Source organism: Oncorhynchus mykiss, chromosome 3 (genome assembly GCF_057628025.1).
Source record: "Oncorhynchus mykiss isolate SJ-2025 chromosome 3, ASM5762802v1, whole genome shotgun sequence".
Taxonomy (NCBI): domain Eukaryota; kingdom Metazoa; phylum Chordata; class Actinopteri; order Salmoniformes; family Salmonidae; genus Oncorhynchus; species Oncorhynchus mykiss.
Window position 1 is genome coordinate 78,384,738 of NC_143024.1, and position 144,179 is coordinate 78,528,916.

The following is a 144,179-nucleotide window of genomic DNA, read 5'->3' on the forward strand; positions in this document are numbered from 1 at the left end:
AGTTCTCATTTACAACTGCGACCTGGCCAAGATAAAGCACAGCAGTTCGACACATACAACAGCACAGAGTTAAACATGGAATAAACAAACATACAGCCAATAATACAGTAGATAAAAGAAAAGTCTATATACAGTGAGTGCAAATGAGGTACAGTGCCTTGCGAAAGTATTCGGACCCCCTTGAACTTTGCGACCTTTTGCCACATTTCAGGCTTCAAAAATAAAGATATAGAACTGTATTGTTTTGTGAAGAATCAACAACAAGTGGGACACAATCATGAAGTGGAACGATATTTATTGGATATTTCAAACTTTTTTAACAAATCAAAAACTGAAAAATTGGGCGTGCAAAATTATTCAGCCCCTTTACTTTCAGTGCAGCAAACTCTCTCCAGAAGTTCAGTGAGGATCTCTGAATGATCCAATGTTGACCTAAATGACTAATGATGATAAATACAATCCACCTGTGTGTAATCAAGTCTCCGTATAAATGCACCTGCACTGTGATAGTCTCAGAGGTCCGTTAAAAGCGCAGAGAGCATCATGAAGAACAAGGAACACACCAGGCAGGTCCGAGATACTGTTGTGAAGAAGTTTAAAGCCGGATTTGGATACAAAAAGATTTCCCAAGTTTTAAACATCCCAAGGAGCACTGTGCAAGCGATAATATTGAAATGGAAGGAGTATCAGACCACTGAAAATCTACCAAGACCTGGCCGTCCCTCTAAACTTTCAGCTCATACAAGGAGAAGACTGATCAGAGATGCAGCCAAGAGGCCCATGATCACTCTGGATGAACTGCAGAGATCTACAGCTGAGGTGGGAGACTCTGTCCATAGGACAACAATCAGTCGTATATTGCACAAATCTGGCTTTTATGGAAGAGTGGTAAGAAGAAAGCCATATCTTAAAGATATCCATAAAAAGTGTCGGTTAAAGTTTGCCACAAGCCACCTGGGAGACACACCAAACATGTGGAAGAAGGTGCTCTGGTCAGATGAAACCAAAATTGAACTTTTTGGCAACAATGCAAAACGTTATGTTTGGCGTAAAAGCAACACAGCTCATCACCCTGACCACACCATCCCCACTGTCAAACATGGTGGTGGCAGCATCATGGTTTGGGCCTGCTTTTCTTCAGCAGGGACAGGGAAGATGGTTAAAATTGATGGGAAGATGGATGGAGCCAAATACAGGACCATTCTGGAAGAAAACCTGATGGAGTCTGCAAAAGACCTGAGACTGGGATGGAGATTTGTCTTCCATCAAGACAATGATCCAAAACATAAAGCAAAATCTACAATGGAATGGTTCAAAAATAAACATATCCAGGTGTTAGAATGGCCAAGTCAAAGTCCAGACCTGAATCCAATCGAGAATCTGTGGAAATAACTGAAAACTGCTGTTCACAAATGCTCTCCATCCAACCTCACTGAGCTCGAGCTGTTTTGCAAGGAGGAATGGGACAAAATTTCAGTCTCTCGATGTGCAAAACTGATAGAGACATACCCCAAGTGACTTACAGCTGTAATCGCAGCAAAAGGTGCCGCTACAAAGTATTAACTTAAGGGGGCTGAATAATTTTGCACGCCCAATTTTTCAGTTTTTGATTTGTTAAAAAAGTTCGAAATATCCAATAAATGTCGTTCCACTTCATGATTGTGTCCCACTGGTTGTTGATTCTTCACAAAAAAATACAGTTTTATATCTTTATGTTTTTAAGCCTGAAATGTGGCAAAAGGTCTCAAAGTTCAAGGGGGGCGAATACTTTCGCAAGGCACTGTATGATAAGGGAAGTAAAGCAATAAATAGGCCATGGTGGCAAAGTATTTATAATATAGCAATTAAACACTGGAATGGTAGATGTGCAGAAGATGAATGTGCAAGTAGAGATACTGGGGTGCAAAGGAGCAAGAAAAATAAATAAATACAGTATGGGGATGAGGTAGTTGGATGGGCTATGTACAGGTGCAGTGATCTGTGAGCTGCTCTGACAGCTGGTGCTTAAAGCTAGGGAGGGAGTAAGAGTCTCCAGCTTCAGTGATTTTTGCAGTTCGTTCCAGTCATTGGCAGCAGAGAACTGGAAGGAAAGGCGGCCAAAGGAGGAATTGACTTTGGGGGTGACCAGTGAGATATACCTGCTGGAGAGCGTGCTACGGGTGGGTGCTGCTATGGTGACCAGTGAGCTGAGATAAGGCGGGGATTTACGTAGCAGAGACTTGTAGATGACCTGGAACCAGTGGGTTTGGTGACGAGTATGAAGCAATGGCCAACCAACGAGATCGTACAGGTCGCAGTGGTGGGTAATATATGGGGCTTTGGTGACAAAACGGATGGCACTGTGATAGACTGCATCCAATTTGTTGAGTAGAGTGTTGGAGGCTATTTTAGAAATGACATCGCCGAAGTCGAGGATTGGTAGGATGGTCAGTTTTACGAGGGTATGTTTGGCAACATGAGTGAAGGATGCTTTGTTGAGAAATAGGAAGTTGATTCTAGAGTTTGGATTGAGATGCAGTCCAACTCTGCGTTCCAACTCATCCCAAACCATCTCAATTGGGTTGAGGATCGGGTGATTGTGGAGGCCAGGTCATCATGCAGCACTCCATCACTCTCCTTCTTGGTCAAACAGCTCTTACACGGCCTGGAGGTGTGTTGGGTCATTGTCTTGTTGAAAAACAAATGATAGTCCCACTAAACACAAACCAGATGGAATGGCGTATTGCTGCAGAGTTCTGTGGAAGTCCAGGATCCAGTTGTAGAGGGAGGTGTTTATTCCCAGGGTCCTTAGCTTATTTATGACCTTTGTGTGCACTATGGAGTTGAACGCTGAGCAGTATTCAATGAATAGCATTCTCACATAGGTGTTCCTTTTGTCCAGGTGGGAAAGGGCAGTGTAGAGTGCAAAAGAGATTGCATCATCTGTGGATCCATTGGGGCGGTATGAAACTTGGAGTGGGTCTAGTGTTTCTGGGATAATGGTGTTGATGTCAGCCATGACCAGCCTTTCGAAGCACTTCATGGCTACAGACGTGAGTGCTATGGGTCAGTAGTCATTTAGGCAGGTTACCTTAGTGTTCTTGGGCCCAGGCACTATGGTAGTCTGCTTAAAACATGTTGGTATTACAGACTCGGACAGGGAGAGGTTGAAAAATGTCAGTGAAGACACTTGCCAGTTGGTCAGTGCATGCTCGCAGTATACATCCTGGTAATCCGTCTGTCCCTGTGGCCTCATCAATGTTGACCTGTCTTACGGCTGAAATCCCGTTAACAGGATCTATATGACAACAGCCAGTGAAAGTACAGGGCGCCAAATTCAAACAACAGAAATGTCATAATTAAAATTCCTCAAACATACAAGTATTATACACCATTTTAAAGATAAACTTGTTGTTAATCCCACCACAGTGTCCGATTTCAAAAAGGCTTTACGACGAAAGAACACCAAACGATTATGTTAGGTCAGTACCTAGTCACAGAAAAACACAGCCATTCTTCTAGCCAAAGAGAGGAGTCACAAAAAGCAGAAATAGAGATAAAATGAATCACTAACCTTTGATGATCTTCATCAGATGACACTCATAGGACTTCATGGTACACAATATATGTATGTTTTGCTCGATAAAGTACATATTTATATCCAAAAATCTCAGTTTACATTGGCGCGTTATGTTCAGTAATGTTTTGCTTCCAAAACATCTGGTGATTTTGCAGAGCGCCACATCAATTTGCAGAAATACTCATAATAAACATTGATAAAAGATACAAGTGAATCCTACAGACGAAGAACCGTATATGTGACATTTAAAAAAAAAAAAGAGATATACATGAAAAATCAATATTGGACACCATTTTTCTATAGTGAACCGGTTTCACAAGCTTTCCATGCGCTAATTAACAATAATTTTAAATTTAAAGATAGGCTCTCGTGGAATAACCGTTTATGTGCACCACTCAGAATGGACGGACAAGCGCACAACCTTTCTGTTGCTGATGAAAATCACAGAAATGTGGGAAAGAAACGTAAAACAAAACTAAAAGAATGGAAAGACAGGCAAAGGAAGATCTTACGGGATGCAGGAAAACCCTATACAAATCGTAAGGGTCAAGAAAAAACTGGGAAAAGCTGTCCAAAAGAGGTATGTGGAAGAACCGTATATCAAACAATCAAGCTAGCTAGCTATAGAGTACAGTAACTAACATGTATGTTCTGGGTTGTCTAATTTGTAACTATAGAGAAAACATATTAGCTAAAGTTCGTTGGCTACTAACTCATACATTATCGTTACAAACGTTATTGCTAGATTATAGAAGAAACATAGCTAGCTACTTTTTCTCCGTCCACCGGATGATTCGACATGGCTACAGTAGCTAGCTAGTTACACTGTATCCTGCAGGGAAGAGCGTGTTCCACGACGTGCAGAAAGGATTGTGGAAAGTTGACTGATGAACGCAAGCTGCATCTGTTCAACAGGTTCTATACTGTCCCATACGAGAAACAACAAGCGTTGATTCTCTCCGGCTTAGAACAGGTTAGAAATAAGACAAAACGCCTATTATTATAATAGCTATATTGAACACTTGCATAGTTTAACTTTGACAGTAATGATACGTACATTAACGTTAACTCTAAAAGTGCTGTGTTACACAATGGTGCAATACAAACTCATTCTGTGTATAGATTGGGAGTGTGTGAAAGATGGAGGTCCTGATCAAGCAATATCCTGAATGTGCTACAGTATATTAAATTCTGAATTCATCATTGTCAATTTTTATTGCAGCATGAGGTGAAACGGAGACGTAAACCTGAGGATACAAAGGAGAACAAACGACGGAAACAAACCTTCAAATACCATGTACAGCAAGCAGGCCAGAGATTGAATGTGTGCAAGGTTACTTTCATGTCTGTGTTCCAGCTAACCAACAGCCGTCTTCAGGCAAGTGAAAATATGAATTAATGTCTATATGAATATCAATTACAAACATATTGTATTCTCTGTACAGATGCTGACAGATGCTGTGGGCAGAATAACAACTAGCGGATGCTCAATCTGATGTGGATGCTCGTCTCTATGGGTTACTTTACCCAAGTTGAGCAGAAGTTCATGGTCTCTGGTCATTCTTTTCTTCCTTGTGATCGATCTTTTGCCACCATCGAGAAGAGGCGCACGGTGTCAGTCCTTCATACACCTGATGATGTTTCAAAGATGATACTTGAAGCACAACCAGCAAAACCATTCAAGGTGATGAGGATGCAATGTGAAGACTTCAGGCACCTCCCAGATTCTGTCCTCAAGCGACCAGCTGGACTACAGATCACCTCAGTGAGGTGGTTAAAAGTCACAGGTATTGCACAAAGAATAGTTTACTAACATCCCATCAACACGCAACATGTTGTTCTAACAATAAAATATCCTAATGCTTGACTGTGAAAGTTGTTATTGATGTCAGGAACTTAAAATGTTTCTGTTCTAATTTCAGTTGAGGATCCTTGGAATCTGTACGCCAAACAGAGCCACAGTCTATTAGAGGGATGGAAGTCGTGGCTGATCTCCAAACCAAAAGGAGGAGCTACACCTCAACCTCCCTATTTTGCAAGCCACTACCCTAGAGCATATGAGAGTCCTCTGCCCATCAAAAAAAACAAGTACCAAGATCTGATGACCATGCTCAACGACTTGAGAGATGCTGCACGCTCTTTTTATGAATCACTGCAGAGTGAATAATTTGTTGTTAAACCAAGCTACATAATTAAACGTTTTTTCTGTGAGTTTATGATCCCCTGAACCTGTATACTGTAGTATGTTGAATCTGTATACATTTCAGAAGACATGTCACCCCTATTGTAGGAAATTACATGTATCGTAGGTGTTTTCTATGTGAATCAATTTGTGTATGATTTGAACCAGCACAATATATTAAATTAATTTAATTTTAAGATGTTGTTCCTAGTGTAGAAAATGTTATGTACAATGTGTTCTGTTGATAATTATTTTGTGTGATCATTTGAACCTTTTTTAATCTGAATGAATTAAAAACAAATAAGTCATCACATACAGTATGTGAGTATTCATTTGATCTTGATTCCCTTTTTTTATTCATTACAATATACACTGTCTCTCTGTCACCACATTTAGCATTAACTCTAAGCAGTTAATACTTATTTACTGCTGTCACCTCAGTGCAGAAGGACATTTCTTGCCTTTAGCATGGGTTTAACGCAATTCACAACTTAATTGCTGATCATAGTTTTAAACACAAAGAGAATGGTTTTCTGAACGTTTTGTAATATTGACCTTCGGGACCTGCATAATGGACATGCATATTGGCACATCACATTTATCCCTATTTGATATTTACAAGTTGTGCTTGTTTTGATTGAATTAATTTAATTGTATTCTATTTTGGTAGTTCTATGGTATGTTCACATTGAGGGCTTCATTTTAAATGAGACTAAGATTTCATGACTCAACTTTTAAGAAAAGTCATCATTGCTAAAGTTGATAGACCACCTTTAAATGAACCTCCATACAAATTAATTAACTACATATTGCATTTAAGTTATTTACATGAAGGGCATCTGTACTTGAAAGTACTTAAAACATCATATCAGGTGTTAAAAAAGGACATCTTACAAGAGTCATGCAAAATGTCACATATACTGTTCTTCCACAAACTGAAATCATCACTGGAGATATACTGTTCTTCCACATTCTAAAAATTAAAACGGCAATAAAAAAAATATTATTTGAAATAACAAAAAAACATCAATTGTTGTTGGAAGAAATGGGTATGGTGAATTATTTCTCAACCATAAAACACCTGATGTGGTACACACAATTAATAATATAAAAATAACTGATTATCTTAAAATGGAAAAATTGTCACATATATGGTTCTTCGTCTGTAGGGTTCAAGTGTTATCCATGGAATTATAGATATACTTCTCCTTAATGCAACCGCTGTGTCAGATTATAAAAAAGATTTACGGAAAAAGCACACCATGCAATAATCTGAGTACAGCACTCAGACACATAAACAAGCCATACAGATACACGCCATGTTGTGGAGTCAACAGAAGTCAGAAATAGCATTATAAATAGTCACTTACCTTTGATGATCTTCATCAGAATGCACTCCCAGGAATCCCAGTTCCACAATAAATGTTTGTTTTGTTCGATAAAGTCCATCATTTATGTCCAAATACCTCCTTTTTGTTTGTGCGTTTAGTTCACAAATCCAAATTCATGAGGCGCGAGCACTAGGTCCAGACGAAAAGTCAATAAGTTCCGTTACAGTTCGTAGAAAAATGTCAAACGATGTATAGAATCAATCTTTAGGATGTTTTTAACATAAATCCTCAATAATGTTCCAACCGGACAATCCCTTTGTCATTAGAAATGCAATGGGACGCAGGTCGCTCTCACGGCCACGCGCTTGACCAGCTCATGGCCTTCGGCCAGACACCTGGTTGAGACAGCTCTCATTCGCTCCCCCTTCACAGTAGAATCCTGAAACAAGGTTCTAAAGACTGTTGACATCTAGTGGAACCCTTAGGAAGTACAATCGGACCAAATTTACACTGTATCTTGGATAGGCAAAGATTTGAAAAACTACAAACCTCAGATTTCCCACTTCCTGGTTGGATTTTTTTCTCAGGTTTTTGCCTGCCATATGAGTCCTGTGGTACTCACAGACATCATTCAAACAGTTTTAGAAACTTCAGAATGTTTTCTATCCATATCTACTAATAATATGCATATCTTAGCCTCTGGACCTGAGTAGCAGGCAGTTTACTCTGGGCACCTTATTCACCCAAGCTACTCAATACCGCCCCCCAGCCATAAGAAGTTTTTAAGGTCTTACTCACATCGGCTGATGCATGATCACACAGTCTTGTAGAACAGCTGGTGCTCTCATTCATGTTTCAGTGTTATTTGGCTCGAAGCAAGAAAATAAGTAGTTTAGCTCATCTTGTAGGCTTGTGTCACTGGACAGCTCTCGGCTGTGCTTCCCTTTGTAGTCTGTAATGGTTTGCAAGCCCTGCCACATCCGACGAGCGCCAGAGCTGGGGATGTACGATTCAATCTTAGTCCTGTGTTGACGCTTGCCTGTTTGATGATTCGTTGGAGGGCATTGCGGGATTTCTTTTAAGCTTCCAGGTTAGAGTCCTGCTCCTTGAAAGCGGCAGGTCTAGCCTTTAGCTCAGTGTGGATGTTGCCTGTAATCCATGGCTTCTGGTTGGGGTATGTACAGTATGTACGGTCACTGTGGGTACGACGTCATCGATGCACTTATTGATGAAGCCAATGACTGATGTGGTGTACTACTCAATGCCATCGGAGGAATCCCGGAACATCTTCCAGTCTTAGCTAGCAAAACAGTCCTGTAGCTTAGCATCTACTTCATCTGACTACTTTTTATTGATCTAGTCACTGGTGCTCCCTGCTTTCATTTTTGCTTTTAAGCAGGAATCAGGGGGATAGAATTATGGTCAGATTTGCCAAATGGAGGCCGAGGGAGAGCTTTGTATGCATCTCTGTGTGTGGAGTAAAGGTGGTCCAGAGTTTTTTTCCTCTGCTTGCACATTTAACATGCTGATAGAAATTTGGTAAAACGGATTTCAGTTTCCCTGCATTAAAGTCCCCGGCTACTAGGAGCGCCACCTCTGGGTGAGCGTTTTCTTGTTTGCTTATGGTGGAATACAGCTCATTCAATGCTGCCTTAGTGCCAGCCTCTGACTGTGGTGGTAAACAGCTACGAAAAATACGGATAAATTCTCTAGGTAGGTACTGTGGTCTACAGTTTATCATGAAATACTCTACCTCAGGCGAGCAATAGTTTGAGACTTCCTTAGATTTCGTGCACCAGCTGTTATTTACAAAAATACATAGTCCACCGCCCCTTGTCTTACTAGACGGCACTGTTCTATCCTGCCGGTGCAGTTAATAACCAGCCAGCTGTATGTTGAGTGTTGTCGTTCAGCCACGTCTCCATGAAGCATAAGCTATTACGGTTTTGAATGTCCCGTTGGTAGTTTAATGTTTTCTAGCAGAGTGGAAGGAAGGGTTTATTCGATTGTCTACAAATTCTCAGAAGGCAGCCCGCTCTCCGGACCCTTTTTCTATACCTCCTCTTCACGCAAATCACGGGGATCTGGGCCTGTTCCCGAGAAAGCAATATTTAAATTATTACATTTATATTATTTGAGCTGTTCTTGCCATAATATGGACTTGGTCTTTCACCAAATAGGGCTATCTTCTGTATACCACCCCCCTAACTTGTCACAACACAACTGATTGGCTCAAACAAGAAAATAAATTCATCAAATGTACTTTTAACAAGGCAAACCTGTTAATTTAAATACCTTCCAGGGTCTACCTCATGAAGCTGGTTGAGAAAATGCCAAGAGTTTGCAAAGCTGTCATCAAGGCAAAGGGTAGCTACTTTGAAGAATTTCAAATATAAAATATACTTTGATTTGTTTAACACTTTTTTTGGTTACTACATGATTCCATATGTGTTATTTCATAGTTTTGATGTCTTCACTATTCTACAATGTAGAAAATAGTCCAAATAAAGAAAAACCCTTGAATGAGTAGGTGTGTCCAAACTTTTGACTGGTACTGTACTTGTATATTGTGTCTTTGATGGTTGTGACAGTATGTTTCAGCGATACTCATCTATAATAACACTGACAATCTGTATGACCTGAACATTGGCTTTAAGGAAAAATATTGCCAGATGGGGAAGTGGGGAGGTCCTTAGGACTGTTAACAAATTGATGTCTTTCAAATTATCCTAATATATTGATTCGAGGGTGGTAGACAGTAATAAAATAACAAAATCTGACCTTTAAAGGATATGGAACAAGAGGAACAATCATGATGACAATCATTATTTGAACCTATACAAACTAAATTACCTCATTTAATTTGACAGATAATGTAATTGGTAAGCACAAAGAGGCATGCAACTTTCAATCTGTATATTTTCTTTCATGCACTGTATTCACTGTTATTTGAACAGTAGTATTTTATAGCTAATGTACTTAGTCTGCCCATACCTCACTAAAATAACACAAGATATCCTGTATTTGATCATCAGTCAGGATCCTGTACATGCTTGTCCTTTCTGATCTGAGAGCCTTCATACTACTGCAGTCACAGGTGTGTGTAACAATGACTACACCTGCAGCCTTTGGGATCAAAGATGGGCGCTGAACACTTCTTCTTACAACAACATCAAAACTGGGTGAAAACGGATGCTGGTTTGTTACCAATTCTCAAAACTTATTTTCTTCTCCATATCATGTGTCAAAGCCCATATTTGTGTAACAGGACTGAAGCAGACCATGCAAGCAGTGGAATATATCAGACTACCGCAGCTTGGAAGTTGTGCTCAGTAAAATTGACAGTGTGTCAGAGGCTTTCCCATACACAAGCTCTCAATTGGATGAAACACTACTATTTTCACATGTTGTGCAGGCAAGGAAGTGTAGCCATAACAACCTGCCATGTCACACTCAATCATCTTTAAGATACTAGAAAAATAGCATACTTGTCTTCACATCAATTCTCAGTATTTGGTTTACCATTTATATTTTGTTTGTGTTAAGGCACCATTTTGAGTATGGGTGTATAGCTGTAGGTCAGATTTTGAGGTCAGGGTGGTTAGGTTCAGGCCATTCAGAGGTGATGCTGGGATTAGGGGATTTTAGAAAGGAAGTTTGGGTTAATGGGCTTCAGTTGGCATTGTAGAAGATATCAACATACTTTAAAATGTTGACCAATGTGTAACGGCTTTCTTCTATCTCCTCCTCTGACGAAGAGGTGGAACAAGGATCGGACCAAAATGCAGCGTGTAGATTGCGATCCATGTTTAACGAACAAACGTAAACATGAATAAATACAAACACTACAAAACAAAGTAATGAACGCAACAAAAACCGAAACAGCCTATACTTGTGTAAACTAACAAAGACAGGAACAAGGACACTAAGGACAATCACCCACGACAAGCTCAAAGAATATGGCTGCCTAAATATGGTTCCCAATCAGAGACAACGATAAACACCTGCCTCTGATTGAGAACCACTTCAGACAGCCATAGACTTAACTAGAACACCCCACTAGCTACAATCCCCATACATACACACCACATACAAAAACCCATGCCACACCCCGGCCTGACCAAATAAATAAAGATAAACACAAAATACTTCGACCAGGGCGTGACACAATGATACATTACACATACTTTTTTTTAAACAACGCCATCAGGGCAATCCCACAAATCATCCTATATTCAACAATACAAAAGTGTCTTTATCTTTCTAGGTACAGACTTCAGACTTCGGAGCAAAGTACACGCAGGTTTATTTACGCATGTAAACATCAGTTGCTAGCAGAGACCCCAACAGTAATTAATGGAGTGAATTAACACGGTGACGAGGGTAACTAAAAAAAATCAGGTGCCAGAGATGCATCTCTGCCTAGACAAACACCTCTGCTCCTGATCTGGCTTTATGGCCTGAGGTCACGATTGGCAGAGGTTTTCCCAGTCAATGAAACGATGGAGTCAGTGTGAGGAGGGATGCATGCGTGTCCCACAGGCTGTAGGAGACATTAGGACCACACACAGGCACCGTGTTTCCTTCACCACACACCATAAAACCCCTACCACACATGGCTGTAATAAGCCAACAAATTAAGCCATTTCACTGTTTTTAAGGTACACAGACATCCGCGTTTAAATATTTTAAGAGTGGCAAGGGATCGCTCACCACAAGTTATCTCTCACCACATTATGCTCTGGGACCACCAGGGAAATGAACACCCATTCAGATAGTGTTTCTGCCGCCATGGGAATGTGTTTACACACTATGCAACAGTATCAGAAAATTTGTAGCTGTTTCTCTTCTCTAATCACAAATCATACTCTAGCAAACATGCCTAGTGGATACACAACCTGCAGGAGGGATAACTATAGGATACGTAACTGATAAAAATGTGTTATTGGACACAGAAACTAGTATTTTGGGGGTGATCCCTGTCCTTGGCACCGGCAGCCTCATTAACAGACCCATTTCATGAGTGCGAGAGAGAGAGGTAAGGGCTGAAGTATTTGGCACTGAGCATCGCTGGCCCAGGGCGAGTTGGCTACCTGACCCAAAATCGAATGATTGTGTAAGTCTCCATTTGCATCCCGTTCTGCATACTGTTTAAGAGCAACCCTTATAAAAGCTCATTACAATGTGGCTGTAATGGTATACAAGAAAGCACTCCCATAAGCTGAGAACAGCAGAGCAACAGTGTCTAGCTCCCCCTAGGGAACTTTCTTATTAAATACTGACGTTGTTTGTTTTTTTCATCAATAAATGGCAAGGATTTAAATATTTTCCTACATGTCATATTTGCTCCAATCCCTAGGCTATGAAACAATGCCAGATAATGGGAGACCATGTTGAGGAATTTGTTTTAAGATGGTTTTAATTGTTTTCTAGGTAGAATATTTTTCCGAGCTACTGTTAAACGGTGAGGCACAGGCTGGACGAAAGGGGTTTCCTGGGAAGCTTTCCAGGGGCCATATATGGGGGGCTTGGACAACCTGTATACTATGCATTTCTGATGTGTTGTGTCATCAGTAGGTGGCAGTAGGTCAAAGACATGAAATGTGGAGCTTCCTATTCAAGGTGTGGTTTATGTAGGATGAGCTATTTATGTTTTGGGGAGATTGTAATACTGCATGATAAACAGGGTAGCCTAGGTAATCAGGTCCACTGTGAAAACCTCTAGCCTAGTGTGTGCAACTAGAAGTTCTGCAGATTTTAAATCAAATAAATAAAATGTTACTTGTCACATGCGCCAAATACAACAAGTGTAGACCTTACTGTGAAATGCTTACACACAAGCCCTTAACCAACAGTGCAGTTTTAAGGAAAATAAAAGTTAAGATAATATTTACAAAAAAATTAAAATAAATAACACAATAAAACAATAACGAGGCTATATACAGGGGTAACGGTACCTAGTCAATGTTACATAAGTAGCCAATTCGTGTCATGAGATGACATTGAAATAAAATGTTATTCATAGCAATAGCACAAAATCATTCAAACCATTAACTGAAAAATAGTTAATTTCAAAATCCTTCACAGTGAGTCCACAACCTCTACCTGATACAAGGCACCCGCAGTATTTGACAATCACATCGGTATCCGCCAATCACAGAGCGCACGCGGTTCTGACTCCTCCCCAGTGTATAATTTAAGTTTCTTTAGTTTCTCCACTGGAGTCAACACGCAGTGTTGCCCGATCAATGGACGAATAAAAAGCAATAGGCTACCCGCAAACGAAAAATGTTGCCCAGGAGCGTAAACGTATGTGTTACCCTGTGTCTATGGATTACAGAGTTGTCGACCCATGGAACTTTCGCTTCGAGGACCAGGCAGGATGACTCTTTCTTCACTGGCAGCATTTACCGAGCTAGATGTGCCTCAAGGTGTCTCAGCCTGCACATCACTCGCATCTCCGCTTTTTTCAAGCACTCCCAGGTAAGAGTGTGTTACTCAGTCTCTTCAACTTTTACGGAATTTACGCATTATGTGTCCTCATAATAATAATAAGGCATTTTTCGAGTGACAGAGTTGAGGTCAAGACACGCACTGCATCTGTTGAATAAGCTATTGGTACTGAAATGTCAGTGTAAACGATTTGGCCTCTTCTATGAAATAAAAGCTTATTGATAATCTTGTGGGGCCGAAAAATGGCACAGTTGATTACCCTACAGGAGTCGATTGGTTTTACGTTCCACTATATGGATAAATTCAGCAGCAGAGGACATGGCACTTACTAGTATAATGCAAGGACATTCTAGCATTGCCATTCTGGTTTTAAAAAATCTATTAACTGGTTAATTAATAACCAATACAAGTAAGTAATGAGTGCTGCTCTTGAGATTTGTTAACCAAGTTGAGGTTTTAACATTTTAGGCATTTAGCATACACTCTTATCCAGAGCAATTTACAGGTGCAATTAGGTTTAAGTACCTTACTCAAGGGTACATTAACATATATTTTTTTCTTCACCTAGTTGGCTCGGGATTCAAACCAGCGACCTTTCAGCTACTGTCCCAATGCTCTTAACCTCTAGGCTACCTGTCACGTCTTTGGATGTATGCTCTACTTTGTGTATAGTCTATCAAAATGAGGCCGTTTTCTTCTCACCCCACATTCATTTCACTCACCTCACAATTAGCCATAAATAACCTGGAAAATGGATCACAAGGCTGATACACACCGATGGTGACCACCAAGTGTGTTTCAATGGCCTTCTACAATTTGTTGGAAGAAGTGATTTGCTGTACTTAGCCTTGTCCTCTGGGTGATTTGATAAGCGGTGTCAGAAGTTTTCACCCTTCACTGGACACACAGTTCTCTCTCATGACCCAGTGAAAATGACTCACCACTGATCCTTCTCCAGCACTCTTTCACCTTCTATCTGCACTCGTTTTTTCACTAGTGAACATTTGCATTTTCAAGGATGAAGTCGGGCTTTTCACACTGTAGTATTTTATTACTAATTGCTGTGTGGGTTTTGGAATCAATGTCAGGAGAACTCGTCAACTTGACTAACTATCAATTGAGTGCTTTGTCTCTCTCTCTCTCCTCTATATTTGTTGGGTTTATGTTAGGTCATATGTTTTGTTATTCTTTATTAGACCAGTTAGTGTATTAAAGCTCTCATAAATTAGTTTGAAGATAATTTCAACAACTTCTCAACACTACCCAGGCATTTGATATTGAGGCATAAAATCAATCACCATTCAACTGAAAAGTCAGAGGTTGAGGTGAAACTAGTGAACTCCCCTGCAACTATAAAGGGTTAATTGTCTAGTAATAGACTGCAGAGCCTTAGCATTTGTATTTGATCTCAGGTGTGTTCAGAGGCCAGGAAATTAGGAGGCAGAGGTGCATTTATGCTCAGTGATAAGGTGCTGGGTGAGCAGGCTTGCACCTCCAAGAATAGAAGCCAATTGTTGATACTCTGTGAGGACTGTCAAATGCACTGTCTCAGCAGGCTCTTTCATGTGGAAATGGGATGTCTGGTCAGCTGAAAAAACACATGCCTCCCTGTGCCCCAGCCCTAACCCCTGCCACCAAATTCCAGTGTCACGCTTCGTAGAAGGGACACTAGCCTACTGATGCTATCCCCAGTGAGGTCACTTTCCTGCTAAACGCAGAGGCCCACTTTGGCTAAATGTGATAAGCTCTAATGTACTTTTGCCACAAACTGGCGCATGCTCAGTCAGCGCTTGGCGTGCTGCAACCCACAGGTGGATCTGCTTCCTCTGCCAGATCTTATTACAGAGCAGGCCTGGCCGGGCGGCTGCTCTCCTCCCTCCTCTAATATGATTGAGACTTTAGACCTCTTAATTCAACTCGGAAAGCATTCCTTCTTAGTAATAGGGGCAATTTAATACTGTTTAAGGAAACCAAGACACACAAAGTTTCCAGTTTCATGTAAATAGACACTTTCAGCAATAGCTTTTATCTAGAGGGGACATTTACTGTTACTTGATTTTTCACATTAGAACAAATATATAAAGCAACCTCTTTGTGTGTATTGTACAACAGCCAATTTTCATAACTTCTGTAGCAGCCAGAAACAATTTTCTTATGTTTTTTTATATTGTCTTTTATAGAATTTATAGCCTAATAGATACATTTGTTTGTATATTGAAATTAAAAACCGGAAATGATTTTAGCACTTTCAGCTGTAAACTCCCAGACAAGTCCTCTCTTGAACTTGGCTGAATCAGGATCCAAGGAATACGGTTTTAATTGTCAGTGATGATGAGTTATTGAGCTTAGTAGGAACAGACTGAAGATGCAGTTGGAAAAAGGCATGGCCTTTTGGGTTTTGGATTTATGGCAATTTAAGATTTATGAATGTAGAATTACTTGCAAATCCAGATGTTTTTATTGACATTTTACTTTGCTTATAGGGGACTTGTCAACCTGGTACAATAGACAGAGGGGAACACCCAGTCATAAAAATGGTCACTGGACACTTTAAAATATTAAGAGTGAACTGGGTTCTCTGTTCACATACATTCTGAAAGCATCAGGTTTGTAGTGGAAGATTTGTGAGGACCCATGAAGCCAAAAAACAAGGTGTGGACTTGTTATTACATTTGAAGTCATAAATGGAATTTAAAATGTTATTTTTTTTCATACCCAATTAGTGGAGGTACTGAAAGTTCGTATTGCACTTGAGAGACTTATGTTCATTGCTAAGGAAATAAAGTAGTTTATCCATGTCCACTTGTTTTAGCCTTTGATATTCAATAAATTGGGGTGGAATCAGACGACAGCCACTGCTTGTCTCGTGTGGACTTTTTTATTAGTGAAGACGGGATGAATAGGGGTCTATGTAGTTTGCCCACACCTCTGTAAAAGGTTTAATCCATGCCAGTCGTGTCTGTAATTGTCAGCTCTCAGTGAGTGCTACTGCCTGGTACATCCTCTAGTGTCTCCTCAGACAAACAGTACACATTCCTGACAGGATACAGCCTCAACATCTTCACCATGTCAATGTGATACAACATTCACTTATAGCTCCTATTATATTACTACTTGTGTATGTTATCCTGAAGAACAGGACTCTGTCACTAGCCCTGCCTTTCTATTCACACATTTGATTTACTCAGAGCCCACAGCTATGGACTTAGATCTGAAGGGCTTTTATTTGAGCCAGTCAATAGATGACATGACCTAGGGGGTTGCTTAGTTATTTTGATCCAGAGAGGCTCCTGGGTTGTTGATGGACATATAGGCAGGTTGCTTGCTCTTTGAGCTGTCTCTGCCTAGGGTTTGAATTGTCTATGAAATCAAACTCACTTCGCTTTGAATGGGGTGCTGGGCCAGACTAATCCATAAAATAATAAAGTCTAGTCTGCACACCAAGATGCACTACACATATATATTTATTGGTTGACAATATTTCGATCCAAATAGATGTTTGTCAGGTCTTTTACCGATGTCAGTGATGTACAATTTCTGTGCAGAATTGCTGAAAACATAAATATATTCATCAGCACTGATTTAATATAATGTAGGACTGCAGCTACACAATATTAGTTTCTGAAAAATCGGATGAAAGTGAACACTGAACAGAGATGTCACAAAAAAATCGTAATGATGAACAGGAAAGAAAAGAGAGCGGTTTTCAAAAGAAGGAATGCAGAGCAGGCTTTTTGCCCATGTTCCTCAAATGTCTAGACAATACAACATGCCCCCGGCCACCTGCTCTTCCTTCTCAACTGACACAAGTCATAATACATCTCTGGGGTGAATCTGTGTTTACAAGACTTCACCAGTGACACAGAGAAAGCTGTGAGTTGATCTGGAAAGTATTAATCGATCAGTGTCTTTGACAGTCCCTCAGCAGCACTGCATAATGTTAAAACTGCTGAGGAATGCCACTGAGTCGTTGGGGATGAAGTCTTGACCTATAATTATTCCCCATTGCTCTGACATGCTGGGGTCAGGCCTGGACAGCCGGGGCAACGTCCCACTGAGCCCCCACCAGTTCTGCAGAGATGATGTCACTGAGCAAAATTAGCCCCTCTGCGGATCTGTCGCCACTGACAAATGGGCTGTGAAAGGTGTTAAACTAGGCCTGTTATTTAGGAGCGAGTCGGGACTCTTGACAATTTGTATAAATGATCTTGAGTGATCTCCCGCAGTGTAAATGCCAGGGGTTTATTTACTGTCACTTGATATATTATTTAGATTTGTTTTGATCATTATTTTTTATTTTTTATACCATTAGATTTGTATGAGCCTACACATAAAAAATTTTTAAAAAATATCATCATGTTATATGGCACAACATTTCAAAATACAGTGCATTTGGAAAGTATTCAGACCCCTTGACTTTTTACACATTTTGTTACAGCCTTATTCTAAAGTGGATTAAGGTTGTTTTTTTTCCCCCGTCATCAATATACACACAATACCCATAATGACAAAGCAAAAACAGGTTTTTAGAAATTTTTGCAAATGTATTAAATATGAAAAACAGAAATATTACATTTGCATAAGTATTCACACCCTTTACTCAGCACCTTTGGCAGCAATTACAGCCTAAAGTCTTCTTGGGAATGTCGCTACAAGGTTGGCACACTTGTATTTGGGGAGTTTCTCCAATTCTTCTCTGCAGAGCCACTCAAGCTCTGTCAGGTTGGATGGGGAGCGTCGCTGCACAGCTATTTTCAGTTCTCTCCAGAGATGTTCGATCGGGTTCAAGTCCGGGCTCTGGCTTTTTCCGAAGCCACTCCTGTATTGTGTTGGCTGTGTGCTTAGGGTTGTTGTCCTGTTAGAAGGTGAACCTTTGCCCTAGTCTGAGGTCCTGAGCGCTCTGGAGCAGGTTTTCATCAAGGATCACTCTGTACTTTGCTCCGTTCATCTTTCCCTTGATCCTGACTAGTCTCCCAGTCCCTGCCGCTGAAAAACCTCCCCACAGCATGATACTGCCACCACTGTGCTTCACCGTAGGGATGGTGCCATGTTTCCTCCAGACATGAAGCTTGGCATTCAGGCCAAAGATATGAAGCTTGGCATTCAGGCCAAAGATTTCAATCTTGGTTTCATCAGACCAGATTCTCATGGTCTGAGAGTCCTTTAGGTGCCTTTTGGCAAACTCCAAGTGGGCTGTCATGTGCCTTTTACTGAGGAGTGGCTTCTGTCTGGCCACTCTACCATAAAAGCCTAATTGGTTGAGTGCTGCAGAGATGGTTGTGCTTCTGGAAGGTTCTCCCATCTCCACAGAGGAGCTTTGTCCGAGTGACCATCGGGTTCTTGGTCACCTCCCTGACCAAGGCCTTTCTCCCCTGATTGCTCAGTTTGGCTGGGCGACCAGCTCATGGAAGAGTCTTGGTGGTTCCAAACGTCTTCCATATAAGAACGACGGAGGCTACTGTGTTCTTGGGGAAATTCAATGCAGCAAACATTTTTGGGTATCCAGATCTGTGCCCCAACACCCCGACAATCCTGTCTCAGAGCTCTACGGACAACTCCTTTGCCTCACAGATTGGTTTTTTCTCAACCTGTTTTTGTCATTATGGGGTATAGTGTGTAGATTGAGAGGAACAAAAATAATTTAATCCATTTTAGAATAAGGCTGTAACAACAATGTGGAAAAAGTCAAGTGGTCTGGATACTTTCCGAACACCTTCCTAATTTTGAGTTGCATCCCCCCCCCCCCTTTTGCCCAGCCTAAATTCATCGGAGCATGGACTCTACAAGGTGTCAAGCATTCCACGGGGATGCTGGCCCATGTTGAATCCAATGCTTCCCACAGTTGTCAAATGGGCTGGATGTCCTTTGGGTTTCTTGATACCCACGAGAAACAGTTGTGTGGAAAAACCCAGCAGCGTTGCAGTTCTCAAAACTAGTGTGCCTGTGCCTGGCAACTATTATCATACCTCGTTTCAAGGCAATTAAATATTTTGTCTTGCCCATTCACCCTCTGAATGGCACACTTACACAATCCATGTCTCAATTGTGTGATGGCTTAAAAATCCTTCTTTAACCTTTCTCTTCCCCTTCATGTACACTGATTTTGAAGTGGATTTAACAAGTTATGTCAGTATTGGATCATAGCTTTCACCTGGTTAGTCTGTCATGGAAAGAGCAGGTGTTCTTAATGTTTTGTATTCTCAGTGTACATACTTTTCTTCTGTAGTATTGCTTACTGTATCTACCTACCTACCCTGTTGCAGCCTGCCTTAAAGTTGCATTCTTCATGTTTTCCGGTTCCAAAATGTCAGGTGCTGTCTTTTAAATGTAATCTATAGGTGGAACATAGTGATGGGGGGGAGATTGATAAAGTTACATAATCTTTGTTATTTTTGATGTATCGTTTTGACTATCGCAGTATAATTTTGACGCTAGTTGGCTATACCCACACCAAAACTCCAGTATTTTTCCTTCATAGATTATTCTCAATCTTCTTTTTAAATTGGGAGCCAATTTATTTTCAGCACCTTTCTTTCCATGACTGTTAACTTTTGTTTTCTCATGGCTCTCTCTTGTCCTCTGTCAGACATATGGTAAGCAATATGTTTGGAACATCAAATGGCAATAAAATCACAGTATCAAATCGAAATGCATATAGAATCGTGTGAATCGCAATTGATATCGGATCTGCACCTAAGTATGGTGATATCGTATCGTGAGGTCCCTGGCAATTCCCTACTAATTTGGTCTTTGTTTGGTAAAATTCTGAGTTTTGTCAGTCTTTCATCCTGTTCATTAGTAACATGGATTTATTTGAGATGTTATTAAAATTGTCAGTAGAGCAGCTTGTGGAATGGACGTTTAAAGGTAGAATCTGTTGTAGGGGGAAATAGCGGCCCCAACCACTGGCTGCCCCACCACCGTTATTGTTGCCGAACTGAGGAGCGTTGCTCAGCATGGTACAAAATACATTGTACATATTGTGCTCTTCTATCTCCCGTGCAATGATGTCTGCGAGGGGAAGAAACTGTTTTCTGTAACTTCTGTGTTATAGTATTGCAAATGCAGTTACACAATTAAGTAATACAGCTTTAGAAGTTTGTTCTAGAATTCCTGATGTACCATGAATGTCTTTGAAGCCAGCTGACTGTTATATTTGACGCCAAACACGCAGTGCTCACTGGTACTGGATGGCAAAGTAAAGCCTTTAATGATCAGTTTTTTCCTGAGGTCTCACTGGGAATTTCCACTGGATTACATTGTTTGAGAAGCCTTTGAACTTGACATTGAACTTGAGCAGACTTCTTGGTTTGCAGACCTTTAAAGTTTGGCTAGTCAGTCAGTCCTGCCGCAGTGTCTTATTGTACAGAACAAAGCACTGATTCATGTCTAACGGTGACCTTTCATTTGTAACATACGTCAGCTAATGGAAATTCACACTCACTATTTACGTTTCCTTTCTCTATATTTGAAATGTTCAAACTATTCATAATGGCAAATTAACTTCATTGGGAATATGAGCTAACCAATGAAGCACATGAATCTTCCAACCTACAGCCAGAGTGTTTTCCATTTAGCCCTTTTTAGCCCCTAATCAAATGGTCAATTTTGTCTGGGCGGTTATTTATCTTACATTTAATGTCAAAGTGAATCCATATGGGAGAGAATAGCCTTGTGGTCCTTTGCTCTATTGGAGCTCAGGAAATGGCCACTTGTGTCAGGCTTTTAAGCCATTAGAACTTCTCAAGATGACAGGGAGACACTTTGTCTTTAGGCACAATTGGGACCAAATCTTTGGCTTCATGTGTCCCAGAAGGTGACACAAAGCACCTTCGGGGGGTATTGGGGGGGTATTAGAGGTGTCTACAGTCTCCATACGAGTGCTGACATCAATTCCTATGCGAGTGACCCCTGGGATGTCTGTTGTGAGATCAAATGCAGGCACTCCAATTCTGAACGACACTGAAACTGACCAGAGATCCGCCCCACTCTGACCTTGCTTCGTTAGGATTCATATTGGGGTGAAAGAATCTTAACTTCTAATTAAAATAATTAGAAAAAGTTTTTCTTTGTTGTGAAACCGATTCAGAGCACACCTTTTTTCTGCTTTTCAGATGCTTGTTTGAATTGTAGTGTGAATAGCTACTGTGTGTCCTGGAATGAAACGCCTTTTCTTTTTGCATTACATTGACAAGGACTGAATAGATTTTTCTCCCTGTAAAATCATAAGTCATAATCTTCTTTCTATTTTCATTACAGAATAATGGATCCTTGGTGTGGTGTCAGAATCACAAACAGTGCTCAAAGGTATGTAACACGTCTTGGCTGCATATGCTTAAAAAAACGAAATGACAGGAAATGTACAAAACAAGTTTGAGATACCTGATTTATACCATAACTTTATAGATGTTCTAGGCAAACAATTTTAAACTGTGATAGCTGTTATGCTCTTTACCTTCTCATCAGTCAAGTTGTTCTAGGGTTACAGAGATTCCACAACCCATTTCTGATACAGCTTTTTGTTCATTAGAATTACAGTAGGCCATTTTATCCTCCATTTCCCGAGGGTCTTGTTTGGGTTTCGTGCCCTGTCCCGAAGACGGTTGATAGTAAGACTGTTGACAGGTGCTCTGAAAAGATGGTGCTGATATCTCCTCTCAGCTCCTCACTGTGGTGTTGAGTCCACTTAGCAGACAGTAGACTGAGGACAGACTCAGCCCAAGGCATTCTGGGACAACAACCAGAAAGGCTTATGACGATGACACAACAGTGGGGCTCAAACACATGGGGCAACTCTGAACCCTAGTCACTATTTAGGGGACCACCTTTTGGCCTGACCCATGTGATTCTGGACAAAACCAGTGCACTTTACTGCCAATAGGGTGCTATTTCATACTGTAACTGATGCGCTCTGTCTGTCAAACTCCTCTGTTCACATAAACCAGGACAGCAGCAACCAGCCTACTCGTTGGTTCTGATTGTGTCATAGTTTGAGGACTGAATTCCATCCAGGAAGTAAATAGTCTAGCTGAGTGTTCTCATTCACACTTCTACAGAAGTTTACTGTTTTTTGTTTTTCATCTCCTGTGTTTTCCATTGTTATAAAAACATTGTCTAAATAGCTTATGTGAAGCGTGCTATTATGAAGGTGATAACCAATTTGGATCTCATCCTTGTCTGTATAGTTCGTATGGCTTGTTAATTTGGCATGGAGCACAGGTAGAGAAAACAAATGCTCTCCTGTGTTAATGTTTGTGTTTCTCACGCTGTTGTTTTATTGAGGTTGTATTCTAAATCATATACCTGGAAATGTCCAAGGACACCCAGTTAATTCGTCAGAGCTCGTATGCTGAACATTTGGGCCCAATTAGTGTTGGACAGTATGATTTACAAAGGATGATTTGGACACCCTCTGATTATAAATGACTACATGGATAACATGAAACAGTGAAATGTCAAACTGCATAACAGCCTTTGCTGACTTCACAGTATTGCATTTGTTATGAAGATGAATTACAATCAGCATCTTGTATTCACGCCCACATGTAACCAATCCCCTTTTGTTTGATATTTTAAATATTTCTATGTTCCTTCAAATCAAATTCTATTGGTCACATACACGTGTTTAGCAGATGTTATTGCGAGTGTAGCGAAATCCTTGTGCTTCTAGTTCTGACAGTGCAGCAATATCTAACAAGTAATATCTAACAATTTCACAACACATACCCAATACGCACAAATGGAATTAAGAATATATAAATATATGGACGAGCAATGTCAAACCCAGGGCCTCAAGCTTAATGATGAGCTTGGAGAGTACTATGGTGTTGAATGCTGAACTATAGTCAATGAACAGCTTTCTTATGTAGGTATTCCTCTTGTCCAGATGGGATTGGGCAGTGTGATGGCGATTGCATCGTCTGTGGACCTATTGAGGCGGTAAACAAATTAAAGTGGGTCTAGGGTGACAACTAAGCTGGAGGTGACATGATCCTTGACTAGTCTCTCAAGCACTTCATGATGACAGAGGTGAGTGCTACGTGGCAATAGTCATTTAGTTCAGTTACCTTTTGATTCTTTGGTACATGAACAATGGTGGCCATCTTAAAGCATGTGGGGACAGCAGACTGGGATGGCCAGCTGGTCTGCGCATGCTCTGAGGATGCGGCTAGGGATGCCTTCTGGGCCGGCAGCCTTGCAAGGGTTAATGCGTTTAAATGTCTTACTCACGTCGGCGACGGAGGAGGAGAGCCCACAGTCCTTGGTAGCGGGCTGTGTCGGTGGCACTGTGTTATCCTCAAAGCGGGCAAAGAACATGTTAAGCTTGTCCAGAAGCCAGATGTCGGTGTCCGCAACGTAGCTGGTTTTCCTTTTGTAGACCCTGCCACATGTCTTGTGTCTGAGCTTTTGAATTGCGACTCCACTTTGTCTCTCAACTGACGTTTTGCATGTTGGATTGCCTTGCGGAGGGAATGACTACTCTGTTGGTTTTCTGCCATATTCCCAGTCACCTTACCATGTTTTAATGTGGTGGTTCACAATTTTAAGTTTTGCGCGAATGCTGCCATCTATCTACGATTTCTTTTTAGGGTAGGTTTTAAACTCTCTAGGGTATGTGGGACGCTAGCGTCCCACCGGGCCAACATCCAGTGAGATTGCAGAGCGCCAAATTCAAATACAGAAATACTCATTATAAAAATTCAGAAAATATACAACTATTAAACATAGATTTAAAGATTAACTTCTTGTGAATCCAACCACCGTGTCAGATTTAAAAAATGCTTTACGGCGAAAGCATACCTTACGATTATTTGAGAACATAGCCCAGCAGACAAATCATTACAAACAGTAACCAGCCAAGTACAAGAGATATAAAATAATCACTTACCTTTGATCTTCATATGGTTGCACTCAGAAGACATTCATGTATTCAATAAATGTTCCTTTTGTTCGATAGTCTCTTTATATCCAAAAACCTCAGTTTTGTTCGCGTTTTCTTCAGTAATCCACAGGCTCAAACGCAGTCACAAGAGGCAGACAAAAAATTAAAATAGTATCTGTAAAGTTCGTAGAAACTTTTTAAACGATGTTCATAATCAATCCTCAGGTGGTTTTTAGCCTAAATAATCGATAATATTTAAACCGGACAATAATTATTCAATATAAAAGGTTAACAAAGGCACTCTCCGGTCGCGCACATGAAAAAGCTCTGTGACACAGCAGGGTCCACTCATTGACAACTCTTACTCCCTCATTTTTCAGAATACAAGCCAGAACCAATTTCTAAAGACTGTTTACATCTAGTGGAAGGCATAGGAACTGCAATTTGAGTCCTAAGTCAATGGATTTCTATCCAAATCTACTAATTATATGCATATTCTATCTTCTGGGCCTGAGTAGAAGGCAGTTTAATTTGGGCATGCTTTTCATCCAAAATTCCAAATGCTGCCCCCCTACCCTACAGAAGTTAAGTCACAGTGGGTACAACATCTCCTATACATTTCCTGATAAACTCAGTTACTGTTTTGGTATTTTTGTCAATATTATTCTCGGAAGCTACCCGAAACAGTCCGGCGATCAAAACAATCTTGAAGTGTGGATTCCGATTGGTCAGACCAGTGTTAAATAGTCCTTAGCACGGGTACATCCTGCTTGAGTTTCTGCCTATAGGAAGAGAGGAGCAAAATTGAGTCCTGGTCAAATTTACCAAAATGAAGGCGGGAGAGGGCCTTGTATGTATCCCGGAAGTTGGAGTAACAGTGGTCTAGTGTTTTAGCAGCGCGAGTACTACAGTCGATATGCTGATAGAATTTAGGCAACCTTTTCTTCAAATTTTCTTTGTTAAAATCCCCAGCTACAATAAAAGCAGCCTCAGGATATAAGTCAAGTCTAGTGAAGTTCCTTGAGGGCCGTCGTTTTATCAACTTGAGGAGTGATATACACGGCTGTGACTATAATCGAAGAGAATTCTCTTGGGAGATAGTACGGTCGGCATTTGATTGAGGTTTTCTAGGTCGGGTGAACAAAAGGACTTGACTTCCTGTATGTTATCACAGTTACACCATGAGTTGTTAATCGTTAAATATACCCCCCTCCCTTTTTTCCCCCTTTATTCCCGGGGAGATGTTTATTCCTGTTAGCGCAATGAACTGAGAATCCAGATGGCTGGACCGACTCTGACAGTATATCCCGAGAGAGCCATGTTTCTCTGAAACAGTGTATGTTAAAATTCATGATGTCTCTCTGGAAAGAAACCCTTTCCCTGATCTCATCACCTTTGTTATCCAGGGACTGAACATTAGTGAGTAATATACTCGGAAGCGGTGGGTGGTGTGCGTGCCTCCTAAGTCGGGCTAGATGACCGCTCCGAGTGCCCCTTTTTTTTGTCGGCGTTGTCTTGGGTTAGCCTCTGGAATCAGTTCAATTGCCCTGGGTGGTGCGAACAGAGGATCCGCTTCGGTAAAGTTATATTCCTGGTCGTAGTGCTGGTGAGTTACCGCCGCTCTGATATCCAATAGTTCTTAGGGGTGTTGTCTCATCGCGCACCAGCGACTCCTGTGGCGGGCTGGGCGCAGTGTGCGCTAACCAAGGTGGCCAGGTGCACGGTGTTTCCTCCGGCGCATAGGTGCGGCTGGCTTCCGGGTTGGATGCGTGCTGTGTTAAGAAGCAGTGCGGCTTGGTTGGGTTGTGTATCGGAGGACGCATGACTTTCAACCTTCGTCTCTCCCGAGCCCGTACGGGAGTTGTAGTGATGAGACAAGATAGTAGCTACTACAACAATTGGATACCACGAAATTGGGGAGAAAAAGGGGTAAAATTCAAAAAAAAAAAAAAAGGTTTTGGGAACATCAGTTAAGGTCCTCATACAATCTGCTTTATAAACTGGCTGGTTCGAACCCTGAATGTCTGACAGCTATGGTATCAGACCAACATATCTGGCTGCATAAAACATATCTGACAGCCGTGGTATATCAGACCAACATATCTTTTAACTGCTCTAATTAAGTTGGTAACTCGTTTTATAAGCCACCTCGGGTTTGTGGTATTTATTTTTATTTAACCTTTTTTTTTTTATACTCAGCAAGTCAGTTAAGAACAAATTCTTATTTTCAATAACGGCCTAGGAACAGTCGGTTAACTGCCTTGTTCAGGGGCAGAACAAAAGATTTTTACCTTGTCAGCTCGGGGATTCGATCTAGCAACGTTTTGGTTACTGGCCCAAAACTTTAACCATTAGGCTACCTTCCGCCCCTGGCCAATATACCACGGCGAAGGGCTGTCCATGTTGCTCTCCATGTTGCGTTGTGGGTAAGAACAGCCCTTAGCCGTGGTATATTGGCCATATACCACATCCCCTCTGGCCTTATTGCTTAAGTATATATTTCTGTATGTGATCACATGCACATTATCATTACATTATACTGTACATTGCAACATTTAGAACTACATGGCACTAATGAAATACATTAACTTAATTTAATATTGCTGCGAGCCTCTGGGAAAAGCATCGTAAGTCGCTCTGGATAAGGGAATCTCCCCTAAATGACAAAAATGTAAATGCTAAATTAATATTTCTGGGCTCCAGAACTTGTTCAGGTCATGCCTAATGAGCTCGTCATGGTGTTTTTTTAAAGGAGAGATATGGCTTCATTTTAAAGGAGAGCCTCTGTTGTTTTCACTTTAATGCAGCTAAACTTGTTTCTCTCCTTTCCATGGTGATGGCCAACATCAGTTTTTGGCACAAGCCATTCCCCAGGCATTCATCATGAGTTTTATGTTTGAAAAGGCTGTTGCTGGCTGCAAGTCCAAGCACTGCATAGGGTTTTCATAATCAACCGGCTACATTGCTAGAACTCTGAAAATGCTAGAGATTCTAACAAACATGTTCGTTTGCATTTGTTTACCTTGTTTCAGTGGTGTGTGTGTGTCATTTAAAAAATATATATATTATAATTGTTTGGTTTTACTATCCTTGTGTGGACCAGATATCCTCACGAGATCAGTAAAACAAGGAAAATTCAGACAAGTGGGACATTTTGCCGTGCCCGCCAAGGAAAGGCTCTTTTAGGGTTCGTATTTGTATTTATTATGGATCCCCCCCATTAGCTAACCCTAAAATAGGCTTTTTCCTTGGGGAGGCCTGGCGAAATTTTCCTTGTTTTACTATCCTTGTGAGGATATCTACTCTTCCTGGGGTCCACCAAAATGAAGGCAGTTGTATACAATTAAAACATTTGACATTTCACAATACATTAAGTGTGTGTCCTCAGGCCACTACTCTACTACTACATTTCACAATACATTAAGTGTGTGTCCTCAGGCCACTACTCTACTACTACATTTCACAATACATTAAGTGTGTGTCCTCAGGCCACTACTCTACTACTACATTTCACAATACATTAAGTGTGTGTCCTCAGGCCACTACTCTACTACTACATATCTACAATACATTAAGTGTGTGTCCTCAGGCCACTACTCTACTACTACATTTCACAATACATTAAGTGTGTGTCCTCAGGCCACTACTCTACTACTACATTTCACAATACATTAAGTGTGTGTCCTCAGGCCACTACTCTACTACTACATTTCACAATACATTAAGTGTGTGTCCTCAGGCCACTACTCTACTACTACATATCTACAAAACATTAAGTGTGTGTCCTCAGGCCACTACTCTACTACTACATATCTACAATACATTAAGTGTGTGCCCTCAGGCCACTACTCTACTACTACATTTCACAATACATTAAGTGTGTGTCCTCAGGCCACTACTCTACTACTACATTTCACAATACATTAAGTGTGTGTCCTCAGGCCACTACTCTACTACTACATTTCACAATACATTAAGTGTGTGCCCTCAGGCCACTACTCTACTACTACATATCTACAAAACATTAAGTGTGTGTCCTCAGGCCACTACTCTACTACTACATATCTACAATACATTAAGTGTGTGCCCTCAGGCCACTACTCTACTACTACACATCTACAACACAAAATCCATGAGTGCGTATGTTATTGTGTATGTCTCCACAGTCCCCGCTGTTCCATAAGGTGTATTTTTATCTGTGTGTTTTAAGTCTAATTCTACTGCTTGCATGAGTTACTTTATGTGGAATAGAGTTCCATGTAGTCATGGCTCTATGTCGTACTGTGTGACGCCCATAGTCTATTCTAGACTTGGGGACTGAATAGATCTCTGGTGGCATGTCTTGTGGGGCACGCATGGGTGTCTGAGCTGTGCTAGTAGTTTAAACAGGCAGCTCGTTGCGTTCAACATGTCAATACTTCTCGTAAGTACAAGTAGTGATGGAGTCAATCTTTCCTCTACTTTGAGCCAGGAGAGATTGACATGCATAATATTAATGTTAACTCTCCACGTACATTTTAAGCACTAGCCGTGCAGCCCTGTTCTGGGCCAATTGTAATTTGTAACATCTTTCAAAGTAATATTAAAAGTTCACAATAGTCCTTCCTTCCTTCCTTCCTCGCTCTCTTTCTCTCAGCCTCTCAAAGCACAGTGGCCATTGTGTCAGCTCAAACAATCACTCCAAATGGGCTCATGTCGTACAGTGCCTCTGTGTGAATGGCTCCTACAGACTCTAATTAGCCTCTCCTTACTTCATGAACAGCTCCCTGTCAAACAGAGAGACAAAAGCAGTGGCTGAAAAGTCATCCTCCCCCTTCCTGGGTCTACCTTGCCAAGGGGCTGCAGCCTGCCCTATCCATCCATCCAGGCCCATAGTGGGGTCCCTGTGTGGTAAATACTGGTTCATTATTTAGACAAAGATGCTGTGACCCTATCCATCTGTCAGTGGTTAAGGAAATCAAAGCCTCACAGTATTCAACTGAGACGGAGGAAAGTCCTCCTGGCCTTCTCCTATGCAGTTTCCATAGCCTCCCAACTCCCAGCAGCCCCCATTGTCATGGTGATTAACCCCCCCCTGCCCTCTTGCCGGGGCAGGGAGAGGTGGCAGTGGCAGGGAATCAATAGCATGCCATAACAGGCCAACCCCTATTCAGCCGAGACGCCAGGAGGACGGAGTGGAGAGTAGGCAGCCATTTGTATGAGCTATTGAGCTATTGTCATTTGGTCTACTCTGCTTTCATAACGTCCCACTTGAGACATTTGGATAAGGTACTCATCGAAAGTTTGCAAACTGCAGGGCGTTCTCTCTTTTCCTGCTCCTTGTGCAAAGAGTGTCTTGGTGTGCGTGTGTGTGTGTGTGTGTGTGTGTGTGTGTGTGTGTGTCTGCAGCAGACAAAAAGCTTTCCACATGCAGAATATGGCTGACATTAACGTGGGCTGCTTTCCCCAAGAGTGTGATCCAAGCGCCAAATCATATGCTAGGATTGACTTGAGGCAGCTAAATGTCAGTTTGCAAATAAGCAATGCACTTCATTATCATTACCCAAACTCCTCACAGGGAAGGAGAAGAAAAAGACGGTGTGCCATGCTCCGTTACCCAGGCCTGGAGATAACTGTGTAAATTCCAGCATTTCAACCCATTTCTTCAATACCCAGTTTTTCAATTTGGTATAAGAACAAAGTGTATTTTTGATTTAAGGAGAAAATCATGCATTGAAATAAAGATGTAATACAATACCATGCCAACTTGTTGACCGGGGAGATCATTGACCGGGGAGATGAATGTTCAGCCCATTGCTAACATGAAAATAAGTCATCCATGAATCTGTAGTATTACATCCCTCAGCAGTGAACGGATGATTTCAGTGAACTGACGACTTTCCCCCTTCTGCCGCATCACCAACCTACTAAGGTTTTCAGAGCTTGCCAGTAGAGAAGCTTTGTAAAGCAACATTGTCTGCAGGACGGTTAGTTAACAGCAATGAGTCGTGGATGACCTTCACAGAACTGAAACGCTCCGGGTTACTTTTTGACTCTCCTTACCCATCATACCCATAGAGCTAGACATCCCTGCAATAAGAACTAACACATTGTTCTATTGGATTACACGCGTCAACCCAACCTTTACATTTTGACAAATGCTACACTACAGTTTGCTTGAATAGCAAGCAATGGAGAGCTTTGAAAGTCTTGTGTTTAAGTGTCTTTCACCCCCTCCCCCCTTTCTTACCCACTAGTTTTCTTACGCCAAAAATAATTATCCGGGTTCCCCAACAGTAGTGTTTTTCTAGGTCAATAATATTAAATTGGTAGCTTTGGCTTTTTCCTTAATCTGCATTAACCTTAATTAAAAAGGAAATTGATGGCATGTGCTCTGGGAAAATATCACATTCTTCGTTGGCTACAAACTTCTAGAGTATGTCATGGCAATTTACTATAGGCTCACACACATCACACTGAATGTGGATGTAGTGTTTGTCTGCCAATCATTCAGCTTGCTGGGTTTTAGGGACAACCAGCTGTAGACATCTGACTGCGGACATTTTTTCAGGCGATTTGGTTCTACATGTAAAATCGGTGAGCACTCATTTCGCAAATTACATTGAGGTGCTAAGAACTCTCGGCCAGCAAATGCTGTTGGTGTGTCCTGAGTGCTATGGTCTTTGTGGGGCCATGTTTTCTCTGGCTGCAGGCAGTCGCATTTGGAGGCGCAGTGAAAATATCTAAGTGCTGTGTGGATGGTTTATGGCTGGCACTGTTTTGTCTGCTTGGACGCACTTCAATCCACCTTTTGGTGGTGGCTGAGCCAGACCCTCAGTGGTCACCGACACCTCTGTCCTCACCCACCACATCCAGCCACACCACCATTATGGACAGATCCCTCCACGTCTGAGTGAAAATCACTGTCAAGCACAGGCGGTTGGTGTCACCTTAATTGGGGAGAACCGGCTTGTGGTAATTACTGGAGTGGAATCTGTGGGATGGCATCAAATACATGATTTCCAGGTGTTTGATGCCATTCCATTTGCTCCGTTCAGGACATTTATTGTGAGCTGTTCTCCCCTCAGCTGCCTCCACTGCTGTCAAGTGTGTGTGTGTGTGTGTGTGCTGTCATGTCTAGACTGAAGACTAAAACACACTTCGTTCTAGAAGTGAAATGTCATACATACCATTGGGCAAATATTGAGATTAACTCAATTGTTCTAACTGGTATTCCTTCAATGCTTATTTTTCTCATCTCATTAGACAGTGGCATTAGTTCTAAGAACACTTATTTATGTTCAACTCTGTGTGCACACATTGCTAACTGTTTGTATTATTTCCAGTCTCTGACCTTTTATATTTGAAGAGTGGGTGAGTTTGAGGCCAGCCTTTTTTGTGTGTGTGGCGGAGGAGTGAAGCAAGGCTGGTCAGTCCCAGCAGGAAGGACCTGATCTGGACATGGCTATTAAGTTTAATTGGCTGGGGGGGTTGCTCTATTGCCTGCTATTTGTTGAGATCATAATTCACAATGTGAATCGGAAGACAGGGAAAGAACCCGCAGAGCAAGACTGAGATCACTAAAGGAAAAGTTGGAATGTCAACCTTTTGTTATACAAAGTCATCACTATTTTCTTACACAACCTTTCACAGTTTGGACCCAGAGATGAGGAAGGTTAGTTTTAAAGGGGTGTTCATCAGGAGGGTGTTTTTGACTTGATATTTATAATCCAATCCGTCACATCATATTTGCCATATTCATCTCCTGAATGAAACTGCACAGATCGTCTGCAGTGTTTCCCTTTCATGCATTTAGCAGTGGCGCACCACCGTGGGCTAAATTGTGGCTGCCACTGCAATTAAAAAAAATCTATATATAAATAAATAAATAAATAAATAAATAAATAAATAAATAAACAAATTTCAGGGTGGTAAAACGCTTTCAGTGTAAACTTAAACCACTCAAACCAGATATAAAGTATGTACAAAAGATAATGGAGCCATATATTTGTAAGTAAGATCATCATTATTAGTTTGCAATCACCAAAATAAAAAGTAGACAGTCAGGGAAAATATAAAATTCCCAAAATGGCATGGGACCCAATATATTTTTTTGTCACAAAGAAAAAAAAAATGTGTAGAATAGCAGGAAACTTGTTTTTAAAACATCCTAGGGGAAACGCTGTTCTGTGATATTCAGTAGGGAATTACTGGTATGATGATGTCAGCAGAAACACTTCGCACTTCGCTATCTCATAATTAGTGTGGGAGTTGTCCTGGTCACTATGTCAACAGAAGAGTAATTTACACTGCTAGGATTTCCAAAGGCTCCTAATTGCTCTGTAATCGAAATCGGCCATTCCAGCCTAAGCTCTCTCGCTTGATCCCTACAAACACTCAGCAGTGTAAATCCTTTGACCTGGCCCTGTGGCCCTCTGAGTAAAGCCTCTCATGCTCTGAATATTGACATTCTGGCTTTTGTGTTCCCTGGAATATTCTCATTGGTAGAGATTTTATTTTTTTATTTGACCTTTATTTAACCAGGCAAGTCAGTTAAGAACAAATTCTTATTTTCAATGACGGCCTAGGAACAGTGGGTTAACTGCCTGTTCAGGGGCAGAACGAGGTACCTTGTATCTTGTCAGCTCGGGGGTTTGAACTTGCAACCTTCCGGTTACTTGTTACTAGTCCAACGCTCTAACCACTAGGCTACCCTGCCGCCCCCGATGATACAGATCAAGTTTACTCAGGGGGAAGACCATTTGTGTCTGCTACTAGAGGATTGTGGGGGCTGGTTGAGTGGGAGAAGTAGATTTGAAGTGTTTCTCAAAGAGAAATAGCAGTGGAATGTGATTAGGTCAGTCTCACTCCCTATGAAGACCTGTGATGTTGTAGAGGTTTCTCACCTAGATGGTGCGTTCTGAGCCCTCTCCTGTACTCCCTGTTCACCCACGACTGCGTGGCCAGGCACGCCTCCAACTCAATCATCAGGTTTGCAGACGACACAACAGTGGTAGGCTTGATTACCAACAACGACGAGACTGCCTACAGGGAGGAGGTGAGGGCCCTCGGAGTGTGGTGTCAGGAAAATAAGCTCGCACTCAACGTCAACAAAACTAAGGAGGTGATTGTGGACTTCAGGAAACAGCAGAGGGAACACCCCCCTATCCACATCGATTGAACAGTAGTGGAGAGGGTAGTAAGTTTTAAGTTCCTCGGCGTACACATCACAGACAAACTGAATTGGTCCACCCACACAGACAGCATCGTGAAGAAGGCGCAGCAGCGCCTCTTCAACTTCAGGAGGCTGAAGAAATTTGGCTTGTCACCAAAAGCACTCACAAACTTCTACAGATGCACAATCGAGAGCATCCTGTCGGGCTGTATCACCGCCTGGTACGGCAACTGCTCCGCCCACAACCGTAAGGCTCTCCAGAGGGTAGTGAGGTCTGCACAACGCATCACCGGGGGCAAACTACCTGCCCTCCAGGACACCTACACCACCCGATGTCACAGGAAGGCCATAAAGATCATCAAGGACAACAACCACCCGAGCCACTGCCTGTTCACCCCGCTATCATCCAGAAGGCGAGGTCAGTACAGGTGCATCAAAGCTGGGACAGAGACTGAAAAACAGCTTCTATCTCAAGGCCACCAGACTGTTAAACAGCCACCACTAACATTGAGTGGCTGCTGCCAACACACTGACTCAACTCCAGCCACTTTAATAATGGGAATTGATGGGAAATGATGTAAAATATATCACTAGCCACTTTAAACAATGATACCTAATATAATGTATACATACCCTACATTATTCATCTCATATGTATATGTATATACTGTACTCTATCATCTACTGCATCTTTATGTAATACATGTATCACTAGCCACTTTAACTATGCCACTTTGTTTACATACTCATCTCATATGTATATACTGCACTCAATACCATCTACTGTATCTTGCCTATGCCGCTCTGTACCATCACTCATTCATATATCTTTATGTACATATTCTTTATCCCCTTACACTTGTCTATAAGGTAGTAGTTTTGGAATTGTTAACTAGATTACTTCTTGGTTATTACTCCATTGTCGGAACTAGAAGCACAAGCATTTCGCTACACTCGCATTAACATCTGCTAACCATGTGTATGTGACAAATAAGATTTGATTTGGTCTGAAGCTTCCAGATTCCAGATCATCTACATTTAATTTGTAATTCCTCGAGTCGAAGTGTATGGAAACAACAGGAACACGTTGGCAAAGACTAAATGCATTTAATTGCCCACAATTCACCACGGACTACACGGTAGTCTCTTTCTCTCCTATTGTGTGGAAAATAGGATCTGATTGTCACAACTTGAAATCTTATCTTGCATTAGGAAACAAAGCCTAAACAAATGTCTGTGGGTGATGCTGGGAAAGTGAATTAGCTTGTTCTCCCATTCTATGCTCCACTTTCATCCTTCCATCCATCATCATGCAGGACGATGTGGTGGTTCCTATTATCACTGGTATGAGGGGGAGACTAGAGTACAGTAATCAGATGGGACGTTAAGCTGAGTGGTGTGTGACAAAGAGGGCGACTGCCACAGAGGGCCCATCTCTTTCCTAGGCCACCGCAGCACAGTGAAAGGACAACTAGACATGTTTATAACCCATCTGACCCCGTCTGATGGAGACATCCTGTTGAGTCTAATTGTCATGACATGTAAACCGAGCCCTGAGAAAGATGATAAGTGAGGCTCACATTACCAGCCACTGTAATATTCACCTCGTGTCTTGGCTGGCTGGCTGGTGGTGTAATGTAACAACAGTACCAAACGACCAGACCAAAATGAGTCATCTTCGTTGCCGCTTTGTTGTGTCGGTATGTTTCAGAAATTACATAGTAGTGAGTTGGATGTTGGTGGCTGTTATGGGTGAAACTTCAGCGTCCTGAAGTATTAAGTGAACTCCTATTGCATTCCACAGCAGACAGACAAAGCCTCGATCCTGGCTGGGCTGTTTTTTTTTTTTTTTTTTTTTTTTTTTTTTGAGCTCATAAATTAAACAGGCACCTCTGAGAATGACATGTATAATGCATGAACCCTCCTCTTTCCCCTCCTTCTCCTCTTTCCCCTTCTGCCTTTCTTGCAAGATATTCCTCCAATGCTCTTTGTTGTCTGTTCCCTTCAACTGCATTTAAATTAATAATTAAAGTGAAACTCAAAATGTCTGTGATACCACCTGCTAGGTTGCTCATTGTTTCCCGCTCTCTATTGAAGAACCGAATAGCAAGTCTTCAACCATTGGTTATTATGGCTCCTGAGGGGATGGTTGCCATTTACGGGCTCCTAACCAACTGTGCTGTTTTGTTTTTTCGCATTGTTTCTAATTAACGGTCTCTTATAAGTGAAAATAGCTTCTGGATATCAGAAGAGTGATCATTCACCTCGAACTGGACTAAAAATGTTTCTTTAATGAGTTCGACGTGAAGGATATACTGCTTCTCCGAGACCAGGCCCAAATGACTGTCATTTGCATGAAGAAAAGACGGAAATACAGGGGGCGGAGATCGTGGTGCCTTGTGAGACTTCATCGGCGGGTGTGTAACCCGCCTCTACCAATCGTTCTGTTGGCCAACGTGCAATCACTGGAAAATAAACTGGATGATTTCTGCTCAAAACTATCCTACCAACAGAACATTAAACTGTAATATCTTATGTTTCACCGAGTCGTAACTGAACGATGACACGAATAATATTCAGTTGGCTGGGTTTTCTGTGCAATGGCAGGACGGAACAGCTATGTCTGGTAAGACGAGGGGTGGAGGTGTGTCAATTTGTCAATAACAGCTAGTGTGCGATGTCTAATATTAAGGAGGTCTTGAGGTATTGCTCGCCTGAGGTAGAGTACCTCATGAAAACTCTAGACCACAATATCTACCAAGAGTTTTCATCATTTATTTCGTAGCTGTCTATTTACCACCACAAACCGATGCTGACATTGTCCCCACACTGACCGTGCGTACATATCCCAACCAGAAGCCATGGATTAATGGCAACATCCGCATCGAGCTGAAGGCTAGCGGTGCTTCTTTCAAGGAGCGGGACACTAATTCGGACACTTATAAGAAATCCCGCTATGCCCTTAGACAAACCATCAAACGGGCAAAGCGTCAATATGGGACTAAGATTTAATTCTACTAAAATGGCTCTGTTGCTCGTCGGATGTGGCAGGGCTTGCAAACTATTACGGACTACAAAGGGTAACCCAGCTGTGAGCAACCCAGTGACGCAAGCCTACCAGACGAGCTAAATGCCTTTTTTTATGCTCGCTTCCAGGCAAGCAACACTGAAGCATGCATGAGAGTTCCAGCTGTTTCCAGATGACGTTAAACAGGTCAACATTCACAAAGCCTCGGGGCCCAGATGGATTACCATGACGTGTACTCAGAGTATGCTTGGTCCAACTGGAAAGTTTTCAACCTCTCCCTGACCGAGTCTGTAATACCTACATGTTTCAAGCAGACCACCATATTCCCTGTGCCCAAGAAGCGAAGGTAACCTGCCTGAATGACTACCGCCCCATAGCACTCATGTCGGCAGCCATGAAGTGCTTTGAAAGGCTGGTCATGGCTCATGTCAACACCATCATCCCGGAAACCTGAGACCCTCTCCAATTCGTATGCCGCCCAAACAGATCCACAGATGAAGAAATCTCAGTCGCACTCCACACTGACCTTTTTTCTTCCTGGACAAAAGGAACACCTATATTACCAGTCAAAAGTTTTGACACACCTACTCATTCAAGGGTTTTAGTTTATTTAGTCTATTTTCTACATTAGGACACAATGTTGTTTTGAAAACATTGGATGGATAATGGTATTCACAAAGTTATAACTACTTCTCTTTCAAGGCCGTTTTAGAGTTGACATGTAATATTTAATTGTGTCAAAGAACAAGAAATGTATGTTGACTTGTCATGCATTCCTTTTGCTCATAATTGTTATTACTCTGTTAATTATATTGGTGCACAAGGTATAAAAATATTTTGGGGAATATTTAATTGCTATATGCAACCGGGATTTCTGAAAAACCAGAGACTTTATTGAAAGTTACCGGAATTTTGCAACTCTACTTATGATTGACACCAAATGGCGGATTTCAAGTGGTTGATAAATGATTTTTAGAAACAATCTGAGATGATAACCTTGTGAAAGGAGTTGATGAACCCTAGGAAGAGGGAAATGGAAACCAGACTGTTTTCTCCACTAGTCTGTTATGACAGACATGGAATGGGTCCCCAGATCCTCAAATAGTTCTACAGCTGCACCATTGAGAGCTGACCGGTTGTATCACCACGTGGTATGGCATCTGACCGTGAGGCCCTACGTAGGCTCTCTACAGAGAGATTTAAATTTACACCCCCCCCTCCCCCCATACACTCCATTAAATTTTTCACTGCTGCTACGCGTTTTCTATTATCTATGTATAGTCACTTTACCCATACGTACATGTACAAATGACCTCAACCAACCTGTACCCCCGCACATTGTACCAGTGCCATCCGTATATATTCTCGCTATTGTTATTTTGTTAAAAAAATGTTTTACTTACGTTTATTTAGTAAATGTTTTCTTAACCAGCAATGCAGTTCAATAAAGAGTTAAGGGATTGTTAGTAAGCATTTCATTGTAACCTATGACAAATAAGATTTGATTTGAATGCCAGGCACACCGGTTTGGGTTTTTCACGCTCAACAGTTTCCAGTGTATATCAAGAATGGTCTACCACCCAAAGGACATCCAGACAACTTAACACAACTGTGGGAAGCGTTGGAATCAATATGGGCCAGCATCCCTGTGAAATACTTTCGACACCTTGTAGTCCATGCCCTGATGAATTGAGGCTGCTGTGAGAGCAAAAGGGGGTGCAACTCAATATTAGATAGGTGTTCCTAATGTTTGTACACTCACTGTACATGATTGTTCATAGCAAAACTATTGCTGATGGTGAACTTGAACAATTGACATAAAATCAACAATAACCTACCAAATTAATGTTGGTTGTCACTCAACTAATAAAGCCTAATATTGCTCCAGTCATTTTGCAAACATTTGAATGCTGAAGGTGACTGGGGGCCTACCAAGTTTCACACATCCCCATATGCTACACGTGCATGGATGCGTGTGTCCCCGTTTTGTTTGTGCGTGTGTGCTGGGGGGGTGTAGATCAAGTTTCAAGTTAGAGCACTTCAGTTAATTGGCCTCCTTCTCCTCCAACCTTGACATACCTAATCCACTCACACACTCTAGTGTGGCAGTGTGTCTTGACTGAAATTCCAAACGCACCTGTGTTGGTTTACTGCACAGAGCGAGAGAGGGAGAGAGACAACTTGAGAGCCTAATGCACACCCACACCTCATGTTACTCACAGTCCACTGAAGGAATGTCGACGGTTTACTGAACTCAAGGTACACTGAACTTTATTGTGTAATAGCTCACGATAGTCACTCCACCCAGATTTATTGTCAACATTTTTACAATCCTATGAAAGTTAATGGCAAATCAAAGACCTATTGGAAAGCCTTTAGAGCATATACGATTTTCTACTTATTCACATTATTCACAACCCAACACTCAATGAAATATGTTTAAACTGTTCTGATGTGTTGACCTCACAGTTGTTTTGACAGGAAACTCCTCACCAGATGTACAACTTCAATTCATTAATTTCAAATATGTAATGAAATTCACTTTTAAAAAAATGTTTTCTAGGACTGGGTTGAAATAAAACACTTGACTTAAATGGATTTGGATGGAAATCAAGCTGACTTTGAAATTGCTATGCAGTTTGAAGTGGGCCGTCTGCCATGAATAAGAATGAGGTGCAACATAGGGAAGACGGGAGAAACATCAAGAGTAATGGTGCTCATAGCAGCTCTTCTGAGACAGGGATGAAGAGCAGGAACTTTAACCAGGTAGCTCCTGTGTGGGTTGATAGATATGAGCTGGGCTCTTAGCAAGCGAGTGGCGCTGGAGTAATTGAGTCTGGTGATGTGTGTGAAAAGTGCCAGGGCAGCAGATAAGGGTCATAACTTATCTGCGAAAGGAGGTGAGATTTACAGTGTGTGATCAACAACAGAGATCCCTCCATATAGCCCTCTCCCAGAGGAGTTTTGTCCCTACTGCTGCAGCGCTGCACCCTCCCTGAGACTCCAGACACGCCTCGTAAATATCTCCCCCACCACCAACTCAGCTGACATTGAACTTCAGGGCCACGATCGATAGTTTCTACTGGCTCCAGCCTTCTTTTGCTTTATAGGGGGGAACGTATACAATGGATTGGGAGACCTGTTGTGTATTAATAGGGCCTAGGTGACATTATAGTCAACTTCATAGTTGAAAGAATGGATGGAAAGCTATCATATTGGTTATCCACGTATAGAAATATGATGTTTATTTTTATGGATCACAGTACGTTTATGAAATGAAGGAATTAATCATATAGCTTTTCATCAGAAAGCCAAACGCATCTCTCCTAAACCCGCCCCATGATTGTACAAATATGCTCAGACGGTATGGGAAACCGTCTCCTATGTAATACGTTAGTATGAATGATGTTCCTGCCTTTTATGTCTACAGTGTGTGTTGTGTAGCCTGCGGCAATCTCGACTGGTAGCGTTTCACGCTTCATTAACTGAAGCATAACACTTTCTGTGACATTTTATGCAAGACATTTTTCAGAGTTTGTTTTTCCAGCTGTCCCCGTTGGGAAGTGAGCCTTTTTTTACGATGGACTAAGATAACCAGCAGCCGCCCGTGGAAGTTCTAGGATTAACACACACACATAGCTAAGCAGTATTCCCCACCCCCCCTACTCCGTAACGAACTGAGGACGGAGCTGTGGCATTGGCAGCCATTCAGTCCCTGACTCTCACATCAGCCCCACAGAAAGCCTTTCAGGGCTCACCAGTGCAACAACTGCTGTGTTTTACTACAGCGTGAAATGGGGAGTGATGGGCCATGGCTGGCTCTACTTCGCCATGCAGAATGTACTGTACCACTCACTGTTTTGGGAGGATGATAAGGACACAAAGGGAGAGTCAGGAGCACAAACACTTTTGTTCATACATTTCTCTAGCCAAGAGCTCTGGTGGAACTCAAGCCTCTACCGATAGTCAATGTGCTCGTTCACATCTGGGAGTGAAAACAGTTCAATTCACCATATTTTTTTTGTGTAGAAACTTGCATATACATATGTTAACCCATCATAGAACAATCTCATGTCACATTGTTATTCCAAAAGATGTTAGTCTGGATGTCCAGTCTTAGGCATTAGCCTCAACTCTATCTGACTGACACCCAGGTTAACCAGACAGATGCAACATGACCAGCACAATTAGCCGCCTTCCCTTCCATGTTGTCTTTTGATTGAGTCACCTTTGTAATTATACAGAGCGTCTCCTATTTGCTTTGGCAAGACATCTGTCATGGCTCACACCCCCTCTTCTACTAAAATGTCAGTTCTGTGGGTGTGACTGTCGAGAAACGCTGACAGATTGTCAGTTACCTGGGAGAGCTCTCATAGTGAGGAACACAAATACTCAAATACTTTTTTTATGACATATCCACTCCCTCAATACACTTCCTTGCTTTGTTTTTTTTATTGTATGAAAACATATTTTTGTACTAAATTATTGTGAGACGAATGTCAAGTGATAAGATTCATGCACTAACATACAAGGTCGGATCTATGTTGTAATCTTTTGAGCATGGAATGCCATCTGAATTCCACTTGTCTTGACACGCAAGCATTTCAAACGCAAGTTTCAATCCATTTTCACTTCAATTATAAACTCAGCAAAAAAATAAACGTCCCTTTTTCAGGACCCTGTCTTTCAAAGATAATTCATAAAAATCCAAATAAGTTCACAGATCTTCATTGTAAAGGGTTTAAACACTGCTTCCCATGCTTGTTCAATGAACAATAAACAATGAAAGAACATGCACTTGTGGAACGGTCGTTAAGACACTAACAGCTTATAGACGGTAGGCAATTAAGGTCACTGTTATGAAAACTTAGGATACTAAAGAGGCCTTTCTACTGACTCTGAAAAAACACCAACATAGATGCCCAGGGTCCCTGCTCATCTGCGTGAATGCGCCTTAGGCATGCTGCAAGGAGGCATGAGGACTGCAGATGTGGCCAGGGCAATAAATACTGTGAGACGCCTAAGACGGCGCTACAGGGAGACAGGACGGACAGCTGACTGTCCTCGCAGTGGCAGTCCACGTGTAACAACACCTGCACAGGATCGGTACATCCGAACATCACACCTGCGGGACTGGTACAGGAAGGCAACAACAACTGCCCGAGTTACACCAGGAATGCACAATCCCTCCATCAGTGCTCAGACTGTCCGCAATAGGCTGAGAGAGGCTGGACGGAGGGCTTGTAAGGCCTGTTGTAAAGGCAGGTTTTCACCAGACATCATCGGCAACAACGTCGCCTATGGGCACAAACCCACCGTTGCTGGACCAGACCGGACTTGCATAAAGTGCTCTTCACTGACTAGTCGTGGTTTTGTCTCACCAGGAGTGCTGGTCGGATTTGCGTTTATCGAAATATGGAGGGTCCATCATGGTCTGGGGCAGTGTGTCATAGCATCATTGGACTAAACTTGTTGTCATTGCATGCAATCTCAATGCTGTGCGTTTCAGGGAAGACATCCTCTTCCCTCATGTGGTACCCTTCCTGCAGGCTCATCCTGACATGACCCTCCAGCATGACAATGCCACCAGTCATACTGCTTGTCATTTCTTGCAAGACAGGAATGTCAGTGTTCTGCCATGGCCAGCGAAGAGCCCGGATCTCAATCCCATTGAGCACGTCTGGGACCTGTTGGATGGAGGGTGAGGGCTAGGGCCATTCCCCACAGAAATGTCAGGGAACTTGCAGGTACCTTTGTGGAAGAGTAACATCTGACAGCAAGAACTGGCAAATCTGGTCCAGTCCATGAGGAGATGCACTGCAGTACTTAATGCAGCTGGTGGCCACACCAGATACTGCCCCCCCCCCCCTCTTTGTTCAGGGACACATTATTCAATTTTTGTTAGTCACATGACATGTCTTTGGAACTTGTTCAGTTTGTCTCAGTTGTTGAATCTTGTTGTGTAAACATTTGTATGACCATACGTTAAGTTTGCTGAAAATAAACGCAGTTGACAGTGAGAGGACGTTTCTTTTTTTGCTGAGTTTATATCCAATTGTGATGAACCATACAGTGACCTGAGCCTTTCTTCAACCAATGGAATGCATTTATTCCCATGCACATGATCTTTTAATGGGAAAATTGGCTTGATCCCACGGCTTACGGTATGTTAAGTGATTTGTAGATGGGATTTTAGGGCTTTGGCATGTGCTGTGTCTGCTGGCTGAGGTTCCTTTAGGCTAGATAGGCTGGTCGTTAGTGCTGCTACTACCCAGGAGGCCTACTACAATTTACTGCAACTGGAAATGTGTTAGGCTTAAATTAGCTCAAATAACTTATCATTTGTGAGGACATATGCGGTTTTGAAAGACATCAGTAGGATTATGTAAACATACATTTTATTATGAATGAGTACGTTATTGTATGTAAAACTATTGTTCTAATGCACTTGAAGTTTTCTTGAAAGTTATTTCTGTGTTTTCGCCCCTGTGGTTTCTTTTGTCTCCAGGGGTTCATTCTGAACTTGTGTTCATCACATACAGTCAGTACTGTACTTGGTTTTAGGGGAGGTTGAAGCCGCTGAAGAAAAATGTAACGGTCTCCCGCCTCTATCCCCTTTCTCTCACTCCTCAACACTTGAGTGTCCAGACAGTGTTCCGCCAACCCCACTCAGGAGGCGAGACCAAGCGACCAGAGTTCTGAGAGACCACAGTGTGTAATTGAGAACTGGCAGGTGAGCTGAGCACAGGGCCCTGATTGCTCCATATTCCTCCCAGAAGCCAGGTTTACGCACTCTATAAAAAGCAAATAAACTTTTCACTGGAAATGGCATAATGACAGATGCTGCTAATGAGCTAATTTAAAAACTCATAAACACAGATTCAGCTCCCTGGCTGAGATGAGTCATTTCTTACATCAACGGTGCAATTTAAGAGATTATTAACCGCTCGTCTCTGCGTCAGTGAAACATGGACAAATACTGTACTTTATCCTCTGACTGACTAATATACTGTATCTAATGGTCTTTGAAGCGAGACATCCAAAAGTCTTTGGCCACAAGTTCACCTCACGAACACTCGTTAGCTCTCATTTCTCCTCTCACAGAAGGTCTCCATCTCGTTTATCAAAGACGATTCCCCCTGCTGACCAACATATTGGACATTCCCATACAAGGAATGCAGTGGTGGAGTCTGACAGTTAGCTGCTGGGTTTCTGTTGGAGCTGGTGCAGAGGGTCCAAGTTGAATGGAGCTGACTAGCTCTGGCAGGTCTCTGGTCACTGTGGTTTTGTCCCGTCAAAACCACACAGAAACAGTGGTTCCTCTGTGGGAGACTCTCCTACGGGCTCTGCTAGTACCACTGGTTCTGTAGCAGCCAACTAGCAGCACCAGGAACACATCAACCTCCAGCCCCTTTATCCTACCTGAGGTTCTGAACTCATGCCCCTTTTCTGCTGTGGCATCTGATGCCTGATTCCCTTGGACATGCATGTTTTATTACATTTAGCCTTATTGAGTTTTGATTTGTGGAGGGCAAGCTGTTGTATTTACAGCGATTGGAGTCTGACCATTATTGGTGTATTTTCAATTCCTCATCTGATATGTTGGGCTAAACAACTTGCACTGCAGTCACAACTAGGCTGCTCTTTGATCCCATGCCTGCGCCGAACATCCAGTAAATAAATTCCACGTGTTTGAAAAGGGAATCCCAAGAACATTTTAACTGGGTGTGTTAATCATCTATTAACTATGCTATATGTGTACGACTGGTCGAGGTTCAGAGAGAGGGAGAGCGTTGGTGCCAGTGCCAAACTGTATCAGGTCCAGACATGAGGTGGAAGGGGGGAAGAGGGTGGTTGAGGGGGGTTATGCTGATGCATTTTTTAAAAGGAATTTGTCAAGGGCAGAAGAGCCAGACAAAATATCCCAGCTATTGAATGGATTTTGGAAGTCACGACAACTTTATGCTCTTTGTTCTATTCAGAAACAAATCCCCCTTGGACCTTGGCCTGTTACCTCCTTTTGTAGAAATTTGTTGATGTTCTCAGAAGGTATGTGGGGCATCTGCAACAAAAGAGGTATGATCGCTGATTGTGGTGTGTGCCATGGAAGTGGCTGAGGGAGGTGCTTGGCAGTCGTCGGGAGAATTCAACTGTTTGCACTTTGTTACAACACTGTACATTTACCAGTAATATAATATTTTAATGTACATTTCAGATGAGCAAGATGCATAATTTGTACTATACCTGCTAGTTATCAAAATTCAGAAAAGAGCTATTCAATTCTACAACCACCTAAAAGGAAGTGAAGCACATTCCACCACAAAGCCCTCACCTACAGAGAGATTAACCTAGAGAAGAGTCACCTCAGCCAGCTGGTTCTGGGGCTCTGTTCACAAACAGAGCTTCAGGGCAGCAATGAAATTGGACCCAACCAAATTATGAGAAAGTAAAAAAAGATGAACTATTTGACACTGGAATGAATCATCCAAAAAACAGAACGTATTGGAATGCTCTCTGGCCCTAAACTGAGTACAGTTGCAGAATACCTGACCACTGTGATTGACTCAAAATTAAGAAATCCTCGACTATGTACAGACTCTGCGCATAGCCATGCTATTGAGAGAGGTCGCCGCATGCAGACCTGGCGCTTAAGAGAAGACATGATTGCACTTCCTAACCTCCTGCCAAATGTATGACCACATTAGAGACATATTTGCCAGCATCAAAATATGTGACCCGTTGCCATGAGAAAAGGGCAACCAGTGGAACACAAACAACAATGTAAAATACCACCCAATATTTATCTGTTAATGGTATCTTCCCCTAATATTTGTACTACAACTAATTGTGCATAGCTGATAATAGCTGCTTGCATTAGATGGCGCCGGAGAAGAAGGCAGACATTTTACGTGCCCCCAACAGATGCTAAGCTACTGGACTGTTTTGCTAGCACAGACTGGAATATGTTCCGGGATTCCTCCGATGGTTTTGAGGAGTACACCACATCAGTCATTGGCTTCATCAATAAGTGCATCGATGACTCCGTCCCCACAATGACCCATACATGCCCCAACCAGAAGCCATGGGTTACAGGAAACATCCGCACTGAACTAAAGGCTAGAGCTGTCGCTTTCAAGGAGCGGGACTCTAACCAGGAAGCTTATAAGAAAGCCCGCAATGCCCTCTGATGGACCATCAAACAGGCAAAGCGTCAATACAGGACTAAGATCGAATCATACTACACCGGCTCTGACGCTCGTCGGATGTGGCAGGGCCTGCGAAACATCAGACTTCAAAGGTAAGCACAGCCGAGAGCTGCCCAGTGACACGAGCCTACCAGACAAGCTGAACTACTTCTATGCTCGCTTCGAGGCAAATAACACTAACATGCATGAGAGCACCAGCCGTTTTGGAAGACTGTGTGATCACGCTCTCTGCAGCCGATGTGATTAAATACCTTTTAAACAGGTCAACAGTCACAAGGCCGCAGGGCCAGATGGATTACCAGGATATGTACTGCGAGCATGCGCTGAACAACTGGCAAGTGTCTTCACTGACATTTTCAACCTATCCCTGTCCAAGTCTGTAATACCAACATGTTTTAAGCAGACCACCATAGTGCCTGTGCCCAAGAACACTAAGGTAACCTGCCTAAATGACTACCAACCCGTAGCACTCACATCTGTAGCCATGAAGTGCTTCGAAAGGCTGGTCATGGCTCACATCAAAACCATTATTCCAGAAACCCTAGACCACTCCAATTTGCATACCGCCCTAACAGATCCACAGCTGATGTATTCTCTATTGCACTCCATACTGCACATTCCCACCTGGACAAAAGGAACACCTACAGTTGAAGTCTGAAGTTTACATAGACTCAGGTTGGAGTCATTAAATTTAAATTAAATTTTTCAACCTCTCCACAAATTTCTTGTTCACAAACGATAGTTTTGGCAAGTCGGTTAGGACATCTACTGTGTGCATGACACAAGTCATTTTTCCAACAATTGTTTTATAGACAGATTATTTCACTTATACTTCACTGTATCACAATTCCAGTGGGTCAGAAGTTTACATACACTAAGTTGACTGTGCCTTTCAACAGCTTGGAATTTTCCAGAAAATTATGTCATGGCTTTAGAAGCTTCTGTTAGGCTAATTGACATCATTTGAGTCAATTGGAGGTGTACCTGAGGATGTTTTTCAAGCCATACCTTCAAACGCCGTGCTCTTTGCTTGACATAGGAAAAACAAAATAAATCAGCCAAGACCTCAGGAAAACAATTGGCGACCTCCACAAGTCTGGTTCATCCTTGGGAGCAATTTCCAAATGCCTGAAGGTACCACGTTCATTTGTAGAAACAACAGTACACAAGTATAAACACCATGGGACCACGCAGCCGTCATACCGCTCAGGAAGGAGACGCGTTCTGTCTCCTAGAGATGAACGTACTTTGGTGCAAAAAGTGCAACTCAATCCCAGAACAACAGCAAAGGACCTTGTGAAGATGTAGGAAAAGGGTACAAAAGTATCTATATCCACAGTAAACGGACCCTATATCGGCATAACCTGAAAGGCCACTCGGCAAGGAAGAAGCCACTGCTCCAAAACCGAGGCTTGTAAGCCAAAGAACACCATCCCAAATGTGAAGCATGGGGGTGGCAGCATCATGTTGTGGAGGTACTTTGCTGCAGGAGGGACTGGTGCACTTCATTAAAATAGATGGCATCATGAGGGCGGAAAATCATGTTGATATATTGAAGCAACATCTCAAGACATCAGTCAGGAAGTTAAAGCTTGGTTGCAAATGGGTCTTCCAAATGGACAATGACCTGACTTGCAAGCAAAGTTGTGGCAAAATGGCTTAAGGACAACAAAGTCAAGGTATTGGAGCGGTCATCGCAACGCCCTGACCTCAATCCCGTATAAAATTTGTGGGCAGAACTGAAAAAGTATGTGCGAGCAAGGAGGCCTACAAACCTGACTCAGTTACTCCAGCTCTGTCAGGAGGAATGGGCCAAAATTCACCCAACTTCTTGTGGAAGGCTACCCAAAACGTTTGACCCAAATTGAACAATTTAATGGCAATGCTACCAAATACTAATTGAGTGCATGTAAACTTCTGACCCAATGGGAATGTGATGAATGAAATAAATCATTCTCTCTACTATTATTCTGACATTTCACGTTCTTAAAATAAGGTTGTGATCCTAATTGACCAAAGACAGGGAATTTTTGCTAGGATTAAATGTCAGAAGTTGTGAAAAACTGAGTTTAAATGTATTTGGTAAAGGTGTATGTAAACTTCTGACTTCAACTGTATGTGAGGATGCTATTCATTGACTACAGCTCAGCGTTCAACACCATGGTGCCCTCAAAGCTCATCACTAAGCTAATGACCCTGGGACTAAACACCTCCCTCTGCAACTGGATCCTGGACTTCCTGAAGGGCTGCCCCCAGGTGGTAAGCATAGGTAACAACATCCGCCACGCTGATCTTCAACACAGGGCCCCCTCAGGGGTGCATGCTCAGTCCCCTCCTGTACTCCTTGTTCACTCATGGCTGCACGGCCAGGCACTACTCCAACACCATCAAGTTTGCCAATGACACAACAGTGGTAGGCCTGATCACTGAAAACAACAATACAGCCTATAGGGAGGTGGTGTGGTGCCAGAATAACAACCTATCCCTCAACATGATTAAGACAAAGGAGATGATTGTGGACTACAGGAAAAGGTGGACAGAGCACGCTCCCATTCTCAGGGCTGCAGTGGAGCAGGTTGAGAGCTTCAAGTTTCCTTGGTGTCCACATCCCCAACAAACTAACGTGGTCCAAACACACCAAGACAGTTGTGAAGAGGGCAAAACAAAGCCTGTTCCTCCTCAAGAGACTGAAAATATTTAGCATGTGTCCTCAGATCCTCAAAAGTTTCTTCACCTGCACCATCGAGAGCATCCTGACTGATTTCATCATTGCCTGAAATGGCAACTGCTTGGCCTATGACCGCAAGGTACTACAAAGGCTTGTGTGAACGGCCCAGTACATTACTGGGGCCAAGCTTCCTGCCATCCAGGACCTCTCTACCAGGCGGTGTCAGAGGCCCTAAAAATTGTCGGCCACCCTAGTCATAGACTGTTCCCTCTGCTTCTAAACAGCTTCTACCCCCAAGCCATAAGACTCCTGAACACCCATATTATTTGTATTGCTACCACTGCTACTCTCCTATCATCTATGCATAGTCACTTTAATAACTCTACTTAAATGTACATATTACATCAACTAACCGGTGACTCTGCACCGATATCCCCCTTTTACTGCTGCTCTTTAACTTTTATTTATTATTATCCTTATTATCCTTATCTAAAATATATATGTGTGTGTGTGTTCCATACCAATAAAGTCCCTTTGGAATTTAAATTGAATTGAGTGAGAGACCCTCACATACAGTTCTTTGATGTGGCTGTCTCTTTCAAGCACTGACACCCTTCCTTCTCCCTTTCACAGTGCCTTGAGCCCTGCAAGGAATCCTGGGACCTGAAGGAAAACCAGTGCCAGGACTTATGCGAGGTACGTATGTCATCTCTGACTCTGAGTTTGAGTGCTCCCTCCAGAGTGGGGAAAGTCTGAGGGAATGAAGAGCATCAAGCGAAGTGGAGACTCTTTTCTCTCTACTGTAATGTAATGGCACTCTAACACACTGTTAGATTGAATCAGAGCTGTTTAACTTACTCACCACTCAAATGAGTCATCAGGTCAAATGTAAACAGGACAATCCCTGTTAGCTCACTGACCTGCCTGTTAGACATTTGGCATTTTAGTCATTTAGCAGACGCCCTTTGACTTACAGGAGCAACTAGGGTTAAGTGCCTTGCTCAAGGGCACATCGACAGAATTTTCACCAAGTTGGCTCGGGGTTGGCACTTAATCCCCCCCACAACAACAGCTTTCCAGGCACCTTGTGTGGCATCCCCCCGCACCTCTCTAAAACCTTTGTATGTATGTGTCTTTCAGAGGGGCTGGATTAAAATCAAAGTTAAATTTCGGTCTTACCTTGTGTGCAATTGACCAATAAACTGATCTAAATGAAGGCCTGGAAGCTTGGCACACTGTCACACTGCTACAAGTCATCTAGCATAGATGTTTTTCCTCTGCCTTTCCTCCCGTCTGCCTACTCCTCTTGCCCCTCTCCTCCCCCTCTTCCTCCTACCACCTCCTCCCCCTCTACCCTTCAGACTCTCTTTCCCAAGAAGCACTATGAGTGTCTGACTAGCTGTGAGTTCCTGAAGTCTGTGGAGGGGGTGAAGCAGGGGGACTGCCCGGCTCCTGATAAGGCCAGTGGCTTCGCTGCAGCCTGTGTGGAGAGCTGTGAGGAGGATGGAGAGTGCTCCGCTGTCAAGAAGTGCTGCACCAATGGCTGCGGACACACCTGTCAAAACCCCAAGAACCTCTACAAAGGTACAATGACACACATGTACATATGCAGTATAACATCCACTGGGTACAAACCGACGCTAGATACTGAACAGGACTATTAAAATGCACATGGAGCTTTCTGCTCCTTCCTTTTGTCGTTATATATTGATAAATACTATTGATAAAATACTATTCTGTTACTATTAAAGATTGAATCCGCAGTAGGGAGAACAGCACCAATGTCTGCCCCATGGGTATTGTTTTTGTTTTGTTAACTAAGTAGTGGTGAGGCAAACGTGGTGAAAATAATATTGCAATACATTTTCTTCTGTTCTATCACACGTGCAATGATGTCTGTGTCAACCTGATTGCAGTAACTTCTTTGTTGTTGTAATATTGCAAACAGACATGGCAGTTTCACCATTAAGGATTCCGGCTTAATCTTGAATTGATGTCGGACAACTCAGACGCATGACCCATGTGGCAAGGAATAAAGGCTATCGCGGACTACAAAGGCAAATCTAATTGTGTGGTGCCCACGAAGCCTCCCACCCAGATGAGCTTGACACATTCTATGCTCGCTTCAAGGCATCCCGAGCCATCCAGGAAGAGTTTCTGACCAGGTGCTTCCACTCTCCGAGGCTGACGTGAGTGAATACTCACAAAGTCGCTGGCCCAGATGGCATCCATGGCTGTGTACTCAGTGTGTGCTGACCAGCTGGCGGGCATCTTCTCTGACATCTGCAACCTGTCTCTGTCTCAGGCTGTAGTCCCCACCTGCTTCAAGGAGACCACCATCCCAGTGCCCAAGAGAAACAAGGTGACATTCCCAAATGACTAGCCCTGTCACACTCACCCAGGTCATTATGAAGTGCTTCGATAGGCTGGTCATGGTCCATGTCAAATCCAGTATGCCAGGCACCCTGTACCCACTCTAATTTGCCTACCTCTCCAACAGATCCACTGAAGGATCCATTTCCATCACTATTTACATGGCCAGAACACATCTGGACACGAGGAACAGCTATGTGAGAATGCTGTTCTTTGACTACAGTTCAGCATTCAACACTATTAGTCCCTCCAAGCTCAGTGCCCTTGGTCTGGACACCACCCTCTGCAACTGGATCCTGGACTTCCTCACCACAGGCTGTGAGGATTGGCAACAACACCTCCTTCACACTTCACACCTCTTCAAATACTACAGGCAGTGTACTGACCGGTTGCATCACAACCTGGTACTGGAATTGCTCTGTCCACAACCGCAAGGCCCTCCAGCGGGTGGCGAAGACAGCCCAGTTCATTACTGAGACAGTGCTCCCACCCATCCAGGACATCTACTCGAAACGGTGCCTGGGGAAGGCCTGCAGCATCAAGGACCCCACATGTCCCAGCCACAAGCTGTTCTCTCCCTTATGGTAGGGCTAAAGGTATCGGAGCATGAGGTCTGATACCAACAGGCTCAGAGACTGCTGAAAAACTTTAATTACACTGACCACCTGCTCTGATTCTCCACACCTTAGCACACACTCACTCATTCATGCTATAAACATATGTCACATCACATCACATGCTACCAGGCTCATTATTATGGCTAAATACTGCACAATTTAAACACTTGCCTCCCCAATTCTCCCATCCCCAAAAAACATGTAGATATTGGACTATAAATTGTCTTCCTGTATTATACTTATGCTAAAAAAATATATACTGTATATTCTACTGCCATTTACTCTTTGTATTATTATCTTTCATTATTTCTTATTGTTTAGAAGGAACCTGTAAGTAAGCATTTTGTTGGATGGTGAATACCATGTGTATCCTGTACATACGACTTATAAAACTTGAGCTTGCAGTTTGTATAAATTACTAGTTTCACGAGTAGTGCTGCAAACTCCAATTAGTTATGCAGTGAACCATATATTTGAATTTTGAGTCATTTCAAATATTTCCTGTGAGTTTCTCAACTCAATCACAACATTCTGTACATATTTTAAAATACATCCAGTGTGTGAAATTGTTCCAAATCAGCTTCAGGCTCACAGATGCACAGAGCGAGAGGGAGCACTCCACTCCAGTAAAACTGTTTAATGGCACAGCCTGAGGTGTCTGGATGTTGTGAGGAGAGCTTGTAGCCCATTGCATAAGAGCGAGACTGTGCCTCTGTGACAAGAGATGGAAGCTGCATCTCTTCTTCAGTTGTATGTTATATCAGCAGCCCACCGCCTCTCTGGCTGCTGACAGCCTTGGGCCATAATAAGGCAGGAGGAATGGAACTGAGCCTGGCTGCTTCTTTCTTTAAGTCTTTGAAGCACTGCAGTGACAGAGTTGGGATTACTTTTGAAGTGCACACACAGATGTGTGTGAGGGGGGTGGTGCATATGTGTGTGTTGAAGCGTGCATTAATAATATTCCTATATTCTAAGAGAATCAATGGCAGTGTCATGGCCAGTTGTTGTACAACCTTTGTAGATGGAGAAAGATGAAAGGAGATATATCCTTGAGTTTAATGCAGGAATATACTGTCCTCAATTAAAAACATTCACCATAGATCACAGACAAACGTATAGAACCAAACAGTTGACTGTCCTGCTAATCCAAACACTTACTGTAGCCTATGGTTGATTTTTGTTTTGGGATCAGATTTGCACGTTTTAATTAGCTGTCTGGTTTAAGTCTGGATAAAATTCCAATACTGATCTCCAGTGTTGAATGTGTAATTATGTGCTCACGGTGTGGAGAGAGTAATTGTTTCTGTATGTGCACAAATGGAGCGTTTCCCCCATGGAGATCGCTCTCAGATGTGTGTGGTGTGTGCATGCGCGCTCCGGTGAAGGTCGACAGGGAGTGTGTGTGTGGTGTGTCCCTGACTGAGGAAGGGTGCACTGTAGAAAGCAGATCTTTTTCTAAGTGCTTTGTCTTCTGAAGACCCTACTGGGCCCAGTCCTATATCTACCATATAGAGCTGTTGTCTTTACATCAAAACTCAGTGATATTACTTACTATTCAAGTCTGAAACTTCTGTTTTCAAAGCTGCACTGGCAATGTGGAGTTCTGAATAAGATATGTTGTGAGCATATGGAAAATCGCTATTTCACTGTCGTGCAAAATTTGAGACTTTTCAGGGTTTGAGATTTTATAGGAAACTCTAATCACGAGAATGCCTCGTTATTTCTTAATGAATGTACGGTATGTATGACTATCCTCCAGATTCTTGTTTTCTCCTCTAAGAGACTCTTATTTAGTGGGAGGCTAGCGAGAACCTCCTATATAGCGCACAGAGGCTCCTATATAGCGCACAGAGGCTTCTTATTAGCGCACAGAGGCAGATGCTCTTATCTCTTTTTAGTCCCCTCTCTTCTCCCTCCCTCTTCTCTCTTTCGCTCGCTCTCTCTCATGCGCACTCAAGTTTTATTGGTCGTATGTACAGGATACGCATGATATACATTGTCCAAGGAAATTCTTACCTCCAGGTTCCCTCTCGACAATGCAACAACAATAAAATATAATAACACGAACATAAAGTAAATGGCTCAGTAGAATATAATAAACATTATAGCAGTATAAGTATAATACAGGAAGGCACAGTTTATAGTCAAATATTTACATGTGTATTGGGGATGGGGGTGGGGGGGCAGTGTATGAACTGAGCAGTACAATAAGAGTCTGGTAGCATCAGTTGTGATGAGTGCTAAGGTGCGGAGAATCAGAGTAGGTGTTCAGTCCAGTTCAAGTGTTCAGCAGGCTCTCAAACTCTGAGTCATGATGGCTTGGTCGTCATTCGTAATGGATAATTCTACTATCACATGGAGACCACAGACCAGTGTGGAAAAGCATGTCCTGTTCTCAAACCGTGTCCTCATGTACATCTGTCAGTCTTTACTCATGAGCTATCTCCCTCTGGAGAAGCTGTTGTTGCTTGATCCTCCCCAGCTGTTCACAGCTCCACACCACTTCAAGACGAGCGTGAACCGTGCCTGACCACCACGGGGTGTGGCTGCTCAGTGTTTCAAAACAAATGCAGTCATTTAATGTACGTATGTGAAACATGTCTTCATTGTTAACCACCAGAGCTGAATATAACCATGTATATGAATGGCTCTGGTAACCATGGCATGACACTGAGCACTCCTCTGTATTTAAACGTTATGGGAGGCCATTGTACTACATTAACCTTTTGAAGAATGTATTGTTGGATATGTTGTGTTCCTCCCACAATGATTGGTGCTCTTTTGCCTTGGCCCATGTAATTAGCCAGGTCGTTATGACAGTGCGTGCGTGGGCATCCAGGAGAGTTATTGTTGGAATGCGTGAGACATGAATGGACGCTCAGCTCTTCATCACTGTTCGTCAGGGATAACGTCATGGCTGTGTTTTTTTGGATGGGGCAGAGCAAGTATGTGGCCATTGAAGGATGAATCCTGTGAGTATGATTATTGGATGGGACCAGGACCCATAGTGGTAATCTTTGTAGGGCAGAGAGCTGAGCGAGGGTTTAGGATTGGTCGCTTAGCTGCTTGTGGAGGGTTGTTGGATGAGGAGTGTGTGTGGCTGAGGGAAAATGAGACGGGTAGGAGGAATGCTGTGGTATTGTGCGTTCGTCATTGACGAGCGCGCACACACGCTGGAGCTATAAAACAATGGCAGACAGATTTTCCTCTGTGTAGAGCCTCTATCTACGAGACACAAGACTGACTCCATATGTGTCTGGCAAATGGGCCCTCCATCTCCCACCCGGCATTTTATAAGCATCAATCAATCACGTTAAAAAGCCTCTAAAAGAGATGTAAGCCTGCTTATGCAGCACAGGCAATTCAACACTATTGTGAGCACTTTGTTTGCTGTTACTTTACAACCTTGAGTTCATGTTTTATACTGTATGTGTTTCATGAATGCAGAGCAGCTCTAGATGCTCCCTCTCCTCGGTTGGAGCAAAGAGGTCCTTGGGTAAGTGTGTGAGAACGCCAGGTGATTTTATTCGAGAGGTATGGGATTTATTCAGTGATTTTCTGTACTCCTGAACGTTGTTTCCAATCTCCATCTCATTACCACTCAGCCCATGCTCTATCAATACGTCACTACCTCTCAGCTGAAATAAATCCTCCAGGAGAGAGTTAATCTGTCCTGGCCGCTCACTTTCCCCTCACCATGCTCGTAATAAATCTAATTTATTGCACATTGAAAGCATTTGATTGGGTTGACGTGAGGAACAATGAGGCAAATGTAATGTGTGCCTAATGTGCAGTTGATGTCGGAAGTTTACCTAGTGGTTAGAGCGTTGGACTAGTAAGCGAAAGGTTGCAAGATCGAATCCCCGAGCTGACGAGGTAAAAATCTGTCGTTCTGCCCCTGAACAAGGCAGTTAACTCACTGTTCCTAGGCCGTCATTGAAAATAAGAATTTGTTCTTAACTGACTTGCCTAGTTAAATAAAGGTACAAAAAATTAAAATACAAATTTAAACTCAGTTTTTCACAATTCCTGACATTTAATCCTAGTAAAAATGCCCTGTCTTAGGTCAGTTAGGATCACCACTTTATCCTGTTTGGGATAGGGGCAGCATTTTCACGTTTGGATGAAAAGCGTGCCCAGAGTAAACTGCCTGCTACTCAAACCCAGTTGCTAATATATGCATATTATTAGTGGACTTGGATAGAAGTTTCACTCTGAAGTTTCTAAATCTTTTTGAATGATGTCTGTGAGCATAACAGAACTCATATGGCAGGTGAAAACCTGAGAAACATCCAAACAGGAAGTGGGAAATCTGAAGTTTGTAGTTTTTAAACTTTTGGCCTATAGAATACACAGTGTCTATGGGGTCATATTGCACTTCCTACGGATTCCACTAGATGTCAACAGTCTTTAGAACCTTGTTTGATGCTTCTACTGTGAAGGAGGGGGGGAATGAGGGCTCTTTGAGTCAGTGGTCTGGCAGAGTGCCACGAGCTGGTGACGCTCGTTCACGTGAGAGTTAGCTTGAGTTCCATTGCATTTCTGAAGACAAAGGAAGTCTCCAGTTGGAACATTATTGAAGATTTATGTTAAAAACATCCTAAAGATTGATTCTATACTTCGTTTGACATGTTTCTACGAACTGTAACGGAACTTTTGGACTTTTCGTCTGCTTGCGCATCGTGCGTTTGGATTTGTTTACACAACATGGCGTGTATCTGTTTGGCTTGATTCGTTGTCTGAGCACCGTACTCAGATTATTGCATGGTTTGCTTTTTCCGTCAAGTTTTTTTTAGATCTGACACAGCGGTTGCATTAAGGAGAAGTATATATTTCAATTCTATGAATAACAGTTATATTTTATCAATGTTTATTATGAGTATTTGTAAATTGATGTGGCTCTCTGCAAAATCACTGGATGTTTTGTAAGCAAAACATTACTGAATGTAACGAGCCAATGTAAACTGAGATTTTTGCATATAAATATGCACTTTATCGAACAAAACATACATGTATTGTGTAACATGATATCCTATGAGTGTCATCTGATGATCATCAAAGGTTAGTGATTCATTTTATCTATCTGCTTTTTGTCTCCTCTCTTTGGCTTGAAAAATGGCTGTGTGTTTTTGGGACTTGGCTTTCGCTGTAAAGCCTTTTTGAAATCGGACATGATTGGTAGATAAACTTCTTGTTAATCTTTCATTTGGTGTATTGTTAATTCATGAAAGTTACATATTTCAAAAAAATATTTTTGAATTTTGCGCGCTGCCTTTTCAGCGGAATGTTGTCGGAACTACTAGCCGTAAGAAGTTATTTTAAGAATGTGAAATGTCAGAATAATAGTAGAGAGAATGATTTATTTAATTCATCACATTCCCAGTGGGTCAGAAGTTTACATACACTCAATTAGTATTTGGTAGCATTGCCTTTAAATTGTTTAACTTGGGTCAAACGTTTTTGGTAGCCTTCCACAAGCTTCCCACTTGAAGTTGGGTGAATTTTGGCCCATTCCTCCTGACAGCGCTGTAACTGAGTCAGGTTTGTAGGCCTCTTTGCTCGCACACGCTTTTTAAGTTCTGCCCACACATTTTCAAAGGGATTGAGGTCAGGGCTTTGTGATGGCCACTCCAACTTGACTTTGTTTTCCTTAAGCAATTTTTCCACAACTTTGCTTGCAATCCTGGTCATTGTCCATTTGGAAGACCCATTTGAGAACAAGCTTTAACTTCCTGACTGATGTCTTAAGATGTTTCTTCAATATATCCACATAATTTTCCTACCTCGTGATGCCATCTATTTTGTGAAGTGCACCAGTCCCTCTTGCAGCGTAGCACCCCCACAACGTGATGCTGACACCCCCATGCTTCACGGTTTGGATGGTGTTCTTTGGCTTGCAAGCCTCTCCCTTTTCCCTCTAAACATAATGATTGTCATTATGGCCAAACAGTTATTTTTATGTCAGGCCAGAGGACATTTCTCCAAAAAGTACAATCTTTGTCCCCATGTGTAGTTGCACACCGTAGTCTGACTTTTTTTATGGTGGTTTTGGAGCAGTGGCTTCTTCCTTGCTGAGCGGCCTTTCAGGTTATCTTGATATAGGACTCGTTTTACTGTGGATATAGATACTTTTGTACCTGTTTCCATCAGCATCTTCAAGGTCATTTGCTGTTGTTTTGGAATTGATTTGCACTTTTCGCACCAAAGTACGTTCATCCCTAGGACACGTCTCCTTCCTGAGTGGTTTGACGGCTGCGTGGTCCCATGGTGTTTATACCTGCATACTATTGTTTGTACAGGTGAACGTGGTACCTTCAGGCGTTTGGCAATTGTTCCCAAGGATGAACCAGACTTGTGGAGGTCTACAATTTTTTTCTGAGGTCTTGGCTGATTTCTTTTGATTTTCCTATGATATCAAGCAAAGAGGCACTGAGTTTGAAGGTATGGCTTGAAATACATCCACAGGTACACCTCCAAATTGACTCAAATTATGTCAATTAGCCTATCAGATGCTTCTAAAGCCATGACATAATTTTCTGGAATTTTCCAAGCTGTTTAAAGGCACAGTCAACTTAGTGTATGTAAACTTCTGACCCACTGGAATTTTGATACAGTGAATTATAAGAAGTAATCGGTCTGTAAACATTTGTTGGAAAAATGACCTGTGTCATGCACAAAGTAGATATCCTAACCGACTTGTTAACAAACTATAGTTTTGGCAAGATATTTGTGGAGTGGTTGAAAAATTAGTTTTAATGATTCCCAACTTCCGACTTCAACTGTATGGTATGTATGGTTGTGTGTGTGTGTGGCCTTCAGAAAGTATTCATAACCCTAGACTTATTCCATAATTTGTTACTGCCTGAATTTCATTATTTTTTTTCTCAACCATCTACACACAATACCCGATAATGACAAAGTGAAAACAGGTTTTTAGACATTTCTGCTTATTTTTTGAAAATTAAATACAGATATCTCAATTACATAAGTATTCTCACCCCTGAATCAATACATTGTAGAAGCACCTTTTGGCTGTGATTACAACTGTGAGTCTTTTTGGTTAAGTGGTTAAGACCTTTCCAAACTTGGATTTTGAAACATTTCCCCATTTTATTATTAAAACAATTCTTTAAGCTCTATCAAATTGGTTGTTGATCATTGCGAGAGAACCATATTCATGCCTTGCCATAGATTTTCAAGTATATTTAAGTCAAAACTGTAACTCTGCCACTCAGGAACATTCACTGGTAAGCAACTCCAGTGTAGATTTGTCCTTGTGTTTTAGGTTATTGTCCTGCTGAAAGGTGAATTCATCTCCCAGTGTCTGGTGGAAAGCAGACTGAACCAGGTTTCCCTCTAGGATTTTGCCTGTGCTGAGCTCCGTTCTATTTATTTTTTATCTTGAGAAACTCCCCAGTCCTTAATTAATTATTACAAGCATACCCATAACATGATGCAGCCACCACTATGCTTGAAAATATGGAGAGTGGTACTCAGTATTGGATTTGCCCCAAACATATTACATCACTTTGTATTCAGGACAAAAAGTGGATTGCTTTGCCCCCCAAAATTTCAGTATTACTTTAGTGCCTTGTTGCAAAGAGGATGCATGTTTGGAATATTTTAATTATTTACAGGGTTCCATCTTTTCACTCTGTCAGTGAGGTTCGTATTGTGGAGTAACCTATGTTGTTGATCCATCCTCAGTTTTCTGCTACCACAGCCATTAAACTGTAACTGTTTTAAAGTCACCATTGGCCTCATGATGAAATCCCTGAATGGTTTCCTTCCTCTCCGGCAGCTGAGTTAGGAAGGACGCCTGAATCTTTGTTGTGACTGGGTGTATTGATACACCATCCAATGTGTAATTATTAACTTCCCTATGCTCAAATAAATTACCCTATGCATTTTTAAATCTATCTAATAGGTGCTCTTTGCGAGGAATTGGAAAACATCCCAGGTCTTTGTGGTTGAACCTGTGTTTGAAATTCACTGCTCGAATGAGGGATCTTACAATTATCTGTATGTGTGGTGTAAAAATCATGTTCAAAACTATTATTGCACACTGAGTCCATACAACTTATGTGACCTGTTAAGCAAATGTTTATTCTGAACGTAATTAGGCTTGCCATAGCAAAGGGGGTTGAATTTATTGACTCGAGACATTTCAGCTGTTCATTTTTTAAATAATTTGTAAAGATGTTGAAAAACATAATTCTACCTTGACATTATGGGGTATGGTGTGTAGGCCAGTGACAAACAATCTCAATGTAATCCATTTAAAATTCAGGCTGGAAAAAGTTGAGGGGTGTGTTTATACTTTCTGAAGTCACTATGTGTTTACCCATGTACTGTGTGTGTTTTGACATAGTGTAAGCTCCTCTGCTTTCCACTCTACCTCACATACCCAGAGGCTAATTATCTGTTTCCTCCTCCCCAAAGAGACAGATGGTAAAACACATTCTCTTCATCCAAGAGTATATCACGGTCCATCACAGCACAATGACCATGCTATTGACCCAGTGGACAGTGTCTGGCTGTCTGTCTCAATCTCAGTGGTGGTGATATGTCATTTTTCTCCAAACGTCAGTCTCCCAGTGATGATGTCATGTCTCTCCTTAATTCTGTCGCACCGTGATGTCATGGCCTATTCTCTACCAAAGTTAGTCTCACAGTGATGTCATGTGTATGTGTTCTCAGGAGCTCCTCTGAAGCCTAGGAAGGAGCTAGTGTTTGTGGAACAGCTGTCAGGAGGCCTGGAGATCCGCTGGTCCTCTAAGTTCAACATCTCTGTGGAGCCTGTCCTGTACGTGGTGCAGCGCTGCTGGAACTATGGCATCCACCCCAGTGAGGACGACGCCACAGAGTGGGAAACCGTGGCACAGGTAGGTCAGCACACTACACCACAACATACCAAACCAGGCTTCTCTGAATACCTTACTGCATGTGGATCGCTCTTTCATTTTCATACAGCACATTGTCATCCAACCATTTCATTTAGTTGCATGCTCAGTACTTTTGTTGAAAGATTTAACATAAAATCTGTGATGCATTCTTTGGGGGAAAAACAAACCCTAAAACTAATATTTTCACCACACGAGATAGATGTGAGAAAGTCAGGGTGCTACTCCACAGCTGTCATTCAGACTGTCTGACACTGTTGCACATTCCTTACTGTCAGTGTCTTTGAAAGTTTTGCAAGGAAAAACAGACAGATGTCGGATGTTGCAGCAACACTCACAAAAGTTGTGACCCTGTGTGACCTCTGACCCCTGTGTGCCTGCTCTCTCCCATCTGTCCCTCAGACTACAGAGGAGCGCGTCCAACTGGCCGACATCAGAGCCAGCAGATGGTACCAGTTCAGAGTGGCGGCCGTCAACGTGCACGGGACCCGCGGGTTTACTGCCCCCAGCAAGCACTTCCGCTCCTCCAGAGGTAGGCTACGTCTGAGTGTGTGTGTGTGTGGGGCCCCTGAAATGAGTGTCAGTTCCTGTGTGACACCCTATCCTCTCTCTTTGCTACAGTCAAGGCCTAGGAACAGGTGGGACAATCCTTTACAACATGATTTGCCTCAGTAACGGCCCATTGACCCATTTTGTTACACATGTGCATGTACAAATTGTGTTTTCTGCGTATTGCGTTGGTGTGTCTGTGACCTTTTGGCTAGAATTAAATCAAGCATGCACTGAGGAAAACTCAGTCTGCAGAAACATACATACATACATACATACATACATACCATTACAGATTATTCACACCCGCAATGCTAATTTATTGCAAGCAAATAGCTAAATGATTTTGGCAGGATGTCTTAAAAATCCATCACAAGCAAACGTAAGCCTTGATTTTTTTTTTCTCCCTACCTAGCAAACCTGAACCTCAAATCTGATTTAGCATTCCCTAAGCATTCCTTGCCCTTCCGATCCTAAAGTTGTCAATTCACACTGATGCCAAACAGAACATAGTCATCAGAAACCCCTGAGTGCAGAACATGTTATTTTCTGCATAGTGTTGTAACCAGACCGTTGTACGTATAGCTCCTCAAAGGTGGGCTTTTCCCTCTTTACAGCCATATAACATGTAATATGTCTGAATTAGTCAGGATATTGCAGCTTTCAACTGCATGTAAGTTGTTGTCTGGCTTCCATGGAGAATGAGGTAAGGTAGGCTGCTCAGTGCTTCAGATCTGTGCTACAAATTAGCACTGAGTTTGATGGCTGGCTGTAGGGCTGTGCTGATACCTGTCCTGCTCTGTGTGTTCCCACGTTGAATGACACTAAATAGCTCTTTAATGTGACCGTAGATGACATTTGTTAAAGCACCCGGCCAATTGTTGTGGAATTCCTGTAGATCACAGGTTTATGAGTAATATTGTGTCTAGATTTGATCTGATGTCGAGCTGATAGGCTCTGTTGGTGTACAGGGAGAGCTGTGCGTAGCGTACTGCAGTGCACTGAGATCAAGTTTAGGATTTGACCCTATGTCTGAGTTCTCGGCCCTATGTCTGAGTTCTCGGCCCTATGTCTGAGTTCTCGGCCCTATGTCTGAGTTCTCGGCCCTATGTCTGAGTTCTCGGCCCTATGTCTGAGTTCTCGGCCCTATGTCTGAGTTCTCGGCCCTATGTCTGAGTTCTCGGCCCTATGTCTGAGTTCTCGGCCCTATGTCTGAGTTCTCGCGTTTGCTTTACTAACATGCCTTTGGGTAGAGCTTTTGTCAAGTGGTAACCACCTTTGTCTTGATCTTCAATATTTATAGCTATAATAAGATACTAGTGGAATACTCACCAGGGAACCAAAATACAAACCACCTTACATTTTAGTAATTTAGCAGACGCTCTTATTCAGAGCGACTTACAGGAGCAATTTGGGTTAAGTGCCTTGCTCATGGGCCCATCAACATATTTTGCAACTAGTTTGCTCAGGGATTCGAACCAGCAACATTTAGGCCCCACGCTCTTAACCGCTAGGCTACCGGTTTGGTGGTAGTGGTACATTACATGCTGCCTGAAGGACCTTCCTGGTCATTTCTATTAATATGGTTAAACAGCACAAATACTACCTACGCAGATCGATCAAGATGGCGTAACACAAGTATAGGGAAAAAGTGGAGGAGCAATTCAACGAGTCAGACACCAGGCACGGGACAGCTAAACACCTTTTTCTCATGCTTCGAGCACAACAACGACTCTGAGCTGGGGAGAGCCCCGATATAAATGCAACGTGTAAAGTGTTGGTCCCATGTTTCATGAGCTGAAATAAAAGATCCCAGACATTTTCCATACACACAAATTTAGTGCACAAATTTGTTTACATCCTTGTTAGTGAGTATTTATCCTTTGCCAAGATAATCCATCCACCTGACAGGTGTGGTATATCAAGAAGCTGACTAAACAGCATGATTAAACAGGTGCACTCTAAAATGTACAGTTTTGTCACAACACAATGCCACAGATGTTGGCATGCTGACTGCTGGAAGGTCCACCAAAGCTGTTGCAAGAGAATTCAATGTACGTTTTTCGACCATAAGTCATTTTAGAGAATTTGACAGTTCGTCCAACCGGCTTCACAAATGCAGACCGCGTGGGGCCATGCCACCCCAGGACCTCCATATCCGGCTTCTTCACCTGCGGGATCATCTGAGACCAGCCACCCAGACAGCTGATGAAACTGAGTATTTATGTCTGTAATAAATCACTTTTGTGGGGGGAAAACGTATTCTGATTGGCTGGGACTGGCTCCCCAATGGGTGGGCCTATGCCCAGTCATGTGAAATCCATAGATTAAGGCCTAATGAATATATTTAAATTTACGGATTTGGCACATCCTCATCGACAGGGCCTCCATGGAAACGGTAAAAAATTGAGTTCCTCGGCATACTCATCTCCGAGCAGCTGAAATGGTCAAACCACACTGTCACCGTTGTGAAGAAGGCATGAAATGTTGTCTGTTCAAGAGGGGCCTCCGTGTTCTACAGGAGCACCACTGAGAGCATACAGTCGGCCTGCATCACAGCCTGGTATGTTAACTCCACTTCCGCGGACCGCAAGGCGCTACAGCCGAACGCACCAATCGGTTCACACTGACTGCCCTCCAGGACACCTACAACACCAGATGTCGCAGGAATGCCAAGAAGATCATCAGAGACCTGGCCTACCCGAGCCACGGCCTGTTCTCCCTGCTTCCGTCACTAAGACATGGGCAGTACAGGAGCATCATGGCAAAAACTGGAAGCTTGGCCAAGAGCTTCTAACCCCAGAACATCAGGCTGCTGAATACCCACCACTAGTCAGCTGCCTGCTCTGCCTTTTTCCAACTCCAGCCCTCCCCCCGCCCCCATTACCATTGTTAGTGTTCATATGTATATATTTAGTTATTTTCTAATTATTACATCTTGTTTTTTATTTCACTGACCTGCATTGTTGGTGCTCAGAGCTTAAGATTTTCACTGTACCCTTTAATTACACCTGCGACCTTGTACACGTGACTATTAAACTTCCAATCTATTCTAACGTGTGTTCTGACAGGCTGTTGACATCAAACACCAGGTGGAAACAGGATTTTGCTGCAGTCCTGAAAACTGACCTCCAATCAGTCGCATCAGCCCCACAAAGTTGATGGATTGTCGAGAGCTGTCATGGACTTGATGAGCGATTTGAATCTGTCATTCCGTTATTTACATAGCTCAGTCTGATAATCAGATCAAACTTTATTTGTCACATGCTGAATACAACAAGTGTAGACCTTACCATGTAATGCTTACTTACATGCCCTTAACCAACAGTGCAGTTCAAGAAGAGTTTAGTTCATTTGGTAAATATTTTCTTAAGTAAAAAAATAATAAAGTAACACAACATAACAATAATGAGGCTATATACAGGGGGTACCGAGTCAGTGTGCGGGGCACAGGTTTGTTAATTTGTACATGTAGGTAGGGGTGAAGTGAAAAAAGCAAGTAGCAGCAGTGTACAAAACAAATGGTGGGGTGCCAATGTAAATAGACAGTGGCCATTTGATGAATTGTTCAGCAGTCTAATGGTTTGGGGGTAGAAGCTGTTAAGGAGCCTTTTGGTCCTAGACTTGACACTCCAGTACCGCTTGTCGTGTGGTAGCAGAGAAAACAGTCTGACTTGGGTGACTGGAGTCTCTGACAATTTTATGGGCTTTCCTCTGACACTGCCTATTATATAGGTCCTGGATGGCAGGAAGCTTGGCCCCGGTGATGTACTGGGCCTTTCGCACTACCCTCTGTAGCACCTTACGGTCAGATGCCGAGCAGTTGCCATACCAGGCGGTGATGCAACCGGTTAGGATGCTCTCAAAGGTGCAGCTGTAGAACTATTTGAGGATCTGGGGACCTATGCCAAATCTTTTCAGTCTCCTGAGGGGGGAAAGGTTTGTCGTGCCCTCTTCACGACTGTCTTGGTGTGTTTGGACCATGATAGTTCGTTGGTGATGTGGACACCAAGGAACTTGAAATTATCGACCCGCTCCACTACAGCCCCGTCGATGTTAATGGAGGCCTGTTCAGCCCGCCTTTTCCTTTAGTCCAGGATCAGCTCCTTTGTCTTGCTCACATTGAGGGAAAGGTTGTTGTCATGGCAACACACTGCCAGGTCTCTGACCTCCCTATAGGCTGTCTCATCGTTGTCAGTGATCAGGCCTACCACTGTTCTTTCGTCAGCAAACTTAATGATAGTGTTGGTGTCATGTTTGGCCACGCAGTCGTGGGTGATCAGGGAGTACAGGAGGGGACTAAGTACACACCCCTGAAGGGCCCCAGTGTTGAGGATCAGAGTGGCAGATGTGGTGTTGCCTACCCTTACAACCTGGGGGCAGCCCGTCAGGAAGTCCAGGATCCAGTTGCAGAGGGAGGTGTTTAGTCCCAGGGTCCTTAGCTTAGTGATGAGCTTCATGGGCACTATGGTGTTGAACACTGAGCTGTAGTCAATGAATAGCATTCTCATATAGGTGTTCCTTTTGTCAAGGTGGGAAAGGGCAGTGTGGAGTGATTGCAATTTTTCACCATCATACTTTGTTTTGGCATTTTGCAGAAAACTCTCGCTGCATATTTTATAAAGCATGGATAACAGCTGGTTCGCTCTGAAACAGTCTCTTGCGAGTGGGTTGGGCACAAGTTCAGCCCAGAGTGTTGTGGACTTAGTTCTGGACCCACTTTCAAGTGGGAGAGGGAAGGAAGGGGAGAGGAGCTGACTGTAGCAGGGCTGTAGTCTCCGTAATCTTCTTAAGAGCTAATTCCCTCTGGTCTGGCATCTGGCCCTGCCCCTTTCTCTGACTGCCTGGCCCTGCCTGGGTCTACCGGCCTGACATCCATACTTTACTGTACACTGTAGTTGCCAGAAATCCTAAGACAGACCCCATCTGGCCAGCCTCAAAACCAGCCAGCTTACTTACTTGCACGCATGCCCCCCAGTAGGGAGAGTTGAGGAGTAGATGGAATGTGAGGGTAGAGCCAAAGTGCGCAGCATGTGTTTGGTGACCCTTGACCTGAGCTCTCCGTCTTGCATAACGCTGTCATAAACGTGAAATGACACCTGTCATAACATTTCATGACTGATTGTCAGTGGTGGACTAATTACGTTACACCATCATACTGGCTAGGCCCTGCTTAACTTTCATAACTGGTGCAAATGTACCCTGGTTAGACACATTAAACCAAATGTCTGACATGCTTTTTTATCAAGATAAACACATTTCTGTGGTTAATTGATCGTCCCTTCTAATTAATAACAAACTTTTTTGGGTGAGGGGGGCGGTTTGTGAATCACAAGCCAATCATTAGCACCACGAAGACCTTGCAGCTGTCACTTTTCTGACACCTCTTACAGATTTGAACAAGCAAACACAGTTCTGACAGCTGGAGAGAGGAGAGCTGCTGTGAATGACATTACTTTACAGTACTGTGTTCCTGGTCTCTCTCCAGATCCTGCTGCCCCTCCCAGCCCAGCCAGCTTGTGTATCACCAACATGACGCTGAGTGCTGAGGGGACGGTGACAGCCCGGCTCAATTGGACCCTGCCCGAGGAGCCTGACATCCCAGTCCATCACTACAAAGTCTTCTGGAGCTGGACCGTCCCTGGCAAGTCCCTGGTGCCATCCAAGAAGAAGAGGAGGAAGACCACCAACGGGGTAAGCATCGGCTCCTCTCTCCCCCTGTCTGGGTGATGTGTCAGCGGGTTGGGAGGCTAGAGACCGCGGGCCTGTGCTGGCCTGGTTGGACCAGACTCATCTAAACCCCACTCCCCTATTCTCTGCAATGTAAATAAGAACCAAAGGCCCCACAATGGAAAAACACGAGGCAGATTGCATTTGATTACATAAACTCTTAACGCTATTGTTCAAGCAGCACGGCGCACTGCTGGCCTCATTTGTTTTATTTTCCTTTATTTCGCCTTAAACGCTTGGTTAAGCTTTGAAAGGAAACTTAGCTTATCATCGCTATGAAGAGAATTTTGATAGTGAATAAAGCGAAAACGCCAATGTCTGACCACTTTTGCTGACTTAGAATCCTGAATGAGTGTTGGTAACCAGTTGCAGATGTGGTGTGGAGGTGAGAGCTGGGAGACACCAGATACCTATTGACACATGTACTACTGGTTTCCACTCTGGGACTGCAGGGCTTTGAACGCTACCTGCTGATGGTGGTATGTCAATAACTGGAGCCTATCAGGCCCATGCTGCTGGAGGAATGCTTAGACCTAAACACAACGTGAAGAAGCCCCAGGGGATTGGGATAATGCGGCTCCCTCACACAGACCTTATCACTGTCTCATCTCTCTACATGTTGGTTTAAACCAGCACACGTGTTCCCAATAAGGATGGTTCTTATTCCCACAGACCAGGCTTGGGTTAGGACGGTTCTAGTCTACTAGATTTAGGGACATGGTTATGGTCTACTCTGTTGGCTCTGTGGGTGACAATGTGTGGGTGTCTCTGGTTTCAGGCCCAGAGCTGGGTGGATCTGGAGGGGCTTCTGACCAACAGTAGCTACACGGTGGAGCTGCAGGCCATCACCTACTGGGGTCAGGTGCGTCTGAAGAGCTCCAAGGCGTCACTCCACTTCAGCACCACCTCCCAGAACAATGGCTCAGGTAAGGCATCATGGGGCATGCTGAAAGCAACTTTGAGGAAAAATGTACTTACTATGATTTGAGATGTGGTTGTCCCACCGAGCTACAGTATCTTAAGATGAATGGACTAACTAAGTCGCTCTGCGTAAGAGTGTTTGCTAAATGACTCAACTATAAATGTAAAATGGCATTGAATTATTGACAAGGCTGAGCTCATTGGACTTGGTGATAAATCAAGATGCTGTCCGATACAGATTTTATGAATGAATTTAATAGTATTTATTAGCATAACTATTGGTATGATCACAGATGTTTAAGCATACTGTAACCTTCCCATATAAGAGCTTAAAGCTGCATTCTGAGCATTTCTGAGTGTACCTGGACTGGAAATTAGACCTTAACCTTTCTTCTCTTTGTCCAACCAAGTGAAATCAGTGTCCAAGAAAGAGAAGGAAGTGATCATGCCCGTTGGCTCCACCCTGGTCAAGCGCCCGGCAGGCCCTCTGGAGGTCGGCACACCCTTCTACCAGGACGGCCAGCTGCAGGTCCGCGTTTACTGGAAGAACCGGGGAGGTATGTACCATATGCCTGTTCTGAATGTGGGTCTTGGCTCCTACACTACTGTAATTGCCACATAATTTCTCCTTCATTAGTTATCCTGAATCTTTTTATTGACTAATTCATGTTGGAATATGAATGATTCTCAGTTAAGTTCAATCTGGAAAAATGCTGTTGAATATTGTTGAGCAACTAAATGAAACCTTGTGTCTGACTGGAGTAATATGAGCGCAGGGTGAGTGAGTGTGAATCTACCGTGGACCAGGAGGAGCAGAGGTTTAGGATGTTCTGTTAGCTGAAGAAAAATAAACACCGGGAACAAGAGGTGATGGAGCTTATTGACAGCTGTAGCAAATATGAGCCGTCTCTCATACTAGTGTTGAAACCGTCCGTTTTGTTTTACAAGACCTGACGTCACCCTGCAGAAACACACAGGAGGACGTAAAAGATTTAAAGCATTACAGACCAATAATTGCATAAGTGTCCATAGACTCCTTAAACTTTGTACTCCTCCTTAGACTTTGTGCGCCAGCCCCCACGATTAAGACCAGAGTGGAAATATGAAAACCTTGAAAGGTGCGCTCCAAGGGTAGCCTGTCAAGTCCAATTCACTAGACAATGTTATGTTGCTAATATGTCATCGCCCAAGCCAAGCTCCACAAAGTGGAGGCAGAAATTCCTAGTCTGGGGAGAGGAGAAGCCTGGTGATGAGGCCTTCTGCTGAATCACAGAGCAACTGAGAAGAGCTGGAGAGTCTTCCTGGTCCAGAGTGGTTAGCAGGGCTGAGTGATTGTGACTGGCTTGGGCACACGTTCAGCCCAGAGTGTTTTGGACTTGGTTCTGGGCCCACTCCATGGCTTAGCCTGGGGGGGTGACTCCATTACACTGCAGCTGTCCTAGTCTGGCAGGGTGGTGGTGTGGTGGGCACAGACACGGCCTCTAACTGGATTGATGATGATGGATGGCTCTGGGTCTGCCTCTGACCACCGTGGTTATACAGGAGGAAGCAGACAGCTGGACTGGAGAGAGAGAGAGCGAGCGAGACCTGGTCCCTGAAAGCCTAGGATCAGGTTTCTCTTCATCAGACTCTGTGTATTCAGAACTTTAAACTGAGGGACAGGTTCTCAACGCTGCTGATTACTGCACTTGTTCATTTTGAGGCAGGTCAACATTGTGACACATCTGGTCTCAGATGGTGATGTAGTGAATCACGGGGAGACGGACATGGGGAGGGAGGAAGAGAGACAGACGGGAGAGAGGCACACGTGGGGAGACAGACACACGGGGAGAGGGAGCGGGATGCACGCAGGGAGAGACACACAGAGAGAGACAGAAGCACACGGGGAGAGACACACAGAGAGAGACAGAAGCACACGGGGAGAGACACACAGAGAGAGACAGATGCACGCGGGGAGAGACACACAGAGAGAGAGAGAGAGACAGATGCACGCGGGGAGAGGGAGCGGGACGCACGCGGGGAGAGACACACAGACGCACGCGGGGAGAGACACACAGACGCACGCGGGAGAGACCCACAGAGACAGACGCACGCGGGGGGAGACACACAGAGAGAGACAGACGCACACGGGGGGAGACACACAGAGAGAGACAGACGCACACGGGGGGAGACAGACAGAGAGAGACAGACGCACGCGGGGGAGACACACAGAGAGAGAGAGAGACAGATGCACGCGGGGAGAGGGAGCGGGACGCACGCGGGGAGAGACACACAGACGCACGCGGGGAGAGACACACAGACGCACGCGGGGAGAGACACACAGACGCACGCGGGGAGAGACACACAGACGCACGCGGGAGAGACCCACAGAGACAGACGCACGCGGGGGGAGACACACAGAGAGAGACAGACGCACACGGGGGGAGACACACAGAGAGAGACAGACGCACGCGGGGGAGACACACAGAGAGAGAGAGACAGATGCACGCGGGGAGAGACACACAGACGCACGCGGGGAGAGACACACAGACGCACGCGGGGAGAGACACACAGACGCACGCGGGGAGAGACACACAGACGCACGCGGGGAGAGACACACAGACGCACGCGGGGAGAGACACACAGACGCACGCGGGGAGAGGAAGCGGGACGCCTGCGGGGAGAGACACACAGACGCACGCGGGGAGAGACACACAGAGAGAGACAGACGCACGCGGGGAGAGACACACAGAGAGAGACAGACACACAGAGAGAGACAGACGCACGCAGGGAGAGACACACAGAGAGAGAGAGAGACAGATGCACGCGGGGAGAGGGAGCGGGACGCACGCGGGGAGAGACACACAGACGCACGCGGGGAGAGACACACAGACGCACGCGGGGAGAGACACACAGACGCACGCGGGGAGAGACACACAGACGCACGCGGGGAGAGACACACAGACGCACGCGGGGAGAGACCCACAGAGAGAGACAGACGCACGCGGGGAGAGACACACAGAGAGAGACAGACGCACGCGGGGAGAGGGAGCGGGACGCACGCGGGGAGAGACACACAGACGCACGCGGGGAGAGACACACAGACGCACGCGGGGAGAGACACACAGAGAGAGACAGACGCACGCGGGGAGAGACACACAGACGCACGCGGGGAGAGACACACAGACGCACGCGGGGAGAGACACACAGACGCACGCGGGGAGAGACACACAGACGCACGCGGGGAGAGACACACAGACGCACGTGGGGAGAGGGAGCGGGACGCACGTGGGGAGAGACACAGACACGCGGGGAGAGACACACAGAGAGAGAGAGACGCACGCGGGGAGAGACACACAGAGAGAGACAGACGCACGCGGGGAGAGACACACAGAGAGAGACAGACGCACGCGGGGAGAGGGAGCGGGACGCACGCGAGGAGAGACACACAGACGCACGCGGGGAGAGACACACGGAGAGAGACAGACGCACGCGGGGAGAGGGAGCGGGACGCACGCGGGGAGAGACACACAGACGCACGCGGGGAGAGACACACAGACGCACGCGGGGAGAGGAAGCGGGACGCCTGCGGGGAGAGACACACAGACGCACGCGGGGAGAGACACACACACACGCACGCACGCGGGGAGAGACACACAGAGAGAGACAGACGCACGTGGGGAGACACACAGACGCACGCGGGGAGAGACACACACACACGCACGCACGCGGGGAGAGACACACAGAGAGAGACAGACGCACGTGGGGAGACACACAGACGCACGCGGGGAGAGACACACAGACGCACGCGGGGAGAGACACACAGAGAGGGAGAGACAGACGCACGCGGGGAGAGACACACACAGACGCATGCGGGAAGAGAGGGAGGGGGGAGAGAGAGCGATAGACGCGCGCGGGGAGAGAGACGCACGCGGGGGGAGAGAGGGAGAGAGACGCACGCGGGGGGAGAGAGACGCACGCGGGAGGAGAGGGAGAGAGAGACGTACGCGGGGGGAGAGAGACGCACGCGGGGGGAGAGAGACGCACGCGGGGGGAGAGAGGGAGAGAGACGCACGCGGGGGGAGAGAGACGCACGCGGGGGGAGAGAGACGCACGCGGGGAGAGAGACGCACGCGGGGAGAGAGACGCACGCGGGGGGAGAGAGGGAGAGAGACGCACGCGGGGGAGAGAGGGAGAGAGACGCACGCGGGGGAGAGAGGGAGAGAGACGCACGCGGGGGAGAGAGGGTGAGAGACGCACGCGGGGGAGAGAGGGTGAGAGACGCACGCGGGGGAGAGAGGGAGAGAGACGCACGCGGGGGGAGAGAGACGCACGCGGGGGGAGAGAGGGAGAGAGACGCACGCGGAGGGAGAGAGACACACGCAGGGGGAGAGAGGGAGAGAGACGCACGCGGGGGGAGAGAGGGAGAGAGACGCACGCGGAGGGAGAGACGCACGCGGGGGGAGAGAGGGAGAGAGACGCACGCGGGGGGAGAGAGGGAGAGAGACGCACGCGGGGGGAGAGACGCACGCGGGGGAGAGAGGGAGAGAGACGCACGCGGGGGGAGAGAGACGCACGCGGGGGGAGAGAGACGCATGCAGGGAGAGAGACGCATGCACACGCAGAGCGGGGGAGAGAGGGACACGCACACGCAGAGAGGGACACGCACACGCAGAGAGGGGGGAGAGGGACACGCGCACGCAGAGAGGGCGAGAGAGGGACACGCACACGCAGAGAGGGCGAGAGAGGGACACGCACACCCAGAGAGAGAGAGGGAGGGAGAGAGGGACACGCGCACACACACACACACAGAGAGGGACACATAGAGAGAGAAACACGCGGGGAGACAGACACACAGAGAGAGGGACGCGGGGAGACAAACTCTCTCCCAGAGAGGGAGAGAGGGACACAGGGAGGGAGGGAGGGAGGGGGGGAGGTGGAGAGAGAGAGATGCAGAGAGAGAGAGAGAGAGAGAGACATAGAGAGAGAGACATAGAGAGAGAGACGGGCAGAGAGAGAGACGGGCAGAGAGAGAGAGAGAGAGACGGGCAGAGAGAGAGAGAGAGAGAGGGGCAGAGAGAGAGAGAGACGGGCAGAGAGAGAGAGAGAGACGGGCAGAGAGAGAGAGAGAGACGGGCAGAGAGAGAGAGAGTGACGGGCAGAGAGAGAGAGAGAGACGGGCATAGAGAGAGAGACGGGCAGAGAGAGAGACGGGCAGAGAGAGACATAGAGAGAGAGAGACGGGCAGAGAGAGAGAGAGACATAGACATAGAGAGAGAGACAGACACGCGGGGAGAGAGACGCGCGCTGCAAGACGGACACAGACAGAGAGAGAGAGACACAGAGAGAGAGAGAGACGCACACGGGGAGACAGACACGCGGGGGGAGAAGCACGGCTGAAGAGACACTGAGAGTCGCTCACAGCCCTGATGGAGCGGCAGGTATCCTAGTGGTTAGAGCGTTGGACTAGTAACCGGAAGGTTGCAAGATCGAATCCCTTAGCTGACAAGGTAAAAATCTGTCATTCTGCCCCTGAACAAGGCAGTTAACCCACTGTGCCTAGGCCGTCATTAAAAATAAGAATTTGTTCTTAACTGACTTGCCTAGTTAAATAAACGTGAAATAAAAATCGAACACTGCCAAGCAGCTCTATACCTGTTTTCCATGTTCCTTTCCTTGTTTTCTATACCTCTCCCCCTCTGTCAGCTCCGGCTACCCATATCTTGTTTATTTTCTTCCCATTTCCTGCTTCCCTGTAATTCCTCTCTTCTGCTTCCAAACTGCTGGGAGCCTGTGTGTGCCAAATCCGTGTCGAAACCTTCAAAGTCCTCTTTCTATCTCCCGACCGCAGTCGAGGCCCCAGCCAACGGCTAACACAGCATAACTCAATTATTAATGGGAAAAGTATCATTTCACATCGGAACGCACACAGCCGGATGAATAATAATTCCAGTAAAATGACAGGGCAATGGGAGCATAAACAGAACTGATTAGCCAATGAGGCACTACTATGTAGTAATGAAGTGAACTAGGGCCGGGACTAGGGCCGCTTCACCATTGCTGAGGGTAGGCCTACAATGCCATGTTTCGCTGATGAGATGGTTAAATAAAAGTGTCTACTTTTAGCAATAAAGAAGCTGTTGTATTTCATTCCATTGTCCTCCAAGTGTTGCTGAATCTCCTGTAAGTCAGTTTGCTCCTCTATTCAGGCACCCTAGTTGGAAAGCGAGGTAGCGGCAGTGGTCCCTTCCCTTTGAGATGGTTAAACAACACATTTCCCAAAAATATTTCAATGTACGCACGTTTAGTCAAATTCAACCCCGCTTTTTATTTCTTATTTTATTATGTTGACGTTAATGTTGAGATGAGCCTTTAGAAGCGTATTTTAATGCATTATGCTAGATACTGTATCAGAGGATCTGTTAATGCCTGATAAGATCAGGTTGATGGTGTTACAGTAATAGAGTACTGAAACAGTCTGATTGGGTGTTATTGTAAGATCATTTTATCCATCAAGCATGTATCATGTCTGATGATGGCTGTGTCATCGGATTCTTTGTTGTAGTTTTGGCACCAGGTCAGTGACCTTCTCTCTCTTTCTCCTCCCAGACCCTCTGGTGAGTCGTTACCATGTCCAGTGGATGCCTGAGTACTGCAGCCATAACGAGACCAGAGGACCAGAGAAATCAGTCACCCAGGTCAGTCCCATCCCCCAAATCATCGTTCTATCAAAGTAAAGCTCATCAGTCCAAGTGTCGGTGGCTGTGTCGACCCATGACTTGATGTGCAGCTCAGTGGTATGCAAATTGCCCGCCAACCTCTCTTGTGGCGGCAGGGTAGCCTAGTGGTTAGAGTGTTGGACTAGTAACCGGAAGGTTGTGAGTTCAAACCCCCGAGCTGACAAGGTACAAATCTGTCGTTCTGCCCCTGAACAGGCAGTTAACCCACTGTTCCCAGGCCGTCATTGAAAATAAGAATTTGTTCTTAACTGACTTGCCTGGTTAAATAAAGGTAAAATTAAAAAAAAAAAAAAAATTAAAATTGTCTGGCATTCTGAAAAGGCATTTTGTCTAAAGAAAAGGACCCACTCAGCGCCTCAGTTCCGTTGTGTAGCTTTGCAGCAAATCAGCAACTGTGGTTTTGGTTATGACTCAGTTGGTGTGGTCAAACGTGGTGCGCTGCCCAATAAAACACATTTACTAAAACAATATTTCCGGTAATGGGGGACCATGCACCCCCGGAATGAGAACATTGGATGCTGGGTGTGTGTGCGTGAGTGTGGTGGGGGTGGGGTTGTGTGGTGCTGGTTGAACTCAGGGCTGTTCTAGGATGGCATAGGCCTGGCAATCAACACATTCTTCAGAGAGCCCTTCTCTGGTTGCTTGGATATACACATCCTTTTTCTATAGTTTCCTGGGAAGGATTCCAGCACAGCGTTGGTCTACGTCTCTTGTGTGCAAACATGGCGCCTTGGTTCATTCATAATCAGAGTTTTTGCATTTGAGAGAGAATACTCAGAGTTATTGACTATTAGGGTAGAACTACATTATTACAAATGAAAGATCTAATTCCATCCACTCAGCAGGAAATGTTCACATTTTCTGGAATAAAGGGACACAGGAGGTGATTTTTAGGTCAATAGTTAATTAATGTCTGAAACAAGTCTGCGGCATTAGAATGCTGCTAAGAATTCCTTAACATTGAGTTGACATGTCATTTTCATTTCAAATTACCCCAAAATGTACTCTTGGTCCTTCGTTATTGTTAAGTGTCCCCTTTGTTTGTGTTACACTTGGAACCCATAGAAAGGATATCATTTTGCATTGTAGTTTGAATGGAGGACTAGTGGATTAACCCCTAACACATGACTGTTCAAAGTGGTTCTGTAATGTGGGCCATGTTTAAGGGCATAGGGAGGGAATCTGATCCTCTCCTTGGATTTCATTATCTGTGGTGGTTCTCAGGGATGTGACCTGGGCGACGTCATGTAAAAGTCACCAAGTCTCAGAACATTTAATGTGTTTCTTGGCTCAGGAGAACTATATCAACCTCCCGGACCTGCTCTTCTCCTGCAAGTACAAAGTCACCGTTCACATGCTCAAGTCCAAGAGGCGTGCCAAGGATGAGAGCACCACCTTTCTCACCCCGTCCTGCGCCACCATCAGGAACAAGAGCCACAAACACATCCCCTGTCCTGGGGAGGGAGGTGAGTCAGCTGCCCAGTACAACCAGTTCATGTTATGCTGATACTCTGATTCTCATTTAACATGATGTCTGACTACAAGGCTCTCCACATGTTAGTTGAAAGAGGCATCCTCTCATATTATGAACATTTACTGTGACTAATTTCTTACCACACCATATCATTTATATTAGCCAAGAACACATGTCCACCAGACCAGTATTTTTCAACATCTTTATTCCCATCTCTCTCTGCAGCCCCTGTTCCCAAAGTGTTGGCTAAGCCAGAGAATCTGACGGCGTCCTTCTCCATCCACGAGGGAAACATCACAGGCAACTTCTTGTGGCGGGTGTCACGGGTCCTGGCCCATCAACGAATCACAGGCTTTCAGGTCACCTGGGCAGAGGTCACCAAAGAGAGCCGACAAAACAGCCTGCCCAACAGCATCATCTCCCAGTCCCAGATCTTGCCTCCAGTAAGTCTGTTTCATTCTCTTTTCAAGTAAATCTATTGTTCCTGTGACAGAACTTCTTATTTGGAAAGTTACATGCAGTCCCTTCAGAGTAGGTTATACCAGGACATATATTAGCAAGGAAGGGAAATGTATATGTTCTTGAGGAAAATTATATAGATTTTTTCCCGAGCTAAAGAATAAGCTCCATCTTCAGCATTTCATTATACAACGCCTGCCAGGAGTGGAGGTATTTTAAGGATACAACTGTGTTGCTCTCTTTACATGAATAACCAGATAAGCATTGGTGAGCAGAGAAACCGAGAGAGATCTGAAGGAGGGGCGTGTCCTGCTAGAAGTTCTCATCCTCCTGTGTGTCATCTACCTTCCCTGCTTCCTCTTTCATCCGGTTTTACATAATCTATCAACAACACGTTCTGTCTGTCTTCTCCGCCCAGCGAGCTGCTTGTAGCTCTGAAAATAAAAACACCCATAACTACACTCAGTTTGTCAGGAAGGGAAAGTGAGAAAACAGGATGCATCTTTGTTTACCCGAATTGAGAGCAGAGGGTGTATGGGGTATAGCCCATGTTACCCAACAGCTAATTCAACATGTTAACATCAGAAGGGACTAAAACTCTAGACTTCTGTGTGGGGAACAAAACGGTTTACTACCTTAAATTCCAAACAAAGTGAACATTGAACAGTCTGTATGTGAGAAAGGTATTCAGACAGTCTTGGAGGACAAATTGAAGTTGATACAACATGGCTGTTAAAATCCTTTACAACTGGAGAAAAAAAAACACATCTTTAGTGTGGGTTCTTAAGAAAAATAAGCAATTTTCTATCAGTTTCAATTTGTCCTTGGAAGTGGCTTAATACCTCTCATGCTGAGTGTCATGTGAAAGATTGTTTTTTACAGTGGCACCAACGATGGTTAATTGTCTTCTCTTGTGCTGTTAACCCTTTCAGGACCATAATCTGCTGGTGGTGTCTAACCTGCGACCAGCCACATACTACAGACTGGAGGTCCAGGTGATAATGTCAGGAGGGGAGGGTCCTGCCTCTGTCAAGACCTTCCAGACCCCCAGTGTGTTACCAGTCCTGCAACACCGTAAGTACCAGCTCACTGACCACTGATCACAACTGTTACTCTCCTCTAGTCAACTACCGGGCTGTGTGCAGGTGGTCTTAAACAGAGATGACGTAGCTCATTGGAGCTGACTCTTCAGTGACATCTTTTGAGGTCATCTGATGAGCATGTTTCTTACATGATCACATAATCCTTTTGATCATTATTCTGAACTTTCATTAGGAACTGATATTGTCATGTTTTTTTTGGTGTGTTGTAGGACCCAGACTCAGGCAGCACCATCCACACCAGAAGCTCTCAGCAGAAAGACATTGAAACCCCTTGGCCCATCAGACCCAGTTTGGCCGGAATCTGTCTCACAGCACCTTCACCCAGGGAGGGAATTCGGTGTGGAACCACACAGCAGACCATGAACTCTGACCCCAACCCATGTGATATGGGTTCACATTCAGGCTGCACAGAATATGCTTTCCCCTCACAGCCCTTTCTGATTCAACCCACTGACTGGGCTCTCTGTACCATACAGTCAGATACATACTCTTATGTAGGACTTTTCTTTAGGACAGGTTGATTCATTCTCCCTTTATTTCACTGAAGGCTTTGTGGGACAGAGACTGAGATGGTTAAGGAGTTCTCAAACTGTTTTCATCCAATAGAACCAGTTACAAAGCAGCAGCATATTATCAATTCCAATTGAATTTCATTAGATAAAATAACTCAAAGGTTGTTAGATTAAAAAAACATTGTTTTTACCATGATATGCAAGCATTTTGTTTGAATATCTTAGTAACTTAAAAGGGTTGGGAGGTTTAAATAAATATTATAAAAAATATTATCCGTATTATTTTCCAATACCGTCAATACCATTTTTTTTTTTTTAAATACATTTGAATATGAGTACTTTTTAAATTAATACCTGCATTCAACTTGTGCACTAGGTAATAGATACAGCAGATCGTGTTTATAATTTCACCTGTTAGATGATGTTTCATTATGAAGCTTAAGGTACTAGTTTCTCAAAACAGCTGTTTGAGCCAGTCACGTGTGTTTGTTTACAGAGAAGCACAACGAGCAAAATGGGAGCTTCGTGAGGTACGTCACTCCTGCAGCGCAACTTAAGTGAGGTGATCAAGTTACACTTGTATGAAATTCTGTAGTAATATTTGCCAGCTAAATATCTTATAACTTTTAAGTTAACTATCTGAGATGTGCCAAAAAAAATATTTCCAGTTTGGTTTTGCTAATTTGTTCATTTGAGCTAAGTGGCTAACGTTAGCTTGCTAGATCAAGCTTCTTGGTAACCGCAGCAGAGACAATCCCCACCTGGATTAGGATCCCTGCTGTCTAATATTTGTTTTATGCGTTTTGCGTTACTTTCATAACGTTATGCGCTAGGTTGTCTGTTTTAGTAGTAAATGTTCACATGCGCTCGTTAGCATTTACCTAACATCCGATATGAGGATTTCTTAGTACTTGTTAACATTTTGGTAAGCTACATGTGTTGGGCTTAAATTTTTTTTTTTTAAAAAGCAATTTGTTAAAAATAGCGGCCATTTTGTGCACTACCGGTTATACCGCAAAACCCGGGATGGCACAAGCACGGTATGGATGTCTGGATACCACCCAACCCTAGTAACTACATTGAAGACACTTGAATAACAGTTCGGAAAATGCCATACAATTGTAAAACACAATCATGTATTCATTGAGAAAGGAGTGTTGAAATTCACCTATTTATTTTGTTTTACCAAGTAAGTAAAACAATGTCCCTTAGGCACAATGGAACTAAAACCAGTGTAGTTTAACCCAGAATACTTCCCATAGTATGTTGCATGTAGAAGTGCATTCAGTGCTTGACTTGGGCAGGTAGCGGCACCTCAAATGTTCTACTGCTTGAGCTCCTGTTCTTCTTATAGAATCAAAAGTATTGTGGCGCTCCTGCACCTAAATACAGACAGTATCAGCACCCAAAATGAGTACTGCCACCTATTTCCATCCAAGTCAAGCACTGAGTACATTTGATTTTAAAATGTAAATGAATTACTAGCTTCAACTTGAATGCTTGTAAAGGTTTTGCATGTCAAACATGAGTGTTGTGTAGGCATAAATACATCTGTGTTACCTCTAATATGTTAGCAATATTTCATTAACAGAGAATTATATGGGGAATAATATGTCATGCTTATTAATGAAATTATAACTGTGGAAATGATGGAATTGTATGTTATTGGCTGTAGAAATATGTGTTGTGGAACAGTCAGTGAATGTCTATTTATTTATGTCTGTGTGTGTGTGTGTTTTTAGTCGAGTTTTTGATCCGGCAAAACATCTTGTAAAGACATTTTGTAAAAATGGAATTGTAAATATAGTCTCATGTTACATGTTATTTTTCCATGGTAGAAACTGTAGAAATTGTTAAGTAATAAAATAATCCTTAACCTATTCCTTATGCTTTTCCTGCTTATTTGAAATTACTATGAGAAATGAGTCAATATGAAATGGAGTATATTCTCTAAACATTAGACTATTTGGCAGATGCTGGTGCTTATGTTGGCTGTGTATTCCATAATGCCAGACTCCAACACAGCATATTCACTGATCTACCCAGGAGCTTGAGACATGCACTCAAACAGTCCAAATAAACAGATCATTCAGAGCTTACCAGCAAGCCATGCCCGGAGTTTGATGGCCTGGACATAATACTCTCCTTTAGACGACAGTATTGTGCCCTGCCAGTTAATTCAAGTGTACTGTTAGTATTTGAACAGCTTTAAATCCATATTTTCTCAATCCCTTCACCTTTCCAATATGCTGTGGAATGTTAACATTATTGCGAGTAAATAAAGGCTGGTGTGTGAGAACACCGTACATGAAAGCGATCAAAATGAGGATGGTATGCCAGAGGTTTGAGGTGTTTTCCTTTCAGTTTTTATATTGATCATACCTCAGATGCTATTGCTACTTAGGGATCCTCCCCTTTTAAAAAAAAAAATTCACCTAAAATGACATACCCAAATGCAAATTCTTAACAAATCAGATTTTATTAGTCACATGCGCCGAATACAACAGGTATTGTAGACCTTACAGTGTAATGCTTACTTACGAGCCCCTAACCAACAATGCAGTTTCAAAAAATACATAAGAATAAGTGATTAAAGTAACAAGTAATTAAAGAGCAGCAGTGAAAGAACAATAGCGAGACTATATTCTGGTTGGTGTACCGATGCAGATTAAATGTGTGGGGGCGCCGGTTATTTGAAGTTGTATGTGCAGTTGAAGTCAAAAGGTTAGAGTCATTAAAACTCGTTTTTCAACCACTCCAGAAATGTCTTGTTATCAAACTATAGTTTTGGCAAATCGGTTAGGACATCTACTTTGTGCATGACACAAGTCATTTTTCCAACAATTGTTTACAGACAGATTGTTTCACTTATAATTCACTGTATCACAATTCCAGTGGGTCAGAAGTTAGCATACACTACATTGACTGTGCCTTGCAGGTGTACCTGTGGATGTATTTCAAGGCCTACCTTCAAACTCGGTGCCTCTTTGCTTGACATCATGGGAAAATCAAAAGAAATCAGCCAAGACCTCAGAAAAAAAATGTAGACCTCCACAAGTCTGGTTCATCCTTGGGAGCAATTTCGAAATGCCTGAAGGCAACACGTTCATCTGCACAAACAATAGTACGCAAGTATTAACACCATGGGACAACGCAGCCGTCATACTGCTCAGGAAGGAGACACGTTATGTCTCCTAGAGATGAACGTACTTTGGTGCAAAAAGTGCAAATCAATCCCAGAACAACAGCAAAGTACTTTGTGAAGATGCTGGAGGGAACAGGTACAAAAGTCTCTATATCCACAGTAAAACAAGTCCTATATCGACATAACCTGAAAGGCTGCTCAGCAAGGAAGAAGCCACTGCTCCAAAACCAGCATAAAAAAGCCAGACTACGGTTTGCAACTGCACATGGGGACAAAGATCGTACTTTTTGGAGAAATGTCCTCTGGTCTGATGAAACAAAAATAGAACTGTTTGGCCATAATGACCATCATTATCTTTGGAGGATAAAGCTGGAGGCTTGCTGAAAAACACCATCCCAACCATGAAGCACGGAGTTGTCAGCATCATGTTGTGGGTGTGCTTTGCTGCAGGAGGGACTGGTGCACTTCACAAAATAGATGGCAGTGTGAGGAAGGAAAATTATGTGGATATATTGAAGTGACATCTCAAGACATCAGTCAGGATGAGCCGGCAGATAGCCTGGTGGTTAGAGAGTTGGAATAGTAACCGGAAGGTTGTAAGATCAAATCCCCGAGCTGACAAGGTCGAAATCTGTTCCTAGGCCGTCATTTAACATTTTTTTAAAAAAATAGGAACTTGTTCTTAACTGACTTGCCTAGTTAAATAAACGTAAAATACATTTTACAAGCTTGGTTGCAAATGCGTCTTCCAAATGGACAATGACCTCAAGCATACTTCCGAAGTTGTGGCAAAATGGATTTAAGGACAACAAAGTCAAGGCATTGGAGTGGCCATCACAAAGCCCTTTCCTCAATCCTATAAAAAAATGTGTGGGCAGAACTGCAAAAGCGTTTGTGAGCAATGAGGCCTACAAACCTGACTCAGTTACAACAGCTCTGTCAGGAGGGATGGGCCAAAATTCACCCAATTTATTGTGGGAAGCTTGTGGAAGGCTACCCAAAATGTTTGACCAAAGTTATACAATTTAAAGGCAATGCGACCAAATACTAATTGAGTGTATGTAATCTTCTGACCCACTAGGAATGTGATGAAAGAAATAAAAACTGAAATAAATCATTCTCTCTACTATTATTCTGACATTTCACATTTTTTAAATAAAGTGGCGGTCCTAACTGACCCAAGACAGGGAATTTTTACTAGGATTCATCTCAGGAATTTTGAAAAACTGAGTTTAAATGTATTTGGTCAAGGTGTATGTAAACTTCTGACTTCAACTGTACATGTATTTAGAGTTATTGAAGTGACCATGCATAGATGACAACAGAGAGTAGCGGTGGTGTAAAGAATAGTCTGGGTAGCTATTTGACTATATGTTCAGGAGTCTTATGGGCGTAGAAGCTGTTTAGAAGCCTCTTGATACCATTTGAAAGGAAACACTTTGACGTTTGTGGAAATGTGAAATGAATGTAGGAGAGTGTAACATATTAGATCTGGTAAAAGATAATTCAAAGAAAAAAACATGTTTTTTTGTAAAAAAAATTGTACCATCTCTGAAATGGAAGTGAAAGGCCATAATGTATTATTCCAATTTTGGTTTTGGCCACTAGATGGAAGCAGTATATGTTCTTGCCACAAAATGGACTTGGTCTTTGCATTCCAGGTGACTACCTCATGAAGCTTGTTGAGAGAATGCCAAGAGTGTGCAAAGCTGTCATCAAGGCAAAGGGTGGCTACTTTGAAGAATGTAAAATATATAATATATTTTGAGTTGTTTAAAACTTTTTTGGTTGCTACATGATTCCATATGTGTTATTTCATAGTTTCATGTCTTCACTATTATTCTACACCAAAAAATAAAGAACAACCATTGAATGAGTAGGTGTGTCCAAACCTTTTACTGGTACTGTATATATACATATATATATTTTTTTTTACATGTAAACACCTCACAGGATTGGCCAAGTGTGGCCTGATTCAGTTTTACATAGTCTGAACATTCTGATGTTGGATTGAATGACCCAATATGTTACTCTTGGCTAGCCCTTTTGCCCCTAGTAATGTCTACAATGCTGTTTTAGACCACATATTCTAGTTTTCTTTTCATGTAACTCTGTGTTGTTGTCTGTGTTGCACTGCTTTGCTTTATCTTTGCCAGGTCGCAGTTGCAAATGAGAACTTGTTCTCAACTAGCCTACCTGGTTTAAATAAACGTGAAAAAAAAATGTAAAAAAATATATATACACAACTGACAGACAGTCGATTAGCTCTCCCACAGACTGCCAAGTGTTCTGTGCACATGGGTTTTATAATGCCATGGCCTCAAGCTATTATCAATTACTGTTAATTAACGCAATATCATTATCAAGAAGTATGAACATTCTACTGTTTTGTAGTATATCAATATTCATGTACATTACAAGATTCATATACTACGTATTGCCAGGGCTTCAATCTCCGTTGCCATGCCTATGTGTGTGTTTCAAGTATTATTTGTTACATGCAAAGTGAAATTCTTAATTTGCAAGACCTTCCCAACAATGCAGTTTTCAAGATCAAAATTGTATAACTAAACCAGGAGAAATAAGAGAGGAAGCTAAATACAGGGTCCGTGCCAGTACCGCATTTACAATGTGCAGGGATACTGGAGTTGTTGAGGTAGATAATAACATGTAGGCAGGGATTAGAAGTTTGTGTGTGCGTGCACACGTTTGTGTGTGTGTGCGCACTGTGTATCTTTAACCACTTCCTCTGTGCCAACAGATGCCCTAGAAGTCTAGACTGTAGACGATTGGCCGTTGCCCCTCTAAGGATGTCCACAATTCCAAATGTGTCACACCCTGGTCGAAGTATTTTGTGTTTATCTTTATTTATTTGGTCAGGCCAGGGTGTGGCATGGGTTTTTGTAGGTGGTATGTATGGGGATTGTAGCTAGTGGGGTGTTCTAGCTAAGTCTATGGCTGTCTGAAGTGGTTCTCAATCAGAGGCAGGTGTTTATCGTTGTCTCTGATTGGGAACCATATTTAGGCAGCCATATTCTTTGAGTTTGTCGTGGGTGATTGTCCTTAGTGTCCTGATGTCATTGTTCTGTGTTAGGATACACAAGTATAGGCTGTTTCGGTTTTCGTTAAGTTTATTGTTTTGGTAGTGTTTGTGTTTAGTGTGTTACTTCCTTAAACATGGATTGCAATAGACACGCCGCATTTTGGAGTCTCCCGCCTGTTCAGCGCAGCCAGAGCCTCTCTTCTCTACTGCGCTATCGGAGTCTCCCGACTGTTCAGCGCAGCCAGAGCCTTTCTACTCTCCTGCGCTGCCGGAGTCTCCCGCCTGTTCAGCGTAGCCAGAGCCTTTCTGCTCTCCTGCGCTGCCGGAGTCTCCCGCCTGTTCAGCGCAGCCAGAGCCTTTCTGCTCTCCTGCGCTGCCGGAATCTCCCGCCTGTTCTGCGCAGCCGGAGCCTCTCTCCTCTCCTGCGCTGTCGGAGTCTCCCGCCTGTTCAGCGCAGCCAGAACTGCCAGTCTGCATGAAGCAGCCCGAGCTGCCAGCCTGCAAGGAGCTGCCAGTCTGCAAGGAGCTGCCAGTCTGCAAGGAGCTGCCAGTCTGCAAGGAGCTGCCAGCCTGCAAGGAGCTACCAGTCTGCAAGGAGCTGCCAGCCTGCAAGGAGCTGTCAGTCTGCATGGAGCCGCCAGAGCTGCCTGTCTGCAGGATGCCGCTAAAGCTGCCAGTCTGCAAGGAGCTGCCAGTCTGCAAGGAGCTGCCAGCCTGCAAGGAGCTGCCAGCCTGCAAGGAGCTGCCAGTCTGCAAGGAGCTGCCAGTCTGCAAGGAGCTGTCAGTCTGCATGGAGCAGCCTGAGCTGTCAGTCTGCATGGAGCAGCCTGAGCTGTCCGTCTGCATGAAGCAGCCCGAGCTGTCAGTTTGCAAGGAGCAGCCAGAACTGTCAGTCTACATGAAGCAGCCAGAGCTGCCAGTCTGCAAGGAGCTGCCAGTCTGCAAGGAGCTGCCAGTCTGCAAGGAGCTGCCAGTCTGCAAGGAGCTGCCAGTCTGCAAGGAGCTGCCAGCCTGCATGGAGCTGCCAGTCTGCAAGGAGCCGCCAGAGCTGCCTGTCTGCAGGATGCCGCCAGAGCTGCCAGTCTGCAAGGAGCCGTCAGAGCTGCATGGAGCTGCCAGTCTGCAAGGAGCCGCCAGAGCTGCCTGTCTGCAGGATGCCGCCAGAGCTGCCAGTCTGCAAGGAGCCGTCAGAGCTGCCAGTCTGCAAGGAGCCGCCAGAGCTGCCAGTTAGCATGGAGCAGCCAGGGCCGCCAGTCAGCATGGAGCAGCCAGTCAGCATGGAGCAGCCAGAGCTGCCAGTCGGCATGGAGCTGCCAGTCAGTATGGAGCAGCCAGAGCCGCCAGTCAGCATGGAGCAGCCAGTCAGCATGGAGCAGCCAGAGCTGCCAGTCGGCATGAAGCTGCCAGTCAGCATGGAGCAGCCAGAGCAGCCAGTCAGCATGGAGCAGCCAGTCATCATGGAGCAGCCAGTCAGCATGGAGCAGCCAGAGCTGCCAGTCGACCAGACTCTCCCAGATCTGCCAGTCGACCAGACTCTCCCAGATCTGCCAGTCGACCAGACTCTCCCAGATCTGCCAGTCGACCAGACTCTCCCAGATCTGCCAGTCGACCAGACTCTCCCAGATCTGCCAGTCGACCAGACTCTCCCAGATCTGCCAGTCGACCAGACTCTCCCAGATCTGCCAGTCGACCAGACTCTCCCAGATCTGCCAGTCGACCAGACTCTTCCAGATCTGCCAGTCGGCCAGGATCTGGTAGATTCATCAACCTGCCTGAGCTTCCCCTCAGTCCCGAGCTGCCTCAGTCCCGAGCTGCCCCTCAGTCCCGAGCTGCTCCTCAGTCCAGTGGGGTTCTGGGTGAGGACTACTAGGCCATGGTCGGCAGCGAGGGTGGACTATCCAGGGACGCGAGGAGAGGGGACTAAGACATTGATTGAGTGGGGTCCACATCCCGCGCCGGAGCCGCCACCATGGACAGACGCCCACCCGGACCCTCCCTATTGTTTTGAGGTGCATTCGGGAGTCCGCACCTTAGGGGGGGGGGGTTCTGTCACACCCTGGTCGAAGTATTTTGTGTTTATCTTTATTTATTTGGTCAGGCCAGGGTGTGGCATGGGTTTTTGTAGGTGGTATGTATGGGGATTGTAGCTAGTGGGGTGTTCTAGCTAAGTCTATGGCTGTCTGAAGTGGTTCTCAATCAGAGGCAGGTGTTTATCGTTGTCTCTGATTGGGAACCATATTTAGGCAGCCATATTCTTTGAGTTTGTCGTGGGTGATTGTCCTTAGTGTCCTGCTGTCATTGTTCTGTGTTAGGATACACAAGTATAGGCTGTTTCGGTTTTCGTTAAGTTTATTGTTTTGGTAGTGTTTGTGTTTAGTGTGTTACTTCCTTAAACATGGATTGCAATAGACACGCCGTATTTTGGTCCGACTCTCCTTCTCATCAAGAAAACCGTTACAAAATGGTCAAGACCCAGCACTTTCTACAGTCAGCAGCTAGCTAATTATTCTGAGCCCTGCCTTACACCCCTTCAGAACCTCTCTCTTTCTGCAGTAGGTCAGTGGCTGTGCTATGGCAGTGGCTGGCCTTTCTCCTCTAAGGATGTTGTTTATGTACAGCTCTAGTATATCACAAGAGATTAGTTCCTCTGTCCATGGACGCTAATCCTCCACTGTGCTGCTCTATGCTTCAGGAGCCTGTCCAGTGTTTAGCCAAGGCCTCTTTTCTCTGTGAGTCAGACCAGCTCCCTTTCAGCTTTTCACAGTCCTCTCCACAAACACACCAAATACCACTGCACTCAAATGTGAAAACCTTAAAACAAAGGCCTCCCATCTCCTTTGAGCCATGCTTCACTAAAGTCCAAGTCCAAGGACATAAAATGAATAAAAATTGCAACAACTAAATAAAAGTCTTGTTGTTGGACACAAAAGCTTTGTCTCGGTCACTACAAGCCCAGAGAGAGTTTATTCACTTTGTATGACATTACAAGCCTGATGTTCCAGGCTGGGGGATATTGTTTTCCATTCAAACATATTTTGGTAAACAATATTATCCTTTTGGACTGCTTGAATAATCACGGCCAGTCAAATATTTACCCTTCTGTTCGCTGACATTTGTCTTTTTGATTAACCCATCAGAGTCTACGCCCTGTCTAAACCGTGGGGGAGGTTCTACTAAAATATATGGAATTGAAAGAAGGTCAAATCAAGGATCATTTAGCTATTTGGTTTTGAATTTTAAGACCCCTTGAAGTATCCCAAAAATATATCAAAAAGTGATTTGATGAAAGATTTTTTTTGGCCTCACTGCTATTAGTCCACACAAACGCATCGAATGTCAGATTAACTACATGAAACAACAGATAGTCCCAAAGAATATCAGAAGGAAGTTTGTTCTGAAGTGTCTATCCTATATCTAAGAGATATATGAAAGATCAGTTAAACATTTGTATTTAACCCCATATTTTTGCAATTCATTATTCCTCCTCTCTTACAGTTGGCACGATGCATTCGGGCAGGTAGCGTTCTCCTGGCATCCGCCAAACTCAGATTTGTCCGTCAAACTGCCAGATGGTGAAGCATGATTCATCACTCCAGGGAACGCGTTTCCACTGCTCCAGAGTCCAATGGCGGCGAGCTTTACACCACTTCAGCCAACGCTTGGCATTGAGCATAGTGATCTTAGGGTTGAGTGCGGCTGCGCGGCCATGGAAACCCATTTCATGAAGCTCCCATCTAACATTTATTGTGCTGATGTTGCTTCTCATCGTGCACCAGCGTGCACCAGCGACTCCTGTGGCGGGCCGGGCGCAGTACGCGCTAACCAAGGTTGCACGGTGTAGCCTCCGACACATTGGTGCGGCTGGCTTCCGGGTTGGATGCGCTCTGTGTTAAGAAGCAGTGCGGCTGGGTGGGTTGTGTATTGGAGGACGCATGACTTTCAACCTTCGTCTCTCCCGAGCCCGTACGGGAGTTGTAGCGATGAGACAAGATAGCAGCTACTACAACAATTGGGGAGAAAAAGGGCTAAAAAAAACTTTGGACAAAAAATTATGTACTTTTTACTCCATCCCTGACACCCAAAAGTACTGAATGCTTAGCAGCACAGGGACATGGTTCAATTCACAGACTTATCAAGAGAACATCCCTTGTCATCCCCACTGCCTCTGATTTGGCGGACTCACAAATGCTTTATTTTAAATTAAGTCTGAGTGTTGGAGTGTGCCCTTGCCTATACATAAATGTAAAAAATAATAAAATTGTGCTGTCTGGTTGGCTTGACATAAGGAATAAGAGATTATTTATACTTTTACTTTTGATACTTAAGTATATCTAAAACCAAATACTTTTAGACTTTTACTCAAGTAGCATTATTTTAGTGGGTGACTTTCACTTTCACTTGAGTCATTTTTAATAAGGCATCTTTAATTTGACAATTTCCACCACTGCAGTATTGGGGTTGGGGCCCTCTAATATAGGACTCTTGCTCAACAGTAATTTCCCATTCATTGTTCATTTTACTAGGCAGTCAGTTAAGAACAAATCTTATTTGCAATGGTGGCCTACCCCGGCCAAACCCGGACGACGTTGGACCAATTGTGCACCACCCTATGGGACTCCCAATCATGGCTGGTTGTGATACAGCCTGGAATCGAACCAGGGTCTGTAACGTGGCCTCTAGCACTGAGATGCAGTGCCTTAGACCGCTGTGCCGCTCGGGAGCCCATTGTCACTCGTCAAGTTACAATTATGATTGGTAGTCTTAATGAGTTGAATGCGCACATGTCTATTCCCATGTGAGTTCCATGTCAGTTCCATTGCCAATGATTGAGCGTGGTATTCTTTTTAGATCACAAACATCTGGAACAATTCCATTTCCATTGGATGCTTATGAATGGTTGGACTGGAATATATTGTCTGAGATTGATGCAAAGTAACTTGAATGTTGTTCTTTCTCCATTAGAGCAGGCAAATATTGCTGTAATGTTGCGTGCTGGTGGGAACTCTGACCTTGCCCAGGGCTGTGGGGTGTTTTTGGTTAGATTCTGGTTGAGCAGGACCAGGCTAGGGAGGTGCAGATGAAAAACCTTCTGTCAGGCCGGGAGGATGCTCAGCTGTAGTCTAATGAAGACCAGAACACGTATGGACGTATAGAGACTTCACTACGTGCCTGGCAGACATGATACAACTGTAAGACAAATAATATGTCTGCGGAGAGGGTTAGCAGAAATACCAAGAGGGGGCTTGTTACCAGGCACTTAAGAAGTAAGCTTAAGAATGTATTGGGGTCATGCCAGGATTCGATGACCTTCCGATTTCAAGAGTTTTCATTTCTGTAAGGCACTCTGTCACTGCAGAAACACACAAAAAATAAGTATGTTATACACAGAATACTGTATGGAACCTAAAGGACACATGAAAAGACACATAAAATGGTAATACATGTCTATCTGAATTCCCTTGACCCTTGGATAGATCCATATTCAGAACTCAGCACACTTGTTGAGGGTATTGGTTTTTGTTGAGACTAGCTACATTTTACAAACATTTTGGGAACGTTATCGGTGTTGTGTAACCTTATTCTATAATCACACAGGTGATCCACCTCCTTTTGGGAGCAACACTTCTCGCATTTCAGCCACTATCCTATTTTGTCAAATTACAAACACACAATGTCAGGAGGACCTGCCATTGAGTTCCTCAAGGTCAAAGGTAAACAAGAGGTCCATTGAGTTCCTCAAGGTCAAAGGTAAACAATAGGTCCATTGAGTTCCTCATACTTAGGGTCAAAGGTAAACAGGAGGTCCACTGAGATCTGACTATGTGTTTACTAAGAAGGCCTCCACTTAGAAATCATTATCCATATCCGTCAATGACCTCGTACCCCTGCACATCGACTCGGTACTGGTACCCTGTGTACATAGCCAATGTATTGTTACTCATCGGGTATTTATTCCTTGTGTTATTATTTTTCTATTATTTCTATTTTTATATCTCTACATTTTTGGGAAGGGCCTGTAAGTAAGCATTTCACTGTTAGTCTATACCTGCTGTTTATGAAGCATGTGACAAATTAAAATTGGATTTGATTTTCTCTTAGCCAAACATCCTTCTCCACTAATATACAGCATACATAGTGAAGAGAGATCAGTTTGAAAACTATCATCCAGCCGAGTTAGTTGTTTACAATTTCCTTGGATTAGAACTAATCCCTTTAATGTTCCTTCCTGGGAATAAACAAATATTGACCAATGTGACCTGCTCACAATTAATGAAGTTAGGAAGGCCCTATTGGCCTATTAACTAAGTATGCTCATATCCGCTTCAAACATTTGTCACAGTTGCGTTCAAATATTGCCAATAAAGGACATACTGTAAATTCCGAAATGTGTAATGCTATGTGAAAGTTAGGACTATGTGTAATAATATTGGAAAATTAGGATTATGTGTAATGCTATGTGAAGGTTAGGATTATGTGTAATGATATGTGAAAGTTAGGATTATGTGTTATGCTATGTGAAAATTAGGATATTGTGTAATGCAATGTGAAAATTACGATTATGTGTAATGCTATGTGAAAGTTAGGATCACGTGTAATGCTATGTGAAAGTTATGTGATACAAATACTATACTTATTACTTATACAGTATACTCTATAAGCCTGCATTACTAGTAAGTTTAGGTAAATGGAAATGTGATTTGATTTCAACTCAGGTTACAGCCACGAGTCATGGAATCTTTGACCCTTGTCACCATGTAAGGGTTGCCTAAAGCTTTAGGAGTGACTAGTGGCTAGGGAGGCAACTTTAGATCTAGTGTTTCCTCTCTCTCCTCTGAAGTCAGTGACCGGACCCCGGGTCAGAGAGCTGGACGGTAGTGGAGCCTCTGAGGCAGGTCAGAGGTCACCGTCCCCCCAGAGAACAGACACTGCAGCCGTTGAGGTGGAGGGCAGGGCAGGGGACTCTGGGGCTGGGGGCTCAGTGACAAGGAGCCGGTCAGGGGTCGGATTCAGAAGGAAGGAATCCACCCAGAGGATGTTAGAATGGTTAGAACCTCCTTCTCGGTTCCACAGGAATCACATCATTATCATGTCAAGCAGGTCATTGTACATGAGAGGTTGTCTTGTAAGGTGAAGGATTTGGTTGTGGGAATATATTCTTTAAATGATAAGTCATTAGAATGTATGAAAAATAACTTCAAAATGATAAGAAAGATGACTGATGGATCAAGAACATCTCTTCCTCTCTGCTCTCCTTTTGATCAAATAATGAATCTGGCATCGTGTCATGCAACTGGAAACAGGTAATACACTGTATTAAAACTTCTTATGGCTGCAGGGGCAGTATTGAGTAGCTTGGATGAAAAGGTGCCCATTGTAAATGGCCAGTTCCTCAGTCTCAGTTGCTAATATATGCATATTATTATTAGTATTGGATATAAAACACTCTAACACTCCAAAACTGTCAAAATATTGTCTCTGAGTATAACAGAACTGATATTGCAGGCGAAACCCTGAGGAAAATCAAACCAGGAAGTGGCTTCTATTTTGAAAACTCCATGTTCCATAGCCTCCCTTTGCGCCATTTAAAGGGATATCAACCAGATTTTTTCCTATCGCTTCCTCAAGGTGTCAACAGTCTTCAGACATATTTTCAGGCTTTTATTTTGAAAAATTAGCCAGAAAGATAACATCGCATCAGGTGGTCACATGAGTTTTGCTCACGCAACAGAGTTTGTGCTGCCATTGCCTTTCCCTGTCCTACTGATAAAGATATTTGCGGTTGATATATTATCGATTATATATTTTAAAAACAACTTGAGGATTGATTATAAAAAACGTTTGACATAATTCTGTGGACATTACGGAAACTATTTGGAATTTGTCTGCGTTGTCATGACCTCTCTTTCCTGTGGATTTCTGAACAACGCGCCAAACAAACTGAGGTATTTTGGATATAAAAATAATCTTTATGCAACAAAAGGAACCTTTATTGTGTAACTGGGAGTCTCGTGAGTGAAAAACATCCGAAGATCATCAAAGGTAAACAATTAATTTGATTGCTTTTCTGATTTTCGTGACCAAGCTACTTCATGCTAAGTGTACCTAATGTTTTGTTGATCGATCGATAAACTTACACAAATGCTTGGATTGCTTTCGCTGTAAAGCATATTTTCAAAATCTGACACGACAGGTGGATTAACAAAAGGCTAAGCTGTGTTTTCCTATATTGCACTTGTGATTTCATGAATATAAATATTTTTAGTAATATTCATTGAATGTGGCGCTATGCAATTCAGCGGTTGTTGATGACAATTATCCCGTTAACGGGATTGCAGCCATAACAAGTTAACAGCTGGTTGGTTAAAGGAGCAGTGTGTTTCTGTTAAGGAAGATAGAGAAAGAAAAGCTGTTCTATTTGGTTCATATTGTTCCTGACTGGTGCAGTCTGTCTGTCTTTCAGAATGTACAATCCATGTCTGCTCTGCCTGGCATTGGGTGTTCCATGTGTAAGGTCTGCTAAAGATCAGGTCACAGCTGGTTCAAACCCAGACAAATTAATGTCACATATTTACGTTTATGTGTAATAAGATGCCTACAGAAGTCAATTTTACTCATAAAGTAGACTTTGTATACCTCTGCTAAAGTCATTTTCCCTTCTGAAAACCCAACAGGGGGCAGGACCAGAGAAGGTGTATGAAATTGATTACACTGCAAAAGAACAACGTGGATGTCAAAACTTTTCTCCACTAAAACTATTAATGCCTTTGGAAACAGGCAGGGCACCTCTGAAATGATTGACTTCTTCAATAAAACACAATCAGGGTAAGTTTATGTGTTTTATATTGTACCAACACACTGCTGCTTCTAAATATAAGACATGTTGCAGATAACCCATGGCTCTGGCAAACCACAGCGTTTATAAAAGGAATCCCCAGTCTGAGGCTAGATTCTTGCCCCATGTGCATGTGTGTATGTGTATATGCTATAGCAAACGATTGTGTGTTGGTTACTAGTCCAGGCAGTGCACATCCACGCATTTGTGCGTGCATGTTTGCGTGTGTTTGTGTGTGTGTGTGTTTGTGCTCCTAGTCGAGAGCTCATTTCCACCCTGATGATCACAGGCACCATTGATTGTAATCACAACGAGCAGGCTGTTCTGCCCCATGGCACGCATAGGAATCTGGACGTGTTTAAAGCACTAACTTTTAAGTTTTTTCTATACTTGTATGAAGTTAAATTCTGATGTTGTAGGTAGCTGTCTCTCATTAACAATACATGATGTCCTACATGGGTGTGGAGGGGGATTATTTGGATATTAGTGACAGTAATAACACTCTATAATAGCATGTCAATTAAATGATAAACCTGCAGGCTCAGAAGCCCATTAAACGGAGTTGTTGGACCTGGCCCTGCCTCCCGTATCATCCTGCCAACTGCCCTACTTTCACACTGTCACATTATTGCATCACAATGTTGTTAATAAAACCATATTGGGTCCCTGAGATACGGTATTTAATGTAAACTTTTAGAGAAACATTAAATTGATGAAGTTCAAGTCAGTAGCGCTGATGATCACTATTTCGGGCTTTTCCTAATCCTGCGTGGTTGGAAAATACACAGTGGGAGTACCACCCAGTGGGAGTTTTCCGATCTGACATTTCTCTAACTTGATTTCAACTCGCTATGTATCGGTCAATTTGGATCTACTGTGGTAAAATCAAGCAGCATACCGTGTGGCTATTGGTGTGCTCTGAGGAAGATTGGGCTTGTGTTTGTGTCAGAAGGGTTGGAAAAAGTAGCATTCTGCTACAGTGTAACTCAGAGTGAGTAGAGTACAGTCTTCAGAATGGGAGCCCATGTGTTCTGCTGCTTTCATCTCCCATCATCATCTGCATCCCAGCTGTGCAAAGTCAAACTGCCAAACCACACAACCACTTAATACTTCATTTTGTTAATATTAATGTTAATAACTGATAAGAAAACATTGGCACTAGGCAAACATGTTAAAGCAACATTAGCAACATAGGAACAGTATTGTATTTGACATTTCAATTATGAATATACCTGGACATATACAGTACATTCGGAAAGTATTCAGACCCCTTGACTTTTTCCACATTTAGTTGCGTTACAGCCTTATTCTAAAATGTATTAAATAGTTTTTTCCCCCTCATCAATCTACACACAATAACCCATAATGACAAAGGAAAAACATGTTTTTAGAAATTATGGCAAATGTATTACAAAAAGAACTGATATATGACATGTATGTATATACACTACCGTTCAAAAGTTTGGGGTCACTTAGATATTTACTTTTTTTTGGAAGAAAAGCAAATGTTTTGTCCGTTAAAATAACATCAAATTGATCAGAAATACAGTCTAGACATTGTTAATGCTGTAAATGACTATTGTAGCTGGAAATGGCTGATTTTGAATGGAATATCTGTAGGTGTACAGAGGCCCATTATCAGCAACCATCACTCCTGTGTTCCAATGGCACGTCGGGTTAGCTAATCCAAGTTTATCATTTTAAAAGGCTAATTGACCATTAGAAAACCCTTTTGCAATTACAGTTTAAGTCTGAAGTTTACATACACCATAGCCAAATACATTTAAACTCAGTTTTTCACAATTCCTGACATTTAATCCTAGTAAAAATTCCCTATCTTAGGTCAGTTAGGATCACAACTTTATTTTAAGAATGTGAAATGTCAGAAAAATAGTAGAGAGAATGATTTATTTAAGCTTTTATTTATTTCATCACATTCCCAGTGGGTCAGAAGTTTACACACACTCAATTAGTATTTGGTAGCATTGCCTTTAAATTGTTTAACTTGGGTCAAACGTTTCGGGAAGCCTTCCACAAACTTCCCACAATATTTAATTTTGTCCCATTCCTCCTGACAGAGCTGGTGTAACTGAGTCAGGTTTGTAGGCCTCCTTGCTCGCACACGCTTTTTAAGTTCTGCCCACAAATGTTCTATGGGAGTGAGGTCAGGACTTTGTGATGGCCACTCCAATACCTTGACTTTGTTGTCCTTAAGCCATTTTGCCACAACTTTGGAAGTATGCTTGGGGTCATTGTCCATTTGGAAGACCTATTTGCGACCAAGCTTTAACTTCCTGACTGATGTCTTGAGATGTTGCTTGAATATATCCACATAATTTCCCTTCCTCTTGATGCCATCTATTTTGTGAAGTGCACCAGTCCCTCCTGCAGCAAAGCACCACCACAACATGATGCTGTCACCCCCGTGCTTCACGGTTGGGATGGTGTTCTTTGGCTTGCAAGCCTCCCCCTTTTTCCTCCAAACATAATGATGGTCATTATGACCAAACAGTTCTATTTTTCTTTCATCAGACCAGAGGACATTTCTCCAAAAAGTACGATCTTTGTCCCCATGTGCAGTTGCAATCCGTAGTCTGGCTTTTTTATGGTGGTTTTGGAGCAGTGGCTTCTTCCTTGCTGAGCAGCCTTTCAGGTTATGTCGATATAGGACTCGTTTTACTCTGGATATAGAGACTTTTGTACCTGTTTCCTCCAGCATCTTCACATTGTACTTTGCTGTTGTTCTGGGATTGATTTGCACTTTTTGCACCAAAGTACGTTCCATCTCTAGGAGACAGAACGTGTCTCCTTCCTTAGCAGTATGACGGCATTTTCTGGAATTTTCCAAGCTGTTTAAAGGCACAGTCAACTTAGTGTATGTAAACTTCTGACCCACCAGAATTTTTGCTACAGTGAGTTATAAGTGAAATAATATTTCTTTAAACAATTGTTGGAAAAATTACTTGTGTCATGCACACAGTAGATGTCCTAACAGTCTTGCCAAAACGACAGTTAGTTAACAAGAAATCTGTGGAGTGGTTGAAAAACTAGTTTTAATGATTCCAACCTAAGTGTATGTAAACCTTTGGCTTCAACTGTATGTTAGCACAGCTGAAAACTGTTGTTCTGATTAATGAAGCAATAAAACCGGCCTTCTTTAGACTAGTTGAGTATCTGCAGCATCAGCATTTGTGGGTTCGATTACAGACTCAAAATGGCCAGAAACAAATAACTTTCATCTGAAACTCATCAGTCTATTCTTGTTCTGAGAAATGGAGGCCGTTACTTTCGAGAAATTGCCAAGTAACTGAAGATCTCATACAACACTGTGTACTACTCCCTTCACAGAACAGCACAAACTGGCCCTAACCAGAATAGAAAGATGAGTAGGAGGCCCCAGTGCACAACTGAGCAAGAGGACAAGTACATTAGAGTGTCGAGTTTGAGAAACAAACGCCTCACAGTCCTCAACTGGCAGCTTCATTAAATAGTACCAGCAAAACACCAGTCTCAGCGTCAACAGTGAAGAGGCGACTCCGGGATGCTGGCCTCTTCACTTCACTGTTGACGCTGAGACTGGTGTTTTGCGAGTACTTTAATGAAGCTGTCAGTTGAGGACTGCCACTACAAAGATACAGGCATTCTCCCTAACTCAGTTGCCGGAGAGGAAGTAAACTGCTCAGGGATTTTACCATGAGGCCTACTTTGGCTTTAAAACAGTTTAATGGCTGTGATAGGTGAAAACTGAGGATGGATCAGTGTTGTACGCCACAATACAAACCTAAATGACAGAGTGGAAAGAAAGAAGCACATACAGAATAAAAATATTCCAAAACATGCATTCTGTTTGCAATTCTAAAAATGTGTCAAAGCAATTAACTTTTTGTCCTGAATAGAAAGTGTTATGTTTGGGGCAAATCCAATACAACAACACATTACTGAGTACCACTCTCCATATTTTAAAGCATAGTGGTGGCTGCATCAAGTTATGGGTATGCTTGTAATTGTTAAAGACTGTTGAGTTTTTCAGGATAAAAAAAACAGAATGAAGCTAAGTACAGGCAAAATCCTAGGGGAAAACCTTGTTCAGACTGATTTCCATCAGCCACTGGGAGATTAATTCACCTCTCAGCAAGACAATAACCTAAAACACAAGGCTACATCTACACTGGGGTTGCTTACCAACAAGACAGTGAATGTTCCTGAGTGGCCAAGTTACAGTGTTGACTTAAATCTGTTTGAGAATTCTATGGCAAGACTTGAAAATGGTTGTTTAGCAATGATCAACAACCAATTTGACAGAGCTTGGTTGGTGTGCAAAGCTCTTAGAGACTTACCCTGAAAGACTCACAGCAGTAATCACTGCCAAAGGTGATTTTAAATGTGTTGACCTAGAGTTTGAATAGTTATGTAAATTAGACATTTCTGTATTTTATTTTCAATAAATGTGCTAAAATTTATAAAAACACGTTTTCCCTTGGTCATTGTGAGGTATTATGTGTAGATGAGTGAGAAAAAAACTGATTTAATACATTTTAAATTCAGGCTGCAACAAAATGTGGAATTAAGTCAAGGGGTATGAATACTTTCTGAAGGCACTGTAGTTGTCATGACTTCAACTGTCAGGTCTTATGTAAGTGTTCACAACACTGGACACTGATCACCTCGACATGGGAGAAAATGTTACATTGGGTAGCTGTCTGAGTTATCTTATGAAGAGAATTAATTTTATACAGACACAATCAAACAGGTCACGATAGATGTGCTGTTGACCTAATTCATACCATTGTGCTGATACAATGGTGAGCTGCATGTCAGATTTCTCATATCTTGACTTCCAAACAGCATGTCAGTTCCAGGCTTCGAGGGGATCCTCCATGCCTCATGAACTACTGAGTCATCATGGCAGGAGATAGAGTCCCCATAACTCAGTGTGTTTCTCAGGTCATCAGGGCAGGAAGTAGGGTCCTCATAACTCAGTGAGTTCGTCAGGTCATCAGGGTAGGTAGTACAGTCTTCATAACGCAGTGGGTTCCTCAGGGAAGATAGCTAATTCAAGCTCATCAGGCTACATTATGCCTTCAGATTCACATGAGATGAGCAAATTAATATTTTCCCCCTTTGATTCGGATTTGATTGACTATTTCATGTTTTATATGTATTGGCAGTGTTGGCTGGCCTCACATTTATGAGTATATCATGTTGTTATGATGTTGCCATGGCTCCCCCTCCCCTCCTCAGCTCATCTCATCATCCACCTCGTTGGGTGGGAAGTCTTTTAAAGCAGCAATGCTCCAAAGACAAGTGAAATATTTGAGGGTTTGAGGAACTGATTCAAATCAGCTCCCCCGATGTGAACCTTGAGATCTCTCAGATGTGTCATTTCACGTTTTAAAACAGACTGTTTAAAATAGCTGCGTAATTAGATTAAAATTAATTGACAACCCACCAAGTTGATGTCAGCATGGCTGGCAGTGGAAAGAGAATGTTTTTGATTTCTCCTGAGTGGAATCCTTCACCTCCTTGATAGCTAGTTGTTTTAATTTGATGACAATGCCTTTCATGTTGTCTTCGAAGGCTTAATGCTTCCCAGATCCTTTTCAACTCTAACAATATTTCACCATCATCGCTTTTTGGTTGTTTGGAATGGACTCTATATTATTCATCTTATTGATACTTAAAAGCAAAGTCACTACTTTCTGTACTTTGATGAAATTCGGTATAGTTTCAGCCTTGAATGTCAGATACACACTACTTTGTTAAAACCCTTCTACATCCTTTGGTGAGCCAAGTTAGCCGTAGAGTTTAAGAAGGAAAGTTCACTGTGCCTTACATGCAGTCAAACGTATACAGTTGGCCTTGCTGTTTTGATTTTAGTTGTCCTTGTCTCTGGTTTCTGCATTTTCTGTTTTTTCCTTTGTTTTTCAGTTTTTTCTCTTTTGTTCATTTAGTTGGTTGTTAGTGCATTGGGGGACGGTGGCTTGGGGGGTGGGGACAGGTCTCGGATGGTTAAGGGTAAGCTCTCGTGGGACTGTGGGGGGGGGGGGTCTTGGATGGTTGGTGGCCTGGCGGTTGGGAGCTTGGGAGATCTGTCAACGTACCCTTGGGCGGGGCGTTTGACGCTGGTTGCTCCTGTGGGTCACCCTGGATGGGAGTCTGTTAGATGACTGAATGTAATGTAAATGTTGAGCGTCTTCACTGCAGGTAGATTGTATGTTTTAGTATTCAATTTAAAAAAGTAAATAAGGAAAGTTCACTGTACTTTAGTGTATTCATATGAAGCTGTGGTCAGACATGAGACATTCCCACAGCTGTTGAGCACCCACAACTAACTGGTGTGGTCGATCAGGTTAATCTGAAGTTCATTTGGTACTTTGACTGTCATGTAGCCTACATCACATCACATTTCTGAACAAAAAATAAAAGTAGAGAGGAGTCATCTTGGTCTAATTTAAAAAAAATCTGTCTTAACTTTCACGGCACTTGGGAGTAGATCCTGAAGTATATCCTGAAAATAGCAGTTTGGATTGAGGTCCTCATGTGGAGGAAGACTTTGGTAGCTGGAACATTGATCCTACATGATCCTACCCAAACAAATAATTCCATGTAGCTAATTAAAGCAGTGGTTTATCTGAATGTTGTCATTCCCTCAGCCCTGCATTCCCTCCTCAGGGTCCCCATTCGAATCCCCACAGTTGTTATGGTTTTTCATAGGGTTGCATTACCCAGTCCTATTGAACTCCATGCACGGTACACTACATCAATCTAGACTGATTAACTTCATTAAAGCCAAATCAGAATCAGGGAGCCATAATACGTAAAGGTAATAGGAAAGCCAAACATCTTATTAACTAACCACTCCAGTGGTCGTTCTGAAATCCCTGTGGTATATGGCTGGTCTTGCAGCGATGTCTGTCTTTCATAGAGGAACCAATGCTGGCTGCCAAGAACAGCACTCTGGCTGATGTGTCTGGCTCTTGTTAGCAGTGGATAGGTTCCTCTCAGAAGTAACTTTTCCAAAGAAGACTTTCCTGGGGCTGTGTGTGTTGCTGTGGTTGTGAGGAGCGTGTCCTATTGTGTGCGATCATTCACTGACAGAGATGCTAGGACCACTGAATGACACACCTCCCAACAACTGATTCCTTGCCAATGGGAGTCAAAGTGAGTCATGATTATTTCATCAGGTGTCAACAGGTGTCATAAAGGATTGCCTTTGTTTCCTATCTTCTCTCTCTCTCTCTCTCACACACGCACGCACGCACGCAGGCAGGCAGGCAGGCAGGCAGGCAGGCAGGCAGGCAGGCAGGCAGGCAGGCAGGCAGGCAGGCAGGCAGGCAGGCAGGCAGGCAGGCAGGCAGGCAGGCAGGCAGGCAGGCAGGCAGGCAGGCAGGCAGGCAGGCAGGCAGGCAGGCAGGCAGGCAGGCAGGCAGGCAGGCAGGCAGGCAGGCAGGCAGGCAGGCAGGCAGGCAGGCAGGCAGGCAGGCAGGCAGGCAGGCAGGCAGGCAGGCAGGCAGGCAGGCAGGCAGGCAGGCAGGCAGGCAGGCAGGCAGGCAGGCAGGCAGGCAGGCAGGCAGGCAGGCAGGCAGGCAGGCAGGCAGGCAGGCAGGCAGGCAGGCAGGCAGGCAGGCAGGCAGGCAGGCAGGCAGGCAGGCAGGCAGGCAGGCAGGCAGGCAGGCAGGCAGGCAGGCAGGCAGGCAGGCAGGCAGGCAGGCAGGCAGGCAGGCAGGCAGGCAGGCAGGCAGGCAGGCAGGCAGGCAGGCAGGCAGGCAGGCAGGCAGGCAGGCAGGCAGGCAGGCAGGCAGGCAGGCAGGCAGGCAGGCAGGCAGGCAGGCAGGCAGGCAGGCAGGCAGGCAGGCAGGCAGGCAGGCAGGCAGGCAGGCAGGCAGGCAGGCAGGCAGGCAGGCAGGCAGGCAGGCAGGCAGGCAGGCAGGCAGGCAGGCAGGCAGGCAGGCAGGCAGGCAGGCAGGCAGGCAGGCAGGCAGGCAGGCAGGCAGGCAGGCAGGCAGGCAGGCAGGCAGGCAGGCAGGCAGGCAGGCAGGCAGGCAGGCAGGCAGGCAGGCAGGCAGGCAGGCAGGCAGGCAGGCAGGCAGGCAGGCAGGCAGGCAGGCAGGCAGGCAGGCAGGCAGGCAGGCAGGCAGGCAGGCAGGCAGGCAGGCAGGCAGGCAGGCAGGCAGGCAGGCAGGCAGGCAGGCAGGCAGGCAGGCAGGCAGGCAGGCAGGCAGGCAGTATTATGATGTTCTTTCAATATAGAGCTACCAATTATGTATTTCTTATATGTGATTGGATTCTATATGAGCAGGGAAATCATTGTCTTGAAGATCTGCCTCGCAAAGTCTGTTTTGTATTGACTCATTGTCCACATGGTTGGAATATTCAATAGGTTTTGCCACGGGCACGGTTAGTATTTCTTCTCATCAGGAGCTGCTGACGACGTACAGGTGGACCTCAGATCTAAATCATGTAATTGAATAGATGGGTTCTGATAAATGTTTTAAGAAAGTGTGTTCCCTATTTAAACGATTTATGGGCTTCTGGGCCTGCAGGGAAGAACAGAGAAGCCAAATCAAACCTGTGGACAACAATAACAACAGATGAACTGAGCCCCCCCTCCATAGTCTGCTTCTCATTACAGACATTCTCAGGGCTGCCATCCCTCCCTGCGTTCCATTACCTGTCTCCCTCTCCAAGATAGACACCACTAAATGGGAAGATATGTGGACTCGGGAGCCAAATCTAAGAGAATGAAATAGTTGTGTTTTTCTGTTGTCATGGGAAACTGTTGACTATTGGACAAGCAGTATTGACTTTGCTTTCTGTGGAACATGGAAAGGCCTCTTAGAGAGAATGTGAGAATGCACTTGATATTATTCAGCTCATTCCATACCAAGTCCTTTAGACAGACTGAGATTGACAGCTGTAGTAATGGCATGGCATTTGAAACATATTACTCATATTACAGGTGTCGCGAAGGGCAGCATGTCTCCAATCGTCATCTACTCAGAGTCCTCTTTCCACTTCAAGCTCCACTTGAAAGCTGTCCATTGAAGCAGGCCTGTCAGTTCCTCCAACACAGTCCATCTCTGGTGCAGGCACCCTTCTGGCATAGCCCATTCATCACATCATTAATGGTGTGGGAAAAAACAAAAAGCTGAACAGCTTTTAAGCAGGATTTAGTCAGAATGCCATAGCTGTTCACACTTACGAGGGCCCCTTTCTGCCAAATATGAATAATTCTGTGATGGATGTGTTACAAGTGCACACTAGAAGTTTCCTCCACGTATTTGGTCCACAGTAACAGCAAGTGGTAGGTTGACAATTGGAGTGTTAACTACCATTTGGAACTCGTTCACTCAAAGTTCTGGTTTGGTCAAATCAATACAGGCTTCCCAGCGAATAGCGTGTGTATGGAGTAACATGCAACATCTAGTCATTGGTAGGAAACTGCATGCTCATGCAAGAACATAATCCAAGACATGCAGAGATTCCTTTAAGGTGCTCTATACATACCATACATGTTATACATTGTCTCCCACCATGCAGAGTCAATGGAAAACCTAGAGACATATTGGATGTTTATTCTGTCACCCAAAACAATGATGAGGACATACACATAATGAGTGGGGAGAACTAGCAACAGGAAGGCACTGTTAGAGGAAACCCTCATCACTGATGTGTCATCATGGGTAGTAAGGTTTCCTTCTCCTCAGCTTCCCCAAATCCCACCACAATATTTAGAGGCACAACCCTGGATGCGTATAACCTTTAATGAGGATAATAAATGTGAATTCTATTTGTATGTCAGCTTGTAACTGTGAATTGGTACTAAACGCACTCCACCCAGCTTTTTGGTATTTTTTGGTATTTTATTAAGATCCCCATTAGCTGTTGAAAAAGCAGCAGCTACTCTTCCTGGGGTCCACACAAAACATGAACCATGACATAATACAGACCATTAATAGACCAGAACAGCTCAAGAACAGAACTACATCAATAAAAAAGGCACTCATAGCCTGCATATCAATACATACACACAAACTATCTAGGTCAAATAGAGGGGAGGCATTTATCTGTTTTTTTACCAGGTTTTAAACCAAGTTAATTTGAACAACATGAGATGGAACAGAGTTCCATGCAATAAGGGCTCTATATAATACTATACGCTTTCTTGAATTTGTTCTGGATTCGGGGACTGTGAAAAGACCCCTGGTGGCATGTCTGGTGGGGTAAGTGTGTGTGTCAGAGCTGTGTGTAAGTTGACTATGCAAACAACTTGGGATTTTCAACACATGAATGTTTCTTATAAAAATGAGAAGTGATGCAGTCAGTCTATCCTCAACTCTTAGCCAAGAGATACTGCATAGTATTTATATCAGCCCTCTGATTACAATGAAGAGCAAGACATGCCAGTATGTTCTGGGCCAGCTGCAGCTTAACTAGGTCTTTCCTTGCAGCACTTGACCACACAACTGGACAATAATCAAGATAAGACAAAACTAGAGGCTGCAGGACTTGCTTTTTGGAGTGTGGTGTCAAAAAAGCAGAGCATCTCTTTATTACGGACAGACCTCTCATCTTTACAGCCATTTTGACCATGACAGTTTACAATCTAAGGTAACACCAAGTAATTTAGTCTCCTCAACTTGTTCAACAGCCACGCCATTCATTACCAGATACAGCTGAGGTCTAGAACAGCTGAGGTCTAGGGAGTGATTTGTACCAAATACCAAATGTTCTTAGTTTTAGAGATGTTCAGTACCAGTTTATTACTGGCCACCCATTCCAAAACAGACTTCAACTCTTTGTTAACTTCTTGGATATAGGGGGCGCTATTTTAATTTTGGGATGAAAAACATTCCCGTTTTAAACAAGATATTTTGTCACGAAAAGATGCTCGACTATGCATATAATTGACAGCTTTGGAAAGAAAACACTGACGTTTCCAAAACTGCAAAGATATTGTCTGTGAGTGCCACAGAACTGATGTTACAGAAAAAACCCAGATAAAAATACAATCAGGAAGTGCCGCATTTTTTTGAAACCGCCTCATGGCAATGACTCCTTATATGGCTGTGGAGGAGCTAGGAGTCAGCTTACCTTTTCCACGTTTTCCCCAAGGTGTCTGCAGCATTGTGACGTATTTGTAGGCATATCATTGGAAGATTGACCATAAGACACTACATCTACCAGGTGGTCGCTTGGTGTCCTCCGTCGCAATTATTGCGTAATCTCCAGCTGCAGTATTTTTCCGTTAGCCTCGGATGAGAAACCGACTGCCAGGAATGATTTTTCATCGAATAGAATTGTAAAAAACATTGAATCTAAACAACGTTTGCCATGTTTCTGTCGATATTATGGAGCTAATTTGGAAAAAAGTTTGGCGTTGTGTTGACTGCATTTTCGTTTTTTTTTCTTAGCCAACCGTGATGAACAAAACGGAGCTATTTCTCTTACACAAATAATATTTTTGGAAAAAAATGAACATTTGCTATCTAACTGAGAGTCTCGTCATTGAAAACATCCAAAGTTCTTCAAAGGTAAATGATTTTATTTGAATGCTTTTCTTGTTTTTGTGAAAATGTTGCCTGCTGAATGCTAGGCTTAATGCTATGCTAGGCTATCAATACTCTTACACAAATGCTTGTGTAGCTTTGGTTAAAGCATATTTTGAAAATCTGAGATGACAGTGTTGTTAACAAAAGGCTAAGCTTGTGTTTCAATATTTATTTAATTTGCAATTTTCATGAATAGGAAACGTTGCGTTATGGTAATGAGCTTGAGGCTATGATTACGCTCCCGGATACAGGATTGCTCGACGCTAGAGGTTAATGGTTTCAGTGACTTCATTAGCTGTGTTTGCATATTCAACCATGTGTATATGGTTGAATAATCAGCATACAGACACAAATACAGACACTCTTCCTGGGGTCCACACAAAACATGAACCATGACATAATACAGACCATTAATAGACCAGAACAGCTCAAGGACAGAACTACATCAATAAAAAAGGCACTCATAGCCTGCATATCAATACATACACACAAACTATCTAGGTCAAATAGAGGGGAGGCATTTATCTGTTTTTTTACCAGGTTTTAAACCAAGTTAATTTGAACAACATGAGATGGAACAGAGTTCCATGCAATAAAGGCTCTATATAATACTATACGCTTTCTTGAATTTGTTCTGGATTCGGGGACTGTGAAAAGACCCCTGGTGGCATGTCTGGTGGGGTAAGTGTGTGTGTCAGAGCTGTGTGTAAGTTGACTATGCAAACAATTTGGGATTTTCAACACATGAATGTTTCTTATAAAAATGAGAAGTGATGCAGTCAGTCTATCCTCAACTCTTAGCCAAGAGAGACTGCATAGTATTTATATCAGCCCTCTGATTACAATGAAGAACAAGACATGCCAGTATGTTCTGGGCCAGCTGCAGCTTAACTAGGTCTTTCCTTGCAGCACTTGACCACACAACTGGACAATAATCAAGATAAGACAAAACTAGAGCCTGCAGGACTTGCTTTTTGGAGTGTGGTGTCAAAAAAGCAGAACATCTCTTTATTACGGACAGACCTCTCATCTTTACAGCCATTTTGACCATGACAGTTTACAATCTAAGGTAACACCAAGTAATTTAGTCTCCTCAACTTGTTCAACAGCCACGCCATTCATTACCAGATACAGCTGAGGTCTAGAAGAGCTGAGGTCTAGGGAGTGATTTGTACCAAATACCAAATGTTCTTAGTTTTAGAGATGTTCAGTACCAGTTTATTACTGGCCACCCATTCCAAAACAGACTTCAACTCTTTGTTAACTTCTTGGATATAGGGGGCGCAATTTTAATTTTGGGATGAAAAACATTCCCGTTTTAAACAAGATATTTTGTCACGAAAAGATGCTCGACTATGCATATAATTGACAGCTTTGGAAAGAAAAAACTGCAAAGATATTGTCTGTGAGTGCCACAGAACTGATGTTACAGAAAAAACCCAGATAAAAATACAATCAGGAAGTGCTGTATTTTTTTGAAACCACCTCATGGCAATGACTCCTTATATGGCTGTGGAGGAGCTAGGAGTCAGCTTACCTTTTCCACGTTTTCCCCAAGGTGTCTGCAGCATTGTGACGTATTTGTAGGCATATCATTGGAAGATTGACCATAAGACACTACATCTACCAGGTGGTCGCTTGGTGTCCTCCGTCGCAATTATTGCGTAATCTCCAGCTGCAGTATTTTCCGTTAGCCTCGGATGAGAAACCAACTGCCAGGAATGATTTTTCATCGAATAGAATTGTAAAAAACACCTTGAGGATTGAATCTAAACAACGTTTGCCATGTTTCTGTCGATATTATGGAGCTAATTTGGAAAAAAGTTTGGCGTTGTGTTGACTGCATTTTTCTTAGCTATCTAACTGAGAGTCTCGTCATTGAAAACATCCGAAGTTCTTCAAAGGTAAATTATTTTATTTGAATGCTTTTCTTGTTTTTGTGAAAATGTTGCCTGCTGAATGCTAGGCTTAATGCTATGCTATCAATACTCTTACACAAATGCTTGTGTAGCTTTGGTTAAAGCATATTTTGAAAATCTGAGATGACAGTGTTGTTAACAAAAGGCTAAGCTTGTGTTTCAATATTTATTTCATTTCATTTGCGATTTTCATGAATAGGAAACGCTGCGTTATGGTAATGAGCTTGAGGCTATGATTACACTCCCGGATATGGGATTGCTCGACGCTAGAGGTTAAGGGTTTCAGTGATTTCATTAGCTGTGTTTGCATATTCAACCATGTGTATATGGTTGAATAATCAGCATACAGACACAAATGCTTTGTTTAATGCGTGTGGCAGGCCATTGGTAAAAATAGAAAAGAGTAGAGGGCCTAAAGGGCTGCCCTGCGGTATACCACACTTTACATGTTTGACATTAGAGATGCTTCCATTAAGAAAACCCTTTGAGTTATTTTAGATAGATAGCTCTGAATCCATGAGGTTGAAAGCCATAACACATACATTGTTTCAACAGGTTATGGTCAATAATATCAAATAATAATCACTGAAATCTAACAGTACAGCTTCCACAATCTTCTTATTATCATTTTTTCAACCAATCATCAGCCATTTGTGTCAGTGCAGTACATGTTGAGTGCCCTTCTCTACAACCATGCTGAAAGTCTGTTTGTTTACAATTTGTTTACAGAGAAATAGCATTGTATTTGTCGGGACCCGGTTACAAACTTGGGTCTCCGGTGTGAGAAACAGTCACTTAGCAAACTGAGCCACTAATAGTCAGCAGAACCCAGAAGATGAGGCAGACACAGCAGTACTGGAGACGGTGTTTTAATAAAGTAAAAAGGAAAGTTCAGGCAAAAATATAAATCCACAACGTCAAAAGTAATTCCAAGAGAACAATGGTAATCCTCCAAGTCAAAAGGTAAATCCACAAGGTGGTAGGTACAGCAGAAAAAAGCCTCAAAAGATAATCAAAAATAAATAAACGGGAACAAAATCAGAGTACCTCAAGAGAGTCCAACTGGAGCAACAAATGTTCACAGCATCGCTTGTTACGGTGCGTGAATGAGGACCCAAAAGCGAATTAACGTAAACAGAGCTTCTTTAATGACAAAACATAGGTAGGCTCAGATGGACCGGCAGATTCCGACAGGACAGGACAAGGTTGCAGCAAACATGATGATAGTCTGGTTCAGGCATGAATAACACAAACAAGAATCCGACAAAGACAGGAGCAAAAACAGAGAGAGATATAGAGGACTAATCAGAGGGAAAAAGGGAACAGGTGGGAAAAGGGGTGACGAGGTAGTTAGGAGGAGACAAGGAACAGCTGGGGGAAAGAGGGGGAGAAAAGGTAACCTAATAACGACCAGCAGAGGGAGACAGGGTGAAGGGAAAGGACAGAAACAAGACACAACATGACAATACATGATAGTACCCCCCCACTCACCGAGCGCCTCCTGGCGCACTCGAGGAGGAAACCTGGCGGCAACGGAGGAAATCCTCGATCAGCGCACGGTCCAGCACGTCCCGAGAGGGAACCCAACTCCTCTCCTCAGGACCGTACCCCTCCCAATCTACTAGGTACTGATGACCACGGCCCCGAGGACGCATGTCCAAAATCCTACGGAGCCTGTAGATGGGTGCGCCCTCGACAAGGATGGGGGGGGGGGGGGAGACGAGCGGGGGCGCGAAGAACGGGCTTGATACAGGAGACATGGAAGACCGGGTGGACGCGACGAAGATATCGCGGAAGAAGAAGTCGAACTGCGACAGGATTAATGATCTGAGAAATACGGAACGGACCAATGAACCGCGGGGTCAACTTGCGAGAAGCGGTCTTAAGGGGAAGGTTCTGAGTGGAGAGCCAAACTCTCTGACCGCGACAATATCTAGGACTCTTAGTTCTACGCTTATTAGCAGCTCTCACAGTCTGCGCCTTATAACGGCAAAGTGCAGACCTGACCCTCTTCCAGGTGCGCTCGCAACGTTGGACAAAAGCCTGAGCGGAGGGGACGCTGGACTCGGCGAACTGAGATGAGAACAGCGGAGGCTGGTACCCGAGGCTACTCTGAAAAGGAGATAGCCCGGTCACAGACGAAGGAAGCGAGTTGTGGGCGTATTCTGCCCAGGGGAGCTGTTCTGACCAAGACGCAGGGTTGCGAAAAGAAAGACTGCGTAAGATGCGACCAATAGTCTGATTGGCCCGTTCTGCTTGACCGTTAGACTGGGGGTGAAAGCCGGAAGAGAGACTGACGGAAGCCCCAATCAAACGGCAAAACTCCCTCCAAAATTGAGACGTGAATTGCGGACCTCTGTCCGAAACGACGTCTGACGGAAGGCCATGAATTCTGAAAACATTCTCGCTGATGATTTGTGCCGTCTCTTTAGCAGAAGGAAGCTTAGCAAGGGGAATAAAATGAGCCGCCTTAGAGAACCTGTCGACAACCGTAAGAATAACAGTCTTCCCCGCTGACGAAGGCAGTCCGGTGACAAAATCTAAGGCGATGTGAGACCACGGTCGAGAGGGAATGGGAAGCGGCCTGAGACGGCCGGCAGGAGGGGAGTTACCGGACTTAGTCTGCGCGCAGACCGAACAAGCAGCCACGATGCGACGCGTGTCATGCTCCCGGGTGGGCCACCAAAAACGCTGGCGAATGGAAGCAAGCGTACCCCGAACGCCAGGGTGGCCGGCTAACTTGGCAGAGTGAGCCCATTGAAGAACGGCCAGACGAGTAGGAACGGGAACGAAAAGAAGGTTCCTAGGACAAGCGCGCGGCGACGGAGTTTGAGTGAGTGCTTGCTTTACCTGCCTCTCAATTCCCCAGACAGTCAACCCGACAACACGCCCCTCAGGGAGAATCCCCTCGGGGTCAGTGGAGGCTACTGAAGAACTGAAGAGACGAGATAAAGCATCAGGCTTGGTGTTCTTAGAGCCCGGACGATAAGAAATCACGAACTCGAAACGAGCGAAAAACAGCGCCCAGCGCGCCTGACGCGCATTAAGTCGTTTGGCAGAACGGATGTACTCAAGGTTCCTATGGTCAGTCCAAACGACAAAAGGAACGGTCGCCCCCTCCAACCACTGTCGCCATTCGCCTAGGGCTAAGCGGATGGCGAGCAGTTCGCGGTTTCCCACATCATAGTTACGTTCCGACGGCGACAGGCGATGAGAAAAATACGCGCAAGGATGGACCTTGTCGTCAGAGAGGGAGCGCTGAGAAAGAATGGCTCCCACGCCCACCTCTGACGCGTCAACCTCGACAACGAACTGTCTAGTGACGTCAGGTGTAACAAGGATAGGTGCGGATGTAAAACGATTCTTGAGGAGATCAAAAGCTCCCTGGGCGGAAACGGACCACTTAAAGCACGTCTTGACAGAAGTAAGGGCTGTGAGAGGAGCTGCCACCTGACCGAAATTACGGATGAAACGACGATAGAAGTTCGCGAAGCCGAGAAAGCGCTGCAGCTCGACGCGTGACTTAGGGACGGGCCAATCAATGACAGCTTGGACCTTAGCGGGATCCATCTTAATGCCTTCAGCGGAAATAACAGAACCGAGAAATGTGACGGAGGAGGCATGAAAAGAGCACTTCTCAGCCTTCACAAAAAGACAATTCTCTAAAAGGCGCTGGAGGACACGTCGAACGTGCTGAACATGAATCTGGAGTGACGGTGAAAAAATCAGGATATCGTCAAGGTAAACGAAAACAAAGATGTTCAGCATGTCTCTCAGGACATCATTGACTAATGCCTGAAAGACAGCTGGAGCGTTAGCGAGGCCGAAAGGAAGAACCCGGTATTCAAAGTGCCCTAACGGAGTGTTAAACGCCGTCTTCCACTCGTCCCCCTCCCTGATGCGCACGAGATGGTAAGCGTTACGAAGGTCCAACTTAGTGAAAAACCTGGCTCCCTGCAGGATCTCGAAGGCTGAAGACATAAGAGGAAGCGGATAACGATTCTTCACTGTTATGTCATTCAGCCCTCGATAATCTATGCAGGGGCGCAGGGACCCGTCCTTCTTCTTAACAAAAAAAAAACCCCGCTCCGGCGGGAGAGGAGGAGGGGACTATGGTACCGGCGGCAAGAGCTACAGACAAATAATCTTCGAGAGCCTTACGTTCGGGAGCCGACAGAGAGTATAGTCTACCCCGGGGGGGAGTGGTTCCCGGAAGGAGATCAATACTACAATCATACGACCGGTGTGGAGGAAGAGAGGTGGCCCTGGACCGACTGAACACCGTGCGCAGATCGTGATATTCCTCCGGCACCCCTGTCAAATCACCAGGCTCCTCCTGTGAAGAAGAGACAGAGGAAACAGGAGGGATAGCAGACATTAAACATTTCACATGACAAGAGACGTTCCAGGAGAGGATAGAATTACTAGACCAATTAATGGAAGGATTATGACAAACTAGCCAGGGATGGCCCAAAACAACAGGTGTAAAAGGTGAACGAAAAATTAAAAAAGAAATGGTTTCGCTATGATTATCAGAAACAGTGAGGGTTAAAGGTAGCGTCTCACGCTGAATCCTGGGGAGAGGACTACCATCCAGGGCGAACAAGGCCGTGGACTCCCTTAACTGTCTGAGAGGAATGTCATGTTCCCGAGCCCAGGTCTCGTCCATAAAACAGCCCTCCGCCCCAGAGTCTATTAAGGCACTGCAGGAAGCTGACAAACCGGTCCAGCGTAGATGGACCGACAAGGTAGTGCAGGATCTTGAAGGAGAGACAGGAGTAGTAGCGCTCACCAGTAGCCCTCCGCTTACTGATGAGCTCTGGCTTTTACTGGACATGAAGTGACAAAATGACCAGCAGAACCGCAATAGAGACAGAGGCGGTTGGTGATTCTCCGTTCCCTCTCCTTAGTCGAGATGCGGATACCTCCCAGCTGCATAGGCTCAGCACCCGAGCCGGCAGAGGAAGATGGTAGTGATGCGGAGAGGGGGGCAACGGAGAACGCGAGCTCCTTTCCACGAGCTCGGTGACGAAGATCAAGCCGTCGCTCAATGCGAATAGCGAGTTCAATCAAGGAATCCACGCTGGAAGGAACCTCCCGGGAGAGAATCTCATCCTTTACCTCTGCGCGGAGACCCTCCAGGAAACGAGCGAGCAAAGCCGGCTCGTTCCAGCCACTGGAGGCAGCAAGAGTGCGAAACTCAATAGAGTAGTCTGTTATGGATCGATTACCTTGACATAGGGAAGACAGGGCCCTGGAAGCCTCCTCCCCAAAAACAGATCGATCAAAAACCCGTATCATCTCCTCCTTAAAGTCCTGATACTGGTTAGTACACTCAGCCCTTGCCTCCCAGATTGCCGTGCCCCACTCACGAGCCCGTCCAGTAAGGAGAGATATGACGTAGGCGACACGAGCAGTGCTCCTGGAGTAAGTGTTGGGCTGGAGAGAAAACACAATATCACACTGGGTGAGGAACGAGCGGCATTCAGTGGGCTCCCCAGAGTAACACGGCGGGTTATTGATTCTGGGCTCCGGAGATTCGAAAGCCCTGGAAGTGGCCGGTGGATCGAGGCGGAGATGGTGAACCTGTTCTGTGAGGTTGGAGACTTGGGTGGCCAGGGTCTCAACGGCATGTCGAGCAGCAGACAATTCCTGCTCGTGTCTGCCTAGCATCGCTCCCTGGATCTCGACGGCTGAGTGGAGAGGATCCGAAGTCGCTGGGTCCATTCTTGGTCGGATTCTTCTGTTACGGTGCGTGAATGAGGACCCAAAAGCGAATTAACGTAAACAGAGCTTCTTTAATGACAAAACATAGGTAGGCTCAGATGGACCGGCAGATTCCGACAGGACAGGACAAGGTTGCAGCAAACATGACGATAGTCTGGTTCAGGCATGAATAACACAAACAAGAATCCGACAAAGACAGGAGCAAAAACAGAGAGAGATATAGAGGACTAATCAGAGGGAAAAAGGGAACAGGTGGGAAAAGGGGTGACGAGGTAGTTAGGAGGAGACAAGGAACAGCTGGGGGAAAGAGGGGGAGAAAAGGTAACCTAATAACGACCAGCAGAGGGAGACAGGGTGAAGGGAAAGGACAGAAACAAGACACAACATGACAATACATGACATCGCTGGGTACTAACATTCAAGCACAGAGCAAAGAACTGAGGAAAACTAAGGGTTTAAATTTAAATTACATTCAAGGGAAACGAGGCACAGGTGCAAATCATAACTGGGAACAAGAGAAAACAAAAGGGTCAAAAAGCACAATGGGGGCATCTAGTGACCAAAACCGGAACAACCCTGGCCAAATCCTGACAGTATTTGGTCAAACACAACTTTTTGTAACAGTTTGCTAAAAGCTGGCAGCAAGCTGATCGGTCTTCTGTCATATTCAGTAAAAGTCGCTTTACCACTCTTGAGTAGCGGATTTATTTTGGCTTCCTTCCAGGCCTAAGGACAAAGACTTTCCTCTAGGCTCAGATTAAAGATATGACAGATAGGAGTGGCTATCTAGTCAGCTACCATCCTCAGTGGCTTTCGATCTAAGTTGTCAATGCCAGGAGGTTTGTCATTACAGAGTGTTAACAATATTTTTTCCACCTCTCCCAAAATCACTTTACAAAATTCAAACTTTCGATGCTTGTCTTTCATTAGTTTTTTTTTTATGCATGAGTACGATGGCTCACTGCTTGTTGTTTGCATTTCCTGCCTAAGTTTGCCCACTTTGCCAATGAAGGAATCATTGAAGGAATGAAGGAATGAAGGAATAATTTCAGCTTTCTTTATGTCATTGATCTTGGCTTCATAATACAGTTTCTTCTTCTTTTTGTTGAGTTTAGTCACATAGTTTCTCAATTTGCAGATAAGCAGCCAGACCTATTAGCCACTCCTTTGCCCATCTCTTTCTGCCACACAGTTTTTAAATTCCTTGTCAATCCATGGAGCCTTAATAACCTCTCTGGGATATGTGGGACACTAGTGACCCACCTGGCCAAAAACCAGGGAAAATGCAGAGCGCCAAATTCAAATAAATTACTATAAAAATCAAACTTTCATTAAATCACACATGCAAGATAGCAAATGAATGCTTGTTGTGAATCCAATCTCCTGTTATGAATCCAATCTCTTGTTTAAACTCATCGAGTTGACCCTGGGAGAACTGCAAACTGTTCTTCAGGTCCTGGACCTCTCTGGTCAGGTCGTCCATTATTTTATTAGTTGACACTAGTATTTGGACAAAACACTTGAAGCTATTTTCTTGTTGTTGTAACAACTGCTTGTAGAACTCTTTTGTTACGTTAAAAGATCCTTTACCTATGATAGAGAGACACCACTGTCCTCAACGGTACTCCCGCCGGCTTTGGTCATTGTCATGGTAGCTAGCAATGTAAGTTACGCTGTTACTCCTTGCAGTTCCAAACAGGGCAGATTGCATAGAAGCCACATCTGGTGTTCCAGATCTAGACAGCCACAAACCCAGGTCAATGGCTAACTGTGTTGCGGGCTGCATTCAAGCCCTCAAGAAAACCCTGCTAGCTTGATAGGCAGCTAGCTAGCAGCTAGGCTAGCTGCTATGCCAAATAGCTCCTCAGACCCTGTCTTGGTCAGCAGGATCACTGGACAGAGAGTAGCAGTTCCAGCAACTGATGACTACTGCGCTATGGGATCCAAACTCAAAAGGTATCTAGCTACTAAGAAACTTTCCAATACACTATCAAAACGACAAACTTTCCAAAACAACAAACTGAGCTCTCCCTCGTTCCGTGTTCCACAGGCAGTGTTGCAAACACACTCATTACTTGTTTTTGGGTGTTTCTCCCCTTCGTTTTCCCCTTGATGGAGTGAAACCCATGGATTCTTATGTATAAGAATATTTTCTGCACCAGACTACAGATGTCGGTAATTTGAGCCAGTTTACTACAGCAGGAAATTAATCCTGCAGCAACTGGGCATGTGATTTATTATGTGGATGGACATTTTTGTAGTGGTTGGTACATTTTTCATAAGAGAAAATCCAATCTGACATTTCAAAGTAGAAACTGCAAACTTCAGAAGCCTTTTTAAACCTCAAATACACTACAAGTTTAAAATGTCCTGCATTGCAGGGAAGTTATCCTACAATAGGGTGATCAAATTAAGATGCTGCATCTGTATTTGCTTTCTATCCATAAACACATTTTGAATGGAGGATTTCATTTAGCGAGTGTGAATTTGTTTGGGGAGCCTGGGCAGGCAGTACGATAATAATACCTCTGTTATCCTGCCAGAGAGTCAAAACGGCATGCTATTAAATACACAGCTCACATTTCTGTCATTCAAGTGTTTGCCGTCATGCATAATTTGTCTACACATCTTTATTTATGAAGTCTGTAGGTACGGGGCCAGAGCATTCCTCTCTGATGTTGATGCAAAGCAACAAGGCTTGGCCAATAGCAGGAAAAATCACAGTAATATAAACAAAAACACAACCCAGTTGAAAATCATCCAAGACTTTTTCCTAGATTTAAAAACTGTCATGATTCAAGAGTTGTGCTCTCCTTACCATAACGTTTGTGCATGGTTTTAATATTTCAGTTATTATAAATTGCTTTAGGTGTGGTATTTTGTGGTCCTTGTGAAAATACATGTATAATTTTACACTGCGTGTGAATATACATAGTTTCTGAAACTTCAAGCCACAACATGAAATAATGTGTATGGTTTGATTCATTGCTCTCCACCATATTGCATTACATATCCAGCAATGTTAACGTTTTTTTATGAAGTGACAAACTGATAAGAGATATTCCATTGTTATGCATCAACATTCCTCGTTGTCTCTATCTCTGTGAGGAACAGCTCCTCTCTGTGATAAACCAGCCTCTATTCCTGAATAGAAACAATGGAAATATGACTCAATCGATTCCCAGCAGAGCCTTTGAAGTCAGAGACTGTAATGAACCGTAATATCCGCAGGCTTCCATTTAGTATTTGGGAAAATAAACAGTTGTTGGCCAAGCCTGATCTTGTGTGACTGATTGTGAACATAGAAGTCTGGGAAAAGTGCCAGTGGTATTTCTACAACATAATTAAATTGATAGGTATTTAGAGAGGAGCTTGTTGTGGAGTGATGGTGCTCATTGCGTAACCCAGTCTGGAGTACATTGTGAATCCTTGAGGATACTGTTGGGTACAAACATGATGCACTGCACGTATTACTGTATGTACAGTGCCTTGCGAAAGTATTCGGGCCCCCTTGAACTTTGTGACCTTTTGCCACATTTCAGGCTTCAAACATAAATATATAAAACTGTATTTTTTGGAGAAGAATCAACAACAAGTGGGACACAATCATGAAGTGGAACGACATTTATTGGATATTTCAAACTTTTTTAACAAATCAAAAACTGAAAAATTGGGCGTGCAAAATTATTCAGCCCCTTTACTTTCAGTGCAGCAAACTCTCTCCAGAAGTTCAGTGAGGATCTCTGAATGATCCAATGTTGACCTAAATGACTAATGATGATAAATACAATCCACCTGTGTGTAATCAAGTCTCCGTATAAATGCACCTGCACTGTGATAGTCTCAGAGGTCCGTTAAAAGCGCAGAGAGCATCATGAAGAACAAGGAACACACCAGGCAGGTCTGAGATACTGTTGTGAAGAAGTTTAAAGCCGGATTTGGATACAAAAAGATTTCCCAATCTTTAAACATCCCAAGGAGCACTGTGCAAGCGATAATATTGAAATGGAAGGAGTATCAGACCACTGCAAATCTACCAAGACCTGGCCGTCCCTCTAAACTTTCAGCTCATACAAGGAGAAGACTGATCAGAGATGCAGCCAAGAGGCCCATGATCACTCTGGATGAACTGCAGAGATCTACAGCTGAGGTGGGAGACTCTGTCCATAGGACAACAATCAGTCGTATATTGCACAAATCTGGCCTTTATGGAAGAGTGGCAAGAAGAAAGCCATTTCTTAAAGATATCCATAAAAAGTGTCGTTTAAAGTTTGCCACAAGCCACCTGGGAGACACACCAAACATGTGGAAGAAGGTGCTCTGGTCAGATGAAACCAAAATTGAACTTTTTGGCAACAATGCAAAACGTTATGTTTGGCGTAAAAGCAACACAGCTGAACACACCATCCCCACTGTCAAACATGGTGGTGGCAGCATCATGGTTTGGGCCTGCTTTTCTTCAGCAAGGACAGGGAAGATGGTTAAAATTGATGGGAAGATGGATGGAGCCAAATACAGGACCATTCTGGAAGAAAACCTGATGGAGTCTGCAAAAGACCTGAGACTGGGACGGAGATTTGTCTTCCAACAAGACAATGATCCAAAACATAAAGCAAAATCTACAATGGAATGGTTCAAAAATAAACATATCCAGGTGTTAGAATGGCCAAGTCAAAGTCCAGACCTGAATCCAATCGAGAATCTGTGGACAGAACTGAAAACTGCTGTTCACAAATGCTCTCCATCCAACCTCACTGAGCTCGAGCTGTTTTGCAAGGAGGAATGGGAAAAAATGTCAGTCTCTCGATGTGCAAAACTGATAGAGACATACCCCAAGCGACTTACAGTTGTAATCGCAGCAAAAGGTGGCGCTACAAAGTATTAACTTAAGGGGGCTGAATAATTTTGCACGCCCAATTTTTCAGTTTTTGATTTGTTAAAAAAGTTTGAAATATCCAATAAATGTCGTTCCACTTCATGATTGTGTCCCACTTGTTGTTGATTCTTCACCAAAAAATAGAGTTTTATATCTTTATGTTTGAAGCCTGAAATGTGGCAAAAGGTCGCAAAGTTCAAGGGGGCCGAATACTTTCGCAAGGCACTGTACATTGAGCATTTCACTTCAAACATCTACTCCAAAACCTTTTAGAATTTCCCAGTCACCGAATGTTGTCTATCAATGAAAGCTTGAATGCTAAATGGACAACACGCACAGCACACTCTGTATTATTGACATGTTGCATGGTCTGGCTCAGTTACATTAATTTACAGAATAGAACCATCTCTGTAGTTTGTATAATCAGTACAATGAATAGCAAAAGGGTTAGCGCTATCGTGAAATGTCCCTACCATAAACCCTAACCTTAACTCCAAACCTTAAATTACATTTTACATTTCAACTTCAATGGGGTAGGGACCCAAGGACCCTGAATAGCATGGACCATAGAAAAAGTGAGATTTGGGACAGCCCGCCCCGCCACACACATTTGTATCTAATTTTCGTATCCACTCACATCTCAGTCTAAGTGCCCATAATCTCCTGTATAATGTTTATTACTTCTTTAAGTTTCACAATCTGGGGACAAATTTATCTATAAAAATGCTCAGATGAAAATCAATTCATGATGTTATCGACTGTCAGAATGTGGGCATCACTGTGTCCAGATTCCATTTTTTATGACCCGCAATACTTATCCAAATTAGGGGAGATTTGATATTTATTTTATTTGTATTGAAGCTCCGTTCCACGTGTTTGAAGTGACAAAGATACACTCCCGCTGAATGACTGGGAGACGACTCTCCCCGGCGATACGAGACAAAAGCATTATGAGTCAAAACAGGCCACTGTGACAAAACACTCTTAAAGAGGCATGATCTGGCAAGTCCCACATCTCTGCATCTTGAGAAATAATCACTCCCATCCGGATGTGTTTATGAGGGCAGTGTGGCCTCGGCTATGACGCTGGTAAAATACACTGGGAAGAAGACACACAGCTGGACCCCTTCAGATAGGAGGGACCAGGCCTTTAGTGAGTTAGGAGAGGGGACCTGCTAAAATGGATGCGGTACTATCAAATTATATATATTCAAAAGCCAGTATTGAATGTTATATGTCATTAATTATCTGCAGTAAGATGTAGATGGAGGACATTTAATTCCAGGTACTCTTCGGAGCCAATCTCTCTTTCTTCAGTAATATAATCTTTTTTTTTTTAGTCTTTTTAACGGTAGCAGCTGGCTAAGGGGACATTTTTCAAGTAAATTACTTATATCCGTTTTATGATTGAAGAGAATAAACCTACATTATTCCACTTTACAGCTATTGCTTTATACACTGAGTCTATAAAACATTAAGAACACCTTCCTAATATTGAGTTGCACCCCTTTTGCCCTCAGAACAGCCTCAATTTGTTGTGGGCATGGACAAGGTGCCGAAAGCGTTCCACAGGGATGCTGGCCCATGTTGACTCCAATGCTTCCCACAGTTGTGTCAAGTTGGCTGGATGTCCTTTGGTTTGTGGACCATTCTTGATACACACAGGAAACTGTTGAGCATGAAAAACCCAGCAGTGTTGCAGTTCTTGACACTCTCAAACCGGTGCACCTGGCACCTACTCCATATCCCATTCAAAGGCACTTAAATCGTTTGTCTTGCCAATTCACCCTCTGAATGGCACACATGCACAATCCATGTCTCAATTGTCTCAAAATCCTTCTTTAACCAGCCTTCTCCCTTTCATCTACACTGATTGAAGTGTATTTAACATCCATAAGGGAGCATAGCTTTCACCTGGATTCACCTGGTCATGGAAAAGTGTTCCTAATGTTTTGTACACTCAGTGTATATCATAGGTATTCCACCACACATGTGCTTCTGATCAAATCATAACAGGCATACATTCAATTGTGCTAAAATCATTTATTCTGGCACATGCAAGCTTATATAAGTTTTACAGTAAAATATAATATTTGTCTCCTGGCACGGAGTGATTGTTTTGTCCAAAGGAGAAGGAGAGCGAGAGAGAGAGAGAGAGAGAGAGAGAGAGAGAGAGAGAGAGAGAGAGAGAGAGAGAGAGAGAGAGAGAGAGAGAGAGAGAGAGAGAGAGAGAGAGAGAGAGAGAGAGAGAGAGAGAGAGAGAGAGAGAGAGAGAGAGAGAGAGAGAGAGAGAGAGAGAGAGAGAGAGAGAGAGAGAGAGAGAGAGAGAGAGAGAGAGAGAGAGAGAGAGAGAGAGAGAGAGAGAGAGAGAGAGAGAGAGAGAGAGAGAGAGAGAGAGAGAGAGAGAGAGAGAGAGAGAGAGAGAGAGAGAGAGAGAGAGAGAGAGAGAGAGAGAGAGCAGTGCAGTGCAGTGCACTCCCTCTGCATAAGGGAGAGTGGGGTAAGTTGATTCATATTTTACATTTAGTATCACTCTGTCAAGGGAAATATAGTATTCTTTCTAACAAAGATATCTATATATATTTCAGGATGTTGTGTAGCCCTGGAAATAATCAGAATTAATGTAATCATTACAATTTTGAAAACATAGCTTGTCCAAAAAAAGTGGTCTCTTGGCACAACTTACGGGGTAAGTTGAGCCGCCTACAAATGTCTGTACTGAATTAAATATTACCACTACCTTTTTAAAACCATGTCTATCTTTATTTCTACTTTGTACTCTTTAAAGTACTTTTTAAAAACCATTTTAACATAGGCTCTGGTGTTACCTCATATCCCAGCCCTGCAATACGCCTGGGAAGAAAATCTGCAATATGCTCAACTTGCCATTGGCTCAACCATAGGCTCAACTTACCCCAAGGCAAACATTTGAACTATTTTAGCCTACACATCAACAAGGATCCACTTCCACGCTAGGTTTAGGAACTTATATTAAACCTTATAGAGACCCCAGCTGATAGATAGAACTATTTTAAAAGTATCTACTTTGGTTTAGATACAAGAATCATTAAACAGAATACATTAATTTGACTTGGGGCCCGATTCCGACTTAGGATATTAGGCCTTTCTTACGCACACCTTTCTTCCGCACTTTTCATAAGTTTGTTATTCGCACTTAACTTATGAAGGTGTGTAACGGAATTTGCAGGCTTGGTTTCCTTGCGAGCGCTGAATAAATGTAAATCAACTGCTGAAAACCCTCCCACTTGCTGGCCAACAGATTTTCTTTTGGAGTTTTCATTCAATAGGGTTTTATCTTAAAAACCTCTTTATCCTACCCCCTCCTTTTTCGAACATTCTGTTAAAAATCGCGCAACTTTTCAGCGTCCTGCTACTCATGCCAGGAATATAGTATATGCATATGATTAGTATGTGTGGATAGAAAACACTCTGAAGTTTTTAAAACTGGTTAAATCACGGCTGTGACTATAACAGAGTGTGTGTTTCATCGAAAAGCGCAAGAAAAACTGCTCACTGAAATCTGAAAAAAGTATCCATGCGCCCCTTTCATGGATTATTTAAAGGAAACCAAATTTAATATGGAGACGGATGCAATTCATACAGCTTCCACACGATGTCGCCAAAAACGTCATTTTCATTGACAAAAATCCATTGAGGCATTACGAATAGATCCTTGATTCCATCCAGCCTACCTCAATCGATTTTGGAAGATTGAAAAATGGACACTGTTTTCTTTTGTAGCTGCTATTGAATACAGATCGCCCAGTGATCAATTTGATCGCTTATTAACGTTTACAAATACCTAAAGTTGGGTTATAAAAGTAGGTTGAAGTTTTTTGTCAAAGAATATAGGCAAATTATCATTTTTAAACATGATGTTGCGTCTTGGAAGAGAGCTTTTTTCGTGATGCAGACAGGCCATACAAATGGATATTTTGGGCATTCATGGACGGATTTAATCGGGAAAAAGAACAATTTGTGATGTTTATGGGACATATAGGAGTGCCAACAAAGAATATCATCAAAGGTAATGAATGTTTTATTTTATTTATGCGTTTTGGGTAGCGCCGGCTACCGCAAAATCTGTTGTTTACGTGTCGTGCTGGTATTTTGGGGGGTGCATGCTATCAGATAATAGCTTCTCATGCTTTCGCCGAAAAGCATTTTAAAAATCTGACTTGTTGGCTAGATTCACAACAAGTGTAGCTTTAATTCAATACCCTACATGTCTATTTTAATGAACGTTTGAGTTTTAACAAGTACATTTAGCATTTAGCGTAGCGCATTTGCATTTCCAGGTGCCTACTTGAGACGCAGACGTCTCAAGTAGGACCAAGAAGTTTTAAGCCATCCCTTTAAATATTGTGCAACTTTAATTAGAATTTTGTCGAGAGACAATAGAATAAATCAAGAGAATGGGTCAGAATACAGTGGGGCAAAAAAGTATTTAGTCAGCCACCAATTGTGCAAGTTCTCCCACTTAAAAAGATGAGAGAGGCCTGTAATTTTCATCATAGGTACACTTCAACTATGACAGATAAAATGAGAAACAAAATCCAGAAAATCACATTGTAGGATTTTTAATGAATTTATTTGCAAATTATGGTGGAAAATAAGTATTTGGCAATGACAGAGGTCAAACGTTTTCTGTAAGTCTTCACATGCAGATCTCCTCTAGAGCAGTGATGTTTTGGGGCTGTTGCTGGGCAACACGGACTTTCAACTCCCTCCAAAGATTTTCTATGGGGTTGAGATCTGGAGACTGGCTAGGCCACTCCAGGACCTTGAAATGCTTCTTACGAAGCCACTCCTTCGTTGCCCGGGCGGTGTGTTTGGGATCATTGTCATGCTGAAAGACCCAGACACGTTTCATCTTCAATGCCCTTGCTGATGGAAGGAGGTTTTCACTCAAAATGTCACGATACATGGCCCCATTCATTCTTTCCTTTACACGGATGGATCAGTCGTCCTGGTCCCTTTGCAGAAAAACAGCCCCAAAGCATGATGTTTCCACCCCCATTCTTCACAGCATTCTTTGTCCTCCAAACACGACGATTTGAGTTTTTACCAAAAAGTTATATTTTGGTTTCATCTGACCATATGACCTTTTCCCAATCTTTTTCTGGATCATCCAAATGCTCTCTAGCAAACTTCAGATAGGCCTGGACATGTACTGGCTTAAGCAGGGGCACTGCAGGGCACGTCTGGCACTGCAGGATTTGAGTCCCTGGCGGCGTAGTGTGTTACTGATGGTAGGCTTTGTTACTTTGGTCCCAGCTCTCTGCAGGTCATTCACTAGGTCCCCCGTGTGGTTCTGGGATTTTTGCTCACCGAAATGTCTTCCATATCCTAATAATTGCTCCCACAGTTGATTTCTTCAAACCAAGCTGCTTACCTATTACAGATTCAGTCTTCCCAGCCTGGTGCAGGTCTACAATTTTGTTTCTGGTGTCCTTTGACGGCTCTTTGGTCTTGGCCATAGTGGAGTTTGGAGTGTGACTGTTTGAGGTTGTGGACAGGTGTCTTTTATACTGATAACAAGTTCACACAGGTGCCATTAATACAGGTAACGAGTGGAGGACAGATGAGCAGTTACAGGTCTGTGAGAGACAGGAATCTTGCTTGTTTGTAGGTGACCAAATACTTATTTTCCACCATAATTTGCAAATAAATTCATTAAAAATCCTACAATGAGATTTTCTGGATTTTTTGTGTACCTATGATGAAAATTACAGGCCTCTCTCATCTTTTTAAGTGGGAGAACTTGCACAGTTGGTGGCTGACTAAATACTTTTTTGCCCCAATGTATACGGATCAATGAAAGAAAGCCATCAATGCATTTTCGTCTTCGTTTCAGCACCAACTAGTAGATACAAAAATGATCTGCTTTTGAAGATTTTGGGGTAAAACAGTATGTATGAATCATAAAAAAAAGTGGAGAGCCTTTTTTGCACAAAATATATTGATGAATAAAAAATACAGTGGTTTGATTCATCCTGACAGTTGTCACATTCAAGTTCAATCCATGAAATATTGGAAGGTGGAAAAAAGTATACAATAGGCCTTGAACAATAAAGGAATACATCTACCCTAATTCTCACAAATCATGGAACTGTATGACAATGGTCCAGTCATCGTGAACCGTGCGCCAGGCTCCAGGTTTAACCTGCTACGTGTGGTCTGGGTTCCATAATGATTCAAATAGACTACATGTCCCAAATTATTGCACATCTTTAGCCTAATATGATTCACTAATACTAGTGACCACAGTGACCCTCAGGAACAACTTACATGGAAAGAAAGGTAAACGGAATGAATGATGCAAAATGTAAGCTACAAAATTGAAGAAGAACACTAAAGTGACAATTATAAATGTATGTGGATATTACTGTTGGTGGCAAGTTTTTATCATGACACAAATTGTAAAATGAAATGGATAAAAGCCCGGGCATAGGCTTTAATTAAAGCATTCTAAAGTGCATACATTAACTCGGCAGGTTTAGTCTATAGCTAAAATTTCATCCACGGAATTTATGAGGGCACACAATATAAATTCGGAATAACGGCACAGCTATTTATAGCCTATTTCACTGTGAAAAGGGGCCACAATACATGTGATGTTGATATGACTTTCACTTTGTTTCTTACCACTCACTTTTTCCATGTGGTTTCTTCCTTCACTGACTCCATGAAATGATGACCTCTTCCTAAATATTTGGTCAAATTAGACATTTTATGTAGGGTTTCCCAGAAACAAAGCTCAACTTAGCCCACTCCTCCCTACTGTTAGGTAGAATTTAAAGTATGACAATGTATTTTAAATAAGTTAAAGACAGCAATGTTCAGAAAACGGTGGAAACGGGGTGGGGATGTTATTCGAGCACTAGGTTTACAAGTTACAGACATATTAGAATTGAATAGGTATTTAATTTCTATCTGAGTAATTCCTCTTCAAATCCAGAGATATATGTTTATTCCCCCATTTGAAACAGCTCTTTCAAGCTGATGGTGATGGTGAGAGCACATGCCATAGAAGGGATTTGTCTTTTCCTTTTAAGATTTGTGTCATTGTTAATTCCTAAGCCTCGTGATCCCCTAAGAAGCTCAAGGAAAGCCTGGCATTTGTTTGTTTGTCAGAAACCCATTTCTAACATATCCATACTTCAAAACAAATACCACCATTCCTATGTTTATTTTCATCATTATATTTCTCTCAATGCTTTTGTATCACATTGCATTAATTATATATACTGAGGAGCATCAAATAGAAGAGGTGACTGATGGGACTCTTTGAATTCACAATTACACTGTTGTCAACTGACATGTCTTTAGGTTGAACATCACATACAGTATATGTATTTAATCCACTCAGAGCCTTGACTAGCTTTTAGTCTAACAATCAAAATACATTCATGTAGGATCCCATCTAATACTTGAATCATTGGATCCACTCTGTTTGGTTTGGTTCAATGTTGTTTTGCATTGCGGTGAGATCCTCTGCAGCAATGCAGGATGAAAGAGCTGGAGCTGTGTTGGTCGCAGAGTCCACCCTGTGTCCACACGGAGTCCACACCGAGGGCTTTATATGTCTCTGTGAGCTTGTTAAGAAGAGAGGGGGAATGTCATGGAAAGAAACACATGTGGATATACCATTCCCAGAAGAGCAGCTCCAAGTTTAAGAGACAAATGTGCTCAATGGCCTTTGCCAAGTTTTCATGAATGGCTGTAGCTATCAATACATTTGATTGAAAATTAAAAGAGTTTTATAGCAGACAGTGCCAACGATGTAAGATGCAGTAAAAAAAAAAAAAAAAAGGTTTCCTGGAACACAACTCAGAAGTGCAATAAAAGTGTGCTTGTTATTATTAAGTGTTGATAGTCTTGGCTATTATGTTAACACACAGTGCCACTGACTTGCCATTCCTGAAGAATTATCTTTTTTAATTGGCTGCCAACCAATAATTTTGTGTTGATTTTGATTTTAGTGATGATTTGTTTTTAACAAAATATGTTAGCACATAAAGTCAGGTCAAGGATAAGTTTACAGTAAATAGGACAAGCTAAAGTTATCACTGATTGAGGCTATTGAGTCTAATCTAAGTCATTTTCTTGTTTATGATGGTCTTTCTAGATCAGTTCCCATGTTTTACAATACCTGTGATGAATGGATGGTTCTTGCTGGCCTCATCACCAACACAGATGTGGGGTATTAGTGTGTACTCTTGCCCCATCTGCTGTTTGCAACAACCTCCCTACAAACAGGAGACAAAGGGCTGTGAGACATAGGTTTAAAACTAGACACATGAAAAGTGGGAGGAATACGGAGGGTACGGGGTAACAGAAGATGGACAGCAGAGGGGATAATGGTCTTGGCGATGGGGAAAGGGCCGATAAAGCAGGGGGAAAGTTTGTGGGATGCCACCCGGAGGGGCAGATCACGAGTGGACAGCCATACCCTCTGCCCGAGACGAAACCGGGGAGCCGGCATCCGGTGGCGGTCCCCTTGTCATCAATACCTGGGATAAGGGATAAGTTAGGTCGATTTCTCAGTCAAGCATGATGAACAAAAGGGAGCTATTTCGCCTACAAAAATTATATTTTGGTAAAAAAGGAACATTTACTATCTAACTGGGAGTCTCGTGAGTGAAAGCATCCGAAGTTCTTCAAAGGTAAATTATTTAATTTGGTTGCTTTTCTTATTTTCGTGAAAATGTTGCCTGCTGCCAGCAGAGCTAGCATAGCATTATGCCATTGTCTAGCGTTGGCTGTAACACATATTTTGAAAATCTGAGATGACAGTGTTGTTAACAAAAGGCTAAGCTTGTGTTTGAATATATTTATTTCATTTCATTTGCGATTTTCATGAATAGGAAAAGTTTCTAGGGGTATTTATGTCCGCTGCGTTATGCTAATTCGTTTGAGGCGATGATTACGCTCCCGGATCCGGGATTGCTCGTCGCAAGAGGTTTTAAGAGGCTCCTCTGTCCTCCACTCATTACCTGTATTAATGGAACCTGTTTGAACTTGTTATCAGTATAAAAGACACCTGTCCACAACCTCAAACAGTCACACTCCAAACTCCACTATGGCCAAGACCAAAGAGCTGTCAAAGGACACCAGAAACAAAATTGTAGACCTGCACCAGGCTGGGAAGACTGAATCTGCAATAGGTAAGCAGCTTGGTTTGAAGAAATCAACTGTGGGAGCAATTATTAGGAAATGAAAGACATACGAGACCACTGATAATCTCACTCGATCTGGGGCTCCACGCAAGATCTCACCCCGTGGGGTCAAAATGATCACAAGAACGGTGAGCAAAAATCCCAGAACCACACGGGGGGACCTAGTGAATGACCTGCAGAGAGCTGGGACCAAAGTAACAAAGCCTACCATCAGTAACACACTACGCCGCCAGGGACTCAAATCCTGCAATGCCAGATGGCTAAAGATGTGCAATAATTTGGGACATGTAGCCTATTTGAACCCATTATGGAACTCAGACCACACGTAGCAGGTTAAACCTGGAGCCTGGCGTACGGTTCACGATGACTGGACCATTGTCATACAGTTCCATGATTTGTGAGAATTAGGGTAGATGTATTCCTTTTTTGTTCAAGCCCTATTGTATACTTTTTTCCACCTTCCAATATTTCATGGATTGAACTTGAATGTGACAACTGTCAGGATGAATCAAACCACTGTATTTTTTATTCATCAATATATTTTGTGCAAAAAAGGCTCTCCACTTTTTTTGAATGATTCATACATACTGTTTTACCTCAAAATCTTCAAAAGCAGATCATTTTTGTATCTACCAGTTGGTGCTGAAACGAAGACAAAAATGCATTGATGGCTTTCTTTCATTGATCCGTATACATTGGGGCAAAAAAGTATTTAGTCAGCCACCAATTGTGCAAGTTCTCCCACTTAAAAAGATGAGAGAGACCTGTAATTGTCATCATAGGTACACTTCAACTATGACGGATAAAATGAGAAAAAAAAAATACAGAAAATCACATTGTAGGATTTTTAATTAATTTACTTGCAAATTATGGTGGAAAATATGTATTTGGCAATGACAGAGGTCAAACGTTTTCTGTAAGTCTTCACAAGGTTTTCACACACTGTTGCTGGTATTTTGGCCCATTTCTCCATGCAGATCTCCTCTAGAGCAGTGATGTTTTGGGGCTGTTGCTGGGCAACACGGACTTTCAACTCCCTCCAAAGATTTTCTATGGGGTTGAGATCTGGAGACTGGCTAGGCCACTCCAGGACCTTGAAATGCTTCTTACGAAGCCACTCCTTCGTTGCCCGGGCGGTGTGTTTGGGATCATTGTCACGCTGAAAGACCCAGGCACGTTTCATCTTCAATGCCCTTGCTGATGGAAGGAGGTTTTCACTCAAAATCTCACGATACATGGCCCCATGCATCATAGGTACACTTCAACTATGACAGACAAAATGAGGGGAAAAAATCCAGAAAATCACATTGTAGGATTTTTTATGAATTTATTTGCAAATTATGGTGGAAAATAAGTATTGGGATTTTTTTCTCATTTTGTCTGTCATAGTTTAAGTGTACCTATGATGAAAATTACAGGCTTCTCATATTTTTAAGTGGGAGAACTTGCACAATTGGTGGCTGACTAAATACTTTTTTGCCCCACTGTATACAGTGCCTTGCGAAAGTATTCGGCCCCCTTGAACTTTGCGACCTTTTGCCACATTTCAGGCTTCAAACATAAAGATATAAAACTGTATTTTTTTGTGAAGAATCAACAACAAGTGGGACACAATCATGAAGTGGAACGACATTTATTGGATATTTCAAACTTTTTTAACAAATCAAAAACTGAAAAATTGGGCGTGCAAAATTATTCAGCCCCTTTACTTTCAGTGCAGCAAACTCTCTCCAGAAGTTCAGTGAGGATCTCTGAATGATCCAATGTTGACCTAAATGACTAATGATGATAAATACAATCCACCTGTGTGTAATCAAGTCTCCGTATAAATGCACCTGCACTGTGATAGTCTCAGAGGTCCGTTAAAAGCGCAGAGAGCATCATGAAGAACAAGGAACACACCAGGCAGGTCCGAGATACTGTTGTGAAGAAGTTTAAAGCCGGATTTGGATACAAAAAGATTTCCCAAGCTTTAAACATCCCAAGGAGCACTGTGCAAGCGATAATATTGAAATGGAAGGAGTATCAGACCACTGCAAATCTACCAAGACCTGGCCGTCCCTCTAAACTTTCCGCTCATACAAGGAGAAGACTGATCAGAGATGCAGCCAAGAGGCCCATGATCACTCTGGATGAACTGCAGAGATCTACAGCTGAGGTGGGAGACTCTGTCCATAGGACAACAATCAGTCGTATATTGCACAAATCTGGCCTTTATGGAAGAGTGGCAAGAAGAAAGCCATTTCTTAAAGATATCCATAAAAAGTGTTGTTTAAAGTTTGCCACAAGCCACCTGGGAGACACACCAAACATGTGGAAGAAGGTGCTCTGGTCAGATGAAACCAAAATTGAACTTTTTGGCAACAATGCAAAATGTTATGTTTGGCGTAAAAGCAACACAGCTGAACACACCATCCCCACTGTCAAACATGGTGGTGGCAGCATCATGGTTTGGGCCTGCTTTTCTTCAGCAGGGACAGGGAAGATGGTTAAAATTGATGGGAAGATGGATGTAGCCAAATACAGGACCATTCTGGAAGAAAACCTGATGGAGTCTGCAAAAGACCTGAGACTGGGACGGAGATTTGTCTTCCAACAAGACAATGATCCAAAACATAAAGCAAAATCTACAATGGAATGGTTCAAAAATAAACATATCCAGGTGTTAGAATGGCCAAGTCAAAGTCCAGACCTGAATCCAATCGAGAATCTGTGGAAAGAACTGAAAACTGCTGTTCACAAATGCTCTCCATCCAACCTCACTGAGCTCGAGCTGTTTTGCAAGGAGGAATGGTAAAAAATGTCAGTCTCTCGATGTGCAAAACTGATAGAGACATACCCCAAGCGACTTACAGCTGTAATCGCAGCAAAAGGTGGCGCTACAAAGTATTAACTTAAGGGGGCTGAATAATTTTGCACGCCCAATTTTTCAGTTTTTGATTTGTTAAAAAAGTTTGAAATATCCAATAAATGTCGTTCCACTTCATGATTGTGTCCCACTTGTTGTTGATTCTTCACAAAAAAATACAGTTTTATATCTTTATGTTTGAAGCCTGAAATGTGGCAAAAGGTCGCAAAGTTCAAGGTGGCCGAATACTTTCGCAAGGCACTGTATATATTTAACTTCTTAGTAGAACTGCATAAGTGTTGCTAACACTTTGTGGAGGACCGAGTTTTGAAATCAGTGGAATTAGAGTAAGATAGCTGAGGAGATGGAGAAACACCTGTCTCTGGATTACATCTTCAAACTAAGGGCAACCATGGCATCCGTGACAGGGAGGAGCATCCAACCATGATGTATACTGGTAAGATAGTCTAGCTAGCTTCGTTTTCAAATATTACACATTTTTCATTTTGACAAAGTAATTTTAATTTCATTAAGTTTAAGCTAACATTAGCTGGCTGACTCACTAGCTAACAATACGGGTGTGATCATATTATTCGTATCTCATAGCCATTTGCTTGGCTAGTTATAGCCTAATGTTAGCTAGCTAACATTGAACCTGGTTTGTTGGCTTCCTGCAGATTCATGCAGTAGTAATGTCATGAGTTGTGATTATGGTTCATTGTTTAGCTAGCTAGCTACATGTCTTAACAACATTTTAATAGAATGTCACTACGACAACTGTTAGCCAGTTTGCTTGGGTGCTTGACTGCTGATGTTAGGACAGAACGCTCGGATCAACCCTTAAAGTGATTGGTGGAACTAAAGCTTAAGAGGGTGTGAACGATTCTGAATGGGTGTAGACAAAGAAGAGCTCTCCAGTAGGTACCAAAAATAAGGCCATCACTCAAAAGTGAGGTTACAAGTTTATCAACTTTCAAAGCAGAATTTATTTCCCATTGTTCATCAAATGCAGTGTATGATCTACCATTTTGTAGCTCTGTGTCTCTGCTTGAATCCACTGTAAAAAACACAATTTCAAATTTTGCTGCATATGACCGAATCAAAGTCACAAATTACATTGATAGTAATTGCTCACCATGTGAGTGTGTTGCCTCATGTTATCTCCGATTTGATTTGAATTTGTATCTAAAGGTGTGATCACAAACAGGCCGGGAATCAATGGAACATCACACATGGGTGTGTCTGAATCCAATTTACCCTGTGTCTGACCCTCTGTTCTTAGGTGTCGATGGGAAACGAGAGCCACCACTGTAGTCTCCACGGCAGAGAGCAGATCTATCAATCTGCTGACTGTCTCTCTTCATCCCTTTCTCCATCCATACATCCCTCTGTCTCTCCATCCTTTCCCAGGCACAGCTACGAGCGGAAAGTGCTTTAACCTTGAGGGCAAGGCAGCTTAGGAACATGTGCAAGCAATTTGTTTAGAATAAATAAAGGGATGATCTTCTGACAGTCGGTTCAGAGCAGCTGCTCTGGAGGCTTTGTTGTGAAGGCTGGAGGAGGTAAGAGCTCAGGAGGCGTCAGTGGAATAGCATTACTCTACTGCCAACGTGGTGGAGACACTGTAGGTTCTAACGCAAGGTCAATGCCACTGACTCATTGGACAGGACCTGGAAAATACTGGCTTTATCCATATATTGTTCTTTCATTCATAAACACTACTTTCATCTTCCAAGTCTTCTCAGGTCAAAGGTCAAAAAGGAAAGGAGTCATGGAAAGACTATTTGGGACACACTGTCAGCCAAAGACAGTAGGCCCACCATGTTTTATAGGCACACTGTGGTATGGGCTTAGTTTTTCCTGTCCACGGGACCTGACCAGGAAAACCCACAGACATGCCTATCTTCTGTGTATAGTCAATTGACATGCTTACAGACTGAGCAACAAGCAGAATGACACGTATGGAAGGCCTTTATGTGGGAGTTGAACTTATGGTCTTAAATACTTGCCCAGTCACATATGGACTTGAACATTCCACCAGCCACATATGGACTTGAACATTCCACCAGCCACATATGGACTTGAACATTCCACCAGCCACATATGGACGTGAACACTCCACCAGCCACATATGGACTTGAACACTCCACCAGCCACATATGGACTTGAACACTCCACCAGCCACATATGGACTTGAACACTCCACCAGTCACATATGGACTTGAACACTCCACCAGTCACATATGGACTTGAACACTCCACCAGCCACATATGGACTTGAACACTCCACCAGCCACATATGGACTTGAACACTCCACCAGCCACATATGGACTTGAACACTCCACCAGTCACATATGGACTTGAACATTCCACCAGCCACATATGGACTTGAAAATTCCACCAGCCACATATGGACTTGAACACTCCACCAGCCACATATGGACTTGAACATTCCACCAGCCACATATGGACTTGAACACTCCACCAGCCACATATGGACTTGAACACTCCACCAGTCACGTATGGACTTGAACACTCCACCAGTCACATATGGACTTGAACACTCCACCAGTCACATATGGACTTGAACACTCCACCAGTCACATATGGACTTGAACATTCCACCAGCCACATATGGACGTGAACACTCCACCAGCCACATATGGACTTGAACACTCCACCAGTCACATATGGACTTGAACACTCCACCAGCCACATATGGACTTGAACACTCCACCAGTCCCATATGGACTTCAACACTCCACCAGTCACATGTGGACTTGAACATTCCACCAGCCACATATGGACTTAAACACTCCACCAGCCACATATGGACTTGAACACTCCACCAGCCACATATGGACGTGAACACCCCACCAGCCACAAATGGACTTGAACACTCCACCAGTCACATATGGACTTGAACATTCCACCAGCCACATATGGACTTGAACACTCCACCAGCCACATATGGACTTGAACACTCCACCAGTCACATATGGACTTGAACACTCCACCAGTCACATATGGACTTGAACACTCCACCAGTCACATATGGACTTGAACATTCCACCAGCTACATATGGACTTGAACACTCCACCAGCCACATATGTACTTGAACACTCCACCAGCCACATATGGACTTGAACACTCCACCAGCCACATATGGACTTGAACATTCCACCAGCTACATATGGACTTGAACACTCCACCAGCCACATATGGACTTGAACACTCCACCAGCCACATATGGACTTGAACACTCCACCAGTCACATATGGACTTGAACATTCCACCAGCCACATATGGACTTGAACATTCCACCAGCCACATATGGACATGTTTGAACATTCCACCATCCACATATGGACTTGCTTGAACACTCCACCAGCCACATATGGACTTGCTTGAACACTCCACCAGCCACATATGGACTTGAACACTCCACCAGCCATATATGGACTTGAACACTCCACCAGTCACATATGGACTTGCTTGAACACTCCACCAGCCACATATGGACTTGAACACTCCACCAGCCACGTATGGACTTGAACACTCCACCAGCCATATATGGACTTGAACACTCCACCAGTCACATATGGACTTGAACACTTCACCAGCCACATATGGACTTGCTTGAACACTCCACCAGCCACATATGGACTTGAACACTCCACCAGCCACGTATGGACTTGAACACTCCACCAGCCATATATGGACTTGAACACTCCACCAGTCACATATGGACTTGAACACTCCACCAGCCACATATGGACTTGAACACTCCACCAGCCACGTATGGACTTGAACATTCCACCAGCCACATATGGACTTGAACTGTCCACCAGTCACGTATGGACTTGAACATTCCACCAGTCACATATGGACTTGAACACTCCACCAGCCACATATGGACTTGAACACTCCACCAGCCAAATATGGACTTGAACACTCCACCAGCCACATATGGACGTGAACACTCCACCAGCTAAAAATGGACTTGAACACTCCACCAGTCACATATGGACTTGAACACTCCACCAGTCACATATGGACTTGAACACTCCACCAGCCACATATGGACTTGAACACTCCACCAGCCACGTATGGACTTGAACACTCCACCAGCCATATATGGACTTGAACACTCCACCAGTCACATATGGACTTGAACACTCCACCAGCCACATATGGACTTGAACACTCCACCAGCCACGTATGGACTTGAACATTCCACCAGCCACATATGGACTTGAACTGTCCACCAGTCACGTATGGACTTGAACATTCCACCAGTCACATATGGACTTGAACACTCCACCAGCCACATATGGACTTGAACACTCCACCAGCCACATATGGACTTGAACACTCCACCAGCCAAATATGGACTTGAACACTCCACCAGCCACATGTGGACGTGAACACTCCACCAGCTAAAAATGGACTTGAACACTCCACCAGTCACATATGGACTTGAACACTCCACCAGTCACATATGGACTTGAACACTCCACCAGCCACATATGGACTTGAACACTCCACCAGCCACATATGGACTTGAACACTCCACCAGCCAAATATGGACTTGAACACTCCACCAGCCACATATGGACTTGAACACTCCACCAGCTAAAAATGGACTTGAACACTCCATCAGCCACATATGGACTTGAACACTCCACCAGTCACATATTGACTTGAACTCTCCACCATCCACATATGGAGGGTGGGGAGCTATGTGGGGAATGTCTAACAGTCTGTGAGCAATGTATCATAAAGTTTTGCATTCATAGCATAGCATATCACGGATCTTTTGTCGAGTTGATGATTAATATCAGCTTGGAGAGCAGAGCTGGAGCATCAAAATAAAATAGCTGTCTGCATGATTTTTTGTGCCATGTCAAATTTCTCATGTCATTTAGATGTCTAAGACAATTAAAAATATATTCTAAAAAGATAAACCACGGGCCAACACCGAATCACTCATTCTCCTTGTGAAGTGAAATAATCTTTCCAGTGCAGGTATGGATTATGGATTTGATAAAACTAAGTCCAAGAGCAGATGGATTGCACATTAAAAGAGCACAGACCTACCAATAACTGTTTATAAAATGAAAAAAGGGGGGACTTTGAGGGATTGTGCCTTTACAAAGGTGATAGATTTAGAGTGCTATGATTTCCCATAGGACTAGATGACCTTGAAGAACTCAGAGAGGAAGGACTGATGAGGATTAACTGTCTAGAAGTTGGGTATGTCAGGGAGAGTCATGGCAGAATCTTTAAGGACATCGTATGATATATCTATCTTTGTGGGCAATGGAAGGAGGATTAAAGTTGTTGCAGCATTATTCATTCTTTGATAATAAAAAATAGATTTTTTACACATAGTTGTTATTTTATTGAAATATCACAAATATCAGCACCCCCCAACAGTACTCCCAACCACCAGTACCCCCAACAGTTCTCCCAACCACCAGTACCCCCAACAGTACCCCCACCAGTACTCCCGACAGTACCCCCAACAGTACCCAAACAGCACCGTCAACAGCAACCTCACCAGTACCATCACCAGTACTCCCAACCACCAGTACCCCCAACAGTACCCCTAACAGTACCCCCCCCCCAAAAGTTCTCCCAACCACCAGTACCCACAGCAGTACCCCCAATAATACACATTTGTATTGTAGCCCTGGATAAGTACACCCGATTCAACTTGTCAACTAACCATCAATCCCTCGTTAAATTGAAGCAAGAGAGTTTGTCTGGGGCTACAACAAAAATGTGTGCTTTTGGGGGTACTAGAGGACTGGAGTTGGGAAACACTAGTCCACAGAGATCTGCAACAAATGGATCTGTGAACTGCATTCAACACCGCTCAGTGACTCGCGACTGACCACTATTCTGAACAAAAATATAAATGCAACATGTCAAGTGTTGGTTCCATGTTTAATGAGCTTAAATCAAATATCCCAGAAATGTTCCATATGCACAAAAAGCATATTTCTCTCAAATTTTATGCACAAATTTGTTTACATCCAGTTAGTGAGCGTTTCTCTTTAGCTAAAATAATCCATCCATCTGACAGGTGTGGCATATCAAGAAGCTAATTAAACAGCATGATCATTCATTACACAGGTGCCCCTTGTGCTAGGCTCCCCACTGGGTGGGCCTGGATCCCATGTGGTTAGGCCGAAGCCCTCTCAGGCACACAAATAGCTGCGCCCATGCCCAGTCATGTGAAATCCATAGATTAGGGCCTAATGAATTGATTTATATTCAACTGTTGAACTGTAAGTCAATAAAACCTTTGAAATTGTTGCATGTTGCGTTTATATTTTTGTTTAGTATAGTTATCATAAAACCTCACAGTCAACATGGTTTTGAGGTGGGGCAGTACAGGGCATACTAAACCCCCTTTAAGAGGCTTGATGACCTCTGGGGTAAAGGTAACCTCTGGGGTAAAGGTAACAGCTAATAGCTTCGCTGGTGTCCTGAAGATTTTCACACTGAGTTCATGAAGTCAGCATGTATCCAGCTACATCCTCACTCACTCCCTCCTCCAGCAGCAAGCCTCTGATTTACGGCTGGACAGTGGCCTGAAGAGGTTTTGGATTAAATGAAATACAAGGGAGAAGAACATCTGGAGAGGCTATTGGGTATAGTTTGATGTTAATAGCTGATGGAGGCCCATAGGCCTAGGAGGCTTGGAAGGGAGATGACAGAGCACTTCCAGGGACACTGTGGTTTCTTGCTCATCACAAAGCAATGCCTGAACTGAGATTATTCACACAGATTATTCTCAATGTTCCACATTAAATCAGCAGGTGGGCTAACGAGGTCCTAAATGGACTTTATCGAGTCTTTATCAGCTCGGTTAGAATGTAATAATGTGTCCCAGATGTACTTCACTAGTGATTCTGGTGTCCTGAAAGAGAGAAAGATGCTTGAGGACAAGAATCCCAAATGAATAAACATCATATATAAAGCTTGTAGTCTGAAGCAGTAGCTGTATGCGACTTCCAGTAATGTATCATTCTCTATTCAAGGAGCCGCAGGTAAGAAATCAAGCCGGTGGAGGAGTGTCTGTCTGGAATATGCCCTGAAATCAGAGCACAGCACAAGAGCTGTTTTGAAATATTCCACAGTAAACTACCATTCATACTTCTTGTCCCCCTCGGTGTAACATGCGGTCTGCTTTTCATTTAGTGGATTACCTATGGTAATCCTACAGCCGTCTCTGGAGTGGCACTGTGTGTGTTCTCCCCATCATCGCTCCATCTCTCCATCCCCACAGAGAGCTTTCTCTCATTAACACAGCTCTATACCAGGCCAGTCTCTGTCCGCCTCCTCTCCTCCTCCACATCCTCCTCCCCAGTGGAGCCCTGCAGACTGCAGACTACATAGCCTGCAGTAATGACTCACACATTGCACAGTCCCAGCACCGTACCACAGCACCCCATGTTACTGCTGACTGCACAGCACCTGCCCCAGCAGCACCCCTAGTCACTCTAATGAGAGCTCTGTAATGTTTACAGCACTTAGAGAGAAGAGAGAGGGGGAGAGAGAGAATGGGAGAGAGAAAAAAGGGGAGAAAGAAAGACATGGATGGAAGGGGATAGAGTGGGAGAGAGAAGGGGATAGAGTGGGAGAGAGAGAGAAGGAGAAAGAATGAGAGAGATAGGGGGAGAGAAAGAGAGAGAGCAAGAAGGGAAGAGAGAGAGAGAGAAGATGAGAGAGAGGGGGAGAAAAGAGGAGAGAGAGATAGAGAGAAGGGGAGAGGGGGAAAGGTGGTGTTAAAGAGCAAGGGAGAAGTAACAGTTCCTTTGTTAACCCTTCCGAACCAGCTAGACCAACGGCAAATAAAAGTTTATTAGTCTGACACCATACAGTTATTATCAGGTTATCGTAAACAAAAAAGGAAGGCTGACGTTAGACTTTAACTTTAGACGCACTGAAACACATGCACACAACCACACCCACACCCTAGCATACAGAGTATGTTGTAAGACAATTATTAGTCTCTTTCATCTTTAATGAAGACATTCATTGTCATTGAACAGGTTAATCAAACAGTCATCAGTGGGGTGAATACTTATTGCATGGCACTCACTGCCACCACAAACGCCATGGAGTAAGGGTGTGCCTCACATTTCATTAAAGGGGCTCTGTGTGAGATCATTGATTTCCAGCAAACCTGGGATTCCACAAGGCAGGCATTCTGGGTAAGGGGAGAGGGAGAGGGGGAGGGGGAGAGGTCGGAGAGTGGGAGAAGGGGAGAAGAGAGAGAGAAGATAGGGGGTAGATCGAGGAGAGAAGAGGGGAGAGAGCGGAGAGGCTGGCGCGGTGTGTCCCATGTCAAAGGGCCTGTCAGGGGCTGTCAGAGGACAGGATCCAGACCCAGGCAGGGCCATGACAGGAGGGTCCTGGTCAGGCAGCTGTCACCTCCCTGACACTGGGTGAGACCATCCATCTAGCCTGCTTGGGGAGGCCCACGGCGGGTGGAGAGAAACAGAACAGGTCTCACGTCACACACACACACACACACACACACACACACACACACACACACACACACACACACACACACACACACAGAAGGAACATAAAAAGGCATTGTTGAAATCAAATGAAAGTTTATTTGTCATGTGCTCCCAATACAACAGGACCTTACAGTGAAATGCCGATTTATATACCGATACCAGAGATACCGATTTATGGATACACATGTTTAAGATAGGACTGCATCGGTCCTTGGACCCCAAACCGATCGAAATTAGCAAAACATTTTAAATTAATTGGTGATTCATAACGTTTGAATCAATTTTCTGACCTATGCATGTTAGGTCAGAAAATTGATTGAAATGTTACGAATCACAGATTCACTAAACTGTTTTGCTCATATTAGGCCAACTTTTGTAAACCTTCTGAAAATACCTAATATTTTGTGACAACTGATGCGTGTTCACCTTCTAGTCGGAAATAGGAAATTCAGAAAAGTCTGACTTGCTAACTGGATGAACGCGGAAAGTGTATGACTACAGTACAACCAGTTAGTTAGCAAATCGGAACATTCATAGTTTCCTAGTTCCAATTAGCTCATGAACGCGGCATTAGCATGTAACTGTGTTGACAGTTGTTGATCTGGAAGTATTTTGCATGCCGAATAACACTAGGGAATATCACTAGGCTAGTCTAGTCAAACTGCGTACTGTGCCCAGCTTCACGCTCTGACCAATGCGAGGTAGGAGGCCTGTTCCTGATCTTGCACATCTGCCTGGCACCTTCAGCATTCAAATGCTAAAATTTCTAGCTCGATATTAGGTTTTACTAGTTGAGTGACAACCTATGTGATTTTCTAGGTTATTGCTTTCTATGCGCTGCTGAAAATGGTGTTTTACCCGAATAAAAGTAAGCTACTGAAGACACAACTCTCCCCTGACAATACCTGCTGAATGGGGCTTATAACCGATTTGTAGGTTCCCCATGAGCAATAGTTTTGGTAGTTCTGCTTTTATCAATCAGTGCATGTGGTCATTTTTAGATATGCAGGGTAAAGTTGATCATTTCATAACAAGGAATCACTTCTGTGAGGCACACCGCATGGCCAAAACGGAGGAGAAAATATGCTCATTTAAAAACATCCAAACTGTCAAAACCATTAGATTTTGTGATGTGTTGATATCCAAAATTGTGCTATTTATTCATTGGCTTTGTCATAGCTAATTTGTAAACAATACATATTGATGCATTACTAGCTCAAACACTTCATCTTAAAATATGACAAGTTAATTAGTGGTTAATGGTGATTCCAGAACCAAAGTGGAGGGACAAAAAACATAGGCTACATGGCCACCCCTAATCTGACAGTGGTAGTGGGGTGGTAGATGCCTCGAGTCCTTTATGGCTCATAGCAGCTGCCTACATAGTATACACCATAGACATACATAATTTACACGTACACACAACAAACACACACAGTCATAGGCACACACAGCTCAGACAGATCCAGCTCAGAGAGGCCTAGGTCATGAGCTCCATCAGCAGCAGATTTTCATTTAGAATGGAAAGTGAATGTGTTTATGCAACAAATGTTTGAAACAAATCCTGTCGATTCATTCTCTAATCAAACCGAATTGCAACAAATTGTCTCAAACTAAAACGTATCGTTCCTGTATTGTATCGGAGCGAATCGGAGCTGGTAGCAGGATTACCATTAAGTGACAAACTTCCTCTTCCACATTTAGACAGTGAGGGACATTCCACAACAGACTTCTAGCCAGGTCTTCCCCTGTATGCTACTGCTACTCTCTGTTCATCATATTTGCATAGTCAATTTAACCATATCTACATGTACATACTACCTCAATCAGCCTGACTAACCGGTGTCTGTATGTAGCCTTGCTACTCTTATAGCCTTGCTACTGTATATAGCCTGTCTTTTTACTGTTGTTTTATTTCTTTACCTACCTATTGTTCATCTAATACCTTTTTTTGAGCTATTGGCATAATGGAATGTATCCAGTCATAATGGAATGTAATCCAGTTATAATGGAATGTATCCAGTTATATTGGAATGTATCCAGTCATAATGGAATGTATCCAGTCATAATGGAATGTATCCAGTCATAATGGAATGTATCCAGTTATAATGGAATGTATCCAGTCATAATGGAATGTATCCAGTCATAATGGAATGTAATCCAGTTATAATGGAATGTATCCAGTCATGATGGAATGTATCCAGTCATAATGGAATGTATCCAGTTATAATGGAATGTATCCAGTTATAATGGAATGTATCCAGTTATAATGGAATGTATCCAGTCATAATGGAATGTATCCAGTCATAATGGAATGTATCCAGTCATAATGGAATGTATCCAGTCATAATGGAATGTATCCAGTAATAACGGAATGTATCCAGTTATAATGGAATGTAACCAGTCATAATGGAATGTATCCAGTAATAACGGAATGTATCCAGTTATAATGGAATGTAACCAGTCATAATGGAATGTATCCAGTCATAATGGAAAAACTTGCCTAGTTAAATAAAGGTTAAATACTTTGATGATCTGCCTCTTGTTGAGCAGATTTCTCCTGCTGCATGATGTTTTCATCACTCCTCTAATAGGACCTTTAAGTTTAGGATGTTAACGGAAGATTTGTTCTGTTTGGATCACACACTGTCTATCAAGCAAAACTCTGTTGTCATTTTCATATTTGGAGGCATACAATGTACAATGTAAACAGTGTGTATCAGACCTCCAGGTTGAACAAAGGTGTGGTGGCATCCCAGACTGATAAAGCCACTTTGCATGAGCCTCAGCCTCATAGCAGATCCTTTACCATCCAAGGACCAGCCCTAACCCAATTAACCCGTCTCAAAAATCCCTTTGTGGCTTTGGCTGGACTTTGAAGTCATGGGGACTCCTTTGTGTCGGGACTACTTTCGCTGTCAGACAACCTCCTGGAAATATTTCTGCAAGAGGAATTGTTTACCGTAAACCCAATTTGAAAAACATTTTTAGACCAACTTTGAGACCGGCAAAATCAAAGTCTTTTCGTGTTTTCATGTTGGTTTCACACTGGGATTCATTTCAATAAATCTTTCCATGTGTGTACTCTCTTTGTAATTAACTGCTGTACCAATAGAAACTTAAGAGCAGCTCATAATTTGTCCATTCCATTCAAACAGACAAGACAGACAGATTACAAAACCATGTAAAAGCACGACTCTCTTTAATATCTAAGAGGCAAGTGGTTGGAAACTCTTTTATGAGTTTGAATTCAATTAAGGCCCATATGAATTTGTTTATGTGCTTTAAGTTGGTCCTTAAGGGAAATCAGTGTAATTTAGAGAAAATGTATAGATGTCCCTCTGACAGAGAGACAACGGACTTTCACTGAAAAAATATCTCTCATTTACATATTCCCATGCTTTCCACAAACTCATCTGGTTTCACACTATTCTGTTGAAGACAATGAGACCATCTGATTCAATTTGTCATAGATAAGCTCTGCGCATGTTGTTCATTTCCCCAGAGACCAGTTATTAAAAGGGTTAAGATGTCACAGAGAGATCATGTTCTCAATTCGCTCACATTTTTAAACAACACTGTAACCATTTGTAATTAACTTTTCGTAGGAAAATATTCACTTTTTTCAACAATTGAATATGTATCCTCTCAACACCCCACAGAGACAATATCCTGTGAGACAACAGAGGAAATGGTTCTGTTTTGTTTTGTGTTGTCATGCGTGTGTATCCGTGTAAATGCATTTCTCAATAGCTCAGATGCTTGCTTTCAGAGGTTTGTGGGTCCTTTATTTGAACAAGCTGCCTGTCAATGTGCCATACTGAAAGATCTCTGCTTGTGCACTCGCAGACCTGACACGATTCTCATGTGACGAAAATGGAAAACACTCTGGCTGTGTACTGCCTCCTTCATACTGCTCGATGAGAAGATTAAAGCCGATCCAGACGAAGTAGACTTTCTTCATCTCTGAGTTGGTAGATGGGAAGGCCACCAGGGGAAACAGCTCACTTGTCTATGACATCAGACACGTTATCATTGATCTCTCACTCTCTCTCTCCTTCACTCACTCACTCACTCACTCACTCACTCACTCACTCTCTTTCTGAGCCCTTCATCCTGTACTCTTCTCTCTCACACACTTCCCATTACTCATTACTCACTCTTCCCCCCATCAAACCGCCCCGATAAGGAGACCCAGACTGTTTCTCGACTGTAGTAATCATACCAAAGCTCAGGAAAGCCCAACAATGAGAGTCTTTGTCCAAGACTGAGAAAAACAACACATCACCTTCACTTGACTTTAATACTTAGCAGGCATCCCTGCTGATAATTGCTGGGAAAAAAGTGTTGGCACCCCCTTCTCTGGGTAATTGTAGACAATCTGGTGTATTTACGGCAGCTGTCTTCACACCAATAGGATGGCATGGGTCTCACCGACCAGTCACTACGGCCTACTGTAGAGCCTCTATGGAGAACAAGGGACATTGTTCACAGCTATTACTAAATAAACATTTCCAGAGCCTGCTCACACGGTTGCCAGATTTGAAAATTAGACACACTTTCTGTGGGAGGATCATTTTCAGGATGGCAAAGAAATATTCTGAAATAGTTTCCGAAGGTAGAAATCTGTTGGTGTATAGTTAAAAAAAAAAAAAAAAATTTGAATCGATATCTAGTACACACGCTATACAATACCAGATAACTGAAGTCTCTGGTCACCTTTGGTGATAAAGAGGTAACCCAAATATGACACAGTTCCTTGATGCAATGATGAAATTGGATATCTGAGACAGTATTAATGACTTGGAGGGAATAATTTAACCCCATTTTCATTTCAATGCCTGATCTGCTCTTCTAATCAATGAGTTAGCTACATTCCATTATGACTGGTTACATTCCATTATAACTGGATACATTCCATTATGACTGGATACATTCAATTATGACTGGATACATTCCATTATGACTGGATACATTCCATTATGACTGGATACATTCCATTATGACTGGATACATTCCATTATGACTGGATACATTCCAATATAACTGGATACATTCCATTATGACTGGATACATTCCATTATGACTGGATACATTCCATTATGACTGGATACATTCCATTATAACTGGATACATTCCATTATGACTGGATACATTCCATTATAACTGGATACATTCCATTATGACTGGATACATTCCATTATAAATGGATACATTCCATTATAAATGGATACATTCCATTATGACTGGATACATTCCATTATAACTGGATACATTCCATTATAACTGGATACATTCCATTATAACTGGATACATTCCATTATGACTGGATACATTCCATCATGACTGGATACATTCCATTATAACTGGATTACATTCCATTATGACTGGATACATTCCATTATGACTGGATACATTCCATTATAACTGGATACATTCCATTATAACTGGATACATTCCATTATAACTGGATACATTCCATTATGACTGGATACATTCCATTATGACTGGATACATTCCATTATAACTGGATACATTCCATTATAACTGGATACATTCCATTATAACTGGATACATTCCATTATAACTGGATACATTCCATTATAACTGGATACATTCCATTATAACTGGATACATTCCATTATAACTGGATACATTCCATTATGACTGGATACATTCCATCATGACTGGATACATTCCATTATAACTGGATTACATTCCATTATGACTGGATACATTCCATTATGACTGGATACATTCCATTATAACTGGATACATTCCATTATAACTGGATACATTCCATTATAACTGGATACATTCCATTATAACTGGATACATTCCATTATAACTGGAAACATTCCATTATAACTGGATTCCATTCCATTATGACTGGATACATTCCATTATGCCAATAGCTCCAAAAAAGGTATTAGATGAACAATAGGTAGGTAAAGAAATAAAACAACAGTAAAAAGACAGGCTATATACAGTAGCAAGGCTATAAGAGTAGCAAGGCTACATACAGACACCGGTTAGTCAGGCTGATTGAGGTAGTATGTACATGTAGATATGGTTAAATTGACTATGCAAATATGATGAACAGAGAGTAGCAGTAGCTACTCAGAAAAACGACATTCTTTGAAGAAAGGCTTTGTGAAGGAAACAAAACGTTTTTCAAGGATTTTATTAATGCATCCTAAAGGAAGTGGCCTAACCTGTAAAAGCAAAAGCATAGAAGCGCAAATAACACCAACACTGTCTGTGCCTCTCCTCTCCTGGTGGACAGGAAAGTACACAATATTTCTTATTGCCCTGGATACTTAAGTGTGTGTGCCTTGGGCCCTCTTAAATGTTGCATGATGACCAAATGTTAGCAGCAGAATGGAGTGTACAGATTAGGCCTGGTACAGTAATAAACCTCCACAGTGTCCTGGAAGACAGACGCAATCAATACGAACTGATAACAACTCCGCTGAACAATGACCTCCTAGTCACTCCTGGTATTCCCATTAAAAGGGGATCTGGAGACAAACCAGGCCTTATTTGAGGTCCGAGACAATAATTGCAAAGGAGTCTCATTTAATATTTAATTATGGTGTCTTGGCCCTGCTAAATCATACATTCACAAAATGACCATGGGCACAGAGTTTGTTCTGTCACTA

At 43.3% G+C, this 144,179-nt stretch overlaps 1 protein-coding gene across 1 annotated transcript; it reads left to right on the plus strand.

The window, feature by feature from the left end:
* Window positions 1-13,205: 13,205 nt before the first annotated feature.
* Window positions 13,206-79,703, plus strand: LOC110520433 (anosmin-1). Its single transcript, XM_021597749.3, has 14 exons — window positions 13,206-13,555; window positions 21,785-21,832; window positions 49,097-49,159; window positions 49,825-50,047; window positions 60,154-60,338; window positions 60,759-60,888; window positions 66,394-66,599; window positions 67,414-67,561; window positions 67,967-68,113; window positions 74,145-74,233; window positions 75,570-75,741; window positions 75,975-76,192; window positions 77,141-77,282; window positions 77,521-79,703. Exons 1-14 carry the CDS (start codon window positions 13,361-13,363, stop codon window positions 77,574-77,576), a joined length of 2,022 nt encoding a protein of 673 aa, XP_021453424.3. The 5' UTR covers window positions 13,206-13,360; the 3' UTR covers window positions 77,577-79,703.
* The last annotated feature ends 64,476 nt before the right edge of the window (window positions 79,704-144,179 follow it).

What these genes read in the sequence shown, in the direction of transcription:
- LOC110520433 (XM_021597749.3), top strand. Translation starts at nt 13,361, where the DNA reads ATGTTGCCCAGGAGCGTAAACGTATGTGTTACCCTGTGTCTATGGATT. An exon ending in GGAGGAAGACCACCAACGGG is followed by an intron (nt 66,600 to 67,413) that starts GTAAGCATCGGC and finishes CTCTGGTTTCAG; the next exon opens with GCCCAGAGCTGGGTGGATCT. An exon ending in TTACTGGAAGAACCGGGGAG is followed by an intron (nt 68,114 to 74,144) that starts GTATGTACCATA and finishes TTCTCCTCCCAG; the next exon opens with ACCCTCTGGTGAGTCGTTAC.